This window comes from Crinia signifera, chromosome 4 (assembly GCF_055691185.1).
Source record: "Crinia signifera chromosome 4, ASM5569118v1, whole genome shotgun sequence".
NCBI classification, from domain to species: Eukaryota; Metazoa; Chordata; class Amphibia; order Anura; family Myobatrachidae; genus Crinia; species Crinia signifera.
The window spans coordinates 242340177-242484355 of NC_139220.1; the positions used below are offsets into that span (position 1 = coordinate 242340177).

General features: G+C 44.1%; 2 protein-coding genes across 6 annotated transcripts; both read right to left on the bottom strand.

Annotated features, from left to right (window-relative positions):
* Window positions 1-10998: 10998 nt before the first annotated feature.
* On the bottom strand, window positions 10999-96936 carry ARNT2 (aryl hydrocarbon receptor nuclear translocator 2). 5 transcript variants are annotated; one of them, XM_083184165.1, is made up of 20 exons: window positions 96711-96936; window positions 95516-95576; window positions 85228-85339; window positions 78319-78366; window positions 64989-65202; window positions 62544-62757; window positions 48262-48364; window positions 47885-47950; window positions 47710-47795; window positions 34096-34172; window positions 28839-28973; window positions 28438-28512; window positions 25773-25924; window positions 22995-23067; window positions 22101-22227; window positions 21161-21257; window positions 18826-18961; window positions 18551-18716; window positions 13126-13262; window positions 10999-11776 (listed from the first exon to the last, which is right to left on the bottom strand). In XM_083184165.1, the coding sequence occupies exons 2-20, from the start codon at window positions 95544-95546 to the stop codon at window positions 11678-11680; spliced, it is 2148 nt and encodes a 715-aa protein (XP_083040291.1). In that variant the 5' UTR covers window positions 95547-95576; window positions 96711-96936; the 3' UTR covers window positions 10999-11677. The 5 variants fall into 5 exon arrangements, with proteins under 5 accessions (XP_083040291.1, XP_083040290.1, XP_083040293.1 ...); XM_083184164.1 differs by having other exon boundaries at window positions 47701-47795; window positions 96711-96932; XM_083184167.1 differs by lacking the exon at window positions 78319-78366 and having other exon boundaries at window positions 47701-47795; window positions 96711-96935.
* Window positions 96937-105922: 8986 nt separating this feature from the next.
* LOC146073047 (uncharacterized) lies at window positions 105923-107597 on the bottom strand. Its single transcript, XM_083180223.1, has 2 exons — window positions 106815-107597; window positions 105923-105985 (listed from the first exon to the last, which is right to left on the bottom strand). Exons 1-2 carry the CDS (start codon window positions 107595-107597, stop codon window positions 105923-105925), a joined length of 846 nt encoding a protein of 281 aa, XP_083036349.1.
* Between the last annotated feature and the right edge of the window lie 36582 nt (window positions 107598-144179).

Consider the following 144179-nt stretch of genomic DNA (forward strand, 5'->3'; position numbering starts at 1 on the left):
CTTTGTCCCCCTGATGTCATATGTGTGTACATATGTTACATGTATGTTTTGAGACTAATAGAAAGGTGTGTTTGTAGATAGTGCTACACTTCAATGTCCCATGTGAACACAACCATGTCTAATAACCCACATTGATATATGAAACATGCACCATTGGTGTGATGTGAGGTTATGGGCACAGTTCTGCTCATGTGAAGTATGTGATGGGACAAGAGAAAGTGTGTTTTTGAAAGAGTTGTTGTAACATGTTCCATATGATGCTACTGAAACAAGAATGACCAAACTGTGCACATGTAGCTGGTGAGAAACTACACATCCCAGTATGCCATTCCATAGTTAAATTACTCCATAATAACCACATTGTCAAGCTATGGTGGAATGTGTAGTTTCACACCAGGTGGAGGTGCCTAATTTGGCCATGGATGATGTCATTTCTGCATAGTGATGTATGTATGTGCATTTAGTGGCCTAATGAATGAGATGAGACACTGAAATGCCTCCTAATTTAGACATGAATGTGTGTGTGGGACACATATGGCAAAAAAACATAAGAGCACCCACACTAGGAAATGTCACGTAGCTAGGGGTACCACATAGTCCCTTTAATTCCGGACACATATTAATTACACAGGTTCTGTGGCTGGCTGACTTCAAGACTCCACTTCACCTAATTTTAAACTGCCACAGAACCTGTGTAATTAACATGTGTCCGGAATTTAAGGGACTAGGTGGTAACCCTACACGTAGCACAGTGGTGCACATATCTCATGGTGATATTTGTATTTTTAAACTTGTAGGTGGACTGACTTCAAAAGTACACTGAAGAGGAAGATGACTGACCGGTACAACCACAGCATGTCCACCGGGAGAGGTCCTATGCCTGACCATTTGGAGTATACCCCCCTGGAGCTGGACTCCATGGACGTGATTGATGTGGGGGAGATCAGGGGGATCTCCAATATGGACAGTGAGCTCCCGGCGGAGGTCTTTGATGCTGCTTTTGATGGTAAGTCACAGTAATGCATTGTATTTAGAAAGATATTTTTATTGCGTATGTGATGGTGACATTGTTTTCAATTCTTATCCTAGCAGAAGCAGAAACCCCGGATGTACCGGCAGCATCTTCCTCTGCAGAGCCACAGGTGGAGCAAGTGGTCCAGCCTCCACCAAGACGTCGCCCCCAGCCCCAGCCACAGGAGACATGGGATGAGAGCGTGTTGGTGACGCTGGAGAGGATCGAGCAGCAAGGGGTGGATGCTGCGATCCGTCAGCAGCAGGTGGCGGATTTTCTGGCGGAGTGGAAGGCCACAAACAAGCTGCAGGTTGAGGGCTTAAACCGCATTAATGAAACTCTGGCGGGTGGCATAGTAAGCATTGGCCAACACCTCAGCCGCCAGAATGAACTTCTTGCGGAGCAGCTGTCCACCGCCAGGTCCCTAAGGGACAATCCCCCATCTGCTGCCCCACCCCAAGCTGCTCCCCAACCTTCCACGTCTGCTGACCCTCCTGTGTCGACTAGAGGAAGACGCCGAGAGCCAGCTGAGCCAAAGGCCCCTGTCCCCAAGGCCCCATCTAAAAGGGGCAAAAAAGGGCCCAAATGAGACCTGGTTCACTTCCTCTGTGGTTGGAGGCCAAAGGTTTAAATTGCACTGGACATCCGCTTCCTGAGTTGGCCATCGATCCATTTGCGTGCCATGGGCATGAAAGTTCGTATTTTGACCTCTACAAATGCAGGATATTTTTTTTTGGTGGTGTGTATCTTGCTTAGTATTCACCCTGGTTGTTGCAGTACGTATTCTGGTGTCCCCATTTCTTTCACCATTGCATTTGCAGGGTAACACATGTTTGGAGATATGCAACCTCTTGTTCTGGCAGTTTTTTTATTTTTGTGTCTATTTTATTTGTTTATTTGATTTCTTACATTAAAGTGTGAAATAAGCTGTGATGCTGAACAGCAAATAAATTTCTTTTCCCAATTAAATCAAAATTGTGGTCTGTGTAATTTCTTGTGTGAAACAAATACTAGATTTATGTGTACTTACTGACCAGGGTATTTTTGAACATTTGATGAAGTGTGGTAGAAGTTTCCCATGTGTAACCCTCTCCATGGCCATTCCCATGTTCCTATCCAACTTTTCCCAGCTAATTAGTTTGTGTCAGCACATGTGCAGAGCAACTTCATAGGTGAGAAAGCAGTTTGTGTGCAGGTGAGGTAGCTCCTACAGTAGTAGGTAAAAGCAGGTCCAGAACAATGCTTTCCTCATGGAGTGGGTGAGGCAGACAAACAAGGGTGAAAAGGTACATTTGTGTAGGAATGCATATGTGTCCTCCCTAAAAAAAGATGTGTGAATGGGCCAAACATGATAAAATAGCTTGTGAACAAACATGCATAACTTTTTTAAATATATATGATTTGACAGTGTCATAAGCAGATGTAGGAATCCTTTGTTAGAGAGATGTGAGTGCAATAATGTGATTGGTGGCATCTTACATCCAGAGTGTAGTCAAATCCAATTCATAGCAGATAAGATAGTGGTACAGTTCAGTATTTTGGGTACTATACAAAGATTGTGTGCAAAATAGTGGTCATGGCCTTCAAACATTGCTGAAACATCCTTTGTAGGTGTTAGATGTGGTTTATGTTATTGTATCCTAAATAGAAAACCTATGTTTGTATTAGAGTGAACACGTTGACACATGTCGACTTGTGTAGATTGAGTGTGCTACTGTGTAAAGTCTATGAAAGCACGTAGTGAATGTGTCTAACTGTTTAGCAAATCCCTACCTTAGTGTATATAAGCAGGTCTTAAAAAGATTCTTACCTTAAATTAAACAAACGTTTAAATGTGGAGAAGTATAGAAAGAGAAGCTTCCAATGTGTTTGCGTGCTGTGTGTGTGGCTTGCAGGTAGTGAAATCATGCTTTGGACTTAATAGACTGCAGCATTGCTTATTACATTCAGGTGTATGTGTTTGAGTAGTAATCAGCGTTAATTAGCAAACTCAGGCGCACGCTGGCATGCGGTATCTGTAGGGGTGGTTTGAGATGGCGGTTGGCAGCCGCCTGTTTTGTGTCCGAAATGAACGGTGCCTTAGTCGATCGTGCGGTAGTAGCACCGCTCATTTTTGGTGCACACCCCCGTGTACGCCCATATTTACGCCCATTTTCCCTCATTATTTCGGCCGCTCCCCTCATCACGCCCCTATGCCGCCCCCAATACCCGTACACTCGCGTACAGGTTTTTTCGCACGTTGAGACCCGGCCGTAAGCGTTGTGGAGTGTTCGCGCCGGCGCATTAGCGTATCTGCACATGAGCAGATCATGAAAAACACCGGGACGTACGCGTACGGCCCGGCCGCTCCAACCAGAATAAGGCCCTAAGTGCCGGTGAGGAGTAGCAACTGGGTGGCTGCACGGTGTTGGGTCGGTGTCATCACGGCTTGGGGGGGGGCGGTTCTGACAATGGAGGCCTGTTTGCACCATTGCAGGGCGGGTTACTGCAGCTGCCTGATGTCACATGCAGCCACTGTGACCCTGATGCCCTAGTGCCTGTCTTCACAGAAAGGCTGTGCAGGCAGGGGACTACCCGAAGTGTCGAAATTCACATTTTATGTATTTACATTGTAGGATGAGACCCAGCAATTACAAGTTTTTCATAATATTCTTGCCTAATCAATGTTTGGAGTTTGTCAGAATTTATACGTTTTTATTTGTCCACCAGCCTCTTGAGAACTGACCAAACGTTCTCAATGGGATTCAATTTCGATGTTTTTTTCCCCAAGCCATTAGCTATCACTACCTTTTGCAGAATACTTGTCTACTATTTTTCCAGTAGAAAATTAGCTTCTTTGATGAAAGTAAGCTAAACTGGATAGATAATTCCACTATCCCTTAGAACAGTCACACACTATTAGTTTTTCATACATATAAGCCAGTGGGTTATTATGGATTAGGGCAGGGCTGGGCAACATCGGCCCTCCAGATGTTGATGAACTACACATCCCAGCATGCCTTGCATCAGTTTCAGCATGGCCACATAGCAATACTAATGCAAAGCATCCTGGGATGTGTAGTTCATTAACATCTGGAGGGCCGGTGTTGCCCAGCCCTGGATTAGGGTCTCCATACAGCCACAAACACTGTCATTAGTGAGAAGCCTGATTTGTTTGTGACACTGGTACTCTTTACCTAGAAGGGCGCCCACGATTTTGATCGTGGGCATCGTTAGTAAAAAATCGCGGCCATCGCGGGCATTGAATGCACTAAAAAATCGGGTGCGATGCGACCGACGCGATGCCCGCGATTTCCCATAGGGAACAATGTTAAATGTCCCAATTGACCCGATTTTCCTGTTCAATGTCTCAATTGACCCGATTTTTCCATAGGAAACAATGTTAAATGGGCCACAGAGGCCAAATAGGCACCCTGAAGTGTGAAATGGCCCCCACAATTGTTAACGCCACCCCACGATCAACGTGAACCCGAAGCGTAGCGAGCGGCGGCGGTACGCGTCCTACGACCTTTTCATACCCCCACTATCCACGTCGGCGTGGAGTTGAGAATAGAAAGTGTGGCGAGCGCAGCGAGCCACCGAGCCCAAAGCGTGGCGAGCGCAGCGAGCCCCGCGAGGGGACGCGGACAGCTGTGAAGCCCGCGAGGGGACGCGGATACCTGCGCTCGCCACGCTTCGGGCTCGGTGGCTCGCTGCGCTCGCCACACTTTCTATTCTCAACTCCACACCAACGTGGATAGTGGGGGTATGAAAAGGTCGTAGGACGCGTACCCCCGCCCCTCGCGGGCTCGCTGCGCTCGCCACGCTTCGGGTTCACGTTGATCGTGGGGTGGCGTTAACAATTGTGGGGGCCATTTCACACTTCAGGGTGCCTATTTGGCCTCTGTGGCCCATTTAACATTGTTTCCTATGGAAATATCGGGTCAATTGAGACATTGAACAGGAAAATCGGGTCAATCGCGGGCATCACGTCGGTCGCATCGCACCCGATTTTTTAGTGCATTCAATGCCCGCGATGGGCGCCCTTCTAGGTAAAGAGTACCGTGACACTAATAGTTGGTGCGCACCTTACGATTGTAGGTAGCAAGGAATGAAGCAGACCTGTGTCAGCAGTTAGTAGTCACACACCAATGTTGGCTTGTGGACAGCAGTATGTGAAATAAAAGACAAATTATGTGAGGATATCCTTGGACTGTACAGTGGGGATGTAACCGATAATTAAGGTTATGTGGGCAGGTCTGGAATCTGATGAGTGTGTCTGTAGAGAGGGATTTTCAGGGAAAGTTTGAACTTTGGAGACTGTAGGTGTTATTGTTGGGGGGGGTTCCACAGAAAATTTCTGTAATGTTGAGTGGGAGAGAGTAATGCCAGTGGATGAGAAACACAGATGTTGTACACAGTGGAGAAGTCAGATAAGGAGATATATTGCAATTTAATTAATAGCCATATGTGTAAGTACAAGTATTTTAGATTGAACACGGAAGAAGACAGGTAACCAATGGAGGGACTGGCGAGGAAAATTAGAGTTGCAGCTGTATTCAGAATGGATTGTAATGGTGAGAGACCATTTTTGGGAAGACTAGAAAGAAGACTATTGCAATAATCAATGTACAGTAGGAGATAATGTGGCATGGAATACAGCAGGGATGGGGAACTTTGGCCCTCCAGCTGTTGCTGAACTACACATTCCAGCATGCACTGCTACATTTTTGCTATTTGGCCATGCTAAAACTGTAGCAAAGCATTCTGGGATGTGTAATTCAACAACAGCTGGAGGGCCGAAGGTTCCCCATCCCTGGAATACAGGTTTGCATTTTTTTTAGATGTATGTAAAATGTTTTGGAGAAGATTGAATATAGGGAACAAAGGACACTTCAGAGTCTAGGATGACACCTAGGCAGCGAGCTCGTGGGGTATGGTCGATTGTTGAGTTATCAACAGTGATAGAGAGATCAGGTTGGTAACTACGACTGGTTGGTGAAAATACCATTAATTCTGTTTTGGAAGTATTAAGTTTGAGGTGCCAAGACGAAAGAAATAGCATAAAGGATTCAGTAACCACTGACCAATAAAGATGGTGATAAGTTTGGTGAGAATAGGTACATTTGAGTACCACACGCATACATATGTTACTCAAAATCTGACCGAGCTGCTTAGTTTGCTAAGAAATGTGGTATAGATTGAGAAAAGCAGTGGGCTTAAGACTGAGCCTTGCCATGCTTCAGCTGATAGAGGTAGCAAAGAAGAGCAATTAGATTGGTAAGGTAAGATGAGAACCAAGAAAGGGATGGGCCCTCATGACCTAGCGACTTTAATGTGTCTATGAGAAGAGAGTGGTCAAATTGAGCTGAAATGATCTGAAAAATGGGCTGGATCGTTCTGTTTTTTTTTTTATCATGTCTGCTCCATCCAACCATTGTTCAGCCAATGTCAAACTGCAAATGGACATCACCTTCTTACAGCATGTACTCTAAGGACTATGAAGGCATTCCAACTATCGGACAATCAGCTTCTCCCCCATCACTGACTGCTGTTCTGCTGCAATGCATGGCCAGCTTTAGAAACAGCACATAAACAAGTACATTGATGCAATCTACCATTCTTGAAACATAATTCCTCCAAAAACACTGGCATTATGCCCTTAGTGTATGGTGGCATGGATACTTAATGTGTGCCTTTTACACTACAAAATATAGACAATGGTGAGCACTCCCTCCTCCCCCCAAAAATATGTATTTTCCTGCAGACTAAAGAGTCTTTAAATGCCAAAATTTCTGCCCCTTTATTGGTATTCCCAGAAACCAGACGTTGGCATCGCCTTGTTAACCTGCGTTTGCCTTTACCATTTAAATGGACTTATGTAAGACACTGAACAATGGAAAAGTCATTATGGTTAAGAAAATATCATCTTAAATGCTACAATTGTAATAGAGTCTTCCTTTAGATCTGAGGTGGAAAATGTTTTAAGTGCCCATCTTGGTTTAGTTTAACACTGGCACAGGGAGGGACCTTTCATTTAATGACCGTATTGTACTCAGTTACAGGCACTGAAAGAAAGCACATCTGGCTGTTTGCATTTAGCCAGAGTAATGAGACAATCCCATGTGCTCAGCTTGTGGGTATCTGAAAGGAAATCTTCTACAGTAGAATTACTAGTCTAATATTTCATGGTGTTGGAAAATGGATTAAAAGATTACAAATGTTCCGTATCAAAAGATTTTATGGAACAGAAACAAAAACTAGAGCAAATCTCCCTATTGTTTATTTTGGTAATCAGGTATATAAGTTAAATATAGATTTAAATACGCATATCAAACCATCCACACAAATTGCATGCACATTGATAATGCATTGAGCTAGACTAAATCTCTTTGCTTCGTACCTCAGTGATGCCACTAATTCTTAGTGAATGACAACCGGGCAACTGCCACTGCTGTCAGGTGTGTGAATTAAATATTAGTTCAAATAAAATAAAGCTATATTTTTTGGTGCTGCACATTATTATACAGACTATACAATTCAAAGCCCCAGATACCAAATAATGGGGTTTATTCTAGTTCATTATTTCTGACAAAATCCTTCTTAGATGGACAAAACCATGTGCACTGCAGGGGGGCAGATGTAACATGTGCAGAGAGAATTAGATTTGGGTGAGTTATTTTGTTTCTGTGCAGGGTAAATACTGGCTTCTTTATTTTTACACTGCAATATAGATCTCACTTTGAAGAAAAACCCCACCCAAATCTATTTCTCTCTGCACAAGTTACATCTGTCCCCACCCGCAGTGCACATGGTTTTGTCCATCTAAGAAGGATTTTGTCAGAAAGAATGGACTAGAATAACCCCCAATGTGAGTAATTTTTACAAAAATAAGGATAAGCCACTCAGCGCATTGGGGCAGATGTATTAAGCCTGGAGAAGAGATAAACTGGAGATAAAGTGGAGATAAGTACTGGCCAATGAACAGAGGGGTAGATTTATTAAGCTCGGTGAAGTGATAAACTGTCTGTTTTTTATCACCGGCCAATCAGCTCCTACCTGTGAAGTTACAGGCTTGGTTTGAAACATGACAGGTAGGAGCTGATTGGATGGTGATAAAAACCAGACACTTTGGGGCCCATTTATCAATATTATGAAATTATTTGCGAATTTTTCGCATTATTTTCGATTCATTTCGCATTGCGATAAATGCATTTATTGTGCAAATGTATTAACATTCATGAGCCTGGAGAGAGCCTTCGTTAATGACTTCTCTTTGCGAATTTTTTCCGCATATTTTTTCGCATATATTTAGTCACCAGTGTTATAGTATTGCGATATATAGTTAACAACTGCATACTAAATAGATGCATTATAACATTTGCACACATATAAATACACACATATATATATATGCACATAAATACACACACACACACACACACACACACACATATATATATACACACACACATATAAATACAAACATAAATATATATATAAATAGACACACATATATGAACACATCCACATACATCTCTCTCTCAAATGTAACCTTTAGATAAAATACACAAACAGTAGTCTCAGCACAGAGAAAGACATGTGCTGAATTGCCTTTGTAAAAACAGGAGAGAAAGGAGAGGTTAAACTCACTTTTTATCCTTCCAGATCTCACATTCAGAAGGAAGAACAGGGATAACGCAGCTTAGATATGGCGAATTTAACACCTGTCAAGGTCCCGAATTATTTTTACAATTGAGGTTGATAAATATGAGTTGTTCACATTTCCCATTGCAAGTATGTGAACTGCGAATTACTTACTTAAAAATTGCGAAAATATATTTTAAGTCTAAAGTTTTGCGAAAAGACTAACAATTCATAGTTAATACATTTAGGTGATACTAAAATAATGCGAAAAGGGTGCGAAAACACCCGTTATCACGTTATTTTAGTAAAAATAATATTGATAAATCGGCCCCTTTATCACTTCACCGAGCTTAATATATCTACCCCTGTGTTTGAAAATGACAGTTGGGAGTTGATTGGCTGGTGCTTTATCTCCTTTTACCTTATCTCCACTTTATCTCCAGTTTATCTCTTCTCCAGGCTGAATACATCTGCCCCAGTAACTATTATGATGATGAAACACACTGTCATAGTTTTCAAGTAGAGAATGAATTTCTAAATAGTGAATGTTGTTAGACAATTGGACATTTCATACTAATTAACTCAACAATGCTCTATATGGAACATTCCGTTTTATAATCCGGTACATTGCAACATCTTGTTTTAAAGGCTGAAGTATGAGTATAATGAAATGAATGGGCAGACTGTGATGAAACTGCTCAGCAGGGAAGTTATGTTGAAGCTATGATTACATAAATTGGATTTTGGTATAAATTCCCGACGGTCAAAATCCCAAATCGGTCAAAATACCGACAAGGACAAAATCCCCACAAGGACAAAATCACGACATTTAAAATCCCGACAAGGTCAAAATACCGACATATACAATGTACAGATGAAACAGTCAACATGACTTTCGGTCGACAGGTCGATATGGGTTTTTTTACACTGTTTTTTGACCCGAATGTCGACACAGTCGACATGGACACAGTTGGAAGTGAACCGCAGCCCCTCGCATTGCTCGCAATGGGAGACCGGGACCGGCCTTGTGTCAACGCTGCTAACTCATCGATGTGGTCCAGGCATCAAAAAGCTAAAGCTAATAGCCACCTCCAACGCATTTCATCATCAGTGGACTTCGTTGGGGGGGGGTTTATTACATAGCATTTCATTAAAGGTCCTCGGATCAGGGTTGACACAGCCATATTGCGCAAATTTCTTTAGCGCTGGGAGTTTATACGTGGGTTACGGGAAAGCAAAATCAGTTGTTATATCAGTGAATGTCCAAATCCCCCCTGGGAGGGTTCAGGAACCCCATGACCATCCTTGCAGAGAGGAAGAAGAAGAACACAGTGCAAGGGCTGCTAGCTCTTGTGTTCACATAATGACTAATTATTTGCACATATTTACAAAGCTGGTATGAAGTACTGTAGCTACCGGTTGGGTCCCTCCAATGGTATAAACCTCCTCTCTACACTACTAATATACAGGTTTTGCACTGGATCTTTCCATGACATATACAGTATCAATTCCTTTTGCGTGTATTTGTATTTAACGTTTTCGTTTTTCATGTCCATGTTATTTATATGATGTTTAGTACAAGACCCATGTATATTATTAGCTGATGACATGTTGTATATGTATCTATCTGAAAACTGCATAGTCTGGCTGAAAATAAACACTGAATTAAGCAATCTGCACATTCCTTGTATACTTCAGATGAGTGAATCAGAACATTTGCTGTTAACCCTTCTTTTGTCTACATGTATTTCGTAAGGTTTCAATAATGCTCAGTAATAGTGTATCCTCCTATAACCCGAAATATGTTCAGAACTAAAAATAATAACAATTGTTCCATTTAGAACAGATAAACAAAATACCATAACAGCCAAACAGATTTTAAATTAAGGTTGTCCCAAACTGTTCCCTGTCCTCATTATAAGATAGTGGGACCTCCGTGTCCATGCCACTGCCGGCACCAATAAGCCCTGTGTCTGCTGCTATATGCTGGGTGCTGAAAACATGGGGTAACATTACCCACCATACAGCTTATTAAACATGGCATGTTTTCAATGAAAGTAATCCATAAGTTGTGTCATGAGTCAGTAAGATAATGCATATCTAATATTATATTATTATAAAACACAGATTAAGTCTGCATTTGTTTTAGATGAACAATTCTGGTGTTTTCCAAGCATCATGAAAGCAATGTTCTAATTGGTTGCTACGAAACAACTGAGACATTTTAACTGAGTTTCCACCAAACTTCATCAATCATTTTATCAACTCACCAACATCTATTTGTTGACTCTAGTGTCATTACCCAAATTGCCAGATCAATAGAAACCTGGCACAGACAAAAATAGTAATACAAAAACAAACATAGCCCATGTCAACCTTTAATGAAATGACATTAGCAAAATACAGCATAGTAAGACTATGCAAAGAGTAATAGTACAGGACATTCAGTAGTACAAAATACACAATATATGTTTCACATTAACATAACAGCTTGACAGATAAGTAACCATGTGATTGGTCACTTCACAGACACACGATGATTGTCCAATCCACCGCAGATTAAGGACATACCCAGGAAATTACTAGAAAAGGGATTAGATTATGCCATTTTGCTGAGGGCTGATGGACAAATCCAAGCCATGGAATGCAAGACACTAGAGACTTCGACAGGTGATCCCTGTACATTAAGTGCCCCACAGGAAATACTGTAAATTATATTATATGCTTGTTCTTTTCCAGCTATAGGATACCATCACAGTGCCATTTGGATATCAGTTGATCACAATTTATTCTCCATGATATGTGTACTTTTCGCTGTCAGAAGGACAGTCTCTATAATAATAACTCCGATTCTTGATTGAGGCAAGTAACTTACAACAAGTTTACATGAACCCTTCCAGCTTGGGAGAGGTGAGATGCATACTGGATTGACAGATGTTGGTCATTAGGAGGGAGCATGTGAAAGTGCAGAGACCATGATGCAGTTTCCTCTCCTCTGATGCTGTACAAGCGACACAGGGAAAGATGCACTTCTGGAGATTATTCAGAAAAAGGTGGGAACATCCCCAGGTCTGCAAAGTCTTCAATGTTGTAGTTACCAGTGCCTTGGGTAGGGTCTCCAGACATAGGTAGCATGTCCTGGGGAAACAGAGGATGTATATAGCCAGCCATATCATAATAATAATAATAATAATAAGCTGTTACAAAGTTTCCATACAGTCATAATGACTGCTTTACCCGAACTGTCACGTGTGTTAGCTATTTCCTAGTCACACGGGGTAGAGGTATGAAGCAGTGATAAGGGAGGAGAAGTGATAAAGTGCCTGGTACTTTATCACCGGCAATCAGCTCCTGACTGTTAAGTTACAGGCCGGGTTTAAAAAGCAACAGTCAGGAGCTGATTGGCCAGTGATAAAGTACTAAGCACTGTATGACTTCTCCTCCCTTATCACTGCTTTACATCTACCCCTTAGTCCCCATAGGTGCCATTCACAGGATTGATGTAAATATCAGACTTCAATCTAAAGGACCCTTACACTTGTGAGATTTTGTCAGATTTGACCCATTTCTTAAATACATTTTAACAGCATAGCAACTAATAAGATTCCCCCAAATAAAAACTCACTGGTTGCAATGGCCCTCACCACCAGTATAACAGCTGTCTAGTAAGATCATGGCACAGATAATCTTGAAGGTCATTTTGTAAGTTATTTTTCATATGACATAAAAGTGAAACTACAGGTATGATCAATTTCTCTATTAGTAAAATTGCCAAAATAAAAGTACAAAACCCCCAAAAACAATTATTAACACCTAGGGGTAAATTTAATAAAAGACAATTTTTGGTTGATTAGATTTTGGGCCAATTTTTGATGTTTTTGTTGTAAAATCGACCAGTAAACTACTTTAGTTAAAACATCGGACCAACAGTTAATAATTTTTCTTAGACGTCTATAGAGATTTACTAACGGTCAGTTTCAAAATAAACTAAAAACTGATGGCAAAAATGACTTTTGACTGACAGGTCTGTTTCACTACTAAACGTACTTCTTGTAGCCCAAAATTCACTATGATGCCTATAAAGAGGGACGCAAGAATATGGGGTTTGTATATACTCCCCTTGCTTGTGTGGATTTTCTCCAGGTACTCCAGTTTCCTCCCACAAACCCAAAAATATACTGGTAGGTTAACCGGCTCCCAACAATATAACTAACCAAGGGTGTACATAAGGCAGACTAGATGGCCTACATCCTCAGTATGTTATACATCTATGCTAAGTTTGAGGCAGGCCAAAAGCCTGAGGGATTGCTCTGTGATGTAAAAATAACATGTGGTAGATTTTGGCCAATAGGAAAGCAGTATCTGGTTGTAGGTCAAAACTGATTAACTTTAAAGTGCTAAAATCGTAAAATGCTGCTCTGTGTAAAATGCCGCTCTAGCACTAGACAAATGATGCATGCTGCATAAACCATAGAGACATTAGATACCTGGAAGACTTCTGCCTGGCCTGGCTGTTGGTGGGAGTGCTGATCATTGCTCTGCTGGTTATGGTGCTGACTCTGCCACTGAGACCACACTTCTGATGCCCGGCCCTGGAACTGACTACTGCTCTGTCCTGTTTCAGCTAAACATAGAGGAGAGAACATGGGAGTTAACATTTCATCTCAACATATATGTAGATTGCAGCCAAATTATGTATTTTCTGTATACTAACCACAACAACCACAGACACTATCCACATATGCATGCAATAAGAGGAATAGTAAACAACATACATATAATACAGTTACAAAACTGACCAATGGATAAATGGTCTGTTTCTCAGTAGCATTATCAATAAAGTTGTAATATGTTGTACACCACTTTATATGTGGTGGGGCAAGCTCTCTGTCTTTGTGTTAGCATGGTAAATGAATGCACCCCAGTTGTGGCATAGATAATTCTGCAGTGGAGAGACACCTTCTTCCAAGGTTGCACCAATAACTCATTTGGGTGACCAAGAGGTTTCCAACCAAAGCAGAGTTCCCCAAGCAGTGATGCTCTGAGGTGGCATTGTAGAGTGCAAGCCATGAGGACAGACAAGACAACAGAATGAGACCCCCGCTCCCCCCTTTCAATGGTCTGCTTGTAATGAGGATAGAAAATTATTTTAATATGCAAGAAAACAAGTAATTGTCAGAATAAATAGATAACAATATGGAAGACTGTAGCAGTTGATGAGGCAAGGACTCTCATCAACAGGTGCTGCAGCAGTGTGAATGGTTAATCCTGGATTATGTGATCTGGATCTGCATCAATGGTCATGATTTGGGATATGGACCCAGGTCACACCGATGCAGAGCCTGGTTTTTTTTTCATAGGTACACGCCTCAGTGTCAAAGGGGTAGGAATAGAAGTAGCCCGAGTTTATCCCATTTTCATTCATCTGTATATGACCCAGACTCTGCGCGTGAAGCAAGTATAGGAAGCTAAGCCCTCACTTTATGCTGGTTTTAATAAATCAAATATGTGACCGGAGGATGTTTAATGTAGCAATAAGTCAGTCAGTGGGTTTATGCTGGTGTGGAAATTATGTATACTGCATTCTGGGAACAGGGGGTTATTCTGATTCACACACTCACTTGCGAATTCGCATCTCTGCACATGTGCATGCGCCGGGTGCGTGCGGCCACAGCGCACAGACTGTTCACTGGGCGCACGCACCCACAACTGCAGGTGTGGAGTGGTGGGCTGGGGGATTCGCCCATGGGAACACCCAGTGTTTCGGACTTCCCATGGAAATCGCCTGGTGACGCACGTACGGGGGGCGGGCAGCTGACATCACCGGATGGTGAGTGGCAGCCGGCGTCTGGGGAACTCACCTCCAGCTTTACCCTAATCTTAACACACTCCTCCCACAGCCTAACCCTTATTGTCCACTCCTGCAGCCTAAACCTAACCGTCCCCCACTCTGCAGTCTAACCCTCCTCACCTCTAGCTTTACCCTAATTCTAACCCACCAGTCCTGTGGCCTCACACTAACCATCCCCTAACCCTAACCCACCATTCCCAGGAACCTAATCCTAACTATACTCACGCTGCCAGCATTGTTACTGTCGGAATTTCAACCACCATGATCCTGACTGCATTCTGTCAGGTTTTGGGGGTGCTGTGTTCCCGATTGTGACCTATGTGGGTCAGTGGACAGGGATGGATAGCTGAACTGTGGAAGCTTGATACAGTGGTGCATATACTGATGAGGAACTGAGACACAGAGGGTACAGGCAAGTATGGAATTGAGGAATACACTGACAAGGCCACATAGTCTAAACCCATCAGTGATGTTCACCAGGAAGACCCTCATGAACTACGGACTTAGCTGCCACCGGCGGGTAGGTAACGAGCACTTGACAGGGTTTCCCTATTTACCTGGTAGGCTAGAATTGCGAGACTATCAGGCTATATAGGGTCTGATGATTAGCTGCTGACTGCAACAGCGATTAGAGTGGAACCAGGAAGACAGTATATCTGGTTCTACTTGTGTCATGTGATCACACCTGGACTCACTGGGACTACTGGATAGGTGAGCAATGGTCAGCTGATCGGAGGTGTCATGGCGGCACCCATGTACAGTATGGTTTGTTAACAATGCCGGGCGACATACCACTACGTGGGGAACAGACACAGGGACATCTTGCCAAACTACTCCAGTAGAGCGCACCAGCGGGCCAGTAAGTGACACGCACGGAAAGTGTGATTACTGCACATACCGCAATTTCTGACACATTCCCATTTATATGTAATCATATATAAAGTAAACTTATAGCTCCAAGGTGTTTAACACTTCTCTCCTGTAAGAGTGTGCAAGGTTACCTTCCCTCAGTCTGAGTCAATGTCACATTCCACCATCCAATCTAGAACTTTTCAGGTAAACAGGATGCAACAAGAGATAATATAACCATAAAAAATGACTGAAGACACCAATGACATTATGTTGTACTCTGAGGACTTTCCGTTTAGGTATAATAAAAGAAAACATTTCCATTCTATAACTATAGAAGATATCCTATTATCTGCGATCTCTAATTGTGGGTAATAGGTTCACCTGGGCTATCCAATTAGCCCCGAAAAGCCGACCATGCCTTATTGGGATATTGTTTTGCCTGCCTCAGGCAGACAAAGTAAAGTCACCAAAAACAGCCCCGTTTTTCAGTGAAAATGGGACTGCAGCTCTACAAAACACACAGATTTCACTGAATAGCCCGATAGAAAACAAACACAAACAAACGTTGGGAAAAAGTGCGCGTTTTATCGGGCATCATAACATATCCGGATTAGTGGTATAATTTGATGACAATAAAATACACGACATGTTAATACCAGAGTATAGGGCCTAATTCAGCATGGAGAATTTGCAGTGGACTGCGAGGAGAAAGGTGCCACCCAGAGCGATAGGGAAAATCCCCCGACGCCTGCGATGACTTGTTACCAGTGTAAAAATCATTCGATGGTTAGCTTGTTACAAAGCAATTTGGAAATATTTCATTTGCAAGGGGGATTTCAATTAAGTGAGGCGGCGTCTTAACTAAACGCTGGCCCCAGCAAATTCTTGTCTTGGTGCATTAGTACCCCAGGAGCACTAGCTGCGATGTTACTTGGCATACGAGTAACCCTGGAGCACTCACAGTGAAAACACTTGGCAGAAAAATACTCCACGGAGCACTTGCTGTGACGTAACTTGGCATATGAGTGCCCTCAGGGGTACTCGCTATGACCTTCAGGGGTAAGCGCAGTGGCGTAGCTACAGGGGTCGCAGCGGTCGCACCTGCAACCGGGCCCCTGAGCCAGGGGGGCCGATGGCAGCAGGTCCCCCTCTGGATGGGCCGCGGACCACAAGACCAGTGGCGTCACTAGCCAGGTGCGGGGGGTGCGGGCCGCACCGGGTGTCACCAGTCTCTGGGGTGACACCCAGAGCTCTGAGTTGGCCGGTGTTCTCTGTCCCGGCCCTGGCTGTCAGTCACTCTCAGTGACAGCCAGGGCAGCAGGCTGTGTGCGACTGCGGCGGCGCACAGACCGGGAGGGGGGGGGGGGGGGCGGGACTACAAGTCCCAGCATGCAACACACTCACTCAGCATGATGTCAGTTGAGCACCCGGGCCGCACCGCACACACAGGGGGAGAGGGGGGCGGGTCGGCATAGCATGATGCGCACTGCGCATCATGCTATGCCGACCCGCCCCCCTCTCCCCCTGCTGCGTGTGCGGTGCGGTGCGGCCCGGGCACATTGCTAAGGGAGGCTGGGCGGCTGGCGGCCGATTGTGGGGATTGGCCACCCCAGGGGACGGAGGGAGGGACCACCTTGTTTGGGCGCGCAGGCAGCCTGTGACGTCACTCGAAGGGGAGGGGGGCGCTGGATGATGCAGGATAGATGGAGTCAGTAGAGCAGTACTAAGGTAAGCAGTGGTCAGTAGAGGTAGATTAGGGAAAGCAGGGGTCAGTAGAAGAGTACTGGTGGAAGTATTGGCCAGTATATGATGCTGGATAGAAGGGATCAGTAAAGGAGGACTAAGGGAAGCAGTGGTCACTGCAGCAGGTGAGGCTTCTGGCACTGTGGGGGCATACAGTATAATATCAGTGTCTGTCTGGCACTATGGGGCATATGTGAGTGTAATGGCCCAATGGGCATCATGGTGTCGGGTATATGTCTGGCACTGTGTGGGGGCATATCATATCTGGCACTGTGGGGCAGGGGCATACAGTATCAGTGTCCGGCACTATGGGGGCATATGTGAGTGTAATGGGCATCATGGTGTCGGGTATATGTCTGGCACTTTGGGGGCATATCTGGCACTGTGGGGCCGGGGCACACAATATCAATGTCTGGCACTATGGGGGCATAGGTGAGTGTAATGGGCATCATGGTGTGGGGTGTAATGGGCAGCATTATGGTATGGGGAGTATTGTGTATTAAATAATTACCATCACACTGTGGGGTGTAATGGGCATCATGGTGTGCAGTGTAATGGGCATCACGGTGTGCGGAGTATTGTGTAATTGGCATCAGGGTGTGTGGCATAATGGGCATCATGGTGTGCGGTGTAATGGGCAGCAATATGGTATGGGGAATATTGTGTATTAAATAATTACCATCACGGTGTGCGGCGTAATGGGCATCATGGTGTGCGGTGTAATGGGCATCACGGTGTGCAGCGTATTGTGTAATTGACATAACGGTGTGCAGCGTAATGGGCATCATGGTGTGCAGTGTAATGGGCATCACGGTGTGTGGCTTATTGTGTAATTGGCATCACTGTGCGGCGAGATTTTAATTTTGTTGTATGTAGGGGGGCCCCAAGCTGACCGTTCGCACCAGGGCCCATGAACCTTTAGCTACGCCCCTGGGTAAGCGGACACTTTTTTTTTGCAATGGCATGGTGGACATGAAACAAATTATATCATTAAATACCTGTAATTGTTAGAACATAAAATTATAGGATTAAAATAAATTTTAAGAAAGTGTCTGCAGACTACAGTATGATTGTCAAACTTTACATTTTCTTGAATTGTGATAAGTTAGAACGATGAGTGTACAATTCATTCTGTTTGTGTCATTTTGTTTTAGCCTTGTTTATAGCTCTCTTACGCAGGTGGAAAGTGATTGAGACCACCCTCTAGGGAAATAGACATTAATGTTGCGCCGTTATTAAAGGAATTTACAGGGACTGTGATAGGAAATGATATTAGATAATGGTGGTATCCTCCAGTGTACAAGGTGGACATGGCGAGGAGATCTAAAGACTGTTGCATGGAGAAATATAGGTCTTATTTCCTATCACGTGTATTAAGCATTACAAGGCAAACCTTTAAACGTTTCACTTCTTGCATCATAGAGGTTAATATGGTGACCACAAAAAAAATCAGAATGCAGACTTACTGAACGGCGCGTTCCGTCCTCCTAAACCAGAGTAGGCATTTCCGCTGGGAGATGATGTGGCTGGGCTGGATAGTGGACTATACGTAGAGGGATCTGATGTGTACGTGTGACTTGTTCCAATACCAAATGGAGAAGTTTGAGCTTTACCAGACTGTGAAGTAATTTGCTGTGAATTTAACAAACACATATTTTGCCTTAAGAACAATCCAGTATTGTGCCTCCCAATTTCAGCACACTGTGACTAAGAATACATTGACCTCTGGTGGTGAGAGTACCTGTCCTTGAAAAGGAGGTCGACTTCCTGTCCAAACCTGTCCAGCATTAATCTGACGAGATATTTGGGTCAAGTTCTGCCCTGTGCCCGTTGGAGACTGGATCTCATTAACTCCGGACACATGAACGACTGAGGAGCTGAAATAAGAAATAGTGATTCATTTACATCAGAACAGAACAGTAGAGTACATAGAGAACAGACATTAGGGCCTGATTCAGACCTGATGACAGCAAGTAGTTAGCCACCGCCCAGACAAAAAGACAACCCGTCCCGTGCAAATCTGTGAGTGAGCTGCGAAAATATTGCTATCCGTTATCCTGTTGCAAATCATAACCCATGCAAATATTTTTCACACTATGCAAATGTGTGAAAGTCTGAAGCCTGGAACACTCGACGATGTGTGTACCCGGTGATACCGGTGGCGGGGACCGATGCGATGGCCAGGATTGAGCTATGGAATGGGGAGCGATGGAGGTTGTGGGGGCCGTGCTGCAGCATGACCCTCGTTAATGAGGGGATCATTAACCATGTGCAGGAGCGGGCATCGGCCCGATTCAGTCCTGATCACATGGCCGCAAATTTTAACGGTCAGCATTCAGGTAAGACACGGCCCGCTAGAGTGACGTCCTGCCCTGTGACTGAATGTGCTTGCTCTGTGAATTGATGTGTATGACTACACATCCATTTGCAGCTGTGCCAATAAGTGGAAAACCCATCGTAACAGACTTACCATCAAATGATTTCTACACTGGTGCCGGCGCAGCGTAGCCCTGGACTTACTGTTGGCATATTGGGCCTGAAGCTGATGTCACACACCCTTCCCTAAAATGCTCAGGCACACCTAGCATTTTCCAGGACACTCTCAGCATTTTCCTAGGCACGTCTGCATTTTGCTTAGCACTTCCACCAAACGCCTAGTTTCCACCTCCAGGGCCAATTTCCTGTCAATCACCTTGTAAACGGTGTGTAAATAGAATAGGTAGCAGGATTTCATCGCAGCACCGCCTTGCACATGCACACTATGAACCGTATATGCGAAGTCTACAGATAATCAGCCGCCGTGCAAATTCGCAGCCATGCAATCAGGTCTGAATCGTGTCTATCGTTAATAATGTTGAGTGTATGTAATAGACGGGAAAGTAAAAGATATCGCTCAGAAGGGCCCTTCTTTTATTTTCTTGTCTAGTGTGTTCCAGGCTTGACCCTTTCACAACTCTGCAATAGATACAGGCAGATGGAGGCCGGTGCTGACATCACGCACCCTCCCTTAAAACTGCGTGTTTTCTGACACTCCAAGAAAAGTGACAGCTACAACCACCAAACCCAAACTTCCTGTCAGTCAACTTCCTGTCATTTTTTGTCAACATTTTGGCTTGTGCATGCACATTACAATCCATACGCTTCCACACTCATTGCATAATCAAGAGGATTGAGAATTTGCACAACAACGATTAACTTTGAATCAGGCCCATTGTTCCCTCTTTTATCATGATAAGCTTCTACGCGAGCCAAGATGTCTCCAGGATCCTCCTGGATAGCAACCACATTATCTTACTAAGACAGTACTGCCCCATTACTTTAGCAGCTTGTACTTTAATGGGCTACACGTGTTACAAATATATGTATATACAGTATACAATCCTATATAAAATACATGTGTATGAGTAATGATCTCATTTGGGGCCTTATTCTGATCGGTGCGGCCCGATCAGAATATGCGGCCGCGACCGTGCAGGCGAATCCCCGCCTTCCATACGGATCGCCACCTGCCGTCCGTACGCGGATATGTGGCGATCCGCATGAAATTGGACGGGGATACGCCTCCTCCGTCTTGGGAGCAGCCCCTGCATTCGATGGTCGCCGAACATCGAATGCAGGGCCGCACGCTCCACCAGGTCCCGCAACACAAGACCACACGGACACTTGTCCGTGTGAAATCATGTATGGGGGCGGGCAGCTGACATCCGGCGATGTCAGATGCCCGCCCCGTACCCACGCGTCACGGCCTCATTACCATGCATACGCCCCGCGTTTGCATGGGAACGCCCATAAAACGCGGGGCGTATGCATAGGGTAATGAGGCTAAGTAGCCCCTCACGCCCCTCTACGCCCCCTGTGCGGCGTATAAAGAATCCGTGCGGCGAAATCGCCTGCACATGCGCAGAGTGACCTCTGCACATGCGCAGACGATCAACATCGGCGGTCCGTCCGCATGCGGGAATATCCGCACCGATCAGAATAAGGGCCTTGATCACTATTCACTGGGAGAAATTGTGCTGTGAAGTTTGAACAATACTAAAAGTCCCTTGAATCAGGACAGTGGGGACCGTTGGTACCTGAAAGACTTGCCGCTGTGTCCAGGCTGGAAGGGGCTGCCTGTTGAGTACAATTGCTGCGTGCCGCTGCCGGATGCAGACAACATTTTCTTCTCGGCTAAAAGGTGAGCAAGGCAGAAGTAAGAACGCACGCACATACTAACGCAGATACTAAAATAAATAGCAAATCCTTATGAGAATGCATTTATCCCACAGTAATAAGTGAAACTCAAATCTTTCACAGCTGACTTCTACATATCATAATTACATTACATGTGTAACTGGAATTTACAGAGACAATCACTAAGACGCAGAAATTCCATTGAAATAACTCACCTCCCTTACCCTAGTCTGCTAAATCAACAGTCACCAATATATGTAGTCTCACAAACAATATATAAATAATTGACATGACCTTGGATCTCTTTTATATGTTGACATGACCCTGGATTTGTTGCAGATGTTCCCCCTAATTCTAACAGAGACATGAGCCCTTGTTACCCCTGTAACTATGCACTGATGGCGACAGGCAGACTAGCGGAAGGCACCTTGGCTATGTTAACACTGCATTCCTTCTCAATGAAGACTCAACGTTTGACCCTCTCACTGCATTTACAAACATACCTAAATGCTTATTAAAAACACACTTAACCAGGATCCCTGGGGCCCATGAACTCAACTCCACGCGCTGACCTGTCCTGATGTGAACTTGCTAGGTATCTAAGATCACGTAATCCCTTTTGAAATGCAATAAACTGTTGAAAGTTAGCAGACTGACTCTATTAGGGGTACAATAGAAAAGATGAACAATGATAGTTCTCTTGGTACTGAGGCATCAAGGTTGCGGTACAATGTCCTCATATCACACATGAGGCTTGCTGCTCAAAATTGATGTTTTTAGAAGCTATCACCTCTTATAGAGAGGTGAGGATGGTTGTGAGAGATAAAATTGACCACTTACAGGCTGTGATTCCAGCAAACATCTCGGCAAAACGTGGGTCCCGGTCCTGGGAAAATATGGGATCAGGCTTATCAACCACAGATTTCCCCCCCTCATGTACATTCCCAGCAAGGTTTGTGACAGGCACCTGTAATGACATAGAAACATAGAATTTGACGGCAGATAAGAACCACTTGGCCCATCTAGTCTGCCCCTTTTTTTTAAACATGTTACCTCAAACCATATTTGATCCTTATTTTTTTGTAAGGATATCAATATGCTTATCCCAAGCATGTTTAAATTGTACTACTGTATTTGCCTCTACCACCTCTGATGGTAGGCTATTCCACTTATCTACTACTCTTTCTGTGAAAAAATTCTTCCTCACATTTCCCCTGAATCTTCCTCCCTCTAGTTTCAGTGCATGTCCTCGTGTTCTGTTGCTCCTCTTCCTGTGAAGAATGACTCCCACCGGTACCTTGTTAAAACCCTTGATATATTTGAAAGTTTCTATCATGTCCCCCCTTTCCCTTCTCTGCTCAAAAGTATACATATTAAGATCTTTTAGTCTTTCCTGGTACGTTTTGTGATGTAGGCCATGCACCATTTTAGTTGCTCTTCTTTGTACAGTCTCTAATGTATTTATATCCTTCTTGAGATATGGCCTCCAGAACTGAACACAATACTCTAGGTGAGGTCGTACCAATGACCTCTACAGTGGCATTATTACTTCTTTCTTTCTACTGCTGATACCTCTCCCTATGCAACCAAGCATCTGACTTGCCTTCTTCATTGCTTTGTTACATTGCCTACCTGCTTTTAAGTCCCCTGAAATAGTGACACCTAGTATTCTTTGTACAGTGCTCAACAATTGGAGGCGCTATATAAATAAATGATAATAATAATAATACACACCTGCGACAGGTCATAGGAGGACAAGCTGTCCCTTGGGTGAACCTCTAGCTCTGCCTGCTGCTGCTGGACCTGCCTGGGAACACAAGAACAGCTGTGGAAATGCTGCAGGCCATGGTTTATGTGACATGAAGAAATAAACAGCACTACACTACTTCCCTAGTTGTACCCTTTGCAATGTCTTACAGAGCAATCCTAGACATAACCTGGTGACTCTAGAATGTGCACACATGTATCAGAGTTATCTGGTAAATACTAGAAACCAGACTGGTTTTATCACTGATGTTACAGAATATTAACCTAATATACCTCAAACGAAATCATGGGTACTTATGTAGTATCTGGGCTGCCGATTTTGTGATTGTATGCCTTACCTTAAGGCATACAATCAGATGCGATGCGATGCGATTCAATGCGATTTTGCATAGGATTCAATGTTAAGAAGGTCCTGTTCATTTCCCCACTATCCAAGTGGGCATAGAGTTGATTTTATATAGTGTGGCGAGCGCAGCGAGCCACCGAGCCCGAAGCGTGGCGAGCGGACGCATATTTCTTAAAAAGTATTCTGTGTCCCCTCGCGGGGCTCGCTACGCTCGCCACAGGTTTATATCCAACTCCATGCCCACTTGGATAGTGGGGAAAGGAAAAGGACCCCTTTTTCCCATTGAATTCTATGTTAAAATGGACTCAGACCATTTTAACATTGAATCCTATGGAAAAATCTTGACCATCGCATCGCATACGATTTGGTCGCATGCGATGCGATACGATGCGATGCGATCCGATTTCTAAATCGGAAGCCCAGATACTACATAAGTACCAAATCATGTTCTAATATGTAATGGTAACCTACAAGGGCTGTCAAGAGAAAATTATATTTTGATTCGAAAAACAGCAAAGTTAACTTCACAGGCGTTGATTTAATGGCCCCACAAAATGTGCATGACTCCCATCACTTTAGATGGGGCAATGTGCAATTTGTTTAGCACCTGCTGTTTCATCATGCTTGTTGTGCTGCAGTGCTGGGTTTCGCTGTGCAAAACAGCAAAACCCAAATAAAGTGCTGGGCGTGATGCAAAAAAAATGCTGTTTGGGCTTCAAACCGTGTCATTTTTCACACATTTCTTACCGGCAACTTGGGAGCGGAAGGAGCTTTTGGGTGGGCACTATCAGAAATTGTTAGTGAGCCCATCGGCAGGGTAGCCGAAAGGGAGGGGGAGTGGGTACTAATTACCCGGGCTTGCTGGAGGGGCCTGGCAGGGGCCCTGTTCCAACACCCCCTCTCCTCCTCCGTCCCTCCCGGGCAGCAGCAGCAGCACACACCTACAGCTACCTACCTAGGTGTGTGCTGCTGCTGAGGGAGGGGGGGACAATAATACTCAAAAAAACTTTTTGAGGGTGTGGCCTATTCATGGAAGGTGGCCATGCCTCCCATAATTAGGCCACTCCCCCCAATTTTACCAGGCCCCGACATACCTCTCGGCTGCCCTGTCCACCGGCGATTGATTATGTGCCAGCCAGGGCAGGAGATAGCAACTGAATTGCCAGCATATGATTTATTGCAACTCCATATTGGAAATAATCTGAATGCTCTCAGGCCTCCACAGCTAAAATAAACAGGCAAGAATACAAAAAATGTGGCAAATCTGGGTAGTGCGCAGAGCAACAGGTCAGTGCTATCCCATAACAAAGGGTTCCTCTCCCCTACACCAAATATGTAAACAAGAAAAGTGGAAATAATTGCTGCTTTAAAAAAACTGGAGATTTCTTACCAAATATCTCACTTTTTGAATCTTTCATCCTATTATATTTCCCCCCGGATGTCCATTTGAACACCCTCAGCGCGGTTAAGTACTTCCCACTTTTCTTATTTACATAAAATAAACCGGGATCTATAACACATTAGCGCTTATTCCCTGACTAATTCATTTGCACTCAATCTGTACATCTACAAGGAGAAGCAACACCTTGATCATAGAATATAGTATTTGATGTGGGTTCTATGTGGCATTAATCAATGTCATATTTTCATAATTTGTATAGCATCATCTGGCCTAAGGCCTCATACCTTTGTCTAGTGTCAGAACTCTTGGTGACATCTAATATCCTTGCAGTTTGCAATAGGAGATATATTACAGTACCTCATGTATTAAATGCAGACATCACACTTTGCCTCTGAGTTGGACAGATTTCTGTGCACAGGTGCAAATTAAACTTTTTTGACAATGTCTGTCCAATTCTGAGCTGGGTGGTAACTTTGGGATCGCAGTTATGTATATGGGAAAGTATACCTAAACTACAGATGTAGCGCCCTTCACATTGCCGGCACCCGCGAGATCCTCCACTCTAGCGAGCACCGGCAGAAGGGGACTGGGACGCGCGTGCGTCTCACGCGCATGCACGTCCCAGTATCGGGGAGACGGGCAGGGTTGGGGGGGGGGGGGGGGGAGTCGGGGCAGCGGAGGATGGCAGCGGGCAGCTCCGTTGCCACGCGCTTGCCCCCTGGCGGGAGCTGGTGGCTGGCTGGGGCTGGTGATTATTTCGCCAGCCCCTGCAAGGAAGACAGCAGCTCCATCTGTAGTTACCAGCCCAACAAAATGACGGAACAGCATAACAGTAACATCAGCATTGGTGGTTGGGCGCGCCTGAACAGAGCAACACTTGAATCGCTATGTTGGGCACCATCTCATGGCTGTCAACGAGAACAGAGGTGAGGAGCAGTGATATCCTTTTATTATACAAGATAAATAAGCCATGGACTGCTGTGTGACAGCTACTTACTTTACATTGGTATTTGTACAGATAATGTATTCAATCTCATCAGAGTATGGGTTCTGGAAAGTAAAACTGCTTGTGCGAAGTAGCATCCAATCTCGAGTCTTAGTGTGAAAACGGTACATCACGGACAGCACCTGTCCTTTCAGCTTCACCACCTGGTGCAGAAAACGCTATTAATATATCTAATAAAGACACTTATTAAATTGGATTAATTGTGAGATCTCTTGATACTTGTTATCAGATGCAGCTATCCCCAGGACAATTACAATGCCTTCTGTATTGGGTTACTGGGATTTCAAGGGAAATCCGTAGTGTGCCCCACTGCCTGCGAGCCCCAGCGCAGGAATAGCCATATTGCCAAAGCACCAATTAAAATTTTGTTTTGCTGTCAGTACCATCAAATACACAGTGCTCTGCAACACCACATAAAGGGGAAAACAGGGCATACATTAAAACAAGACAACTAAAAATAATGAGAAATGGGTTGCGAGGGTGAATAGTAGCAGACATGTAGGAAAGTCACTGGTAAGATGCAGGACTTAGAGGGTATCAGGGATAGTATATCAATATGGGATTTAAGAAATATGAAGTGGTCATTTCACTGAGGCTTTGTAGAGGATAATGAGTAATCTGAATTGGATTCTGAGATTTATGGTGAGCTAATGAGGGATTTGCAGAATGGTGCATCAGATGTGGAGCAGGAAGAGAGAAAGATCACTCAGTATTTAGTGAAATATTTAGTGAAATTCCCCGGGTAAGGGGAATGTCAGGTAGGAAAATATTTGAAGAAATTAAACTAACGACGAGTTTTGGTTGTGTATATAATACTTTATTAATGGCTGGCTGCCATGGTTTGCACCATAATACTATAGTTGGCCTGAAGTAATGTCTGCTGTGTATAGAAAAAAGAACAGCATCAGGGTAAGGCAGGTGTATATGTGTACCACTGTATTTGTTCTTGTCCAGTATATTAGTTTATATGCATGTATGTCTGGAAGCTATGCATTTGTACACTGGGGATCTGAATCTAAGGAGGATATAGGGCCAGATGTGTTTTAAGCAGCCCATACACGCTGCGATGCCGGGCTGTCCGTTCTGTGCTTTGAGGTGCGCGCTCCCGCGGCACCTCATCGCACAGTACAAAAAGTATGTGCTTGCACATACTTTTTGTACTTAGGTTTAATCAAATTGCATCGCATTACATGCACAACGGATGCACATGCAATGCGATGCAATGTGATCCCTGCTATTGCAGCCCACAACGCACGCCCGCATCGGGACGTGTATGGGCTGCTTTATGCCTGAAAAAGTGATAAAGTGGAGAGTGAAAATGCATCAGCTCCTAACTGCCATGCTACAGGCTGTGCTTGAAAAAAAGGCCGCTATACCACTTTTAGTTTGCGTAGCTGGGTCGCACCCAAGATTTTGTATCCGTCTCCAGCCCAGGTGCGACCTGGATTTAGACCCCTTTACACTGGCGGCTGCACTCGCCAATGGTGCCTGGAGATGAGATAATCTCCAAGCGCCAGCTGTTCCATTGCATAAATGGATCCCGGGTCGCATCTATCCAGGTTAGCCGCTTCCACTGCACTGCAAGCCAGGTTGAATCCGGGTTGCGGGTAATTTCAACTGGATGCTTTTCCATGCATAATTTCCCCAAAAATGGAAATTTGTGAAAAACTGATGACAACCTTTTTCATGAGTCAAGCATTTAGCAATGTCGACTTAGTGCAGGTCAACCTTTTGTCAACGTTGACCTTTTGGTGTTGACTTATTGATTGTTGACCTAGACACTAAACTTATCATCCGGATCCCGCCCCCGTTTTTCAGGAATGGCAAGGCCAGGGTCTGAATCTCTGGGTGCATACTTTATGGCCTTGCAAGGGGTCCTGTGGTGGCCAGCCTGAGTAAGCCTAGGCTTGCTCTTCTGACCATCTGCAGGAAACATCGAGACCATCGATTACAGCAATGGGATTGCAAGTGCAACAAGGAGGAGCCTGATACCTCCATCTGCATTTTCAGTGGATGGATTTGCAAAGTCGCTTGTGTGTGGCTTTGCAAATCTGTCTACTGCAGAATCAGGCCTCTAGTTTCTACAACCTCTGATGAAGGCAATTTACTTTATCCACAAACATTTCTGTGAAGTCATTTCTCCTTACATTTCGGTGTATAGAGGGTGGGTGTTTGAGGAAACATCCATAGGATATTTGAGTTGGAAAAAGTGCTTTGAGTGTGTGAGAGAAGTAGTTCATAAGCTGAACCTGCTTTTGAACAAGTATCATCTTACTACGATTTGTTGTCTATATGGTACTCTGCTTCCATGATATACACAAATAACTTGCTGCTTTGGCTACTTCTGTCAGTAAAATGTCTGAGGCGGTTGGGTCTTCACACTCCACTTCCAGCTATTCACAGATATTCTTATTTCTTATTCCAAATTGATATTATAAGCAAGCGTCACCTCCAAATGCTGCCGCTTACCTATATATCTATATATATATCGTTCAGTGTGTACACACTATCTAGTTGACCAGCAGCACCCCTATCGTGTATAGGGCTTAAGTTCTGAAACTTCCTTTACATTCTCTGAATAAACCATTGAGACTGAGCCTTTAAAAGTAAGGCGCAGATGGCAGCTGAGCTTTTCCTGGTCCATTACTGACAGTACCTGCTGGAAACTTTCTCGAAGGTGACTCTGGTCTTCAGGGTGGCAGAACTCAATTATGTCTTTTCCAAGGAGGTCCTAGACAGACAGAAACGGTTTAGTATTCTACAAGTACACAGCAATTATGTATCTTTATTTTATATCTGTTGTATTAAACATTCAGGAGAAATGTAAGCAGCTATCTAGGCCACTTCAATGCTCGAACAACCAAGTCAAGGCCATAAAAACCCACATGGTCTGATCAAAGGCACAGACCATGAAACGGTAAATAGACAAAGTAAAAGGCAGTAAACTGAGGCCAATCTGAAACAAGACATAACACTAGACTGAACCTTCACCCACAAAGCAAATCTGATTTTTCAATCGAAGACATATGCCAGATGGTAACTGGTCACACCGCTAACCTGTGGCTGATATCCAATCACGCTGATGCACCGAGGGTCCACGAATGTGATGACTCCATCTGTGCTGTGTCGTGATAAGAACTCAGTGGGAAGAGACATTCCATTCATATCCAGGCTCCCTGGAGAACTTGTGACCTGAATAAGACAGCAATACACTTTATCCTGTTATTTATACTGAGCTGCAGAAGTAATAAGGAAAGCTTGCAGTTGGATCAGGGCATGTGTGTGAGAAATGAAGGGGCACTGAGAGACAGACTGACTGCAGTGGAAACGTTTTTTATTTGTATTATTCAGGGTGGGCAAAGTAGCAAAACCAGCATAAGAACAGTGCAGGTCTGGACATAGGTGCTCCATGAAGAGATGACATGTTTACTGACTGAGTTATATGCAACGAGTGGCAGAGATGGATGTGAACAGACGTGATCACAGAATGATGTGTGACAGAAGTATGGCATGAATGAAGTGAGATAATCAGAGACATAAGTTTATACAATGAAATATATTTCTGGCGCCCTTGGTAGCAGGATACAACAGGACCCGTAACACAATCATAGTATTACAATTTGACATACAGAAATTTGGGCGAATCAGAAATTAATCTGCGTGTAAACAGGAGTACTTGGACATAGGAAGGAAGTGGCACTAGACAACATGGACAGAAATGGAGGCTGATGCAATGGGGCAATGTTCTTTGGCGAAGTAATATGCCCACAAAAAGGGGCATTTTGCCAACAATATGCCCATGGAAAGTTATATATGATTAATGATGTCAGCGGAAGAATTAGTTGTGTTTGCGAAAATAATCAGTGGGAACACAGATATCATGGTCCCGGTCTCAGCGGGTATATGACAGATCCAAATGATTATTATTAGAAAGTATAACAAAATGAAAGTGAGGAATAACATAGCATACAGTAATTGAATGAACCCCACTAAGAAACTAGTTTCACTAAATTAGTATTTTATGAACAATGGGCCTGATTCGGAGATGTACATCGTGTCCCATCGTGACCAGAATCTTTGTATGCAAATACTGTGCGAAATATAAAAATGTTGCAGCCTCTGAGATGCCCACCAGCGCTATGGACAAACAGTATTGCCAAGATGGTGGAAAGGTTTTATGTTGGGGTCAATCGCACAAGACTGTGTATTCTAAATAGGTTCTATATCGTGAGACCCCCTGTTAATTTATTCATGTGGAAACATGATCCATAATATATTCATGGGTGTGCTACCACAAAATTAGTTTGGATAGCTAAATTGGACAGGAAAGAATATGTCTTGGTGTTGTGCACCGAGTGAAAATAACAATAAAATTTAACCTTTAATAGTAACTTTTAAAACTGAGAAATTTTATTTAAAAAAACCATATATATGGGACAAACAAAGTGAAGGCGGTACATGTTTAAACAGCACGTGTGGACAAGCTGTGTGTTGAATGATGATCTCTTTTTTAGGTATGCTAATTCAGCGTGTTGTATGGCCGTTTTGTGTGCACTTAAACAGAACTTCCTTTATCTACAGTAAATATGTACATTTAACTGATAAGAAATGTGCAGGTTCTCCTGTTTTATTACATAACAATCAGTTTCTCTTTATTAGGATGTACTGAGTATTTACATCAAAAGAACCTCTGTAAAGAAAAAGTATATTTTGTTGCACAGGAGAATGATACTGTTTGTATCTCAGGTCTGTGTGGATCTTTAATACATTGTATCTATATTCAGATTACTCTGATAAATGCAGAGGGATGTATGTGATGAATTAATTATCTAAAGCTGCCCAACCCCAGGGTAATAGGCTTAACCAAAATAAATACTAGATAGACTGGTTTGTATCCAATCAATATTAGGCACAGTGGCATTGACAATAAATAAACTATCAAAGTTCACCTGCAAAATGCTGCACCGCTGTATTACACTATCAGGGCTCAATGATATATGAGCCACAAGTCAATTATTATCAATGGTGGTAGCGGCAGCAGATTAAACATATATTCCCCATGTGTTTGTGGTGTGCAGATTAAGGGCCACAGTTATCAAACATTAATTGCGACTAAATCCCAGAAAACACCCGTTTTTCGGGGGTTAGCCGCAAATATTAAGTATCACTCAAAAGTGCCAAAGGAGGACCGCAGCAGGAATCTTCGATCCCTGCTGTAGTCCCCCCTAGGTTTCTATGGGGGGATGCGAAGCTGCACGATGTATCAACATCGGACAGCAGCGGTTCGCATCCCTGGGCTATCACCATTCTGAGATAGCGATAGCCCATTGTAGCCTATGTGCTACACACTACACTGCTGTGAGGGCAGTGTGGTCAGCGGGGACCGCGCATGTGCAGATCCCCTGGCTTCCAGCTGAGCGCATCACAGGGACAAGCTACTGTGGGATGATACATCCAAGCGCTAGGATCACATTTTACAATGTGATCCTGGGTGGTAACATTCTGCCCAGATTGCATTGTAAATGCGATATATGATGAATGGGCCCTTTAGTGAGCTGAACCACACATTGGTGTGGCTGTACGGCAAGACGGTGGAGCACTTGCAACTAGCATGCGGGATCGCAGTTAATGCCCCCAATACAGGACTGCAGTTTTGCTGTCACTGTTATCTGCTACATAGTGGCAAATGGTCAATCACTCGCAGCAACCGCCATCACAATACCATCACAGTACAAGGGCAGTGCGACATAGAAGTATACACAGTGACAAACAATGACTCCACTACATACAACTCTATTTTAGGCAACACTGACTTATTCTTTGTCAGTGACTATTCAGTTAACATACCTGTACACGCTACAGTTACATACATATGTTCTCATACACCTTTGTGCTAATGGTCTATGTGGCATGACACAGACTTTGCAACTTAAAAGCATCATAAAGTAACAAAAACTGCAATGCACGGATACACTGACCAATGGGGCTAGCAGTACTTGTACTTCTGTATGCGACTAATGGCCCGATTCAGACCTGATCACTTCTTTGTGCACAGTGGCTGTTGTGCATTTGTATAGGCCGCAATACACATGCGTCACACCTGCTAGTGAAGCAATCCTGGGGGGGCTGCGGGGGACACAGGCGGCATAGAGCCGGGCAGGGGGAGCCGGGAGCTGTCAGCACTGAATAAAAAAAAAAAGCCCATACAATGAATGGGTGGCCTGTGATTGGCTGAACGCTCTCTCAGCCAGTCAGCAATTGGCTGAGAGAGCGCTCAGCCAATCACAGGCTGCCCATTCATTGTATAGGCTTTTTTTCTTCTGACACTTTTTCCTTTGCTAGCCATTCGCAGGGTGAGTGACAGAAAAACGCTAGGCATGCTTACGATAACACAGACATGCCCAAGCATTTTAGGGGAGGGTCTGTGAAGTCCATCCTCGATCAGGCTGATTTAATCGCATCTGCTGAGTAAGTCCCTGGCTACTCTGAGCCTGTGATGAGTGGTGAAAACTCATTTGATGGTTAGCGTCTTTAGAATGTGCAATACATGCATTTACTACAGGACGTATGCAAAAACAAGCGCATATACACTGTAAGAGAACAGGTGGCTCAGGTGAGCTCCCAGGTGAGAGCCCTGGCGAGTATTTATTATTTATTTACAGTTTCTTATATAGCGCAGCATATTCCGTTGCACTGTACAATTGGAAACAACAGTGATAAAACAAACTGGGTAGAAACAAACCGACATAGAGGTAGGAGGGCCCTGCTTACAATCTATAGAATAGACTCATAAAGGTGCAAATTGCGCAGAAGTGAGTAGCATTCTCTGCTTTGGCTTCTCACATACATAAACTCATCTGTGGGCGAAATGTAATAGGTGGCGATTTTTGGTCATGTTTAATAATCGCACCAAATCTTTGAAAATCGCATTTTTTTGCCGCAAATTCGCATAGGTAATGAGATACGAATTTGCAGCCAAAAAGTGCGATATGGTGCGATTTTTAGACTTGAAAATGTGCGCATTTTCAGTCATGAAAATGTGCGCATTTTCAGACATGCAATTTTGTGTAAAAAAAAAAACGCATGGGGTCCCCCCTCCTGAGCATAACCAGCCCCGGGCTCAAAGAGCCGGTCCTGGTTTCATAAAATTACAGGGACAAACAAGTTGGGGTTCCCTTGATTTTACAAAATCAGCACCAGGCTCAAGGGATGGTCCTGGTTCCCAAAATTACGGGGGGACAAAATGACTAGGGGTCCCCCATATTTCAAGAACCAGCACTGGGTCCAACCAGCCAGCAGGGTAATGCCACAGCTGGGGGGAGACTTTTTATACAAGTCCCCCGGGCCAAAGCATTCATCCCTCTGACCGGTCAACATGGGCAGGGGTCCTGGGGAAGTGGGGACCACCCCAAAGAAGGGCCCCCTCCAGAACTTACCTGCCCATGTTGCAACCCGGGGCTGTCCTATGCCCCTGGGCGGTGGGCATCGAGTTGATAAAATGGTGTAAAAAATAGAAAGAATCCTATTGTATATTGCTGTATATTGCTGTAGAACTATGAGTCCCAGCAAGCCTGCACCGCATGCAGGGACTTGGAGAACCACAAGTCCCAGCATGCGGGGCAATAAAGGGCCCGCTGGGACTTGTAGTCCCACAGTAGTACAAATAGTTAAATAAATACACACACTGACAGTAAAACTTTATTGCACACAGAGCCCATTCATCCAATACTTACCTATGTTGCCAAGGAGCATCGGTCCCCTTGTCCAGTAGTATCCATTTGGGGTACCTGTTGATAGAAAACATACTCACCAGCCGTCTTCAGCTCTTCTCCGGGACCCCTGCACCAAGCTCCGGCCCTTTATTGCCTCATAGTTTCACAGCAATATACAACAGGATTCTTTCCTTTTTTTGGACAGAACCATGCACAGATTACAATGATCTGTGCATGGTTCTGTCAAATTCGCCAGTCAGAACCTGGTCTAATTTTTGGCTGATGTTTACCAAAAATCCTACCCAATTACATGTGCGAGTTAGATACTTTACAATGGGAAAACATCTGGATGCGAATTGAAGTGTGACTAAAAATCGACACTACAAGATGTGCGATTTCGCTGCAAAAAGTGCGATTTTTTTTTTACCGCGAATCGCACCCTATTACATGTGCGATTTTTGGAAAACGTGTGATTTCGGCCGTTTTTTTACCAAAAATTGCACATGTCTAAAAAATGGACCCTCATTACATTTCACCCCTAGTTTTCTTTACCATAGATTTGGCATGATAAGATAAAGTAACAATAGTGACAGCGGTCTCACCTGCAGTCTACCAATAGCAACAAGGCAGTATTTGCTCTGTTGTCCCACCTCAGCATCCTCTTCAGGGATAGTCATTCCTGTAACAAAGAACATGCATATATGACTACAGTGTATATTTCCGTAGTGATTTACTGAATATTTTATAATTAGGACGTACAAATTTTTACTCCCAAATCAAAAGAAAAAGTTTTTTTGTTTGTACTATAATATCACTGAATGTCTCATAAACATGGCATTGCGTACTACTGTCCTGTGAATGACGTGCTTGTGTGCATATAAATGTGGTGCGGGGTAATTACCTTAAACAAATCAACTTTCTAAAATTAACATCCAAAAGAATGTACGTGTGCCCTGCATATGTGTATTACATCCTTACATCCGCCCCAGGGTTACTCATTTATATTTATAGCATCCCGCTTGGTCGTTGCAAAAACCATTTACGTTACAGTAACTGAATACTACGCCGTTTCCGGCATAAGTAAACAGTTGTTAACATGCAAATAAGATTTTATTGTCAGTCATTGTGTCATGGTAGAAGGGGAAAGACTACAGTATAACATCGAATGCGTCAGTGTAAAATGTGGTAAGAGTTAATACAAGCTCCTTGGTGGACGTATAAGAACTCGCTGTCCCTGGTTTCCCCTGTTCAGCAGACACACAGCTTAAGAATGTTGTTTACTAGTAGCAAATCAGAGGCGATGGAGCACATTTGTGTCTCATTAGAGGTATTTTTATCACATGCAATTCTGCACTGCTTGAAGCCATCCAAACTTCCTGTTATGAATTTGGAAAAAATGCGACTTTTTTTTTCCTTTTTTCTGCGGAGCTGGTTTCAGCATTTTCCAAGCCCATTTCACAAGGCTCCGATGTTATGTGGTGACGGCACAGTGGTGAGTCAGCCAGGGCCCATGTTGTTTAAGAAAGAGGCTTCAGACCATCTTAAACAATAAGAACATTTCATGTGGCAGTGCGCACATCTGTGGGCTTATTAGGAATGGGGAATTTACAGTGACCACATGGATTGCAGAACAGAATTGCCACATGCTCAAACGTAACTACCTATGGATTGCACGTCACATAATTGCACCTTGTGTCCAGTACTTGATGCAGTATTCAGGTGTCAGGATCCTTGTTCTGTACAAACTTTAGCAATGTCTGTGTGTGTGTGTATATATATATATATATATATATATATATATATATATATATATATATATATATATATATATGAGCACAGGTAATTTCTCTTTGTAATGTAATGTCTTATGTATGATTACAACTTAAGACACGCATATGCAATTTTAATAGTGTTCAAATATATCTCTTATTCTCTCAGGAAATGTGTAATGTGCAACATATGTTAAATAAACTCACATTCTATTCTATAAATATCCTATTTTACTAGGCCGTTACGTCTGCAGCTATATAAACCAGCCCCGCTCCTCCTGAATGAGGAAGCTATATTGATGAGTACAGCAGCTACTATGGCTGCCAGGAGCATGTCAGCTATACCTATAACAGATTAATGATCTTTTTTTTTTTGCATCTTATTGTAACCAAATGTTCTAAGCTGCAGAAACTACAGGGGTTTCGTGATGAAAAATATTTCACTTGGTGATCTGTAATATACATTTTATCATTCACTTTAGGTTGTCTAATGGTGATTGATAGAACGGGGTGTATAAGACACACAGCTGAGGCTGAAATGCAATGTTTGAGGTGAGAAATGACTGACTGTCAGTGATCATCCTTACAGCACAGCAGGCGTTGTATCAGCAAAAGAAACCATACCTAGGCCTATACTATTCTCTTGCAATGGGGTGATTCAGATTTGTTGGCAAAGCACATTTGGTTTGCTAATGGACAAAACCATGTGCACTGCAGGTGGGGCAAATGTAATGTACAGAGAGAGTTAGATTTGGGTGTTACAGATGGAGCCCCTCTCATTGTTACCCGGCGCCTGCCAGAACGTCCCCTCTGGGGAGGGCCGGTGGAGAGGGACTCCATTAAACTGGGACGCGCGTGCGTCTCACACGCGTCCCAGTCTCTCAGTGGCTGGGCAGCGGGGCCCTGCCCATCTCCGCTTCAGGGAGATGGGCAGGGTTAGGGGGGGGGGGGTGTTGGGGCGGCGGTGGGACCCGGCTTCTTGCGGTGGTGGGAGCTGGCAATAGTTTTGCCAGCCCGTGCAAAGATGGAGTGCGCTATATCTTCATTTTGTTTCTGTGCAGAGTAAATACTGGCGGCTTTATTTTTACACTGCAATATAGATATCACCCAAATCTAACTCTCTCTGCACGTTACATCTGCCCCCCAGCATTGCACATGGTTTTATCCAATAGCAAACCAAATGTGTTTTGCAAACCAACCTGAATCGCCCCCAAAGTGTGTAGTTACACCACATACAGGGGACCACAGGCATAAAGCATGAAATTATCTGCGGTATAGTCTGTGCACCACATTAGGAAAAGTATGGTACAGATAAACCACATATAATCCATTCCATTACGAATACCTTCCTCATGGTCAATGTTCCCTTTGTTTCCGGGATGATCTTTTGCTACATATACACATCTTTTTTTACTGTCATCTATATTACAGAAAAACCCTATGGTGAGTTTTAGCTCCTTCACAGCACATGGTGGAGGTGAAATGGTAAGAGTGGTGCGCAGAACCCTTGGGATTAGCTGTTGTGTGCATGTCAGTGATATACAAAGTGTCAGGCCCTAGGACATCTAAATGGTTAACATGAGTGTAATTTGCCAGTCATTACTTTGTTGTGTATGCCAGATGTGATTTCAATTACACTTTCCTTTTATGGGACTTTCTTCAAGCTACTGCCGAATAAATCCAGGACGTTTAAAAAGCAGCCTGGAAGCGAAAGTCTTGGCAGGACAGCGGCTGCTCGGAATCTAGGATTTAACACAACGGAAAATCTGCAGCTTTCGGCCTGGCGCGCGCAGCCTGGCGGGTGTGCCAGATATGTATGGTTATTGTAGTACAAAGATGAACACAATATGAAAGGACAGATTTAAAAGCTGAGGAACGTTTGCATAGGAGAAGGATCTGGTTTCTAATAAAGGGTTCTCCAGAAAACTGTTGGCTGGAAAGATTTATCATTCAGTCAACATCAACTTCACCTAGCTGCATCTATCTGGCCCGAATATCTGGTCATGGCTGGGGCACTAGCCTGAGCCCACCTTCCTGTAATTAAACCTTGCTATGCCTAGCTAGTGTGCTAACAGGATTTAACAAGTATGTTCATTTACTGATATTTGATGTATTATTGTTTTTTAGACAGTGGATACACGTTTATCCAGATATATAAAAACAGTATACGGGTACAATTTCCACCCATTTGAGCTAATAGCTGTGTTTTAGCTTTTAAAGTCTTAGGGGGATATTCAATCTCCGGCTAGCACCTCCCATCGGGGAGATGCCCGCTGGGCAATATTCAATGCTGTCTTCCCCGACAGCATTGAGCAGGGTATCTCGGCAGAACGAGCCCGACATCACAAGCTGTCGGGCTCGTTCTGCCGAGAACAGCCGGGAAGTGACGAGCTGCCGGCTGCAGCTCGCCTCTTCCCGGCCGCAACTCGCGGCCACGCCCCCTTTTCGCTCCCGGCAGGCGGGACATTGAATCCCGCCTGCATGTTCTCGGTCGAGCTGACCGAGAACGGGACTGGGTCACGGCGGTCGAGCAAGCTAGACTGCCGTGACCCTGACATTGAATACCCCCTTTAGGATGGTATTCAATCTGGTATTCCGACTGTCGGAACATCCCGCCAGCCAAAATTTTAGGCTGTTTTCGTTTCTCTCGACTGCAACTCGACAGTTGGAATTCAGTGTTCCGACTGTTGAATGTCAGAAAATCTGAGATTGGGGAAGATGGCCGTGGATTGTCGTAAAGGTCTACTTTTCTAATGTGTGTTCATTTAACTGTTACTGTAGAACTACAAGAACCAACGGGCCTTTTACTGCCACGCATACTGGGACTTGTGGTTCTCCAAATTTCTGCATGTGGTGCAGTCATACTGGGACGTGTAGTTCCATAACAATGCATAATAGTTTCTTCTTGTTTTTTACCATTCAATCAGCCCGGTGTCCACCACCCTCAAGGCACCGGGGACAGCCCCTGGCTTCAGCCCAGGCAAAGTTAACTCTGGAGGGGGAGGACCCCACTCGGGATGCAGTTAAAATCCCGGCGGTCGGGATCCCGGCGTTCAGAATCCCGACGCCGGAATCCCGACCGCCGAAATCCCGACACATTCTCCCTCCTGGGATTTTGGCTGTCGGGATTCCGGCGTCGGGATTCTGAACGCCGGGATCCCGACCGCCGGGATTCAGTACTGAATCCCCCCACTCCCTCAGGGTGCCTTCCCGGTGTCACCAGCCACAGGGATGAATGCTTTGGCCTGGGGAACTTGCGTAAAAAAATTACCCCCGGCTGTGGCATTACCCTGTTAGCTGTTTGGGCTCAATGCTAGTTTCCAAAATACGGGGGACCCCTACTCATTTTGTCCCCCATATTTTGGGAACAGGGACCGGCCCTTGAGCCTGGTGCCAGTTTTAGAATACCTAGGGAACCCCTATGTTTTTTGTCCCCTGAAACTAAAACTGGGACTGGTTCTTTGAGCCCAGGGCTGGTTATGCTCAGAAGATGGGACCCCATGTCGTTTAAAAAATATATATATATGTAACTAAATACCGCACAATTCCATGTCTGAAATATCACACATTTTCATTACTATAAACTGCACATGTACGTTACTTAAAATCGCACTTTTTCCTTACTGAAAATCGCACTAAATCGCATGTAAATTATGACTTTGTCTAAAAATTCACACCATATTACATTTGTGATTTTAACAAAAAATGTGCAATTTTTAGACATGCGATTTAGTTCCTATTACATTTCACTTTTATACCTCTATTCACTCCTTTTTTTTTAAATCCATTTTTAAAGTGACTTACCATCACTTAGTACTTACAGGTTAGCTGACACCCATACCTAGTGGGAGTATCTATAAGAACTGTATATACCTAGGGTACCTGGTGGTCCCCCATAAGTGGCGCTGCACTTTCTTCTTTATCCCAAAAAAATAGCTATTGTCTAGTTTGATCAATTGATTAAATATATTAATCTCTAATCAATTGTAATCTATTAAATGTATAATTATTGAATAAAATCAAATAGAATTATTCTTAAATGTAGGAGTGAAGATAAATGACTAATCTACATAAACATGACTCCACACACTGGCCCTTATTCTGATCGGTGCGGCCAGAGCCGATTATGCGGCCAGGACCGTGCGTGCGAAACCCCGCCTTCCATACGGATCGCCAACTCCGTCCGTATGCGGTAAGAAGCTGGCCGAACGGACCGCACGTGTATTTTTCATGGAATACACCTCCTCCATCTAAGGGAACCTCCATCTAAGGGAACCTCCCCCATCATTCGATGAATGCAGGACCGAGTGCTCCACCAGCACCCGCAACCTCAGACCACACGGACATTTTTCCGTGCCAAAGCAGGGATCTGGGCGGGCAGCTGACATCCGGCGATGTCATATGTCCGCCCCCTACACGTGCGTCACGACTGCATTACCATACGTACGCCCCGCGTTTGCATGGGAACGCCCATGAAACGCGGGGTGTATGCATATGGTAATGAGCCCAAATAGCCCTTCACGCCCCTCTCCACCCCCTGTTCGGATTGTTCACATATCATGCGGGATTTGGCCGTACGCCCCGCTCGCACATGCGCAGAGACGCCTCTGCACATGCGCAGACTCAAAACATTGGCGGCCCGAACGCACACGGATATATCCGCACCGATCAGAATAAGGGCCACTGAGACAAGCAAACAGCCCCCACCTGCGAGACGCCATTCCCTGTTAGTGCTTAGAGCCCAAGAAAGATTAAGACTGCATGGGGCAATAACCACTATAATGATATAGGCACCCTATTCCATACCATTGATAAATATACAACTGATAAACACTGATCATTATACACAAGTCACACAGTCATCACATGCCTTGTACGCATAGGCCACACTAACATTACACTCCTGATACACACTAATCACTCTAAAGTCACACTGAAATCATACACCTGATACAGACTGATCACTATATATTCTCAGTGACCTGATAACTGTCCACAGCTCATCTGTAATATGCTATATGTGTCTATCTCATACTTGTCTAATCTCCCAGATTGTCTGGGAGGCTGACGAAAACCAAGGAGCTCTCCTGGCCCGCTAAAAGAGTAGGCAAATCCCCCTTCCCAGCACCTGCATATAACCCCCAGCTACGTGATTTGTGCTGAATTGTGTCACCATGCCCTTCCCAATACCACTACCCATGCCCCACAATCTCTAAATCAGGTAAAAGGTGGTTTGCTTACAATGACATGATTTTGCAGACACGGCCCCACTCCACACCTGCATTGAGCACCATAGCCCTCGTTCTGAGGTAGTAGAAATAGACTGTACGGCACAGTATTTTTCTATTTTCGATTCCGATGTCGCTGGGGCCACGCATCAGAATGAATCAGGATTGGATGCAGCAAAACACGGTGAGATTTACTAACTTGCTAGAGATTATGACTATATTGTCAAATTGATAGCCCAAATTGCACCACATGTACACAACTTTACTCAGTGCCTTCAGGTACTCCCCTGATGAAATACTGTCTATCTGTTTATGAACAGTAACTGCAAATGTTTCTACTGGCTTCTCCCATCCTCGTCTATCGCCCAACTTCTCCCGTCCTTTCAGCCGCCAGCTCAGCTAAGCGCCGCACACCCGCCTGGCTCCCGGGCGCACCCCTGCCTGGGATTTTTTTTAAATAGGGTAGCCCGGGATCCTGGGAATCCCAGGATTGAGCATTTTTCATTCCTGAATTCCAGTACTGAAAAAATGCCGGCAGAGAGGAGAGACTGGAGAGACTGAATTTCTTATCTGGTGGTTGTTAAGAATTTCAGCTATTGGGACCCATGATATTGACAGAATTTGAATATTTAGATTCCTGGCCTCTGAACTGAAAAAAACTGTTAAAATAAAGAAATGTGTAAATAAATGTAAAAAACTAAATAAAACAAAAAAAAAAACACCCTACCATAACCATGTTTTTCGCTATTATTTGGCAATAAATCTTTGATCAAAAGTACAAAAAGTAAAAAAAATTCTCCTGCCTTCGAAAATAAAACTCAGTCTGAACTGACTTTTATTTCCGTGTGCCTGCCCGAATACGTCATGTGACCTGTCCGCGTACCCATGGTAACGCTCAGCATTTTCATGATGATGCCCATAAAATCCCGGACGTTTCCATCGCCCTGGTGCACCACCGCCCTATTCCCCCCTCCCTGCTGCCAACGGCCTGGCGAGAGAGTAACTCGCCGCAGCCATTCGCAGTCGGGTCTGGCACATGTGCAGAAATAATCATGTGCAAACCCTAACCGTCGGGGCAGGGGCCGAATTTGGATCGCTATGCGTGATCCAGAATCATCCCCTTAATCCCCTGCGGTCTTCAAGTGGTTAAAATACATGACTTTATACAGAGGGTCATGAGCTGTGTCTATAAAAATGTAATGGTGATGGATGCTGTCCAAATGATAAGTTTTATGTGCAAATTCCCAGCATCAATGTCTGCAATCTATTTACAATTATTAACTATAGTATGGACATGTCCCTATGTGATCCAAGACAAGATGGTGGATAGCAGCAGCGAAATGTAATACATTTAATGAAAACGAATGGAGAAAATAATAAAACTATAATGATGATTTAATGGGAAAGACGAAGATCAGCAAATGACATCTGCCCCTGACATTTAGGAATTTAATTTGCTTACATTGAGCCTGAGTGTTTCCATTCCACAATTTAACATTTCTTCATGATAAAGCTAAGCCCACTCGGTCAGGGGGTCTCAATCTATATGATCTCACACCAGTGGGCTCCTTTCCGATCGCTGCATACAAACATTGTGGAATAAGTGATTCTTCGCGTGTGCTGGAACGTTGAATTCCCACCTGCCATATATTACAAAAGGGGCTGCTGGCTGCAGGCTAAACAATTCTATATATAGGATTTCTGAGCAAAACCTTTATTCCCACAGGACACAAGAGTATACGCCACAGCTAAGGAATTTCCACAGGTTATGGAGGGGCAATACTAACTTGATCTTGCATAGAAAGACATCTAGAAAATCTTGTCCTGACTAAAAGAAACCTAGCATCTACCACAAATCTCTGTGACAATAGTATAGTTTCTATAATATATGATAAAGGATTAAGTGAACTTTTATATCTGAAAAGGAAATTCATTGCTTTTTAATACACTATAAGGGTATTTATCATATGCGGTCTTTTTTAGTGGTATAAGAGTTTCCATCCAAAATCCAGATTGTTTATACAGCAGTTTGTAGGGTTAAAACTAATTTGCTGGTGATGTGAGGCGGTTTTGTCACCCCAAGCCAAACCACCAATATAACCAACAAGAACAAATGTTGTAAGTGACAAGACGCATGCAGTTTCAGCTACCCGTTCATCCTCAGCATAATAAAGAGGCACAAGACAATTGTAAAAAGCATTCAGAACTGAATAATTCCCTAATTAACATTCAAATAGTCACAATGCACAAAAAATGACAGATTTGAAACTGCGCCAAGAACAGCTATATAAAAACCATCAAAAGAGGAGGTCGCCAAATCTCTCAAATTCGAAACATACAAAACAGGAAAATGATGGCTTTTTAATGGCGCTCTTATCACCTGATATCAACGATATATAAAGTAACGTCCTCCTTGTTGAAGTCCTTCTCTATGTCGTTTCCTCCTTGTCCCTCAGGAGTTTTATGTACACAACAAGATAGGAAAAAATATAGTATGGTATGTCTAGGACAAAAAAGTTTGTCAGAAGGGACGTGAGTCTTCCCCCTATGGGTGATGTTAAATTACTGTTCTTATAGGGTCACCACAGTACAGACTTGAGATCGCTTAAATGAAGCTTACAGATGGAGCAGGCTCCATCTTTGCAGGGGCTGGCGATTCTATCGCCAGCCCCCGTCTCTTTTCAGGGGCGCGCACGTGCCCCATGGCTACGGAGCTGGCTCCGCCGCCCCCCCTATCCCTGTCCGTCTCCCTGAAGAGGGAGACGGCGCCATCCTGAAACTGGGATGCACGTGCGTGTGAGACGCTCGCGTGTCCCAGTCAGATGGAGCACAGGCATGCTGGCGATCCCCGGCCAAGGATCAGAGGCGCTCCATCTGTACATTCATTCAGAAACATATAAAGGTTTATTTCAATTATTCACATACACCACTAACGATTATTAGTAGGTGCTCACACAATCGCTTACACCAACTTGATGTATCTCCTCCTATAAAGGTTTCTTTTCCAATAAATCCTCCTGGCTCCAACCAAAACAATTCTTTCTTTTTATTTTCAATTAAAATATCTCACTATAAAAAATACAGGTACTACATAGGATGGAATACAGTTTGCAAGAAAAAGGACTGCACAATCAGTGATAATGAACCCGGCCACGCTCACCTTAGGCAGAACTTAAACTGGCTATGTGGACCTGTTTCTTAAAAAGTATACACACCAATGAGTTTCGACATAAGGATGTAATTTTCAAGGTCTTGAAAACTTTTTAAGAAACAGGTCCACATAGCCAGTTTAAGTTCTGCCTAAGGTGAGCGTGTCCGGGTTCATTATCATCAATTGTGCAGTCCTTTTTCTTGCAAACTGTATTCCCTCCTTTGTACTGTAGTACCTGTTTTTTTATTGTGAAATATTTTCATTGAAAATAAAAAGACAGAATTGTTTTGGATCCAGGATTTATTGGAAAATAAACCTTTATAGGAGGAGATACATCAAATTGGTGTAAGCGATTGTGTGAGCACCTACTAATAATCCTTGTTGGTGGTGTATGTGAATAATTGAAAGAAACCTTTATACTGTATGTTACTGAATTACTGAATGAATGTAAGCTTCATGTAAGCAATCTCAAGTCTGCACTGTGGTGACCCTATAAGAACAGTAATTTAACATCACCCATAGGGGGAAGACTCACATCCCTTCTGATGAGCTTTTTTGTCCTAGATATACTACACTATTTTTTTTCCTTTCTTGTTGCTTACATATAACTCCTGAGGGACAAGGAGGAAATTACATAGAGAAGGACTTTAACAAGGAGGACGTTACTTTATATATCGTTGATATCAGGTGATAAGAGCACCATTAAAAAGCCATAATTGTTCTGTTTTTTTAACATTCAAATATTATTGCCTCAGGAATTTATAAAAAAAAATATAATAATATAATGAAAAATGATGTCTTCTTATCAGACTGTCATTTTGACACCCCCGTACAGATAATTATGAATTGTACTGGCAATTATACATTGCCAGTTCAATTTATGAACGGATGTAGTCCCCAGAATGCCAACAGATTAGTCTGTGGGAGCCGGGAGTTACACACTAGAGGGATTATTAGGGGCATTACTTACCAATGGATGACAGCTGGAAGTCATCATCCCCTGAGTGACAAACCTAGAAGACACTGCCGCAGCCACTGGAGAACCGCTAGCAAGTAAGTGAGTGCTGCATTTCTGGGACTGTTTTGTTGACATTCCAATGGTGTCGACATTTCATCAGTATAAACTATGGATACCAATCTTGGGATTTGTATTGGCAGCATCCCAAGATTTCAGGATTGAAATGCCAGTGCGCATTTGATCCCTTTCTGCCGGGCAGCAGCGCACGGCAAACATGTGCCCACACTCCCTTCTTTGCCGTGCCTGCTTCCCCACCCTCTTCACCTCGTCCGCCGTCCCCGTCCGCCTTCTGAAGTATGGCTTCTAAGCAGTTTACATGCATAGGCCAATCCCGAGTTCCTATGATTTATAGTTTTTCAGTACTAGAATTTAAAAAAAAAAATAGCCCAGGATTGGCCTCTCTAGTATTACTATAGGAAATATGTGCCAAGCATGTTGATATTGTGGTCATGTAGCCACCATGCTCATAGCACAAACTGAATGCAGAGTGAGCAATCTCGCCTCTCTCCCCTAGTTTCTCAGTCATTCCACAGAGTTTTTCTGCATTTTGTGTAACAACAGCATAATAAAAATGTATATTCTTAACTAGCAAAAAATCAAGATGGCGATTCAAAGATTGTTGAGTTCAAAATGGCCTCTTTCCGGCTAATATACAATGGTTTTTCCCTTGAAAAATCGACCCCAAAACACAATGAAACAGGCAAGTTTAACAAATTGCTGTTAGATGAATCTTCCCCAACATTCTACCTATTAGACTGTGTAGGCACAATATGCTCCACATTTTGAGATGTTAATACATACTCAACTTAAGTGTCTACCTACATAAGGGTTGGAGCAGTCAGGTTTCCATGTCAGGGAATATTGGAACATGTGTTCCTGTGACATGTCATTAATCAGGATTGGAACAACAGTAATAACATAAGAGTAGGATAACAGAGTATAAACAATCCAGGAGGCATAATAATGCATTCCTCAAAATGTGTTACAGGCTCCTATGGTTGTATAAGGTTTAAAATATATACTGTAGTCGTTTTCTAGTCAGGCCAGTTTACATTTACAGACTGCATGTGCTTCTAATACATGACCCTAGTTAGGAGGGAAAGCTGAGATGTCCGTCTGAGTTTGGCAGCCACATCCAGCATCTCTCATTTTCCTGTAAGAATCCCAACTGCCAGATCGATTTTCAGAAAAAAGTCACATTTCTATTTGGAAAAGAGTATTCTGATCTGCCAAATATACCAACACCTCTAACAGCAAACAAAGACATTCACCGTTAATTCTCTGGGGAACAAAGGTAGAGCACAATTTTCTCTCTACTCCTTCACACAGAAGGTATAAGGATATGAACTCCTGGCACTGCGGCATATGATACAATATCATACCTTCCCTCACCCCGCATGAATAGACACATGACATCACAACACAGTATTTGCCAGCTGATCGCACCAATAAATCTTAGTATACGTGTGTTTGTGAGAGGAATTATCTATACATTCTGTCAGTTGTTACTGTACAATGTAGAGGTTACTTGTCTGTTCCCTGAAATGTGTTTAAATCTATACTGTTCATCGGTGTTCAGATTATCTTTTCGATAAATATGCAACAAATATAAAACCTTTCGGTACTCTTTACTTAGAAGGGCGCCCATCTCGGGCATTGAATGCACTAAAAAATCAGGTGCGATGCGACAGACGAGATGCCCGAGATTTCCCATAGGGAACAATGTTAAATGTCTCAATTGACCCGATTTTCCTGTTCAATGCCTCAATTGACAGAATTTTTCCATAGGAAACAATGTTAAATGGGCCACAGAGGCCAAATAGGCACCCTGAAGTGAATAATGGCCACCCGAATTGTTAACGCCACCCCACGATCAACGTCAACCCGAAGCGTGGCGAGCGCAGCGAGCCCGCGAGGGGCGGCGGTACGCGTCCTACGACCTTTTCATACCCCCACTATCCACGTCGGCGTGGAGTTGAGAATAGAAAGTGTGGCGAGCGCAGCGAGCCACCGAGCCCGAAGCGTGGCGAGCGCAGCGAGCCCCGCGAGGGGACGCGGATACCTTCACAGGTATCCGCGTCCCCTCGCGGGCTTCACAGCTGTCCGCGTACCCTCGCGGGGCTCGCTGCGCTCGCCACGCTTCGGGCTCGGTGGCTCGCTGCGCTCGCCACACTTTCTATTCTCAACTCCACGCCGACGTGGATAGTGGGGGTATGAAAAGGTCGTAGGACGCGTACCGCCGCCCCTCGCGGGCTCGCTGCGCTCGCCACGCATCGGGTTGACGTTGATCGTGGGGTGGCGTTAACAATTCGGGTGGCCATTATACACTTCAGGGTGCCTATTTGGCCTCTGTGGCCCATTTAACATTGTTTCCTATGGAAAAATCGGGTCAATTGAGGCATTGAACAGGAAAATTGGGTCAATTGAGACATTTAACATTGTTCCCTATGGGAAATCTCGGGCATCTCGTCGGTTGATCGCACCCGATTTTTTAGTGCATTCAATGCCCGAGATTTTTTACTAACGATGCCCACGATCAAAATCGTGGGCGCCCTTCTAAGTAAAGAGTACCAACCTTTCTCCCAGAAAAAACTATTTGCTGTTAGCAGGATGGTTAATGTAATGGTTAGCATTACTGCCCACAATACTGAGATCTTGCGTTCTATTCCCACTAACGGTGTGAAGTTTGTATATTCTCCTCATAGTTGGGTGGGTTTCCTCTGGGTACTCCATTTTCCTCCCATACTGGTAGTATAATAGCTACTGTATAATATATTAGTATTATATAATAATACTATTATTATTATTATTATTATGATTATTAATAATAATAAAAAAAATATTAATCACAGTAGAGAACCAATGCCATGTAAGTGGGAATTTCAGAACACCGATACTGTTACTTTGAGTAAGTGGGGCAAAAATGATAAAAACAAAAAATTGGCTTGTCTCTGGGATCACTAACGTCCATACTCCCGGATTCCACATCTGTGTCATGTCCCAGCTGGACGGACATGACTCTTTGTTCTAACTTCACACACCTTTCTTACCTGCTGGAGGCCATGCCTTAATGTATCCGGTACAGTGAACTACAGAATACTGTGCCTCTCCTTCTTTCACTGGTCCAAGGCCATTCCTAAAAGAGACAGTAGAATGTTTTGTGCCAAGATCAGTGTAACTGCTATGAAAAACAGCATAGAGAATAACTAAAAGTGGAAACCTTACCTGTATCTCTTTCGCATTGTGCTAATTCTGTTAAGAGGTAGGTGATCCAGTTGGGCATTACCACACCTATAGTAAAACACACTGGCTCATTTAGCATACTCAGAGCAGACAGAACAATATGGTCTTGGAGGCATCATGTCGTTTGGCTATATATATATATATATATATATATATATATATATATATATATATATATTAGTATTGCAAAAAAAAAACATTCACTGTCTGTATGCTGCCTACATGTCCAATACTCATAATAACCGACACTAATGAGGAAACACAGCATGTTAATTTGGAGTCACACAGCATGTTAATTTGGAGTCACACAGCATGTTAAATGATAGATACTGTTCGTGTACTGTATATTTTGACATTACCTCATCCTGCAAATGAAAGAACGCCGGGATCCCATACACATTCTCATAGATGACTGCTGGCCCTCTTTTTTCACTGTACCGGTCTTCAAGTCCAAAATCCGTCCTAAATACAGAAAAATACAGAAATTGAATTATTTTTCTCTTTCTCAGTTCCTTATTTAATTAACATTTTCAATATGTTGACTATAAAAGGAGAGTCCTATTTCTGTTACTTGTTACACTGGGAAAATGAGAGTTTGGAACCTCTTTTATTGTTACTATAATGTAGGGGTCCTGCTTGTTAATTTGGTGTTTACACTGAGCACTGTGACATTGGGGGTCATTCTGGGATGTCGCCCTGCGGATACACCGCCCCCGCCGCCGCTGATGATAGTAGACCATCTAAGGATTTCGCCTGCCTTCGCAAATATAAGTCAGTTGAGACTGACTTCAGCTGCCCACACCCGGCAGGCTGCAGCCCGCCTGTGTACCCATGTGAATGCCCAGCGTTTTCATGGGGATACGTTGGGTGTTCCCATGGCCCAGTGCCGCCATCTTCGGGCACGGTGCCTCGATACGCTTGGCACACTACTTTATTTTCCCAGCATGCCCTAGTGGATGGTAGGGCATGAATACTGCTTGTCGACACATGTCGGATCAAAGTGAAAAACCCGATGTTGACCGTTTCACTGTTGACCTTCCCCATGTTGACCTAATGACCCAGGTCGACCTTCATGCATGTCGACCTAGTGGTGTCGACCTAATACTTGTTGACCTAGTTGTTGTAGACCTAGTGACCGTATCCCAGCCGAAGTGGAGAGAAATCATTTGATCTTCGGCGAACAGAGAGGAGCCGCTGGAACCTGGAAGGGTGAGTATGTGAAGTGAGGGTTTGGTTGTGTATATTAAAGTTTTACTGTACTATGTGTGTGTGTCTTTTTTTCTACATTGTTCTCACAGTAGAACTACAAGAACCAGTGAGACGATTAATGCACCACATGCTGGGACTTGTGGTTCGCCAAGTCCCAGCATGCGGGGGAGGCCGCAGTTTGACTGTGACAACCAATGTAATTTTACACCCACCAGCCTGCCACCCACAGCCCAGGAAGGGTGAAGCATGGGGGGGACACACCCCTTTATTGGGGGGTATCAATCCCCCAGGTACCCCGTCCAGGACTGACCAGCCATGGTAATCAATTCGGCCAGGGGACCTTGCCTAAAAAGCGTGCCCAGCTGTCGCATGACACTACTGGATGTTGGAGCCTGGTGCTGGTTCAAAAATACGGGGGACCCCCAGTCTTTTTGTCCCCCTGTATTTTTGGAACCAGGACCAGTCCAAGAGCCCACAGCTGGTTTCTTAAATACAGAGGATCCCCACGATTTTCCCCCTGTATTTGGGGAACCAGAACCAGCTCAATAAGCCCAGGGCTGAATGTGCTAGGGAGGGAGGGAAGCCACGACATTTCTTTTTACATTTCACTTTAATCTGCACACTCCCGTTACAAAAAAATCGCACATTCGCATTACAAAAACTGCACTTTTTCGTTACTAAAAATCGCTATACATCACATGCGAATTTGAACTTTGTTTAAAAAAGCGCACCCTGTTACATTCGTGATTTTTGGCCGAAAATTGCAAATGTGACTTAAGCAATATGGTGAGATTTTTTAGACACCTAAAAAAAAAATCGCACCCTATTTCATCTTGTCCATGATGTTTTAGAGGTTGATGGGCTTATAAAAACTGCTATGGGGCCCACAAAGTTCAAGTTGCGCCCTGCACTTAGATGATTGGATGCAGCATACTCGGGCATGTAGTGGGCGTCTTTCTGGAACAGCATCGCCTCCTGCTGCTTATACATATTATCACATCACAAAGACTCAGCAGTTACCATGATAGTTTGAATCAGTCCACAAGTGCTGAAGTTATTTAAATTCTATTTCATGCTGCTGGCAAGATATGAAGAGCGGGGAATGAAGAACATATTAAAAGGCATTCCGATTCCGCGGGCAAGTGCAGAATGTTTAGCCAAAAGAACAGATTGCACAGGTGGCATCATTTATTATTCGCAATCCTGACAGTAGGAGCATAACAAAAAGAACATTTATGTATGATCCTGCACATAAAAACTAATACAAATTCCTAAGCATGAAAAAGTATTGCCCATGATAAGCAGCCTTCGTGTTATACTTTAAACTGTGTTTATGTTCATCCCTTTAAGGACACCTTGGACCATTAGACTGGTGTTACTGGCATAACGCTACACAAAGGGGTACATTTACTAAGATGGGAGTTCTATTGAAGATGGGATGTTGCTATAGGCAACCAATCAGATTATATTGATTATCTTCTAGAAGGTGCTAAATAAATAAAAGCTGATGCTATGGGCAACATCTTATTTTCAATAGAACTCCCATCTTAGCTAATTTACCCCAAAATGTTTACTGTAATGAGTTGCTTTTTCATATTAGTGTTCTATGGGCTCAATTCGCCATGAGTTGTAGTTTCGTGAATGATCAGAAAAACTACAACTCCCGGTGCCAGGAAGTGGAGGCCAGGGCTACTCTGCAAGCCGAGTCCCTCCCCGCTATGCAATCGCATCTTTATCATGCAAACTCTTCGCTATCGGACAGTGGGACGTCATCTTTTGGGTCACAGCTGTTTCATGTGACATCATGAAGACGCCGCGGCAAACCTCGCAAATGGACACGCCCGCGTTGTCCGGACTGTGCTCCCGCATCCCCATCTCTGCCCTTTAGCAACAAATCCCCAAATAGAGATTTTTGCTAATCTAAAGTTTGAAGCTGAATTAGGCCCTATGTTCTGTTCTAATGGTTTTAAATGTCATTTTCTAAAATTCAGTTGTTTCTTTTGCTGGAAATTAATAAAACCATTTTTAAATAATAGTAGATTTTGGTTCTAATGTATTCTTCAAACCCCACTGACAGCATAATCAATCTGTTCATTCATTTAATTAGTTACAATTTTGGTGCAGTACCTTCAAATCACTGTGCATAACGGTATGTTAAATACTGTATACTATACAAATAAAGGATAATTGTACTAACAATGATGCCACAAAATAAGCTAGGTGGAGTTAGGGGGGGTATTCAATCACCGGCGACCATTTCCTGAGGTGGAGATGGCCGCTAGGCCCTATTCAATGCTGTCTTCCCCAACAGCATTGTACAGGGGAGCTCGGCAGAATGAGCCCAACTTCACAAGCAGTCGGGCTCATTCTGCCGAGAATGGCCAGGAAGTGACGAGCTGCCGGCTGCAGCTTGCCTCTTCCCAGCCGCAACTCGCGTCCACACCCCCTTCTCGCTCTACTGCAGGCGGGAAATTGAATCCAGCCTGCGTGTTCTCGGACGAGCAGACCGAGAATGGGACAGGGTCACGGCTGTCGAGCAAGCTCGACAGCCGTACCCCCAGATTGAATACCCCCTAAGCCAGTGGTGGCCATCCTGTGGCTCTTGAGCCTCATGCGGCTCTCCCCCTTGTAAAGTGTGGCTCCTGCTCCCACTGCTGCCCGCCGCCCACCATCTGTCCCAGTCCCCCCTGCTGCCGGTTCTCTGAATCCGTTCTCCTTCTGAGGGGAGGAGAGAGCGCATCACGCATCTCTCCTACCCCTTACTGTGCATCCTTGTGACTGGGCCGTCCGCCAAGCAGAGCTCGTGGGCCAGCAGCCAATCAGGAGCCGGCCAGTGAGCTTTGATTGGTGGGTGGCCCAGTCACAGGGAAATGAGGGGGAAGGAGACGCGCGGTGTGCTGTGCTCTCCTCCCATCTGTGACATGACAGGAGGACTGCAAGGGGACACCAGACTGTCCTCTCCCCACCTGGCAGCAGCAGCAACAACAGTGAGTGCTGCTGCTGGTAAATTTGCACTGTGGGGGCATAGCAGTTTGTGGCACTGTGGGGGCATAGCAGTTTGTGGCACTGTGGGGGCATAGCAATTTGTGGCACTGTGGGGGCATACCAGCTTTTTGGCACTGTGGGGGCATACCCGGTACTGTGTGGTGCATACCTGGCACCGTGGGGGGCATATGTGTATCTGGCACTATTGGGGGCATATGTATATATGGCACTGCACTATTGGAGGTATATTTGTATCACACCCACCCAAGGGGTCAAAATAGACTACGCCCCTTTTTTTGGCGCATGCGCCTTCGGCGCGTGCATGATGTCGGCTCTTTAGCTTGACTAACGATATTTTTCGGCTCTTTACCTCTGACCGGTTGGCCACCCCTGCCCTAAGCCATCATTTAGTGGAGCTTTTAACTAATAGTTAAAATACCTACATCCACACCCAAAATGAAAGATAGAGGGAAACATAGTATTGTAGGATAGTGCAAAATGCATTTCTGCCATCTTGTACAATCATATGTGCATACACATACCAGTGTTTGGCAATGCCTGAAACCACGAGCTGCAACTATGTTTTTGGGGACTGCTTGTTTCATTTCCTGCCTATTACCATTATAGGTTCAGTGACACAATGAACAAGTTGCACAAGTACAAAATAGTACAGACAAGACCATAACCTAGACATATACATAATGACAGCATTTACACTACAGAATTGCCTACAGATTGACCAGTCCAGGGCACAGTGTTCCAACTCTGCCATTACAGTCCATGTTTTAGGGCTATCCATACAGGTGACAGGTACAGTAACATACAGGTACCAACATATAGGAACAGGTACATACATATAGTCAGGGCTATTTTTCAGTAGGCTCCAGCAGGAACTGAGGTCCTTATTCTAGTTCACTCTTTCTGACAAAATATTTCTTAGATGGACAAAACCATGTGCACTGCAGGTGAGGCAGGTGTAAAACCCAACCCAAATCTAATTATTTCTGCACAAGTAACACCTGCCTCACCTGCAGTGCACATGGTTTTATCCATCTAAGAAATATTTTGTCAGAAAGCGTGAACAAGAATAAGGGCCTCAGTTCCTGCTGGAGCCTGCTGAAAAATAGCCCTGCATATAGTACATACATACATATAGGTACAGGTACAGACATACATAAATACAGGCACAGGTGACTTAATTAGTACCTCAAGTAATCAATTTGATGAACCATCTGGACTCAAGCATGGATATCCTTAAACCTGGACTGCAATGACGGAATAGGGAAACACTAGTCTATGTTATACGTTGGCACTTGGAGGGAGAGTGAGTAGAAATGGGGAAATATACAATACCTCCTTAACTGCCCGCACTGGACTGCATTTGATGCATACAATGTATTGCATGCGGAGCGACAACACAGGAAAATAATGGTGGCAGCAGAAATAAGGATATACTGAAGAGGGGTAAGATAAAAGATTGGGAGGTTAGAGAGGAGCAGATTGCAGCAATCTAAGCAGAAGATGATTAAGATTGTGAATTTAGCTTTTTGTGGCCCCCATGATGAGAAATGGCCTGATACTGGGTGGAAATGGAACGACTGGACTCAATGTGGATGTTGAAAGACAGTGCAGAGCCTAGGATGACAGGGAACTTTGGGAACAAGGAAGATATACAGTAGGTGATGGTACCTTGGAGAGGGAATCTCTATTTCCTGAATGCAATCACTATAGGAATACTCCATTTTAGCCTACTACCATTATGAAAGCACTCAATGCATTCAGGGCCAATTCTAGTTCACTCTTTCTGACAAAATCCTTCTTAGATGGACAAAACCATGTGCACTGCAGGTGGGGCAGATGTTACTTGTGCAGAGAGAATTAGATTTGGGTGGGGATTTACTTCAAAGTGACATCTATATTGCAGTGCAAAAATAATGCAGCCAGTATTTACCCTGCACAGAAACAAAATAACTCACACAAATCTAATTTTCTCTGCACATTTTGCATCTGCCCCCCCCCCCCTGCAGTGCACATGGTTTTGTCCATCTAAGATGGATTTTGTCAGAAAGAGTGAACTAGAATAAGGCCCTCAGTGTCTGCCTATTACCACAATAGCAGCATGCTCCTCAATAGTTACCAGCCTACTCTTCTACCTCTTCTCCATTCCTTGCCTTCTAGCTATTACCTTCATAAAAATATAGGTTTGCAATCGGTAATATCACTTATTGTTATTAATAGGTTTGCAGGGCAGGTTGCAATAAAAAAATGTTTAAGACTACATCTAATCCGCAAGGAACTGGAACTCCCATTTACAAATAGAGAATTTAGTGGACATTAGTGGACAAATAAATGCTAATTATAATAAGGGTACATATGTAATTGGAGTGAAGATTTAATTGTCATAAATATACTTGACTATTTATAAAAATATCTATCACACAAAAGTTACTGGATGCTCTTCACATTTTCTGACATACAATAAATCTGCTCTCGTTGATCTCTATGCCATTACTTGGATTCAGGTCTTCTCTGCCAGATATAATATACGTAGTTTTGTGTCATCAGCTCCAGTATCTTTCATTAAAACTGTCATATTGAATAAATCACATCATTATCCATTGACTACACTGCTAGACAGGATGGTCAGCAAAATACCATTGTTCCGGTCCACCCTTTCCTTTTGTGTCACTGCCTGAGGTATGTGCTTCTGGGAAGTTTTCAACTAACATTCAAAAATGGGATTCTGTTTTGTGGCATACGATATTTCAATCAGATTCAAAGGGGAAAAATGTTTAATGGAGGTCACAGAGCATTTTCTTCTCGCCATGATCTCAGTGAAGGTGAGAAACAAACGTTGCCCTGTTCTGTAAATTTTAAAGCTTTGGCCAAGGTTGTCCATTGACTATCAACTGTCCATAGCTGCTAGTAAATGTGTTGTTCATTAATGGCATAGTCCCAAAATGGTTCACCACCATCGATGGTACAGAGGCCTTTTTTTCTATATCGTGCCAGGGCACAGAACTTATCCCCCAGAGCGACTCACTAAGCCCCACACCCACATCTGATTGGCCTGCAATTTGGAGAATAATAGAGCAGGGATGACCACATGCGCAAAGTACCAAAAATAGATACTTTGTCCATCAGGACGCAGATGCTTTTGGATCTAAATCAGCCCCAATACTGTGCTGGAAGTTGGAGTTTCCAAGTTAAAGCCTCTATGCTCAATGGCACACAGACTGATGTTAATGGTTTATTGCTCTTAAGGTCCATGCACACTGGGCGATTATGCCCAGTGATGATCACTATCATAACTGGGGGTAAAGCCACTCCGTGCACACACACTGAGCGGCTTTCCCCCTGCCCGGCACCATCAGCGGGGGAGAACGGCTTTCCATAGCACAGTGCAGATGAACGGCTTTCCTGATGATGATGATGCGGGGGCGCACATCTCTGCTCATCACCGGGCCGTACACACTGGGCAACTTTCATGCTGAAAGCCGCTCAAACAAGAAAACTGAGTGGCTTTCAATTCTCCCAGTGTGTATGGGCCTTTAGTGCTACGTAATATGGTTGTGGTATATAAATAAATAAATATGGGCAGATTATTCCAGTAAGTACAATAGGAACTTATTGGCCTCAGTACAATAGGAATTTATTGGCCTCAGTTTCTTGCAGAATCTGACAAATTCTCCAGCAGCCTGCCTCTTCATCAGCTACCGGTTTGAGGGCCTTACTATAAATAGGGGTGTTCAGTTTCCACCAGGAATGCTGGGAGTAGTATCCACATTCCTGCACTTGTTATAGTAGTAGACCACGTATTCGTTATAGAGTATTGCTCTGATTAAACGTTAATATAAATTATATCATGTACCGTGTCACTTTACAGCACATTCCTATCACTATTCATTCTGGCTGGTGCATAGACACATCTGACTTAATTTGGACTTTCAGTAGCTGAAGAACATATGAAATTTCAGCTACATGTTTTGTCACTTAATTACAAAGTAGTTATAAAACCAAGACTGGTGACATGTGGCTTGTGTGAGACCTTTCCAGATTTTTTCTGTTACGTGCGGTGCCGGCTAGGGGAACACATGTGTCTAACAGAGCCCAGCCACCTGTGGCAGATTATAGGAGTTCAGTGGACAGCCAATAACGGTTTATATTTCTCGGACCTGTCTCAGAATATAATTCTGCACAACACATCATTTGGCCCCTCAGAAGATATGTGTATACTGTACAAGGTATTGGACTTGTAAAATATTTAACTTGTCAGCAGCTCAAGTGTTGGCCCAGCCTGATAGCTACTGATATGTTTGGATGTATTTATCTTTCCTTAACTCATCCCTCACTCCTGGACTTGATTTTTTCTTCCTTTAAATACATGGCTTATACTAAGTTTAGGCAAAGTCCAACCCTCCAGCTGCAATGGAACTACACATCCCAGCATACCATGACAGTTTTAGAACTCCATAACAGCATAACAGGACAGGCCATGCTTGGATGTGTAGATGTGTAGAAAATCACTGGGCTAAAAATCTTTTCACCCGATTTAGTGATTTTCCCCGTGGGTGGACGACTGTCCATGGCAGGACGCTAAAACATCCCCTCGCATCTTGCCGCTAGAAGAAAACATAATTTGATGGGCGCTCACTATCGAATGATTTCTCCTGTCTTTGGTAATAAAAGTCAGTCTAAACTGACTTTATTACAGCCGCTGATTGCTGTAGTTGGGGAGGGTGGGTCAGCCGCCAGCCCCGAGCAGGCTCAGTTATGTAATGGAGAAAAGGGCTGCACTTCTGTTTGCCCACATATTCCCAATTAGCAGCCATCAGAACGGGATTTGCCTATCACACAGACCATAAATAGTTTGATTTAGTCCTGAACCACCAACCAGAGATACCCCAGTGCATGCCTCAAGGCACCAGAATGGGAACCACCGCACTACCGCATAAACGTCTGTTTCCACCAAATATTAACCTAGGCAGCTGATAGAACCCAATCTCTGTGTAACTATGTATCCAGTGCAGAAGTTAAAGTTTGAACCAAAAATACATTTTCCGTACTGTTATTATTTCTTTCGCTGATGTACGCAATAAATTAGGGCGGTATGTCAATCCGTCATTTTCAGCCACAATCAACTTATATTATTTAGAAACCTGATACCGCACTTAAACACTGCAGGCACAGCAAAACATGACAGATTTCCAAGAGCAAAACCAGAAGGCAGGGAGCGAAAGGTGGCTGTCCACAGTTCAATATCGAGCTCATCAATGCTCTGCAATTTCATGTACTATAAATCACACCACGGGTCTGGTTAACAAGGATGATGAACTCTAACAGCAATAGGACAGAAATAAAAATATGGGTTAACAGCTGTGATTAGCTAACGCTTTCGTTATTATGAGTCCCCCAAGATAAAACTAAAAACATTTGACTAACTGAAACTGTGTCATTACACAAGAAACACTTCAAATCTTAAACGTAAGCGAAAAGGAAAAAGCCAGATGACAGCACAGGAAAACAACAAGGAAATGAGCGGCCAGTGGGGCAGTGCAGGTGTTTGATTCTCTGCCAGAAATGAGCAGGACTTGAGAGGAAGAGTCTCGGGAACTGCCAAGACGCATGTCATTATTCCATGAGATGAGAGAGAAGGGAAAGGATTAATACGAGTGAACTGAGAAAGAGAAAAGAGGGTGTGAGGAGAGATGGAAATTTGCTAAACCAACTGACTAAAAAATAATATATCAAAACAAGAAAAAGGGTTAATAATGGTAAAAAAAAAATACAGCAGGCAGCTAACATCTAGAACTACAGACACCAAGAAGATTTAGGGAAACTAGACATCTATGTTAGACAGCTCCCACAATTAGAACATCAGAGTTCCGGGCAGCATAATGGCAATTACAATGGAAAGCCTTAAATTCACTGAGGAGGAAAGAAGATGAAAATCCTTGATTAAATTAAATGGAAGGATGGACAGCTAACAATAAGAATGAAACATAGATAGATCAAAGTGAAAAAGATAAATGTTGGAATAGATAAAAACAATTATACAAAAACAGGTGCATATAAAAACAAAGATATATATTAAAGGACTAAGATTAAAATAAGGAAGCGAAAAAGTCCTGCAGGTAGTAAGAGAGAGTTCAGAGGCAAGAGTCAGTCCAGGAGAGCAAAACGAAAAGCCTTTGCACTCAGGATATTGCTGGGACTTGCTGCTCAACTTGGATCCACAGACCAGGGTTGGATGTCAGCAGTCTGCAATATTGCTTTTTACCAGGGATATTCCCATCGACTGACCCAGGTTGTGTGTAGTGTGAATGGTGCAACCTGGGTTTTGAGACCCGGTTTGGGCTAAAAATACTTGACGGGTAGTTTTGGGTGCTTGCAGATTACTTTACTTATACCACGTTCACACTGCCAAGCAAATTACCGGGTCAAGCATGTTGACCTGGTAATTTGACTTTCAACACAGGTTTTCCTGGGTCTCCAACCCTGCTTTTTACCAGGGTTACAGAACTGGGTATGCCGACCCGGGTTGACTCGTTCCCAATGCAAATTAACCCTTACTTGGGCAATTTTGCTTTGCAGTTATAGAGGTGCTGAAGAGGTACACTGGAAAATCAGTGATACTGTGACTACTATAATGGGCAAATGTGTAGAAAGAAATTGTGTTGACACAAATTGAGCTGATCCCATGAAGTAGGTATAACCATTTAATACAAAATCAAGAGCAAGGGACATAAGTAGTCCAAACACCAACAATCACAATTGTACTGGTTTTCCCCCTATTTAATGATTCTCCAATAGATAAATATGCATTAATACATTACAGATATTTTACAGTGATTTGCAGATCATTTTCATTCAAAGATCAGATCTGCAAATCATAAAAGTGCCTATATTTAAACTTAAAGGGTTGTTGTATTATTAGTCTAGGATTGGTCTATTGTCTAAAGCAGGGATGGGGAACCTTCGGCCCTCCAGTTGTTGTTGACTACACACCCCAACCTGCCTGCAACAGTTTTAGCATGGCCAAATAGCAAAACTGTTGCAGGGAATGCTGGGATGTGTAGTTCGACAGCTGGAGGGCCGAAGGTTCCCCACCCATGGTTCTGCAAAATGGTTGATTGTTACTATACACTGCCAATATACAGCTCTGATTGGTCTGCAAAATCCAATAAATTGGACAACCTGTCACCAATTCCGATAATTTATCGGTCAGAATCGGTGAAACTACATTGCAGATTTTTATACAAAAACATCTACAGAACGCTGAGTTGGCCTTATTGCTTGGGCCCTTTCAGTGTATAGATCGAACTGGAAAGCAGTTCAAACATGACCTAGATATAATTATCACTCAAAAGTAATGATGTAGGGTATCTATACAAAGAGTAGGGAGAAGAGCTTATGGTTATATATAAGATCAGTTACTGAGATAGAAGTAATTATAGGAGAAGAAAGAGACGCCAGGCATATAAAGAGAAATACGACTGCACTGACAGGACATTCGGCTGATAAGGAATTTCGCCCTGCCCTTTTGGGAAAGTTGAGGAATTTTTCTGCAACAAGTTAAGAAAGAAAAATAAACGTTTGAAGGAACCTTCTTTTTCTATTTCAGCACTCGGAAATATTACAACTAAAATAAAACAAAGCCAGAGAAAAGTTGCTGAACTTTAAACATTTTTCAAGTACCATCAAATAGAGAGGCAAACAAGGCAGGGCAAATAAATATTTTACTCTAAAAGAGCAGCAGAACTAGATCCTGCAAAACATCTGCCATAACAAACTGCAGGAAGAAAGCGTGAAACCTTAAACCTAGACTGTTGTGAACTGTCAGGAACTCTCGTTGCCAGAGCCCTGCCGAGCACTGTGGGGCTTTTTGGAGCAAGCTGTGTGGAGACTATGCCGTAGAGCACACTCAGCCATACCCATAGATCAATGCTCTTGCCTATATACAGTATACATGCTGTTTAAAATGCCTACAGGTGCTTGGTCTTGTTCTTGTAGTCAACGTACGAAACACAGAACAGAAGCAAATATACTATTTCATAGACAGGATAACACTTTAAAATAGCTCTGCGACTATGAATAAACATCTTAAACATTGGGGAAAATTTGCTAAAGCTTCTAAAAATGAACAGAGGTGACGTTGCCCATAGCGACCAATAGGATTCTGTCTATCACTCTCTAGGAGGCAATAGAGAAATAATAGACAGAATTTGATTGGTTGCTATGGGCAAGCTTTATTCAATTTACCCTATAGTATCCGAGACAATACCTATATATCAAGCTAGTCATTTGTTCTACAAATTAGTATTTTAATCGGTTTGTCATCTCCACTGATTTGTAAAGGAAATATAACTGAATAAAGGGATACTTAAAAGGCAGAGTAATGCTGCCCATACACTTGTGAGATATTGCATGCAATCATTCGATTTCTACCACATCTGGCCGATAAATCAAATGATTGTATGCATTTTTAAGGGGACATTCGACACGATGCGCGGGCACGCTGGTCGAATGTCGGGTCTCAAGATCTTATGTGTTGCACATAATATTTATCGAATTGCAGGAGCAATCGCATGTGGTTTTTAACCACATGCGATGCTCGAATGCAGTCCGCAGGTGCGGGTGGAGATAATGCTTTTTCATTGGCGTGGAGATGGGGAGAAGGGACCGGAGGGATCGCTGGCGGCGTGGGAGACGGCGGGCAGAGGGCGGCCTTATGTAGTGCAAGAAGTATCGCTAGGGGCGGCGGGGGTCTGTCAGTGGTGGCGGCAAAAGTGTTTAAAACACTGGGCAGCCCTCTGATTGGCTGAGATATCTCAGCCAATCAGAGGGCTGCCTAGTGTTTAAAAATTCTGCTGCCACCACTTACAGACCCCCGCCGCCAGCGCTACTTCTTGCGCTACATAACTCTGCCCTCTGCCCACCCTCTTCCAGCACCCGATGTGCCATCTCAAGATGGCATGTGACATCGGGTGCTGCAAAGGGGGCACTTTAGCTCCACAAGATGCTATCGGGTTCGATGGACATCGAATCCGACCGCACAAGTGTATGGGCAGCATAACTGTTGCCTAGGGAGTATCTATCCAATGTCACTAATTACTGCAGAATAATGATCAAAAACAGAACCAGATTGAAGAATACAAATAAAACCTTTATTTCCCTACTCATCCTTATCAGCACATCATTGTGACTGTCCATTTTACACTATCATATTCTATCTGAAATGAAGCATTATGGAGATAAACTGGAGATAAAGTGGAAAAAGATAACGCACCAGCCAAATCAGCAGTGTTTCAAATATGACAGTTGGGAGTTGATTGGCTGGTGCATTATCTCCACTTTATCTCTTTGCCAGGTTTAATATATCTGCCCTAATGTTACAATGCAAATAAATCAGACTACCACGGTTCCACGTCAACTCATCATCTGACGCAATGGGGTCAATTGAAGGAAATACAAGTTTGCAAAACTGAATTTGCATCATAAAACTCACATGCAGCATGCACACTCGAAAAATGCCAGATCCAATTAAAAATGGCAAATTGTCTACAAGAAGCAACTTGGGAGAGGTGGCTGAAAGAGTGTGGAAATCATATTGCATCCCAAAAGAGAGAGAGAGAGAGCAGGACCAGATACAAGAATGTTGGTGCACAAGGGCCTCGGCGTACAGATGGGCCCTCACCGCATCGCATGTACCTATTTTTTAAATACCCTCCGGAGCAGCGACCATTTTCCCAGAGAGTTACGCATGCACTCTAGACTCTGGGTCTGCCCTAGGGTCTCCTACTGGCCAAAGTCTATTGTTCTGTCAGTTAGGGCCTTATTTTGGTTCATTCTATCTAACAAAATCCTTCTTAGATGGGCAAAACCATGTGCACTGCAGGGGGGCAGATGTAACATGTGCAGAGAGAATTAGATTTGGGTGAGTAATTTTGTTTCTGTGCAGGGAAAATACTGGCTGCTTTATTTTTACACTGCAATATAGATCTCACTTTGAAGTAAAACCCCACCCAAATTTAATTCTCTCTGCACATGTTACATCTGACCCACCTGCAGTGCACATGGTTTTGCCCATCTAAGAAGGATTTTGTCAGAAAGAATGAACCAAAATAAGGCCCTTAGAGAGGAGGGGGCCTGGCAGAGACTGCACATGAGCCTTCTCCTCTCTTGATGCACCTCTGATTATAACATTACATCTCTTTTCTTCCAATGGAAATGGCTGACCTACACAGACCAGGGGTAAAATAATGCCTTTTATTACTTCGATGATATCTCCCACAAACATTTATCAGTAGGGAATTCAATATATGTCAAGTAGTCTTGCCTCACAATTGAGAGCTTCCATATCCCTTATGAGATGCCATCACTTACATTTCAACAATTATTTTGATATAAGAATAGGTCATGCATACGTTCTACCACTAGGACATACCTGTCATGGAATTCTCTGAAGTGCATAACTGCTCTCTGAGCTTCTCGATGTCATCCGGGTGTGTCTGCTCATATAGCGTGCTCCCAAACCATTCTGATTGAGACTGGTTTAATACAGGAGTGACCGAATCTGAGACATAGATCACTCGCCCAGTCTCTGCTGCCACCACAAACAGAAATCCATCTGCAGCCTCCAGTATAAGATGCTTCAGCTCCTGACCGGAGGAAAACAAGGCGAGTAAGAGTCATAGTAATGTTTCTTCATTTGTATCAAGAATTTAGTTGTTCTATTACTGTAAATGAAAATCGCAAATAAAACGTTCTACATAAAAAAAATACTAATCAAATGTATTCACAATGTAGAGATTCTACAGTGTAAATGCATCAAGCAGATATTGTCATGTTCCCTGTATTTATATCAGGTTATAAGGTTACAATTTATGGTCCGTGTACTAGATAGCAGTATGAATTATGCTGGGAACACACCAGGACGACTAGGGCCCGATCCCCTCAATCTAGATCCAATTCCGACCAATTGGATGTCGATTTTGTGGTGATTGGGCCCTTTTCTGACCTGCTGTGGACCGATACCGATCCGATGCGCGGTCCAGCGGGTCGGTCGGTCGTTATTGAGATCCTACCTGCTGCAGGTAGGATCTGAATGACGACCATACAGCCGGGTGCGGGTCGCCATCGGATCGGACCCGCTCCTGATGCACATCATGAGCGGGTCGTGCCCCCCCGCGTCACCGTGAGCGGGTCAGACGAGACACTGACGACCCGCTCACGATGTGCATCGTGAGCGGGTCGTCCTGGTGTGTACCCTACATAACAAAAGAAGGCCAAAAAACAGGAGCAGTAAGATAAAAAAGAAATAAAACTAAAGGTGTGTACACACGTACAGATTTTCTGTCTGATCTATCTGGTGGGAACAAAAACCTGGAAAATCATGGGAGCATATGACAATCAAAAAATTGTTCCCAAACACTTGAAAACAGACAGTGATCAGTCAGACAAATGGTTTGATCGTTCTGATATAACAAATTTATCAAAGCATTTTTTTTTCTGTTTTCCTGCATTTGGGTGGAAATTTTTGATTGTCATATGCTCCCATACATTTCCAGGTTTTTGTTCCCACCAGATAGATCAGACAGAAAAATCTGTACGTGTGTACGCACCTTTAGCGTATTTATCAGACGAGAAGCATTGGCGTTGTTAAATTCAGGGAAAAAATGCTAAATGTTTATGGTTTTGCAGGATTTCCCGAATTCGGTCCTCAATGCACTCTAACTGTCCAGGTTTTAAGGATATCTATGCTCGAGTACAGATAAATAAATCTATCTAAGATACTAATTAAATCACCTGTGCTTAAGAATGGATATCTTTAAAGCCTCGACTGTTAGGGTGCCTTGAGGACTGATTACTGGAAATCATGGGTGTTGCGTTATATAAAATGTCCTAAGAGATCATTTAAGACATGGGTCTTCAAACTGCGGCCCTCCAGATGTTGTGAAACTACAAATCCCAGCATCCCTTGCCACAGTTTTGCTATAAGGGAGTGTTAAAACTGTGGCAAGGCATGCTGGGATTTGTAGTTTCACAACATCTGGAGGACCACAGTTTGAAGACCCATGATTTAAGACAAGGATTTTGGCTACAATAATGGTAAAATCGCACTGTGCGGTACACTGCCATAATGCTTCCTAACTGTGCACATTTATCAATGATAAAATATGTTTATCTCAGTTTAAAGGAAATGTTTTAATTATACGTGTACAACTCTCCACCACGGGTATGGGTCATTAGGTCTACAAGAGAATGGTTCACAAGCATTGGGTCGACACCATTAGGTCGACATGCAGAAATGTCGACATGGGTCTAGGTTGACCGGTCATTAGGTCGACACAAGCATTAGGTCGACATGAGCAAGGTCAACAGTCAAAAGGTTGACATGGGGTTTTTCACAGTTTTTTACCCGAATTACGACATAGTCGACATGGACACTGAATCATAGCACCGTAGCTGAATCGTAGCTCGCATGGCTCGCCACACTATTTTTTCTCCCACACGCCCTAGTAGATGGTAGGGCATTAAATACCACCTGTCGGCACATGTCGGCTCAAAAAAACAGTGAAAAACCCCATGTCGACCTTTTGACTGTCGACCTTGCCCATGTTGAAATAATGCTTCTGTCGACCCAATGCTTCTGTCGACCTGTACCCATGTCGACCTTTCTGTTTGTCGACCTAATGGTGTCGACCCAATGCTTGCTGACCTAATGACCGTATCCCCTCCACCACCATTCTGTGTATCTACATCATGTTTTCTAACTGGCATCTCTCTCTTCCTCTACACTTCCAGAGTCCCAGTTATTATTAACTCTACACAATGGCCTTTGCGTATGGTGTGCACATAGTTCTAATAGCTTTCAGAGCAGCAGCAGCACCTGTTCTGTTAAGAAGGAGGGTTTATAAGCTCCGTCCGTAGATTTATTTCCTGTCCCTCTCATGGATTTCATGTGGGACACAGCCATGCGCAGGATGGTGAGCTTGTCAGGTTTGCGTGCGAGGGCACTGCAGGTGGGAACCATGTCGGACAGCTCTGTGATGTATTGTGTCATCTTATTCCTCCGACGTCTTTCAATTTCACTGTGATTCTCTCTGAAAGCAGAATCAGAGCAGGAGAAAAAAACGGAAGAGTATAAGAATCAGCACCAAGCAGAGCCGTCCAGGGACACGGTCCCCGCAACCCAACGAACACACGTGTGAGAGGCTGTAGATGATGTGTGCACACAAGAGTCTTTGTCAGTGTCTGTTCAGCTTCCAAATTACTTTTTCCATACTTTTTCAATGGCATCGGGTCTTGTTAATGGTTTGGTTCTCCATTTGCTTGGTCAACGTCTGATTAGCTTTTTTCCTTTAAGGATTTGTTTCAAATGGTAGGTATTGAAATAATAATAATAATTTTTCCAGATCACGGAGTCACCAAGACCAAATAAATAAAACCAAAAACAACTTAACAACTTATAATTTCTTATTCAGTGGAATAACGGATGAACAGAATTTTGGTTTGTCAGCTGAAAAAACACTGGCGACTGCTTTTAACGTGTACAGTGCAACAGACATTCCTGAGTGCCATACATGCCAGCCAGATACATTGTATGTTAGTGTGCCCCATCAAACATAGTGTGACACACAAACACACATTCTGCTCAGTGTAGCGCACTCACGGAAACAATGATTCATAATACACTGAAAATGGTTCCCTAAAATACCGTGTAGCATAAAAAAAAGTCTGCATTTAATTTTCACTTCAGCCAACCTGGAACAAAACTGAAGCAAACGAACAAACCTCTCCTTTACCGATAGCTCAGCACGGCCCTGTACCATTTTAGGTGGGATGTTGTCTCGACCAAATAAGAGAGAAAGATGCAGCACTTTGACAAGCAACTAACTGGGTTCTTCATGAATAGGAATTACAATCTTAATGACAACACAAAAAGAGACATCATACAGAGATGTAAGATAAAGAAAACATTTTTTTCATCGAATTGCGAAGGATATAAAAAAAACACACACAATCTGTTGTTGGATGCCAAGATCTATCTTTTATCTAGAGTCCTAGAAACATTGCTATAGCAATCACGCGTAGCTTTTTCATTATCTGGGACATGCATGTTGTTTGATTTACTTTACTTTGTTTGCATATTGTGCAACAGGTTTTCTTTTTATTTTCTTGTATCGCAGTAGGGGAGATACAGCAAATGTTTAGTTTTGAAAAGTTTTGATTAAAGAAATATTTATATTGGTGCACACAAGCGCTCTTGCTGACACTGTCCGTACGAGCCAGCAGGTGAGTGCCTGTACAAATGTGTCCTCTTCAGACACTGCGCTGTCCTGGACTGCATTTAGACCTGAGCCATGGGAATGACTGAAGCCAAGAGGTGGTCTCTGTCTTGTGGGTGAAGGGTGGTATGGTGCAATGTGTTGGAGAGACAGCAGTGTATGCACAGCTGGAGGACTTCAACTCTATCAGTGCCGACAATCAGCCATCTTACTTTCCACCTTAAAGGAGAAGGTACTGTATGACATAGAGCAGTGGTTCTCAAACTCGGTCCTTGGAACCCTGCACAGTTCACGTTTTCCAGGTCACACGACAGGTGCACTCATTACTCACTGACACATTTTAAAAAATCCACAGGTGGAGCACTTGATTCTGTGAGGAGACCGCAAAACATGCACTGTGTGGGGTCCTGAGGACCGACTTTGAGAACCTGTGTCAGAGTATAATATACCAATTGGTGAACCTGTGCATGTGATTACCTTTTTAAATGAAAGGAATATACAAAAACATTTTTCTGTAATGAAGGTCTTCCATCTATTGCCCCAGGAACAGTTATATATACTTTTCTTTTTCACTGGCTTGGCCCAATGGAAGTGGTGCGTGGGATTAAAACTTTGCATATGCTCATGAAAAAGGATGAATTAAGGGTGATTATAAATGGGGTTAATGTACCAGTTTACATGCACCTGGGCGTGCATATGTTTATGTGTACATTTTTCTGTATCTTTGACTTGTGTCTTCTACATCTGGAGAGGCAGAACAGGGGATGACAGAGGTGGTTAAGCATAAGTGGACTACAGTAACGACACGTTCAAATAAATGCCACACAATTAGATGGCAGATGCCCCTTTTAGGTGATGTCATCACCTACAAAGTTGAAGATTGACAGTAACACTCTTTAGATTGTTATTGTTGGATGATTGTATATTAAACGCCCTCCCCGGCTTACCCAACCCCCATTGATTGTATTTAATTCATTAACATCACAGCTATATTAGATCATCTGCATTTGGAACGCTGCAGGAAAGAAGATTCCGTTTTGAGTTCAAGACAAAACAGCAGATGCTTGTATTTAATTATATTTTATACTGAAAATTCAGCTTTTGTGAAGACTATATTCTCTCATGTACAGTATGACCCATACAGTACATTCTGTACAAATAGGGCCATGCAACTATAGTATTTTCTTCTTACACTGTCAGCCATTATTTCTACCCTACGATAGGCCTACGTGTACCCACTTGTACATGTGACATACCATATGTGCCCATCACTGCCGCTGTACTGGTGAGCATAACTTTAAATGCATTGGCTGCGCATATGCTGTAAAGGCTGTTTTTCTTACGTGTGTCTTTTCTGGATGTTCTGGCACATAATGTTGATTTTAAAATGAAATATTAAACTTTATGTCATGTTCCTCTTGCAGATCACCAGTAAGTAAGATGCTTTCCTGACAGCGGAATGCAGGGAGGGATATAAGAGTGGTAGGGCTGAAAAATATGAATGATGACAAGCAGAGCCGGCCTTAGGCATAGGCAAACTAGGCAATTGCCTAGGGCATTTGGAATGCCTAGGGGCATCAGCAGCTTCTGCTGATTAAAATGATATGCAGCATGCCTATATTCTGTGTGTGAGTGAGGCTGTATCTGCATATGAATTAGTGTAATCATGGAAATCACTGTAACATAGCATTCCGTATGCAGGTGGGTTGGTTATGCAATAGTGTTCGGCATATGTGTAAGGGGCATTATGTGTGTCATGTGTATAAGGGCATTAATAATGTGCGACATATGTGTAAGGGGCATTATGGGTGTCATTATGTGTATGAAGGGCATTAATAAAGGTTGGCATAATGTTTAAGGGTCATTATGTTTATAAGGACACTAATAATGTGTGTCATGTGTAAGGGGCATCACTGTGTGGTATTATAAGGGGTGCCGAGAGAAAGGGGTAGGGGGTACAAATTACCCAAAGGGCCCAGTGGGGGCTCCGGGCCCCCTCCCCTTAAGTGACAGCAGCAGCAGCTGCAGCTCTTCTCCTCTGCCCAGCACACACTGCTTTGTGCTGGGTTGCAGTGTGGCCATGGAGGTGCTTAAAATACAATATTTTCTCAGGATTTTTTTCTAAGGGTATAATGTGAATAATGTGAGGAGTAATGTATATAAGGTAAAGTGGTACTACTGTGTGATGTAACGTGAATAAGGGACACCATCGCATGATAAAATGTGAATAAAGTGGCACTACTGTGTGGCATAATTTGAATTGGGGGTACTATTGTGTGGCCATGCCCCTTTCCAGCAAGAACACACCCGTTTGGGCTGCTCACCGAATGTGTGCACTGTTTCTATTTCAAATATTGCGGGTAGGAGCACCAAAATGATGACTGCTATGATGAGTGTTGATGGTGCTGGGAAAGGGGAGCAGGGTCAGAGGCGGAACTAGTGGCGGTGCTAGGGGGCACCAGCCAAAATCTTGCCTAGGGCATCATTTAGGCTAGGGCCGGCTCTGATGACAAGGCTGGAATCTAACTCCTACATGGCAAGCTAGGGCAGTACACCCCAAAAACCTGTTATCTGGGATTCGTGCTCCATGTGTAGATTGCACACACTCACATATATTACATGAGAATATATAGGTATTCAAGTGTAGTAATGCAATAGTGTATGTATATATGTATGTATGTATGTATGTATGCATGTGCTATATAAGAAACTGTTAATAAAACTAAAATAAAATAGTGGCAATGAGCTCCTTTTTTTATTTAAAAAATTCTGACATATAAACAAGAGTAGCCCCCTGCACATCAGACCACATTTAATTCTGTTAATCTGGTTCAATCAGCATCCAATCTGAGCAAGATATCAGGATACAGGGTGGAACAAAATTACATTGGCATTACAAAGGTTTGCAGCACTTGTCAGTATATATATAAAATAGGAATTTAATACCTACCGGTAATTCCTTTTCACGTAGTCCTTATGGGATACTGGGAATGGTCTTAAGACATTGGGTATTAGAGGGTATCCGCAGGAGACAGGCACATCTATAACTTTGAAGCTGGGTGTACTGGCTCCTCCCCTCTGATTCCCCTCCCAGGAACCAGTTAATGGAAAAACTGTGCCCGAAGGAGAATGTACATATGAGAGGAATAACATATATGTCACCTATGTAAACATAAGTGTGAATAGTGTGGTGAGATTTATGCCAGCACACCCGCATTCATACAAAACAATAAACAACTATAATACCACCAACTGGGTGGATTTACATTAACAAGGTCACTGAACTAGACCCTTGAACCAGAAGACCATAAGGTGAACTTCTGAACTTAAACAGCAGAATAAGCTGCAGCCAGACCCCCGCACAGGGCGGGCGCCCAGTATCCCATAAGGACTACGTGAAAAGGAATTACCGGTAGGTATTAAATTCCTATTTTCACTAACGTCCTTGATGGGATACTGGGAATGGTCTTAAGACATTGGGGATGTCCCAAAGCTTCCAGAAAGGGAGGGTACGTGCGGAGACTGCTGCAGTACTGCCTGCCCAAACTGGGTATCTTCTTGGGCCAAGGCATCAAACTTGTAAAATTTTACAAAGGTGTGTTGCCCCGACCATGTAGCAGCTCTACAGAGTTGCAGAGCTGACACACCCCGAGCAGCCGCCCAGGATGCGCCCACCGATCTGGTGGAATGAGCCTTTAAAACCGGAGGGGTCGGCATGCCTGCCGTCACATAGGCTTGTTGGATTGTAGTCCTAATCCATCTAGCAATGGACTGCTTAGATGCAGGGTGTCCCTTCTTTTGTGCGTCATACAGAATAAATAGACAATCTGTCTTCCGGATTCTTAACGTCCTCTGGACATACACACGCAAGACACGCACCACATCCAGGGATACCGGAATATCCGGCGAACCAGATGCAGACGGGACCACAATTGGCTGATTTAGGTGAAAGGAAGAAATCACCTTGGGAAGAAAACGCGGGTTTGTTCTCAACTCCGCTCTATCTGAGTGGAAAATCAGATAAGGACTTTTACAGGAAAGGGCTCCCAATTCCGACACTCTCCTAGCCGAGGCTAGGGCCAAAAGGACCACTGCCTTCCAGGTGATGTACCTCAACTCAATTGACTCCAATGGTTCAAACCAGGAGGATTGAAGGAAGTTTAGAACAACGTCCAAACTCCAAGGAGGTGTAGGAGGTACAAAAGGAGGCTGGATGTGAAGCACTCCCTGAAGGAAGGTCTGTACTTCCGGGATGACAGCCAATTTTCTTTGGAAAAATATGGACAGGGCCGAAATCTGTACTTTTAGTGAGCCCAAACGAAGACCCAAATCCAATCCCGCTTGTAAGAAGCACAACAACCTATTCAGGTTGAATTTTGCAGGGGGAACCTTCTGTTCCTCACACCAACCCACGTACTTTCTCCAGATCTTGTAGTAGTGCGTGTTTGTCACCGGCTTTCTGGCCTGAATCATCGTGGTGATAACTGATGAATGCAGACCCTTCTGAGCTAAAATTTTCCGCTCAGCCTCCACGCCGACAAACGTAGCCGCCCTAAATCTTGGAAGACGCAAGGGCCCTGTGTGAGAAGATCTCTCCTTAGAGGCAGAGGCCAAGGATCCTCGATCAGCAGGCTCTGTAGGTCCGAGAACCAAGCCCTTCTTGGCCAGTCCGGAGCCACAAGAATGGCTTCCACTCCCTGACTTCGAACCCTTTTTAGAACTCTTGTCAGCAGTGGTATGGGTGGAAACAGGTACACCAAGGGAAACACCCATGGAATTGTCAGGGCGTCTATTGCCACTGCGCTGGGATCCCTGGTCCTTGTGCAGTACATGGGGACTTTGTGGTTTAACCGGGATGCCATCAGATCTATCGATGGCTGGCCCCAACGGTCCACAATTGCTGCAAACACCTGTGAATTCAGGCTCCATTCCCCGGGGTGGAGGGCGTGACGACTTAGGAAGTCCGCCTCCCAATTGTCCACACCCGGGATAAAGATGGCCGACAGAGCCACCACGTACGTTTCCGCCCAGGTCAGGATCTTGGAAGCTTCCTTCATGCAAGTCCTGCTTTTTGTGCCTCCCTGGCGATTTATGTAGGCCACAGTTGTGGCATTGTCGGACTGTATCTGGAGCGCCCGACCTTGGAGGAGATCCTGGGCTTGTAACACTGCATAGTATACAGCTCTCAGCTCCAGGATATTGATGTGGAGTCTCGCTTCCCACCGAGTCCACTGACCTTGAAAGGTTCTGTCCATGGTCACAGCACCCCATCCCTGCAGACTCGCATCTGTCGTGAGTCGCACCCAATCCTGGATGCCAAATCTCCGACCTGCAAGCAGGTTCGACTCCTGAGTCCACCATAGAAGGGACTGCCGGGACTGATGCGACAGAGAAATCCTCTTGTACATCAGGAGATGAGAGCCCGACCATTTTGCCAACAGATCCAGTTGGAACACCCTGGTGTGAAAGCGTCCGAACTGAATGGCCTCGAATGTGGCCACCATCCTGCCCAATAGCTGGATGCATTGGTGAACCGACACCTGAGGCTTTGCCAAAATCACCATCACCAGGGATTGTATGGCTTCCATCTTCTCCCGAGGGAGGAAAATCCTTTTCAACTCTGTATCCAGGAACATTCCTAGAAAGAGGATACGACGCGACGGCGTCAGGGAGGACTTGGGGATATTTAGGATCCACCCATGCTCGGATAAAATCTGCCTGGTCTTTGCTATATCCTGCAGCAGGACCTGTTCCGACCTTGCTTTGATCAGCAAGTCGTCCAGGTAGGGGATAATGTTGACACCCGCCCTCCTGAGCAGTACCATCATTTCTGCCATCACCTTCGTGAACACACGCGGCGCTGATGACAGGCCGAATGGCAGCGCTCTGAATTGAAAGTGCAGATCTTTCAGCGCAAACCTCAGGAAAGCCTGATGTGGACCCCAAATTGGTATGTGGAGGTAGGCGTCCTTTACATCCAGCGATGCTAAGAACTCTCCCTCCTCCAGGGTTGCTATTACTGCCCGGAGGGACTCCATCTTGAATTTGTAAACCCTTAAAAAAGGGTTTAGAGACTTTAAATTTAAAATGGGGCGCACCGAGCCGTCCGGCTTCGGCACGAGGAACAGATTGGAGTAGTAGCCCCTTCCTTGTTCCTGCAATGGGACAGGTGTGATAACCCGTGACGTCAGCAGGCGTTGTATTGCCTGCTGCAGGTTCACTCGGTCTGCCTGTAGAGCCGGCAGACCTGATTTGAAGAACCTGTGAGGGGGAGGTTTTTCGAATTCCAGCCTGTAGCCGTTGGTAATAAGATCTCTCACCCAGGAATCCAGGTGAGAGACTGACCATACTTGGCTGAAAGCTGACAGGCGACCCCCCACCTCGCAAGTGACTCCAGGGTCGGAACCCGAGTCATGCTGCCGGTTTAGAGGCGGAGGCATTAGCGGCACGATCCTGAGATCCTGTGCTGGCGGGCTTCCTGAACCTGCCACGGCCCCCTCTGGTGGCCGAGCTGGAGCCCCTCGCCCTCTGCCTGGGCCTGGAAGGCCGAAAGGACTGAGAAGCCTGAAAGGACTGGGACGTATGGCCCTGAAAGGGACGTTTTGCGTGAGTGGAAGCCGTTGGCAGAAAAGTCGACTTGCCGGCTGTAGCCTTGGATATAAGGTCGTCAAGTTCGCTACCAAATAACTTTTCTCCCTTAAAAGGCAAACTTTCCACGCTACGTTTAGACTCTGGATCAGCTACCCACTGTCTTAACCAGAGGGCCCTGCGGCCTGAAACCGCCATTGCGGAAGAGCGAGCATTTATAGCTCCAAGCTCCTTCTGCGTGTCACACAGGATCTTTGCAGTATCCTGGATATGGCGAAGTCTCTCTCCGACCTGCGCCATTGACATATCGGCCAGCATGCCTTCCTGGATTTGAGAAGCCCATGTATAAATGGACTTGGCCATCCAACAACTGGCGAGGACAGGTCTCTGAGACGCCCCACTCGCAGTGTACATGGACTTAAGGGTAGTATCCAGTTTTTTGTCTGTACTATCCTTGAGTGTTGCTGCCCCTGGGACGGGGAGAACCACCTTCTTGGACAGTCTGGACACTGATGCATCCACAACCGGAGGCTCTTACCACACCGCTCTAGTGGCGGGATCAAAGGGAAAATTGGACTTAAACCTTTTAGACAGTTGGAAACGCTTTTCAGGTTGTTTCCAAGCCTCCTTAAACGTCTCATCAAGGTCAACTTGTTCAGGATAAACAATTTGCTGTTTCCTTTGGGACCCAAAGAACGGGTCACCTTCCTGCATGTCAGCTAAAGGAAGGTCTAACACTTCTCTTATTGCTGTAATAAGAGGTTCTGGGCCTCTAAGAGATGACTGTGAATCAGGGATCAGAGCCCCGTCGTCCACATTATCATCTGTGTCGTCACCCGCCTGTAGATCATCATCTGAATCAGGCAACATGGCGGTCGCAGCACGCTTCCGTGACTGGCCCGTGGTGGTGCTTATATTATCCACCCGTGCGGCTAAAACTGTTAAGTCCTGCTGCACCTGTTTGGTCTGCATTGTATTTGCAGCCAATTGTGTTGACACTGCCTGCAGCATGGTTTTAATGCCTGCCGCCCATTCAGGCTCCTGTGAGCCTGATTGAGGATTAATCTGGGATGAACCCCCTGTCCCACTCGTTTGAGTGGACATGCATTCCTCACAAGTAATCTGTGAGGTGGATTTAGGCACAAACTTGCTGCTGCAAATGAGACAGGTTAACTTCCTCACCATGTTGAAGGAATGAGTAACCTTTTTTCCACAAACACACCACAATCACAATGAAATAAATATGTATATATTCAGTGTGCAGTGTATAGCAGCTATATATGTGTGAGCTCTATCACTGGAAGTGTGTAGCTTAACAAGCACGTGGGGGAGCGCTCAGATTACACTGAGGAGACCAGCACACCCTGTACAACCTGAACTCCTATTTAGGAGTTGGTAACACGCATAAACACAGAACAGTGTGATCAATTAAGCGATCTTAGCGCTAAATACACTTGCTGTTTTCTGCAGATTTCCTCTGTCCAACACCTCACCGCTGAGGAGTGTATCTGGAGACAGTAATGGCGCCCAGGGAGAAGCAGGAAGTAGTGTATGCGCGCTCAGAGCTCTGGCCTCGCTCCGCTGAAGCCCCGCCCCCCTGTGATGGCGCAGGGGCTTCACTGATCTTTATACTGGCGCTGGCTGTCAGTTTTAATGGCGCCCTTACACTGAACAGCGTTTTATAGTGGGATCTGCCCTGGTAGCCCAGGGACTGTCACCCGCAGCCAGTTTGTGACAGGGGGTCTGCGCAGCCCCTGTGCAGGGTACCGCGTCTGCCGCCGCCGCCATCTTGCCGCACAATGAGCCGGGGTACCCCACTGTGGGGACCCCGGTTTCTACTCACCACAGACGTCTTCGGACTGTGTCAGGAGTGTGCGGCATGCTGGGGGTGAGTATCACTGCAGCGCAATGCCCGTGAGTACAAACACCCTCTCAGGACAGTGGTCCTGCAGCAGGGACAGCTCGGTACCTTAAGAGGCCTGCAGCTGAACCCTCCTCAACTGACTCCCACGAAGCAGGGATACTGTGAAGTCCAACACAGTAACCCCAAAATAATAAAAGAAAATAAACTGAAGACAAACTCTCTGGAGCTCCAGCAGTGTGCATCCTCTCCTGAGGGCACATTTTTCTAAAATGGTTCCTGGGAGGGGAATCAGAGGGGAGGAGCCAGTACACCCAGCTTCAAAGTTATAGATGTGCCTGTCTCCTGCGGATACCCTCTAATACCCAATGTCTTAAGACCATTCCCAGTATCCCATCAAGGACGTTAGTGAAAATATATATACATCCATACACACATACACACACACACGCACGCACGCACGCACAAGGACTGTACCGGCACTGGTGTGCAATATGTAGAGGGTAGAAGTGGCGGCACTCGCAGGTCTAGTATTCAGGACATAAGGCGCAGGATGCCACACTTGAATTGACATTCCAGTGTTACTTTAAAGACTCAGATGTCCTGACAGTTTTTTAAATAAAACTGAAATGTTGATTCAAGTGTGGCGTCCTGTGCCTTATTTCCTGAATACTACAAGACCTGCGACTGCCACCACTCCTACCCTCTCTCTCTCTCTCTATATATATATATATATATATATATATATATATATATATATATATATATATATATATATATATATATATATATATATATACACACACACACACATACACTGCACTGCCCCCTTCCAGTGTACACATAAAGCTGCATTTGACCTACCAGCAGTTGGGAGTGATGTGAATCTGTGCAAAAGTATTATAGAAAAGTCGCCTTAGCTCCCGCTTTGTATCTTCTACATCCTATTCTCCTCCCAAGCCTCTCTATTGTTTGTTATTTTCTTCAATTACAATACCCCTCACTCCTCTGTTCTCACCTGCTATCTTTTTAGATTAAAGCGTGATTGGTTGTTTTTAGCAACTTTTACCTGTCTCCGAGATTTGATAACCCCCCTCCCCCGATCTTGTTTTTGCAGTGGGTCGTAAAACTTCTAAGAAACACCCTAACTTCACAAAACTCCAAACTACAAAGGCACTGATGCTCTCCTTCCCAAATTCACGTGCTCTGGAAGAAATCTAGGTGCACCAACACTTTACCATCAAACAGGACTTTGCACAGCTATTGTGCCTGATGCTTCACATGTTTTTTTTTTAGTAGGGCTTTAAAATGTCATCAGCAAGTGGGGTTGTATACATCCAGGGCAGTTTAGGTTTAATACCTGCCCATCTTAGTATACATTATTATATTGGAATAATAAGTATATTGGAATTATATCAGTGAAGACAATACAAAATGATGAATGGGTATACTTAACAAATAAACAGCATATCCAATGTCTAACTCTATGTGTATGATACATGGACTAACAAGACAAACATTCAAATGCATGAAACAAGACCAAATATTAGTAGGTATTTTAAAAAGTCGTAAACATTTGATATTGTACTAGTGGTGTAGTCAGGCCATGGGAAAGTCAGGGGAATCCCACATGTTATTAACTTATGTGTGTTTTGACAAATGCATAGTGACACTTTCCTTGTCACTGACATACTTATGCATAGAAGTGTAAGTTTATCCCAGTCGCCCAGAGGCAAGTTGGAGTTTGGTGCCCCTTCCCCTTTTAAAATAAGGGTAAAGAAATATGGTGTGCGTGCTAGTGTATGACCGCAGACTTATCTAAATAGTGCGATCAGCCAGTCTACAGGATCACAGCCTGTGGTGAATCGGCAGGGAACTAGCTATGCTTTGTGATAACGGCTAATAGGTCATTGTCAGAATCACTAGATTCAGCCATTTGCAGCATGCACCGCTGGGTCCCATCCCACAGTCCAGCAGTGGCGGCAGGTGCAACGTCACTTGATGCTGCGTCGGCTGAATGCTATCAGGCGGGAGCTGTCCTGTTCTTTATGTCAAGAATTAGAAGGCTCCTGACATAGAGCTGATTAACTCTGAAGTAGCAGCGGGTATGCCGCAGAGCTCCTGTGGAAAAGCAGCGGATACTTTGAACCCCGCTGTCAACCAAACAGGTGCTGCTATACCTGCAGGCACCCCTTTAGGTCTTCGAGGCAGGTGACTCGATTGCCTCTGGGAATTATGCTCCTGGATATGCGACAGCACCATCCTCTTGAGAATATTTTATATATAATTCAAACCTCCCAACATTTGATCCCTGTAAGGAGGGACAGTGCATGCGCCAAATTTTTGGGGGCATGGCCTTTACTTGTGACACTGCCACGAGGCCATGCCCCCATTTTTGTCGATCGCAAATCCCCCCCCCCACAGGACAGTGCATGCGCGGGAGAGATGCGGGAACATCCCCCAAAAAACGTGACGTTTCCGCAATAAGCGGGACAGTTGGGAGCTATGCATAATTATTATTATACATGTCTTTCCCTCTGCTCAACCTTAACCTATATTTTGCACAGCGAATCACACTATGTAGAACATGCTTGCCCTCACTGTGCCTGCATTATATCACTGCTGTGCACTGTACAAATGTACACCTTGTGGTATTTAATAACTTTTATTATGCCTACTTTTTAAAATATAACAAAAAAAAAATTAAAATAAACAAGTTTTGCAAGTACAATCATATCTGCACGACACTTCTGCTTAATGTTGCAGTGACCTAGGCTGAATTAAGATGCAGATGTTAAAAACCACCCTTCTTGCCTATGTATTATTCAGTAACTGCAGTAGGAATATACAGTAAGTCCTGGGAGCAGAACATTTTGTACCATGCAACTAGATCACGTCAGAGGGCTTATGCTACCTAACTGGTTATACAGACGTTCTTAGCATATCTATAAATGTTTCTCATAACAAAGGGACAAAGGTGTACTCCTACTTTTAAGAATTATTTTACATGAGAATGTATTGTGTTCAGCTATCAAACAAAACTACCTCCTAATTTTGAGCAGGCGCCAATACACTATACAGTGATGGAAATGATACATATGTGTTGATATAATGCGCGGTCACCAGAGACTGTGGTACAGCCTAACAGTGCTGGCCTGCAGAGCCAGTCGAAAATTACAATAGGTTACTGGTATTCGGTGGGCTATAATTCCTGTCAGCCCAAGCATAAGCGGTTTGCCCTACCTGCATATCTGGCCTCTGTCCAGTAAGCTTTTGTCATCTTCCAGCTTGGAAACAACCAATCAGCTGACTCAGCAGGGAACACAAACCCGCTGAGTGGTAAGTCATCATCTCCTCCTACCTTATAGTTCAAACCCTGCAAATTGCAGTCATACCTATAAGAAGGGACAGAAGAAGACATCAGATACCCTGTACCTTCGCCAACGTCATATTAATGCAGCAAAATCTGAGTTATCACTAACCTTGAAAATTTACTTGGTCCCTCTCCATCTTCATCATCAAAGTCCATTCTATTACAAACAAAAGTGTGTGAGCTGAACCACTTAGCAGGCGGAAAATACATATTCTAATGTTCACAAACAAATTTTGGTTCTCGTTATTACACATATTTAGTGGGTTTAACCAATGGGCACAAGTGCGTGTAGTTCACCCTACACTAGTGTAACTGTGGGTGTCCAAAGGAACCATAAACAAAATACAGCCATAGACAATCCTTCTGTGTACCATTATTATCATTTAGGCGAAGGTGGCAGAAAACTCTGTTACAACGAACAACAAATCATAACTATCATATTTACCAAAGGTTGGAGAGAGGTATAGTGGAGAGAGATAAATTACCAGCTAGCCAGCTTCTGTCTGTAACATGGCAGGTAGGAGCTGATTGACTAGTGCTTTATCTCTTTCCAGGTTAGCTCTCTCCACAGCTCACCCTATATCTCTCTCCTAAATCCATAAGACATGTAGCCGAGCTCATTGAAGCAATGACGCCTTTTCACTAATAGCGCCTCCTTGTTACCAGTACAAGCCACATTGCTGCATTTATGAGTGACTTACTCTGAAGTATATAAAGGATCTGCAGAATTTCTTTCATAGTAAAGGACAGTTATATCTGAATACAACAACACAAAAGTTATCTTTGTTCAAAGCACTACGAGACCTTTAAGCCACCCATAGACCCTAACAGGGAATATTCTACATTGTTGTATTAAGCAGATAAATGGCGGTGTAGTAGAATACTGCAGGACTATGAGACGGGAACACGCGGCTGCTGAGAAGAAGCAGATAATACAGTACATCTGTAGAAACACATGATGATTAGTATGCCTGTGGTATGACTTTTCCCACCATCCTGGTCCAGGAAACAGGAAACAAAGAAGAGATGTGAGACATGGGCTGGTTTTAAACAAACACACGCCTCTCTTCCCATTGATAACCCGACAATTCCTCACTCACACGGAAGGGAGGTGAAATACTCATTCCCAAATTAATCTTCTTAAGGTAGAAAAGTGTTTGACAGCTCACATCCTACTCAGCAACCACCAGCAAGGAGATGTGTCTCGCCCAATGCTGCTCCCTAATTGTGAGATACAAAACGGGGCGCTGCCTGTTCATGCACAGATAAGTCTTATACACTACCTAACAGATTGGCAGCTGTCTGCCCAAACCAGGAACCACCAATTGTGCTGTCTGCATCTTCCTGAATATTATAAAATGGACTGCTTACATAGAATGATGAGCCTGATTCAGACCTAATGAACAGGTAAGCACCCCTTGCTGAACACCCCCCCTCCCTCCCCAGCAGAATCCCCTCACTAGCATAAAAGGGGATATGTACTCAAACACATCCCCTCCCATGTAGCCGAAGGGGAGATAAATCATTCATTGGTCAGGAATTATCTCCCCTTGACTTTTATTTCCGTCGTCATGTGACGTCAGCCGCCCGCCCCTAGCAGGTGTCACCATGCCTGCGCTCCCAGGGTAACGCCCAGCATTTTTATGGGGACGCCCATAAAACACTGTATATGTCCCTGCTCCATCCCCTTGTCCACCCCCTGCCCGCCTCCTCTGGAGCAAACGGGCCGGCGAGTGTGATACTTGCCAAAGCAGTTCACTCCCGGGGTTTGTGCATGCGCACAAAAGTACATGCCAAAACATCGGGGAAGGGCCTGAATTGGGCCCACTAAGAGCGGGTCGGAATAGGCCCCATAGATGCCAGAACATTTCTAGATCCCAGGAATAAATTTAATAGTATAATAAATATATATAACACCACTGGCATGTTATACTAACCAGCAAAATAAAATACAGGATCTATAGTTGACATGATTTAGAAAAAAAAGAGCTGAACAAATGGTTAATTCCGTTATATGAAGAAACATTCTATTATCAAATAATAAATGTGCTAACGGTTAACACTAATCAGGACAGGAGGGGTCACAATCGGCCTGTGGGGAGGGCAAGTTAAGTGACCACTGTACCGAAGCCTCCCATCACATGTTACTATGAGGAGCGTCCTGGCAGCTGCTAGTGAGGAGTGCTCCTGTATGATTACTGTGGGGACAGGAGGATAATAAAACAGCACTATAAAGCCATATCTCTTTCCCAGTAGTAAGATGCAGTCATGATCAAATACAGAACAGTCACTAGTGACTTGAAAAAAAAGCTTGTTCTGGAAATGTGCCTGTTTTTTATGTAATAAAGTCCATTTGCACTTCATCATACTATTATGGATGCTTGAAGTATTCCTGGAAAGTCCTCTTTCTGGATCTTGTATTGGCCAAGAAAGCAGCCTGACAACTGCAAATGTGCCTTCATTACTCCTCAAAGCTGATCCTCAACTATTATTATTTTATTAGTATTATTATTATTTTCATTTAAAAAAATGCAGAGTAGCAATCACCCTTCTGCTTCTACCCTCGCCCATCATGCCAAGCACATTCGTGCTTTTGTTCTAAGTAAAATGAAGTTGACGACAAATGAATTGATTCCTATGGATATTACACAATATCTGGATTTCTTTAGTTGGATGAAATTGTGCTTTATAGCTTAATAAGAAGCCAAGATAGAACAGCATGCCAGTACATTTTATGGGTATTATGCGGTGTGGTGGTGTCCTCTAGTGGTAGCACCAGTGCATTGCACAATCTAATAACAATAACTTCAACAATGGGGCTCATGCTAAACTGGATGACATTTTCTTCTAAATGTGACCTGGAAAAAGGCATATAGCACAGTATATGTACCTGTGTTTACTTCAGGTGTAGTATTTGCTCCTAGTTTATATCAACAGAGAACAGTAGTATAAGCACTGTTTACTCCAAGTGAGAACAGTAGTAAATACTTCTGGGGTTTATACTAATAGTGTGTACACACGGTGAGATATTCCGTGCGATGCGAGTCCTGACGCGATCAGATCGTATCGGGACTCGCATCGCACGGCATGCATGCAGTGGCACAATTTTTACTATATAGGGCAGATCTGCACTATATAGTCTTGGCTGCCCTCTCTATTTGACTGCCGATTTTCCCTCACACGGGAATGTGCATCGGCAGCGCATCGGGCTCGCAAGCCCTAAAAAAGCATACAATCACCATGCGATCTGCATGCGATATGGCTTCCGATGTTGACTATATCGGCAACATCGGAAGCCATATCGCACCGTGTGTACACACTATAACACAGATAACTGTAGTATAATATAAGAAGTGTGTGTTTGCTCAAAAGAGTATAATTAGTATATACACCTGGTATACCCTTGGAGAGAGCCGTAGTATTTGCTCTAGGTTATACCAGGAGAGAACACTATTTATTATTATTTTTGCTTATTTACAGTTTCTTATAAAGCCCAGCAAGTTCCGTTGCTTTTAATTGGAAATAGGAATAAAACAGTCAAAATGGTAGAAGGGCCCTGCTCGCAAGCTTGTAGGGTATTAAGCATTGATATAAAAGGATAGGAGTAATCAATTGCATAATAGGCCACCAGATTACAAAGTTTCTTGGAGGGTTGGATAATAGGTGGGGTGCCAGACGCGGTCCCGACAGTCGGGATCCCGACAGTCATTTACCCGACATCGGGATCCCGACTGTCAAAACGTCGACAGACAGGTGCCCGATGGCCACCTGCTATTTTCCCTAGAGGGAGAATAGAATAGGTGGCGAGCGTAGCGAGCCACCATGCCCGCAGCGAGCCGGCAAGGGGCTTTGTTGCACTCACCATGCTGTCTGAGTCCGGGCAGTCAGGATCCCGACGTCGGGCTAATGACTGTCGGGATCCCGACTGTCGGAACCCTATACCACACCCAATAGGTGTGACCTAACAATGTTAGCCAGGGGTCAGAAGGATAGGAAAATGAGAGAGGAAATAAGTGAGGATATGCTTTGTACTGAACAGTGGGGATGTAATTGGACAGGAAAGATTTATGAAGGTTATGTTTGGGGTTCTGGGATCTGATAAGATGCCTGAAGAGGTGAGTTTTCTTGGAATTATTGTTGTGCGTGGAAGGGCATTCCACAAACTGGGTGCAGCCCGAAGAAAGTCCTGCAATCGTGAATGGGTGCAAGTAATGCATGTGGATCAGAGATGTAGATCTTGTGAAGAGTATAAGAGTTGGGAAATATTTTGAGATAAGAGAAGAGGTGTAGTTTGGTTTATGGCCTTGTGTAGGAGCATTTTATATTGAATACAGGTAACTAATGGAGGGACTGGCAGAGCAGTTTTGCAGATAATGATCGTCTGTCGAATAAGATTAACCTCGCAGCTACATTCATGGTGGATAGTGGTGAAAGTCTGAATTTGGGAAGGCCAATAAGGAGACTATTGCAATTTTCAATGCGGAATATGATAAGATCATGGATTTGAGTTGAAGCAGTGTCTTTTGTAAGGTATGGTCATATTCTGGATATGTTCTTTGGATGCATGTAACATGATTTTGAGACAGATTGAATGTGGGGAACAAAAGATAGTTCAGAGTCAATGATGACACCTAGGCAGTGAGCTTGTGGGGTAGGATTGATTGTCATGTTCTAATTCCATTAATTCTGTTTTTTTAACACTAACATATATACCAGGTTTACTCCAGGAGAGAACAGTTGTATATACACCTGGATAACTCCAGGAGAAAACAGTAAAGCAAGCAAATTTGTTTTTGGAACAAACCATGCTAAGAGCAAGGGGAGAATTTACAGTCATATATTTTTTTGTGCAGGGTAAATACAGGCTAGTTTTGCATGTAGCTCACAAGATTTAAGTTTCAATACACCCCAGCCAAATCGTAATCTCCCTGCACATTACATGTGCCCCACCTGCAGTGCAATATGGTTTTGCCCAAAGGCTTGCTTGCTTTGCTTTTTTTCTAAACATGAGTAAGGTCCTAAATGCAATTGATTTATTACTGCCTTTTATGCCACTGTGTTTTGCATTTTCTTATATTTCCTTCATGTAATCCCCCTTTATCTACTATACATGTACTATGTGCACACCCTGCCAGCGGCAACCTACGCAGTATGTCTCACATGGCTGTTTGGTTGGTTTCTCCATGGGCAGGTTGCACTACTTATTGATCTATTCATATAGAGCAGGCAGTGGCGTAACAATAGCTCCTCGACCCCGATGTGGCGGGGTGGCACTGAGTAAGTGTGGGCAATGGTCTGCATCTGTCTTCGTGATTCGCTGATGACTTGTGCGGTCCCTGCTCTCCGTCTCCTACTGGCTCCGTCTCCTCCTGCAGTGCTAATGAAAACCGTCCCTCACAAAATGGCTGTCCCCATACAGCAGACCGTTTTTCAGGGATGCTAGAGGAGGTTGGCGGCCTACTCTAGCATCCTTAAAAACGGCAGCCATTTTGTGGGGGTCAGTTTTCATTAGCACTGCAGGAGGAGATGGAGTCAGGAGATCTGTGGGTACCTGAATGCAGCGGCGGTGGCGGCATGCGGAGGGGTAAGGAGGGAAGAGGGGTGTGTGTGTGTGTTTAACTTTAATTTATTAGTTACGCCACCATAATTGTCCACATTTTTTTTTTAAAGAAGGCATGTGCATATATTTTCAAAATACAATGCCCATAGCAACATCCCATCTGAAAATGAAATCCCATCTTAGTAAAAAAAAAAAAACTATCTAACATTCGCAGTAATGATCACAGATATTCTGTAATTCAATTCTGATTAAGCAGGGATAATAAAATGGGACTTCAAATGAAGATGGGATGTTGCTATGGGCAAACAACCAGAATCTACTTCATGTTCATTTAGCACCTTCTAGAAGATAACAGATAGAATCTGATTTGTTGTCCATAGAAACATCCATCTTCAATAGAACTCACATCTTAGAATATAAACCCCGGACAGAGGCTGCTAGTTGGTTAAATATTGTCAATAATCACATCATATTATACAAGCGATAGAACCAATAACCCCAGAAAGAATGAGAGCTTATGGAGGACAATGCAATAGTTACTGAAGTAGAGTTACAATGTAGTAAGAGTCTGAGGAAAAATTAGACTGATATACCAAAGAATTAAAAGAACATAAATACACATGTTAACAATGTAGCTTGCTCACTGGTGGCAGGGTAATCTATGCAAGTATAGCAAAGAAAACATATTTGGTTAAACAAGATAAAATTCCAGTAATATAATGGGGCGGAAGGAAAATCTCAACTGCGCTCACTGAACCTGGACAAGGCGGAAGCTTGATCAAAGAAAGTAACTGATAGAAAACTGGAGAATTCAGTATAAGTAGGGGAAAGATGAAGTGATATCTGGGTTATTACAGCTGCATACAATAAAGAAATAGTGTGATACAGAATACACAGATGTAGTCATATAAGGAAACTATAGTAAAGGTTAGTGTGCATTATTCTTAATACTAAAGCCCCTATTCTAGTTCCCTCGCAGAGGCAAATTCCTTCTCAAATGGGCAGAACCATTTGCACTGCAGGGGGGGGGGGGGGCAGATGTAACATGTGCAGAGAGAATTAGATTAGAGTGAACCAGAATAAGGCCCTTAATAAGGATAATATACAATTATTTTCAAACTTATCAGAATAATAGCTGAGGTATACAAGGGTAGTATTTTAACTACTCTTTCCTTCTCTGTATACAAACTGAAAGTTTACATTTTATTTTACTGGTTCAAAAGTAGACCTTGAAAACAAATAAAAACAACTTATACTAAAAGTTAAAGAAGAATAAATGGGACTTTTAGTGCATCACATTTAGGATCTCTCCATTCTTTGTCTCATGTGAATACTAGTCTTTACCTCCCCTCAGACCTGGGAAGGAATGAGGGAAAGGGTATGGACATGCCAACAGGAATAATGCTATGGTGCAGAGACAATTTTATGGTTTGGTAAAGGCCCAATCCTAAAACTTACCCTGACCGCCGTTTCCCTCCTCGTGCAGACATTGGGCCGGTCATCCTCACCTGCCCAGCCGCCATAGCAGCCCCTGGCAAAGTCACTGATCCTGGGATATCTGTGGTCATCTCTATGGATTGAAAAACAACTATCATTACCCACCTCATCAACAATAAATCATCCAATAGAAGTATCATTAATTAAATTACATGTTTATGGAGGGTGTAATGGTTAGCATTACTGCCTCACAGCGCTGAGGTCATGGGTTCGATTCCCACCATGGCCCTAACTGTGCGGAGTTTGTATATTCTCCCCGCGCTTGCGTGGGTTTCCTCCGGGTGCTCCGGTTTCCTCCCACAATCCAAATATATACTAGGTAGATTATTTGGCTCCTAACAAAATTAACCGTAGAATGAATGTGTGTGCGTGTACATGAGTACCACTGGGGCAGGAACTGATGTGAATGTTCAAATATTCTCTGTAAAGTGCTGCGGAATATGTGTGCGCTATATAAGAAACTGTTAATAATAATAATATTTCATATCACCTAAAACAAAGCCAAAACTAGGATTTTGGTCAGAGCCCCCCCACTCATGATGTCTCTGTTGCAGCCTTTGCCTCCCTCCCTTTTATCCCTGCAACAACCTGTGATTGTGTTACCCCTCCTCCCACTAACACTTACCTGGATCTACTCCTTGCTTCTCTTTAAGTCAGTAGCAGTGGTAGGCTGCTCACACAATGGGGCAGATGTATTAAACCTGTCGAAGTGATAAAGTCCAAGGCATTAATGCACCAGCCAGGCTGGGTTTGAAAAATTACAATTAGGTACTGAATGGTTGGTGCGTTATCACCTTCCACTTTATCACTTCACCAAGCTTAATACATCTGCCCCAATGTTCTCCAGAGCATGTGATGTCATTTCAGAGCATGTGATGTCATAACTTAATCCATGTAGTGCTAATAGGATTTTTTTTTATTTTTGCCAGGTGATCCCCGGCCTTCTATGCCTGCACCCTGCTGAATAGTACAGCGCGGTACAAGCCTTCCTCCAATACGGCATGCTTTGGACTCATCACAGGTCTTTTAGCATCTGACCATCTTAGCACCACCTCAAAACCGGTACCCGGAGCACATACCCTCTTTGCCCCCTCCCCCTCCCTACTTGCGGCCCTGCCTACAAAATTTACAGTATCTGTAACTTGTCTTCACCCGTTAGTCTAAAACCCATCAAGTTTGCAAATGGCTTCTTCCTTAATTTCTTTCACATCAACAGCTTATATTTAGAGTTAAAGTAATTGCTACAGCCTATACTTCTAATAACTTATAACACGCAAACATTTATAACGGCACCTGTCCATAAACCAGCTCCTAACCTGACACCATGCAGATGAGTGAAATGGTCCGATCTCCTCATAAAGTCTCTGAGCAGCCACAAGAAAACATACATGACAAGCGGTGAGGCAGCCTGTAATGCCAGAGGGGCACAGGCAATCCAGGTGGGGATGGAGAATATACTGACAGTTCAGTGTCCCCTATTGAAGATGCTCCCCTATTACACAGATGAATTAGCTCTAATGTAGGAAGGTTCGGACTTTCAAACAGAAGCAGGCAGTGATTGATCTATTCCCATAGAGGAGCACCACAGACAAAGGCTGACATTTCCTATGACAAAATGACATGTAAATCAGCAGCGCGGACAGGAGAACTTGCAGAGACAGAAGATACGCAAACAGTAAATGAGAAACTTTTACCTCCAATAAAGTGAATGAAATAGGGCTGATGGCGATTCCGCCTAGCAGAGAATGTTGCACTGAGAACGGAGCATCATCAGTATGCAAGAAATCTGGCAGTAATGGCTGAGATGGAGGAGGGGGCGAGAATTTGTATTCAGCTCAGAACAAGAAAACATCCCTATCTACCTCTGGTGAGCGTGATCGTGATGCAGCTGCCTACACAAAGCACCATTCCAGCACCAAGCCCACACTACCCGCCTATAGCGGCTGTGGAATCAAACAGGTCGGACATGGTGGCAGAGGGCTTCATATATGATACACAGAAGTGATGGACACGCTAACCTCCAGCACCCTCTCCCAGTGCAGACTTACATGTATAATAACACATGTAGCAGAGTATGGCAGACTCAATAATGTTAACATTGCTAGAAGTATATATTTTTTAGCACTAGCTTTAACATAACAAAGACCAATAAGGGTAGTCAGTGGACAGATATTGCACCTGCTTTCTATGTGCAGGCAAACCAAATATGTTCCGGGCTGTGCCATTCATAGTTATGCAGCCTATCAATTTACTAGGAGATATACGGTCATATGATGCAGTGCATGCAAAATATACTATGGGGCAGAATAAATTAGCCACGGGGGGGGGGGGGGGGGATTTACTAAGATGGGAGTTCTATTTCACATGGGATGAAATAGAACTCCCCATTTCACACGCACATTGTGGGATATTTTTGCCCCAATGATCAAAAATTACTTAATAGTTCAATTAGAAACATCAAGTCACAAGAATAGCATGTAGTCATAATGCTAATTATTTCGTCAGTTTAGTATTTTGTGGGTATGAAAACAATGTATAGCCCCGTACACATGGGGCGATTCTAGGCAAAATCGCTGGGGATATGGTCGCTGAGCAACCATATCTCGTACGTATGGGGCGACTGTTGCCGGGAGAATGCTTCCGCAACCAGCCCTGCACTTGTCACTGGAAGCAGGAGCTTCCCTGGGCGCCATCCCGGCGACCAGTGGCTACCCCAGGCAGTGTCATGTTTTCACCAGCTGGTTGCTGATGAAAATGGGACACTCAGCAATTTGGTCCCTGTGCAATATATCGCTCAGCGACCAATCGCTCCATGTGGTCAATCGCTCTGGAGCTTAACTATCATCCCTTTCCACTCAATACAGGACCTCAACTTACTTGTCGCTTATATTAAAACCTATCGTTCTGCTTTTCTGAGACAATGGAATGAAATGTTTCACTATTTAGACAACTCCTGGGTCCTAATACATTATAATCCATTGGCAGGGGTATACCAGAGCATACAGGTATTTTTACATTAAAGACTTTTTCATAGCTTTCACCTCGTCTGTAGGTAGAAACTACTGTAAGAGTCATTTCTTTCATTAAAACTGGAGTTCACTTATTGTGGCATCTTACCTGTATTAAAATGTCCTGCAGCTAGATTGTGGCTAATAATCTGTCTCTATATGTAGGTGAAACACAGCCTTGGGCAGCAGTTACATCTGTTGGTGGGAGTACCAGCTTTTGCGGTCTTGTAAGCAGTGCCTCCATGGATGTAAATGGAATACAGATGTATTTCATGGTTCAATACTGTCCAGACTTCATGTTACAGGACTTATATATACAAACAGCATGAATAATGTAGGCACCCTTGTTCACGTAAGGATGTTTATAACACTGGAAATGATCACTACTGTTTTGCTCAAAGATACAGATAAAAAGTAACATTCCGGGACATCTCAATATAGTGTTCGTCAGTAGATTTGCGATCTTTGCTCTAATCCTGGCTAATGCAGATGGCACATGCGCAGATTTGGTTGGGTATCCAGGCTTGAGAGCTACAGTGTCTAGGTAGACAATCAAAAGGTCGACAACTATTGGTCGACAGTCAAAAAGTGGACATGGTCAAAAGGTCGACAGTCAAAAGGTCAACATGATTTTTTCAAGGTAGACAAAATTAGTTTTTCATAATTTTTTTGTAAAAAAAACAGTTTGTTATTAATATTATTTTTGTTTATTTATATGGCGTCACAAGGGTTCCGCAGCACCTGACAGTACAAATGCATATTAGGACAAGTACATGGTAAATAAATGACAGTTGCAGCAGCGGACACTGAGGCAATTATAACAGTGGCAGAGATATATTCTTAGAAAAGCACATGAGGAGAGAGGGCCCTGCTTGTTAGAGCTTACGGCCCTGATTCTGGTTTACTCACAAAAGCAAATTCTCCCTTTAATGGACAGAACTATGTGCACTGCAGGGGGGGCAGATGTAACATGTGCAGAGAGAGTTAGATTTGGGTGTTATAATATTTCTGTACAGGGTAAATACTGCCTGCTTTATTTTTACACTGCAATATAGATATCAGTTTGAAGTACACCCCCCACCCCCAAATCTAACTCTCTCTGAACATGTTACATCATCCTCGCCTGCAGTGCACATTGTTTTGTCCATTAGAGAGAGAGAATTAGCTTTTGCAAGTGAACCAGAATCAGGCCCCACATTGGTACTTTACCCTCCACGTGGGCATAGAGTTAGATTATAATAGTGTGCCAAGAACAACGAGGCACTGTACCAGAAGCATGGCAAGGGCAGCAAGCCATGTGAGGGGACACAATACACTTATACGGTGTCCCCACCGACCTATGACGACATAGACACACAGAAAAGCATGAAAAACTCATGTCGAACTTTGTTGACTTAAAAAATCGTGAAAAATTCATGTCGACAATTTGATCCTGTCGACCCTTTGATCCTGTCGACCATTAGTTGACAGTCAATAGATTGAAAAGTATTAGGTCGACATTGTCAATAGGTCGACAGGTACAAAAGGTTGAAAGTTTCAAATGGTCGACTTTTTTATCCCTTATCACACTTGCACTATGATTGGGACAAGTAACCGGCACTAAAGGAAATGATAGCGGAGTGAGGCACCTTGCCCGAAGCATGCTAAGCAAAGCAAGTCACTAACAGGGATGGGGTATACTAATTGGGGGCATATGTAACATGTGCAGAGAGAATTAGATTTGGGTGGGGTTTTACTTCAAAGAAAGATCTGTATTGCAGTGTAAAAATAAAGCAGCCAGTATTTACCCTGCACAGAAACAAAATAACTCACCCAAATCTAATTCTCTCTGCACATTTTACATCTGCCCCCCTGCAGTACACATGGTTTTGTCCATCTAAGAAGGATTTTGTCAGAAAGAGTGAACTAGAATAAGGCCCATAATGACCTAATGATCCATACCAGTTTGGCAGTTTCTAACCAAGCTGGTATCCCTTGTATCGTGTGTTTCCTAATCACCTCAAAAGAATCTGCCGTAAGTGGATGGTAAAACAAATCAGGTTCTGAATAAGTGGAGACCATGGGTATCCAGCTTTGCACTGTGATCTGATGGTTTGTACTGATGCCTATAAACCCGAATATGTCGTACAAGCAACAGCTTTGAAAGCTAGTCTGCTACCTTCTGTGCTTGTGCATGTTTGAGAAAGAGATGTAGGGTGAAATTTAATAGGATGAGAGATTCACAAAGTGAGAGATTTGATAAGCAAGCTCCAGTTTTATTTAAAGCAGCAATCATTTATACTGCAAATCCAGTTTGATTTTGCTTTGTAAATGATTGCCGCTTTAAAAAAACCTGGAGATTTCTTACCAAATCTCTCACTTTCTGATTCTCTCATCCTATAATTTCACCCGTAGTTTCACTCTCTGCCAGCATATAGACGTTTCATCCCAGCAGTGATTAAATTACAATGCTATCCGTGTATACCTCAGCTATTATTCTGTATCAGCTGGCAAATAAATGCAGATTCTCCTCATCAGTAGGGGAATGGCCAGGGCAGCCGAGAGGAATGCCAGGACCCAGTAAAATTTTGGGGGCGTGGCCTAAGTGCGGGAGGTGTGGGCACCTCTCAGCCCCTTCTCGGCTGCCCTGGGAATGGGTCATAGGGTCGGGAGGTGTGGGCACCGCTCAGCCCCTTCTCGGCTGCCCTGGGAATGGGTCATAGGGTCGACTCACTCAAGGTCCACATACATTGGTCGACCACTAAAGGTGGACAGGGCTTAGGTCGAGAACTGAAATTTAATGACTTGGATAAGGTCGGCACAAGCATTAGGTAGACAATGGGAAGGTCTAAAGGTCAACATGAGTTTTTCACATTTTTTTGTACCATTTTTATGATCCATAGTAGTTCCCTAGTTCACATTAAGGGGGACATGATAGAAACTTTCAAATATATGAAGGGTTTTAACAAGGTACAGGTGGGAGACATTCTTCAAAGGAAGAAGAGCAGCAGAACACGAGGACATGCACTGAAATTAGAGGGAGGAAGATTCAGGGGAAATGTGAGGAAGAATTACTTTACAGAAAGAGTAGTAGATAAGTGGAATAGCCTCCCATCAGAGGTGGTAGAGGCAAATACAGTAGTACAATTTAAACATGCTTGGGATAGGATTATTGATATCCTTACAAAAAATAAGAATCAAATATGTTTGAGGTAACATGTTTAAAAAAGGGGCAGACTAGATGGGCAAAGTGGTTCTAATCTGCCGTCAAATTCTATGTTTCTGTGTTTAACCACTTTTCTTCTCTAAACACAACATAAATGTAATACTTTATTTACACTAGTTCAAAAGTTAGACCATTAATAGAAAAATGTTAATACTTAAAGTAAAAGTTTCATTTTAATTAAGAAATAATTAGTCTTTTAGTGCATCACATTTAGTAACCCTCCATTCTTTCTGTTATGTGAAAACTTAGGGGTGATTCAATTGCCAGCGACTTATTCGCCCCACCCATAGGGTATTCAGCACTTGTGAACAAAATGGGGTGTAAATTGGGCTGCCGTTGCCATAGCTGGAGTAAACTGCTGTTTCCGTGGCATTTAAATGATTTGCACCCTTATTCTAGCCTGGTTCACACCCCATTTGCTTAAATGTGCTTGCTACTCTACAGGGTAGGGAACCCTTTGAAGTGAAATCCTGCTACTGTAAAGTGGAGCGGGTTTTGTGGTAATTTAAATATGACAACTCATTTTGTGACCCAAGTCAGTAAGGCTCATGTACAAGCCATGAATAGTTCACCTGCTATCTTTTTTTATACAGTATGTAGAGATGCATCTACTATTCAGCCGAGCACAGCGGCTCCCAAACTGTGCCTAGGAACCCTGGGGTGCCGGAAGGTTCTTGCAGGGACGCCTCGGTTTGGTGGTCCAGGACCAAATCCAGGGCCGGCGCCACCACTAGGCAAATCTAGGCATTTGCCTAGGGCGCCGGCCACTGGAGGGCGGCATTTTGTGCCGCCCGGGTACCTGTCCTACGGCGCTGTGTATTTAAATCTGGCGGCGGAGGCAGCGGGGGTCCCTGCAGTCCATTAGAAAACACGAGCGCTATCCGCCGGGCTATGCGGAAGCGCTTCTAGTGTGAAAACTCTGGCAGCACGGCGCACGCTGATCTCAGCCAATCAGCGTGCTGCCAGTGTTTTCACACTAGAAGCGCTTCCGGATAGCGCTCGTGATTTCTAATGGACTGCAGGGACCCCCGCTGCCTCCGCCGCCAGATTTAAATACACAGCGCCGCAGCAGGACAGGTACACCCCCCCCCGCACCGGGGCGCCCCCACCCCGACTCGCCTGGGGCGCTCCGGTGCCTTGCGCCGGCCCTGACCAAATCCAATGATTTATTGTCAAATTGATAGGCAAAACCACTACTAATGGGAGGCAATCAGAAGCACAACTGTACGTCACCACATAGCTGAACCTAAAGCTACGACCTTCTCCATATCCTTATATACTTATTGTTATGCAGTGTGGGTTTCCAATACTTGGGGGTGGCAAGTTGTGTCCTGCAACCCGTTTGTAAAACAAATTTGCAATGCGATTTTCCATTTGCAATTTTCCAAACTTTCCTTGCGCATTCCCAGCAAAAGTCACATTGATTTGTTTTGCAGGTGAAGTGGTAGGGGAAATCTTTATTTCAAGGTAAAGGGAGATGCTCTAACATCCGCGCCCCCTTACCGCCGCACATCGCATATGCTCTAACATACAGAATGCGGTAATTATGGCAAAGGACAGCTGTTGCGTTAAGAGCTGTCCATTGTGGTGAGAGACAGCGGGTCTCATCGGGACCCAGCAGCTCCCGGCGACTCCCCCTCTTACCCGGCACTGCTGCTGCGCTGGGCTCTCCTCCTCCCTGCACCAGGAAGAGGATCATAGTGCAGGGTGGAGGAGGTCACAGGTCTGGGCACTGTGCTGCCCGGACACAGGTGAGGGGGGTCGATGCAGGGCGGCAGTGGGTCGCGGTAGAAGCCCATAGGCTTCTATGAGGCATCTGGTGATGCCCCCCGTCGCGATAACCCGGCGGGGGATGCTTAGAGCATCCCAAAATGCATTAAAAACCCAGATAACGAGGTTTTTACCACATTTTTAGTTTAGCGAATCTCCCCCAAAGAGTGGAGAACCTCTGTCTCTTCCATCCCAATGAATGATCAAGCACTGGAATTAAATTGGGGTTATGGTCGTATTGTCAACCAGACTTAGGACGACAGTCATTAGGTCGACACGTTGGGTCGACAGGCAACAAGGTCAACAGGGTTCTAGGTCGACATGGGTGAAAGTCGACAGGTGTCTAGGTCGACATGTGACTAGGTCAACAGGTTGCGAGGTCGACGTGGGTTTTTTCACTGTTTTTTTGAGCCGACATGTGCCGACAGGCGGTATTTCATGCCCTAAAAATAATGTGCCGAGCGCAGCGAGGCACCGTGCCCGAAGCATAGCGAGCGAAGCGAGCAATACGAGTGGCTGCGGTTGACTTTCAACTGTGTCCATGTCGACATTCGGGTAAAAAAACTGTGAAAAAACCTTGCGACCTGTCGATCTATCCCATGTCGACCTAAAGCATTTGTCAACCTAAAACCATGTCGACCTAGACACCTGTCGACCTTCACCCATGTCTACCTAGAACCCTGTCGACCTTGCTGCCTGCCGACCTAACGGTGTCGACCTAATGACTGTCAAGTCTGGTTGTCCATACGATCCACACCCATTACATTGTGCAATTTGGCCAATAAAGACATGTCATTTTCTAAGTGATCTTCTCTAAAAAGCTCAAAGAGACAACAAGGGGTCACGTCATGATGGTCACAGTCATCGCCCTTCGTAGTCAGTCTAAGCATAGAATGGGCAACTGAACTCCTACCCCAGGGACAGAAAATCAGTTTCAGAACACATAGACCCTGCCCTCCATAAGCCTACAAAATGGAGGTGATGTGCCCTTGTTTGAGAAACTGTCCCAACACTGCCTAAAAATGTAGCACAGCAAGTGATCTCTCAGACAGAGATTGGTACATATACACTACAGATCCTATGCATATGCTGGTCACTGAAAACCATAAATCATTAGACTTATGTTTATGCTTTAACATGTATGTTACAACATCTATGCATATGTAGATTCAAATACATTTTCCACTTACGCATCCTTAAGTTTATGAGGTGGAATGAAGATGGAGTGGGTATTTGAGTACTAACCAAGTACTGTAAGTGCGTTCACACAAATACAATCCATAAAGACAATAACAAAGATGTATATGCACTTTGTAGCAATTGACCCCTGAGGTAAAATAAGATCAACACCTGTTGCTGATTGGCTGAGTGCACATTTATCCCTCCCACAATTAGTATCATTAGTGTGGGTACTACAACCTACAGTAATAACATGATTATACAGTACTGTATATTATTTGCAATCAGAACAAAGCAGGAAAGAAGCTCCCAATTTGTTTTTATTTAACAGAACTTAATTAGTAATTTTTTGTTGTTTTTGCACCTGTTTTTTAATACATTTTACTTATTAAATGCAAATAGTTTTTAATGAATAACATTGTTCAAAGACAAATGTATATGATACAAGGAATTATTGCAGTGTATACATATTGTGTACTGTAACGTTAGCACTGACTATTACTAATGAAAATCATGGACTCAATTCTATTATTTGCGAAGGGTGCGCTTAAACGCCGGCAACGGCACCCAAAATAACTCAATCTGGCACCCTTCGCAGGGACGAATTAGCTATAAGTTGCGCGCAACTCTATGAGGCAGCGATCATTTTAGTGCGAATTCCATTCACTTTAAAGTGCGTCCGGTGCCGTGATGCTTCGCCCTTGGGTGTATGTATGTATGTTGTTATCTTATGTAAAATACAGTACATCCGCTCATTTATTAAAGCAATAAAGCTCTGCCAGCAAATCGTTCCCATGGTGTTGATTTTATCTGTGTACAACTGAAATTTGTTAACAAATATTAACATTTTAGGGGCATAAAGCAACAAGTGAAGAAACATTAATCATAGTTTGGGAATACTGTACTATTACCGTGTTAGTTTACTAAAGGACACTGTTATATTCCATCACCAAACAGCCCAGTGTTACAATTTTATGGACTAATCATAATACTGATGACAAAAATTAAACAATACGTGACAATATCCATATTGTTATAAAAATAAATATTACGGCAGATTGTAGTATTGCAATAAATGAGAACTTACCACCCGGGTTTACGGCTGCTGGCGTTGCCATTGTTCTACGTGAGAACTGCACTAATTATTCCTAGAAATAATTAACAAAAATAAACACCAAGCAAAGAGAGAGCAGTGGAGCGGGCAGTTCCAGATGAGTGAATGGTAACTAGTCACTGAACAAATGCAGCAAGGAAGTAGCTGGAAGCGCAATTGGCTGGTTAGTAATGAGTGAGGCTTATAGGGCGAGATGTACTAAGCCTTTAAAAGTGATAAAATGGCCAATCAGGTCTTACCTGTCATTTTTCAAATACAGCCTGTAACATAACATTTAGATGCTGATTGGCTAGTGGTTTATCACTCTCCATTTTATCACTTTTTAAGCTTAGTACATCTGGCCCTCAAATTGGTATGTACTTTGGGATGGTAAATTGGGTTTATCCACTTGTGACACTGAAAGTCCCAGCATTGGGTAATGGGAATAGAATAATGCAAAACACTGGATGATACTGAGGACACATCATAGCCAGTGTTCCCTCTAAGCTGTGCGCACGTGCGCGCGCACACAACTTGATGAGCGTGCGCACAGACATTACAACAGAGCGCACAAAGCAGCAGTGGTCCCTTTTTGCAGTTGTGGACTCAGTTAATGGTGTTTCACCCATTAACTACATTGTGTGCTGTGTTTTGAATGTTTAAATGTTTAATATCATTTTGAAGTAAAGTTACCACAAATGCTGAACGTCATTTTCCAGTTATATATAAGTGACGCACACAATTTTTAATTTCCTTCCAAAGTTGCACAGCCAAAATCCTTTGCCGCACACAGCCTTCGTAAAATTAGAGGGAACATTGATCATAGCTGTATGTCAAAGGTGGGTTACAGATAGGAGGACACAACAAAGCAATGGAAAGTATGTTTCTGGGTGTCTAACTGCTGATTTTAGACCCGAAGGTGCTGAAGGGTTCAACAATTAGCAAGCAGTGACAGGCAGGGACAATGGGGCAGCAGCACAGTCAGGGACAGAGCTTTGTTTAGGAGAGGTGACAGAGCCAGGGGGGCACATTGCAGAGAGATGAAGCAGTGAGGCTCGCGCAAGGGAGGAGAGAGCGGTGGCACAGTGGGCGGTACAACTCAGTATTTAAGGGATGTGAGAGCGCTGCTGCACGTTGCCGCTGCTGCCTGGAAGTAGCAGGGAGCTCGGTGCTATGTATGGATACTCACGGTGTTCCCTCCCCCTCCTGGCCAGTGTCCGGTCCCTTTGTGCGGCTGCCGGTGTCCGGAGCTGAGGGGAGAAGATACCGCGAGAGCTGCGAATCTCTTTAGGGGGGGATCAGGAGGGGGGAGACTGCGGTGTTACCACAGCAACAAGTCATTGCCAGACCAGGGAGGGAGCATCCCCATGGCAACGCCGAGAGGAGGGGGTTTGAGGGACAAAGCGGGGCACCAAATCCTGTGTGTGCGGTGTATTAGACCGCATATTCAACATACTGATCCTATGCCCAGCCATCACCAACACTAGTGCTGCTGCTTACATACAGTCACACTATTGTAGCGCCATCTAGTGGTAGCACGTCATAGTGACAACAATGGGCAAGGACTTTATGTAGAAGTGACCCGCAATAATTTACTGGGAAGCCCATTTGCCATTTCTGTAGACCTAACATTCATTTTCAGTGCAAAATATATGTAATGAATATAATTGGTATGAGATACACGTTTAGATATAAAAGCAATAGATGTGCTATAAACAAGATTTTCTATTTCTTTGTTAGACTTTTTAAAGCTATGATGTTATGTTATAACAATGGATACAGGTCGGGGTTAAAGTGAGGGGGGAACGGGGCGGAACTGAGTTAACACCACGTCTAATGGTGAGGTGAAACATTTTAACTTCCACATTGCCCCTGCACAGTAATTCTCACAGAAAAGCATTATAGCTTGCAGTGGATGCCCAAAACCCTACCACTGACCCTGTCTCTGCCTAATGGGGGGAGGTTAGGGGGTGTAATTAGGTGGCATAGAGAAATTTGGCACTTGATGTGCCAAGTTTTGCATGTGATAAATCACATGTGATTTATCACATGCAGTCCCTGGAGAGCTGCAGGTGAGGGAGCTGAGTGGGGGGGGGGGGGGGCTGCAAGTGCAGAGCCAGGCAGGGGACGCAGAGACAGTTTACTCACTGGGCGGCGAGGGGACCAGATTGCCGGGTAGCGTAGGGGAAGCCGGGCAGCAGCGGGCGCACATAGGAAAAAAAACACAGAAATAATAGACAGTGAGTGATTGGCTGAGAGCTCTCTGACTGAGAGAGCTCTCAGCCAATCACTGTCCCTTCATTTCTATGTGTGCCCGCTGCTTCCCCTAGGGTACAGGGTCTCTGGTACCCAGTGGCAGATTAAGGTCTAAATGGGCCTGGAGCTGAAAATGATCAAGGGCCTATTATGCGCAATAATGTGGGGGGTGTGACCAGTGTTCTGGTTGGGTGTAGGGTGGCCAATCCCGGGATCGGGATCGGTGGGATCCCGGGATTTGGCCCCTAAAATGCCGGGATTTCAATCCCGGGATTGGAGTTTCCAATCCCGGGATTTCGGGATTAGACTGCGCATGCGCAGTCTAATGCCGGCAGCGTCTGAGCAAGTGCTCAGACGCTGCCCGGCTACTCCCGTCCCGGCGTTGTGGCTCTGCGCAGCGTGACGAGGCCAGAGGTCACGCTGCGCAGGCCAAGAAGCTGCGCAGCCCCGTCCTGTCATCGCCCGGCCGCCTGCCCGGCCACCCGCACACCTCCCTGCCCGGCTCCGGAAGTGAAGTGGCCGCCTCCCGCCAGGCTCCAGCAATGGACCGCCCACCCTCCCAGCTTCACCGAACACCCGCCCGACCGCACTGCACATGTAAGTAAATATGCGGGGCGGCCGGGGCGGGTTTTTTTAATTAGGGAAGCCAATCCCGGGATCCCGGGAATCCCGGGATTGGGCATTTTTCAATCCCGAATTCCGGGATTGAAAAAATGCTCTGGGATTGGCTTCCCTAGTTGGGTGGTCTGCTCATGGGTGTGTCTCTATTTGTGTAAATACTTTCAATTAATTATATATATGCCTGGAAAAGGCAGAGGGCTGGCATAGGAAAAATGCAGGGAGATATATTGGCGGGTGCCCTCCAAAGGTGCACCCACAGAACGCCAATGTCCTAAGATACTGTACTTGTGGGGTGAGGCGGCACTCCAGTCATAAAAAAAAATACTGAAAGCTGAAACTTGTTAGACAACATTTCAGCACCTTTAATATGGTCACCTAGGTTTACCACACAATATACCCCTTATACAAATCATGCAACACAATAGTAACCCCCTTATACTGTACTTGCTTCTTACACATTATGCCACAAGGAATGAGCCAAAATTCACACCCGACTGAGCCAAAATTCACACTATGGCAAATGAATTGAGTCAAAATTCACGTTATGCCACACAGATTAAGGCAAAATTCACATTTTGCCACATGGATTGAGCCAAAATACACACTATACCAAACCGATTGAGCAATAATGCACAACATGCTTCATAAACAGGGGCATTGCGCGCCAAAGGCCCGCATTAAAAATTTACACCATAATGCCCATTACATTTTAAGCCACACACCATAATGTCCATTCCGTATTATGCCAAACACCATAATGCCTATTAAAAATTCTGCTACATTAGTGTTGTATACATGCTCATTGCCAGGGGTTTCATGCTCGTTGCCATGGGGGATTACATGCTCATTGCCAAGGGGGAATACATGCTCGGGGTAACTGGGGAACAGCCGCCGCCAGGCAGAAAAGACAGCCATTGACAGCCGGGCAGAGAGAAGGGGCTGCCCGGCTGTATTCAGAGCAATGCAGGTCCCGGCTATTTGAAATAATACCCCTTTCACACCAGAAAATGCAGGGACTTACCTGGAAATATGGTCCCAGAATCATGCAGGGACATTCCCGGGCTGGCCCTTTTGCACCAGCCAAGTCCCTGCATTTTCTGGTGTGAAGGGGAGAGAAAACCACCCCTCCCCCTTTAACCAACCAGCTATATCTTCGGAACCAACTGACCCATTTACATGAGACCAGTATCATATTGAAGATCTTTTGAGTGGACTTCGAATCATTTTGGTCCCGTGAAACTGGGCTGTTTGGTTCCAGAGAAATCTGTCCTCAAACAACATGAACAGCCATGAAATTACATTTCATAAATGAAAAAAATCGGTTTACCCGCAATATCTCTGGAACCAATTAACCCATGTGGACCAGCCTGGTATCAGTTTGAAGGCCCAGCAATTTGTGTTCGACTGAACCTTGAGCTTCTGTGATGCCAGAGAGGAAACTGGCAGCTGTTGGAACCGGTCTGGGGTCAGGTCCCATGTTATATGGTGAAAACATTCCAGCTTTGCCTGGCGGTATCTCCGGTTCCCGGGGGGCTATCGACGCGGGGCTGGGCTTGTTGGAAAGCCCTGACCCTCAGCTACAAGATGGGCCTATTTGGAGAGTAGGCCTGGAGCTGTAGCTCCATCAGGTCCATTGTTAATCCGGCCCTGCTGGTACCCATCGCTGCGTTCACCGCCCAAACCACTGCCTCCCCTGCCCGGCTCCCTGCTTGCGGCGATCACCGCCCAGGTCAGTGAGTCCACGGCCTCTCCTGCCTGGCTCCTTGCTTCAGCCCACCCCGCTTAGCTCCCTGCTTCCCATACGCCGCATCCCCTGCCCCCCTCCAGGCTGCACACAAGATTGATCAAATCTTAGGATTAGGGTAGGATGGGATGTCTGCACATACGATTTGGGCAGATTTCACTGTATGGGGGCCTTAAGATGGGTGTATGGTTGCCTTAAGATGGGTGAATGGATAAGATCTTGTTTGCAGGACAGAAAACAGAGAGTTTTAGTAAACGGAGTACAGTCAAAGGAGGAAAAGGTTAACACTGGAGTACCCCAGGGATCTGTACTTGGACCAGTGCTTTTTAATATCTTTATTGGTGATATTGCAAATGGAATTAAGGGTAAAATGTGCCTTTTTGCAGATGACCCAAAGGTATGCAACAGGGTAGACACACGGAGTGGTAAAACAAATGATTGATGATCTAGGTAGATTAGAGGAATGGTCAAGAGCATGGCAACTACAGTTCAATGCCAAAAACTGCAAAATCATGTACTTGGGCCTCAAAAATCCGAAAACTAAATATAGTATAAATGGCACTATAATGGAAACGCTTCTCGACTGGAGTCACAAAGCAGTCACCAGTCTCCCTGCAAATCCCTCCAAAGGTTCACTGCTGAGGCAGCATCCATCCCACATGGCTTTTACGTGTCACAAACAGGCTTTCGTCCACTTCGACTATCTTGCCGGGACTGCCAATTTGCCGTTGGGGCTGTGCAATTAGGTCCATAGTGCAGGCCTCACGCATTAAACTGTTATACTGCACTGTAGTTTTATTAGACAACTGCAGTTGACGCTCACAATAATTTACAGTTGTCAGCTCCTCCGCCCAGGAATATATAAAGCGGACAAGGGTCAGGAAGGATAAACGGCACCCCAGGAACCAATGCGCCGCTCTGAGGCTCACCTTCTTGCGACAGGATTTAATGTGGCAGCGCCACATGCACTCTTTCATCGATAGGCACATAGGGTGCCCGTTCACACAATTTTGCGTGACTGGAAGCAAATTGTGCTGCTGGAAAAAACAAACAGCCTCCTCCTCTGTCTTTGGCAAGGTGAACATTGTCACAGGTTCACCAGCCATTACTGTCACTTCATTCACGTTTTCTGCTCTCCCTGATGCAGCCATTACTGTCAGTTATTCAGCTCTGACTGAATCTGACAGGGACCGGGAACACTACGCAAGTTCTGACTGACTACGCTATTTGCGCAGTCTTCGCTTTTTCTGAAAGTACAGCTACGCTAAATGCCCTAAATACACCATATTAACTACTGAGATCGCATTGCACGGCATTAAAACGTGCGATTGGGGCGCCCTGCAAATACACAAGTACCCTAAAAGTGTATTAATAAGGAAGAAGCAGAAGCTAGAGGTTAAAAAGTGAAGTGCTATAAAGTATAATATATTAGTGGAAAATAAATAGTACTAAATAAATGTTAGGGTGTGTCACCCCGAAAGCAACTCAGCCACACCAACTAAAGGGAAGCCACGCCCTAAATCCATCCCCAAGACTAGCAATTAATGTCAATTTTAGGTCTTACTTACATTGTGCCTCCAGTTTGCAGTTTGTGGCTACCAGGGACCAAGCTGGTAAAATAATATTCGAATCAGGTGGATGGGTGCTACTCTAAGTTGAAGGAGTCCCAACCTACAGGTGTACACAATATTAGCTTATGGGGGGGGAATCTTAGAATGCACACCCTATATACATGAGGTGCTATCATGCTGGGACTTGTAGTTCTGCAAAGAAAAATACATGGTGCAGATGCACACTCCATATTATTAATCAATAATAGAGATTCGTGGCATATTAATTGGACAAGAAATATTGCCCACCAACCTAATACTAAGTTTGAATCTGGGGTGCGGAACCCCAAAAAGGTTGGCATAAGCCAGTCACCAGATTTGAATATTATTTTACCAGCTTTTTCCCTGGTAGCCACAGACTACAAACTGGAGGCACAATGTAGATAAGACCTAAAATTGACATTAATTGCTAGTCTTGGGGATGGATTTGGGGCTAGGCTCCCCTTGGGTTGGTGTGGCTGTTGCTTTCGGGGTGGCAAACCCATACATTTATTTAGCACTATTTATTTTCCACTAATATATTATACTTTCTAGCACTTCACTTTTTAACAACTAGCTTCTGCTTCTTTCTTATTAATTAACTTATATCTTGGGTGACTGGCCTATGCCAACCTTTTGGGGTTCCGCACCCCAGATTCAAACTTAGTATTAGGGACCCACCAGAAATTAGGTCATCGTGACGCTAGTTGGTGGGCAAATATTTCTTGGCCAATTAATATACCAAGAACCTCTATCTTCTAGAAGATGATAGATAAATAAGAAGTAGATTCTCATTTGTTGCTATGGGCAACATCTCATCTTCAATAGAACTCCCATCCTAGTAATTAAACCTCTAAAAGTGCTTGCACCAGAAAGCAAAACACTGTGGACTGGCTACCACAATTTACACATCTCATTCAGTGATTCAAGGAGTTTTAAAAATCAATTGGATTGTTTTTTACTTCAGACTCCTCACACCATTTTGTGCCTCCACAATGCTAGCATGCATTTGTGGTCTGCTAACCACACGAGTGTGATGACCATCCTACAGTAACTTGCTATGGTTCTGTAATAATTTGTATTGTCTGACAGGGTCACAGAGCAAAATAGTTTGAAAACCCCATGTGTATTGTGTATCCAGCCTAATCAGGCCAGATTTGAAGGATATGCCCCCTTAAGCACAGATGGTTTAATCAAAATGAATGATATACTAATTAAGTCACCTGTGCTCAAGCATTGATATCCTTAAAACCTGGACCATTAGGATGCCTTGAGGACTGAGTCCGGGAAGCACTGCTGCATGAATCACTAATCTGCTGTCTCTGTATGGTTCCTTGAAATTGTTCCGCATTTTCCCAGGTGTAAATTAATCCTTATTGATACTTTCTAAAAATATTTCTACATTTGATTAATAAAGAACCTTTTCATGACCACATATTCATATTTAAGTGCATTACAAATGCTCACTTATACCCCTTTTACACCAAAACACTGGATCGCACCTGGGTTTTTGGACCAAGCTTCAATCCAGGCGCGACCAGGCATTTGTTACCTTTTACACCACAGTGTGGTTCCAGAGCCTGTGCTTGGAGATGATAGCATCTCCAAGCACCAGGACCGCCGATAGCCGTGCCGGGCCCCGGACCAATGCACTGGGGGCAAGCCCAGCACCAAGGTGAGCTGCTGGGCTGCCCCCAGACCCCGTGCACCCCCCAAGCCCCCATCCGCGAGGTGAATGGATGCCGCACACAGGCATCCATTCACCTCCTCCCTGCCTCCGCTGCTGTCTGCGCAGTACAGCATCAGTCCAACCTGCGAACGCTGCGGTCCGGAGGTTGGGCTTCCCCTATTAATGTAAACAGAAGCCAGGTCGGATGACCCGGCGTACCCCTTTACACTGCCCTCTACCCAGGTCCTGCCCATGTTCAACCCAGGTTATATATTTATTTGTGTGTGTGTGTGGTGTGGGGGGGCACTAACATCCATCTTGCCTCCGGGTGTCTGGGACGAACTTATGCCACTGTATGGGTCCGTTAAATTAGTCAGATTGATTTAACCATCTGTGCTCAAGTATGGATATCCCAAAAGCCCGGACTGTTAAGGCCCATACACACTGGGCGACTTTGAGCTGAGAGCAGCTCAGTTTACTCATTTGAGCGCCTTTCAGCTCGAAATCTGCCCAGTGTGTACGGGGCATCGATGAGCTGTGAGCGCTGATATGCGCTCCCGCATCATTGCTGGCCTGGCCACTCATCTGCTGGTATTACCAGCAGATGAGCGACAGAGTGGGCGACTTTCGTCCACCCCGGTGAAAAATGCTCAGTATGTATGCACTGAGTGATTTTCAGCCCAGCGATTTTCCCCATCATGGGGCAAAATCGCCCAGTGTGTGTGTGGACCTTTAGGGTGACCTGAGGACATAGTTTGAGAATCTTTGCATTCAGTGAAAAGTTTAAATTCTAAATAAGGTCCTCAAGTTACCCTAAATTTTAATGTTTTAAATAAATCCATGCTTGGCCCATAGGTGACTTAATTAGTAAATCAGTCAATTTGATTCAACCATCTGTGCTGAGCCATAGATAACTTTAAAACCTGGATTGTTAGGGTGTCCGGAGGACCGAGTATGGGAGCTTCTGGCTTCATTGTTGATAAAGAATGAGATTTGAATGGAAAATAATATAAATGTATGTATGTCTGTAGTCTGTATGCAATATACAGTACACATTGTGGTGTACTCAGTGTAATGGGAAGTGTCATGTGATGGGATTACTTGTACATACCTCCTAACATGCCAAGAGGGACACAATGCTTTGTTTCTGGACTTCCCTCTTAATTTATGATTGCCACCACCTGTGTGGAAACACCTTTCTTACCAATTAATATGTTTAAAACAGGTGATGGCAATCATACATTAAGAGGGAAGTCCATAAACAGAGCAGTTTGTCCCTCCTGGAATGAGTCATGTTGGGAGGTATGCTTGTAATGCCCCCCATACACGGTCCATTTTTTCGGTCCGTTCTGTACTTTTAAAGTACACATCGGATCGGATCGCATCCCTAGTGCATGCAGTGTGCATGCACTGCGATCCGTTCCGATGTGTATCTAGTACAAAAAGTATGTGCAGCACATACTTTTTGTACCGTACTATGTGATGTGCGGGAGCGCGCATCGCATAGTACAGAACGGAGCCCTACACAACGGAGGTAGGCAACCCTGGTATAACCTGGATCAGGGGTTTTCAACTCCAATTCTTAACTACCACCAACAGGTCATGTTTTGTGGATTTCTTTAATTATGCCCAAGTAAGTTATTATTTTTTTTACTGGGTCACAGTTGCATATTTATCCCGGGCGTAGTGTGAGAGGTGCACAGGGACCCCTAAACCCTTAAATACTCACCGCTCTAAGGCCCTTATTCTGGTTCACTCACATAGGCAAATTCCTTCTCAAATGGACAAAACCATGTGCACTGCAGGTGGGTCAGATGTAACTTGTGCAGAGTTAGATTTGGGTGGGGTTTTACTTTAAAGTGAGATCTATATTGCAGTGTAAAAATAAAGCAGTCAGTATTTTCCCTGCACAGAAACAAAATAAGTCACCCAAATCTAAATCTCTCTACACATGTTACATCTTCCCCCCTGCAGTGCACATGGTTTTGTCCATTGGAGAAGGAATTTGCCTTTGCAAGTGAACCATAATAATGGCCCAAGTCCTCTGTCAGTCTCCGGGAATATGGCAAAGATGCCATTTTCTCGGAGACATGTGCAAATGTGCATTGGAGTCTGAGATCCTACAATATCCACTATACAACTACTAAAGCTGCTGCTGACAGAGAGGAGGGGCCTGTCCGGAAGGTGGCTGCACCCGAGTTGCCTCCTCTCTTGATACAACCTTTCTAGGTCAGTAATTATCCCACCTGCTTCCACAGACAAACAAAACCCTGTAATATTTTTTATGCATCAAGTAATTCTAAAATATATTTTACATTTTATGCTCAAATGAAATAACACAATATAGAATATAAAGATTTTTAATAAATAAATATATGCTATTAAATATTTGCAAATGTGATAGTGACAGAATCAAAAGACATAACAATATTGATCCATATAAATGATATCTATGTACATAATAAAAACACAATAATTTAATTGGGTTGGATTTAGTGAGTGTTGGTTGCAGTCCTCCAGGTTCAAGCATGAGATTGTTCTTTCCTCCACATCTCCACCAGATGTGTGTACTCTTCACAAGTGACCTGACAAATACATTATAACATTCATTAATATTAAGAATATATGCATGCGTACAATTTCTACATATTATTATTATTATCATTATTGTTTATTCATATGGCGCCACAATCTGCATTTGACTGCAAATTGTGCCTTATTATACTATTATACTGAGATCTGCATTCCCTAGCATAGCAGGCTATGGTTCCCAATCAGCTGTAAACTGTCAGTAAAGTTCAGGGGGGAAATTTACTAACATGGAGTTCTATTTGAGATGGGATGTTTCCCATAGCAACCAGTCAGATTCTACTTCTTATTTATTGAGCACCATCTAGAACAGGCATGTCCAACGTTGGCCCTCCAGATGTTTTGAAACTACACATCCCAGCGTGCTTTGCAATAGTTTTAGCATTCTCTAATAGCAAAACTGTGGCAAAGCATGCTGGGATGTGTAGTTTCACAACATCTGGAGGGCCAACGTTGGACATGCCTGATCTAGAAGATGATAGATAGAATCTTATTGGTTGCTATGGGCAACATTCCATTTCCAATAGAACTCCCATCTTAATAAATTTACTCCCAGGTGTCAAACACAATGGGAGACGTAGATTAAAGTCATGGTAGATTATTATATTATACATAAATGGATCATTTCACTTTTAACAAGCCTGCAGACACTGACCACCAATACATCCAAGTAATACATGAATGTATAGTAATGTACTGAAAACTGGCATTCTATAAAATGATACACATCACAATATGAAGACTTCTCGGTTCAAATAAAGATGTTACCAGATCGCAGAATATACTGCATATAAGTATATGACACTATATGTAAGAGACACTTACCATTTGCTGGTGACCTGTGACATCATACTCATGATTTATCTGGGACAACGCTGTGCTTGTTGTTGGATACTGATGTAGAGGGGTCAGTGGTGGCAACTCGTATTGCATTTGGTAGCTTGTGTGTGTATTGTGTAGCCCAGAATCAACAGGTATAGGTCTTGTAGCATGTATGGGCTCCGCCGATGCTGCAAAAGGTATAATATTTTCTTCTATTGGCTCTGAGCAAAGTGGGTGAGTCATGTCCATGCAAAAGTCAAGGCCTTGTGGGCATCTGTTAGTTCTTTGCATTGCAGTTAGTCTTCTTTGCTTCAAGACATCTTCACTAAGTCCAAGCTGTGCTGACAGATGAGAGATATAGAGGATTGTCAACTGAAGAGTTTCAATTTTGGTTAATGTCTTGTCCGCTGGAGCCACTGAAGGAGGGAGATATCTTCTGAGGTTCTGCAGAGCTTTGGCGAGGTTCCTCATCCTCATCTTCTCTCGTTCACTTGCACTTTGCCTTTGACCATATGGCAGTTTTCCCTTCATTTTCCTGCTTTTCTTTTCTGAAGTAATTTTAGGCTGAGCAATGGTCTGGGGACAACTCGAAGAAACATTATTATATGTCTCCTGACATGTTGAGTAATGGATGTATGGAGGAGATAGGCCGCATGAGTCAATAGTAGATGCAGGAGAAAGACTGCTGTATCCCTCAGAGCTGGGGTAGCCACATTGGTACAAAGTGGTACAGGTTTGGTGCATGCTGCAGTCTTGGCGATGGAGAGGTACAGATGAGCTTTCCATGGCTTCCTTTCCTCTCTCTGTGCTTGTGGAATAGTGAACAGAGTCAGACTGCCTCTGTCTTTATCCAGTTTGCAGAGGTGTGAATTGTCACCTTCACCACCATCATCAACACATCAAAGCTTCATGGGGTAGAGGAAAACAAGCAGGGGGTCCCTGGGAAGAAGACTCAGTGGATAACCAAAAGTGAGGGATTTCACCCCTGCGGCCACGAAATGTAATTCAGTCTGTCTGAGTATTTTGAAATATACTTATATAAACCGAAGGGTTTCTCTGAGAAATGTTAGACAGTTCTCTCCCAGGTATAATTTAGCAACATGGTGGGAAATACACTTTTGTGTTTGTATGTAGTTATCCCTCATTTCAAAACTGTTAGATCTAGCCCCTGTGGTGTGGTTTGTATTGATGGCTACACATTCATTGAGAAACAGATTAGTTGTAAAGTTGTCCATATACAATGTAGGTTTTTTACATTCATACCATAGTTTCCTATATGAATGCATTAGAGCTTATGTTTTCTATGTTTTAACAAATCTACTTAATAATATATTGTATACAGCACAGCAGTTATTCTTTAAAAGCATTGCACAAATATGTTACTGTTATATTATTATCATTTTTGCTTTTATTTGTAAATTTACAATTTGTTTTTCAGGAACAATATCACTCTAATAGTTTTTTTGTGATTGACACTCAAGACAAATATATAGATTATTGAAGTGAAGTGCATATTTGCATAACTGGTAAAGTAGCAATTACCCATGATGCACCTGGTGCAATATGATGGCAGTAATGATGACTGCTTCTCAATGCATAGCTATTGAATGCCTGGCTGGCAGTTATCTTACAACTGGAGAGCTGCAGGTTACCTGTGTATGTATGCTCTAAATTAATGCTTTCTTTTGTTTTATTGCTATATTCATAGAGTTATTTGTAGAGCGAAACAAAACAAGAAATGCAGCGCCTAAAATAATAAAAACGAAATATCGATTGGATTGACTTTACATATAAGTTTTATATCAGTATTATATTAAAATACACATTTTAATCAGTATTCATGGGTATATATAAAAAAAATAATTGAATATGAACAATGAAAATCAATAAAAATAAATATAAAAACCACACTAAAAAATCATGTGTTGCAGCACTTGATGACACAGTCTGTTCCAAAATACACCAGGAATAGTAATGCAGTTTCTAGGGCAGTATATTTACCATCCGCCTTTTTTGGATCTAGGGTCCGGAATGTCCTGCAGACTGTTAGAATTCCTCCTTTAGAATTGTGGAGGGTCTGGTTTCTGGTATGCAGTGCGCTTTTATTTGTAATCCATATAGTGCAAGGCGTGGAAGTTTGACCATCGGTTAGAGCCCAAGTTACCGGTATCCAAATAGTTAGTCCATCCAGGCTGGTTCGGTATTGTGTCCAATTGCAAATGGGTGCTGCCAGTGGCGGATTCAGGGGGGCACCTGGGCACGTGCCCCCTGTCATTTATTTTGTAGCTGAGGACCAGGGCTTTCCAACGAGCCCAGCCTCTTGTCTCTAGCCCCCCGGGAACCGGAGATATCGCCTGGCAAACCTGTAACGTTTTTTTCCCATAGGATAATATGGGACCCGTCAATTCCGACCCCCACCCGGTTCCGACGGCTGCCAGTTCCCGCCCTGGCATTACAGAAGCTTCTGGTTGATTTCATTGAATTTCAAATCGCTGGGCCTTCAATATGGTACCAGGCTGGTCCAAATCGGTAAATAGGTTCCAGAGATATTGCGTGTAAACCGATTTTTTTATTTTTGAAATGTAATTTCATGGCTGTTCATGTTCTTTGAGGGCAGATTACTCTGGAACCAAACGTTGCAGTTTCACTGGACCAAAATCTTTCAAAGCCGACTAAAAAGTTCTTCAATATAATACAGATGGGGCCGGGCTCATCTTTGCAGGGGATGGCGATGGCGACGCCATCGCCATTCCCTGCTCCCGCGCCATCTGTGTGTCGGAAGGGGACGCGCGCGCACGAGGTGCGCGCGCGTCCCCTTCCGGCGGTGCTGCCGTCCCCTTCCGACGGTCGCCCGGTGCCCACACCGGGTGCCCGCACCCCCCCACAGCCTCCTCGGGTCCCCCCAGCCCCCCTCGAGCGGGAGGCGGACAGTATTGCGTCCGCCTCGCCGGCCGGCCGCCCGGATACTGAGACGCGCGTGCGTGGGGGACGCACGCGCGTCTCAGTCAGATGGCGCGCCGTGTTGCTGGCGCATCGCCAGCAGCATGCTGCTGGCGATTCGCCAGCAAGCATAAGGCCGGCGCCGTCTGTACTTGTCTCATGTAAATGGGTCAGTTGGTTCCGAAGATATAGCCGGTTAAATTAGATAACTGGTTAAAGGGGGGAGGGGTGGTTTTCTCTCCCCCTCACACCAGAAAATGCAGGGACTAGGCTGATGTAAAAGGGGCCAACCTGGGAATGCATTTTCTGGTGTGAAAGGGGTATTATTTCAAATAGCCGGGACCTACAGTGCTCTAAATACAGCCAGGCTCTGCCACTGTCAGTGGCTATCACTTCTGCCTGGCGGCGGCTGTCCCCCATTCACCACAAGCATGTATTCCCCCTTGGCAATGAGCATGTAATCCCACATCGCAACGAGCATGGAACCTCTGGCAATGAGCATGGAACCCTTGGCAATGAGCATGTAGAGAAGCAGCACTTATGTAGCATCATTTTTAATAGGCATTATGGTGTTTTGCATAACACATAATTGACATAATGGCGTGTAACTTAACGTGTAATGGACTTTATGGTGTAAATGTTTAATGCGAGCCTTTGGTGGACAATGTCCCTGTTTATGAAGTGTATTGTGAATTTTGGCTTAATCTGTGTGGCATTATGTGAATTCTGGCTCAATCCATGCGGCATTATGTGAATTTTGTCTCAATCCGTGTGGCATTATGTGAATTTTGGCTCAATCCGTGTGGCATTATGGGAATTTTGGCTCAATCCGTGTGGCATTATGGGAATTTTGGCTTAATCCATGTGGCATTATGTGAATTTTGGCTCAATCCGTATGGCATTTTATGCATTTGGCTCATTCCGTGTGGCATTATTTGAATTTTGACACAATCCATTTGGCATTATGTGAATTTTGGCTCAATCCGTGTGTGTTATTATGTAAATTTTGGCTCAATCCGTGTGTGTTATAATGTAAATTTTGGCTCAATCCATGTGGCATTATTTGAATTTTGGCTCAATCCATGTGGCATTATGTCAATTTTGGCTCATTCCATTTGGCATCATGTGTAAGGGGCAAGTATAATTGGGTCTAGTATTTTGTTGCATAATGTGTAGAAGTTGTATATGGTGTTGACACGCCCCCTGTTGAGTGGCCACACACCCTTTTCTGGAGCGCGCCTTTGGCGCGCGCACAACTACATCCTTAACTTTTGTCGCCATGGTGGGCCTGCGTACTTTAAATGCCAGGGCCTATTTTTAATTCCATTCCCACCCCCTCCTCCCGCTCTCTTAGCATGTACACTGGCACCACTAACACTGCCCCTCCCCCACCCAAACCCTTTTTTATTTATTATCATTTTATCCTGGATCCGCCCCTGGGTGCTGCTAATATAGGTTCCCCTTATTTGTAGACTGCCCACATATTTAGCAGCACCATACAGAGATTATTTGTCCATTTATATCATGGTAGAGAATAGTTCAAAAGCTATTAACTACCCTTCATAACAACCAATCAGAACCTACATATTTTAATAAATGTTCTTTGATAAATGATAGTTCAAAGCTGATTGGTTGCCATGGATGACTTCTCCAATTGGGCACTCTTTAGAGAGCTTGATACATCTCTCTAATGATTATTAATTAAAATTGTTTTAAAGATCATCCAATCGAATTTAATTAATTTTTTATTGGTTTTCATCACATGTGCGCTGCTCAAATTTCTTTTTCTCTACATCTCTCCACAAGTATACATATTGCGGGTGGGTGAACAGCAATATGAGTACAACTCTGCACGTAATATTATAGAGAAGCTTTATTCATGTGTACATAGCATTGCAGTAGATTTGTTCATATTGGCCAAACTGCAACTTCTTATTAGTCTAGAGCCAGTTGATCCCCCTTGAGCCACCTGGGAGCTTCCGAGAAGGAGGTTAGGTCTAACCTCTGATTCCAATCCAATATGCGGTCCGTACATCTTATCGGATCAGATGTCAATTACATCCAATTTGGTCACTGTTGATCAGATATTTTGGGCCCAATCTGTCAGTATTGGGTGAAAAGTGGCCATATCGGACTAGTGTATGGGGGCCTTAACATTACATTACATGGTATTCACACTTATTTTACCTGGTCCTGATAGAGGAGGCAATGGACAAGACATAACAACGAGCATACTCACTATACCAGTGGTTCCCAAATGTTGTCCTCAAGGCACCCCAACAGACCAGATTTTAGGGATATCTCTGCTTGTGCACATATGGTATATTCAAAATGGCTGAGGTACTAATTAAGTCACCTGTGCCTAAGCATAGATATCCTTAAAACCTGGACTGTTGGCTTGCCTTGAGGACAGTGAGTGAAGAATGACTGTGACTATATATAATTTGGTGTATCCTACAGTATGTACCATTAAATCTGGGATATATTATCCACTACGAAGGATACTCTACCTACTATTAATGCAGTGACACTGAGCAATACGTTATCCCACCTAAATGCCTCTTCCCCAGATCTTTAACTCATGCTCTTCTAGTCCTACAGCTGGCTGTGCCTCACCTTCACTTGTGGTAGCTGCTTACCTGTGAGCTAAGAGAATGATAGGGTCATCCGGCAGTATCTCAGGGGGCGTTCCAGTCTCTCATCCATTCTGCTGCCGGAGGGGATATACTGTCTACTGAACCTGCGAATACTAAAGGCCCCCATATACTACTGCAACTTGTCTGAGCCTTAAAGCTGTGTACACACAGTGCGATTTGGCTAGGCGATTTTGACTAGATTTAGGTTAGCCAAAATAGCACCGTGTGTACACTGCCTGGCGATATAGACAGTGCAGGCAAGTCAATTTTGATTAGCCCCATGTCTGTGTGTATTTGGCCTATGACCAAACACACACATAGCCAAAATAGCTCTGTGCAGTCAACAGCCTGCCCATGTGTACACCCCTTAAGTCGCATCCAATTTCCCTTCAGTTTCCCCGGAAGCTCCGCGGGAGTCCTTCCATCCGATTTGTTCTCGACACGGTATTCTTAAATGCATGTGATTTATCCGATGGGCTGTACTACAGGGTCTGGCAAATATGGCTATATAAAGCAAATCACATGCGATATATCACAGGTGCTAAAACAGCCATGATATGCACCTGATGACTGCAATTCCGATTAATTCTAAATGCAGCAGATCCGATCTCTGACCTGATGCGCATGGGGTCGGATGGGATGCCAACACATACGATTTTGCCACTTTTCATCCAAAATCTCGGCCCAATCCATTGGAATCGGATGAAAAGGGCCAAATCTCACTAGTGTTTGGCCAGCTTTAGATATGGTCCCTACTCTAAGGGAAATGTGAAGTCTTGAGCTGGTAAAGTATGTAAAAGGTATGCTGGGTACTATTATAATCATGGTAATATATTTTATTATTTATGGGTGATGATATTAGAAATTAGTAATTTGCAGAGTAAGATAAGTTCAAGAATTTGTCAGTTTGAGTGTCTATGAGTGGCAACATGTCTTGTGCCTGAGAGACATTCAACTGTGTTTGTATCATTATGATTGTGATCAAAATGCACAGAGCATAATAACATTAGAAACATCCTGTACCTCCAGATTATATTACTTAATGCCTTCTAGTTGGTATTGTCCATCACAGGGTCCTGGGAACAAGTACACAGGTGCCCCACACCATTTACAGCTGCTGTATGAAGGATTCACAGTGAAGCGGCACATTCCCACACTATACAGACCAAAAGGTGACCAGTTTGTCTCCTTTGGTGACAAATTCTTTAAGAAGGAGTAAAACATGAGGGCTTCAAAATATAATTCACAGCGTCTCAATTATCATCCAGAGCCTTTATTTTTCTTTGGAGGTTTTTTTTTTTAATTTAGTCTTCTTCCATTAACTTCTTCACTGCCAGACTAAATAAAATATTTCTATGGTGGGAGATATGAGTAAACATGCAATCTACATAATAACAGGATTCTTCCCAGACAGGAATAACTTATCTCTGTATTTCTAAGTGAGTGGAGTCTATGTAGAAAGGTTGGTACATTACATAGGAGATTACAAGGGCTCACAGTGAGATGCTTGCATTTCAAACATTGCAAGTCACAGACTGACAGGAATGAAAGTTTTTAGCAGTTCATTTCACAGATAACTGCTGTTCATTAGTGTCCTTTAGTTCATTTCCAGATCCTCCCTAACTCCTGAATTGCACAGTGCCTAACTAATTGTGTATTGGCATCCTGGTGCAAATTCCCAGTGACACCCTTGCTTTTATGCCCAGTCTGAAAGAGATCCCTAGTCAGTAGGCTAGTCTGCAATATACAGACTATGTATATAAATATACAGACTAATGCCAGGCACTGATAACCAAGTCAGTGGGGTATTTATGGACCGTCAGCTGAGCTTATCAGTAGACTAAATGAAGCCAAGCAACTCCCTACTCACTATGGGCCTTATTCTAGTTCACTCTTTCAGACAAAATCCTTCTTAGATGGACAAAACCATGTGCACTGACGGGGGGTAGATGTAAAATGTGCAGAGAGAATTAGATTTGGGTGAGTTATTTTGTTTATGTGCAGGGTAAATACTGGCTGCTTTATTTTTACACTGCAATATATCGGGTCCTTCCCCCGGTCCGCCAGGAAGGTGGGCAAGTCTCCCGCTTTCTGGAGATAGCCCCCGCTCCCCCTTGCCCGCTGGTTTAATTACCTGAAATCGTGGGTCCGCGGAGAGGGGGCGGGGCTAAAATGACGCGATCGCTGCATTTTGTTTCATTTAAGCCCCGCCCCCTCTCCACGGACCGCGACTCACAGAGTTTTCCAGCATGGGGGGCGGGACCAAGTGATGTCAGCCTTGCTCCCGCCCCCCTGACGTGTTGCCTCTCTGGGCTTCTCCCGGAGAGGTGAAATTAAAAGTAGGCAAGTATGCAATATAGATTTCACTTGGAAGTAAAACCCCACCCAAATCTAATTCTATCTGCACAAGTTACATCTGCCCCACCTACAGTACACATGGGTCCTTATTCTAGTTCACTCGCAGAGGCAAATTCCTTCTCAAATGGGCCGAACCATGTGCACTGCAGGTCGAGCAGATATAAATTGTGCAGAGAGAGTTAGATTTGGGTGAGGTATTTTGTTTCTGTGCAGGGAAAATACTTACTGCTTTATTTCTACACTGCAATATAGATCTCACTTTGAAGTAAAACCCCACCCAAATCTAACTCTCTCTGCACAAGTTACATCTGCCCCACCTGCAGTGCACATGGTTCTGCCCTTTTGAGAAGGAATTTACCTCTGTGAGTGAACTAGAGTAAGGACCATGGTTTTGTCCATCTAAGAAGGTTTTTGTCAGAAAGAGTGAACTAGAATAAGGCCCTATGCCTCAATGCTACAAAAAGGATTTGCACTTTATAACTGACTGGTAACCAGCCCATCAAAATGTCTGTGCGCCAGCGAATGGATTAACACTTGAATTACTGTGTTGGGCAACATCTAGTGGTCCCCAGCACACAAACTACTTGAATTCTCCCCATAGAGGTGAGGAGCATTTTTAAATAAAGGTACAGTTTATATAGTATCCAAAGTGTAAAACCAATGATGTCTCTCAGTAAGTAGTGGGATTAAAACTATGGGGGGAGGGGGGGGGGGTGTTTGAGTTATTTTTCACAATATATAAACTTTTACTCTTCATGGGCCTAATCAGAAACGATAAACTGCCATGCATGTAAGGGACATAATTGGTGTTCTCTAAGATCAAATGGGTCGATATGGTAATGCCAATGCTGTACTCTAATAGGTCCCATTGATATAGAATAAATTGACTCATAAATAAACAGGGGATTTGAATACATTTTCTCATGACATCATCAGATGTGTCCTGTTTTGTATATATATATATATATATATATATATATATATATATATATATATATATATTATATATATATATACATATATAGGGGAATACATGTGGATGACTAGTGGTCAGGATGCCGGCAATCAGAATACTAACGCCGGCATCCCGAAGAAGGAAATCCCGACAGGGGTCAGGTAAGTATACTTACCTTTCCCCCCCTCACACTCCTTCAAGAAATGTAACCCCCCTACCCCTGCAGCCTGACCTACTAGTGCCTAACCCAAAGGCCCGTACCCTGCCACCTAAATCTACCCCCGCTCTGCAGCCTCACTCTTACCATCCCTCCCCCTGCAGCCTAACCCTATGTCCTACTAAACCTAACCCTCTTCCCTGTCCCTAACCCACCCCCATACACCTATCATGATGTTGGCTGTTGGTATTCTGTTGTTGGCATCCTGATCCTTTCATAGGTGCTTTAAAGACAGTTGTGAGGCTTGCTTGAAATTTGTGTCTAGCCATAGCTGGTCTACACATTGTATTTTTTTATTTTTCACATATAAATATCTGTGGATGAGAATCTTTCGAATTTGGGCTGACAATTTGGATCACCTAAAGATACCTTTATATGTGGTTGTCGGTCAGTTTTCCAGTGAGTATGTTATGCATTGGCTCTTGAACCTAGATATCTGCACCAGGTGAACCCTGAATGCCTGAAAAAAAAGAAACCTTTACGCACACGTGTTTCCACTTATCAGCGTGAGTGAGGGTACGCATCTGGGTTCCCATCCCTTTGTGGGTTTTTTTTAAATCTTTTGAAATCCACACAATCCATACATTGCTATTTTTATTTGTTTTTTTTCCATATTAACATCCACATGAAAATTTAACGGATGTGAGTATTATGTATGTGGATTCAACTCTTCATTGCCCCTGGTCCATTTCCTCCAAAAGGTTCATATTTTGATTGTGTGTAAAGCAACAGCCTGGAATTACAGTAAGTACACCAAATCCCATACACCAATTGTACACTGCTGGTGTTCACTAGCATCACATTGAGTAGGTTGAATATAAAAAGTCTTTCTACATTTACGAAACTGGTACCTGTGATAAAATTCATTAAGGACCTTATGTATTCAATCTTTCTGACAAAATCCTTCTTAGATGGACAAAACCATGGCCCTTATTCTGATCGGTGCGGCCGGATCCGAATATGCGGCCAGGACCGTGCGTGCGAAACCCCGCCTTCCATACGGATCGGCAACTCCGTCCGTACGCGGTAAGAAGCTGGCCGAACGGACCGCACGTGTATTTTTCATGGAATACGCCTCCTCCATCTCAGGGAACCTCCCCCATCATTCGATGGTCGCAGAACATCGAATGCAGGACCGAGTGGTCCACCAGCTCCCGCAACCTCAGACCACACGGACATTTCTCCGTGCAAAAGCAGGGATCTGGGCGGGCAGCTGACATCCGGCGATGTCATATGTCCGCCCCCTACACGTGCGTCACGGCCGCATTACCATACGTACGCCCAGCGTTTGCATGGGAACGCCCATGAAACGCGGGGCGTATGCATATGGTAATGAGCCCAAATAGCCCTTCACGCCCCTCTCCACCCCCTGTTCCGAGTGTTCACATTTCATGCGGGATTTGGCCGTACGCCCCGCTCGCACATGCGCAGAGACGCCTCTGCACATGCGCAGACACAAAACATCGGCGGTACGAACGCACGCGGATATTACCGCACCAACCAGAATAAGGGCCCATGTGCACTGCAGGGGGGCAGATGTAAAATGTGCAGAGAGAATTAGATTTGGGTGAGTTACTTTGTTTCTGTGCAGGGTAAATACTGGCTGCTTTATTTTTACACTGCAATATAGATCTCACTATAAAAAAACCCACCCAAATGTAATTCTCTCCACACAAGTTACATCTGCCCACCTGCAGTGCACATCAGGGGCGAATTTAGGGGTCAGGCCGCCCCTAGGCACAATTTTTGCGCCCCCCCCCCATATGTTTGTATATGTGCACCCACATATATATATATATATATATATGTATATATATATATAATCACAGTAAACACAATGATTGGTACACACTTGGGTGCACACACTTAACATGGCAATTTCTTAGCACTTACTGTTTCATAGCAGGGATGCAAACAGTTAAAGTGCTTCAGAGACATTCCTTTAGCTCCGTGTAGCAGCAGCATGAGAGGACGGAGGGCTACGTAACCTGAGAGCACTGCAGGGTAGTGTACAGCTTGTGTGGACGGGCGCTGGATGCTGTCAGTGTGCGAGCAGGGCAGGCATGTTGCCTGTATGCTCTGCTCGAAAGGAGGGAGGGAGGAACGGACGGGACTTCAGGCTGCCAGCGCTGCTGTCCAGAGAGGGACAGGGAAAGGTACAGTGGCAGCCGACAGCAGCGCTGAGCGCACAGGCACACAGCTGTGGGGATGCAGGGAGGCTAGAGAGCTCCTCCCTGCACTAACGAGCAGCGGCGAGCGGCCGCTCTGTAAAACAGAGTGACGACATGCCTGCCAGCTGCCGCCCTTGACAGGTGCCGCCCCTAGGCCCGTGCCTCACGGGCCTAGTGACAAATCCGGCCCTGGTGCACATGGTTTTGTCCATCGAAGAAGGATTTTGTCAGAAAGAGTGAACTAGAATAAGGCCCTAAATGACAGCAGCACAGCGCACATAAGGCGTCCAACCACCCTGTTAAAATGAAGGCACAGATAAAATATTTAAGGATTCTCATTGTGACCAATAGTATCCCAAGTTACGGTACACTCATATACAATTTGCATTTGCTACATTGTTGTGTAGAAAAACATAGACGTTTTATTGCATACCTCCCAAATGACCTGAAAACAAGTCAGTACATGAGGAGATAGCCATACGAGTATGACATAAGGCAGCGGTTCCCAAACTGGATGCTGTGGTCAATGTAACAGACAAGCCAAGTGCTTGCGGCTTCACAAAATATGTGGAAAAACTGAATTGTGTCCCTCAATATGTAACCGAATCTAAGGATGATATACTTGGCAAACACCATTGACTTAATTTTTTTTGCTAAATTTCTAAAAAGGAAACTTTTTCTTTTTCATATATTTCACATTGAGTGGGTGGAGACCTCCCTTCAGCAGAGAAGCTCTGAGAAGTTTTTTTCAGATTTGGGAAGGTTTTATTGACTCACTGTGTGCTCATGTCACACTATAATATCATAAATGTTATAACCTACCACTTTGTACAACGAATGAATATTGCATCTATATGTTTGCAGCCCAGCGATCAGTTAGCTGCCAACCTGTCACAGTAAAGTACCGCCCATGTGCACAACTGTGAATGCCATTGCAGCCATGTGAATAGGGGGGAAATCCATTCTCAATCACTTTCCATTAAATGGATTCCCCCCCCCCCCCCCCCCGTGTGCAGTGGCTGCATAAGCCAAGACTAACTTGGCACTGTGATGGCCATAGGGAGTTAGGGGCCGCTGCTGATGTTAACTTCCCTCCCTCCCAACGACCAGGATCTGCCTGTGTTTTCAGCAGCACTCCCAGAAAACGTTGGGGTGCCGCCCAAAATTGTCCGCCAACTGTTACTCATCTTGCGAACAGACAGAAATAGCAGGCCATCGTTGGCTTTGTTTGCAGGAGGATTTCACGCATGGGCACAGGGTACCATGCGATAATTGCCAGGGCTGTGAATTTGCAGCCCAGCCTTTGGGTCTGATTCAGACCATCTGAAACAGCCACAATGATAGCTCTTTTAGTGGTGATATTTTAATATAAACCAATACATGATTAGATCCCTGGAAACTGATCCTCCCAGTAGGAACTTGCCCTTCTTTTTTGAGAAAACATAGAACACATATTTACCATCATAAGAAGCTATAATTGTTAAGACAATGATGTTCTTTATTTTTAGGCCACCCTCCAGTGTTATGGCAAAATCAAAGAAATCATCGATGATTGCAAAACAGATATATATATATATATATGCTTTGTTTATTTGTCTCTGTAGGTTTGTTTCATACACTAACCAATGCCCTTACACATCACATGTATGAGCCTGTCTGTGCATCTATCACACACCAGTGGTGCACAGAATTGAGTGGGAGATATATTAAAGTAACACATATATATTATGCTGCTTTATTGCTTCCAGCCTCACCTTTTTACAGAGGCAGAGCAGGAAGCTACAACAACCGGATGTATTAACATCTCATTTGCCGAGTGGGGAAGTGACCATTCCCTCCTCCAGTGATGTCTGGTCTCGTACTGATGCTCTATGTCTCTCCTCCCGGGCAGCTCCACTGGGCATGCTCAAAATCTTGCAAGCCTTGCAAAGGCTGTGAAGGGGGCGACAACACTTGCAGCTTTTGAAATCAATAGCTGCTGGTGTCAAAACGGTCAGTGACATTGACATTTTCAACACCTAACGCTATTGATTTTGACAGCTGCAGGTGTTGTTGCACCAACCAGAAGATATTGCGTGCTATGCCATGCTGCCAGATACAGTATCGCATGCTACATTGCATCGACTTTAGACGGTCTGGGAACATATCATCCTGATTTATACTTCGCCTTAACCCTAAGGGGATATGATGGGCAGAGCATCAGTTATTATGCAGAGTGTGTTGGTGCACTGTGGTTTTTATATATCCAAAAAATGAAAGACCTGGGAACCTAGGGCGTAATTCAGGTTAAGAAGGAGATTAGCAAAAATCGCTATTCGACTATTTATAATAATCTGCAGGCATGCCGGATTGTGCATGCTCAAGCCCTGAAACCATGGTCATATTCAGAAAAAATGTGTCTGCAGTCTAATGCTGGGTACACACCAGGACGAAAAGGGTTTGATCCTATCAATCTAGATCCAATTCCGACCGATTGGATGTAGATTGTGTGGTGATTGGGCCCTTTTCTGTCCTGTCCTGTTCTGATCTGATTCCGATCGGATACGCGGCCCTGCGGGTCGGTCAGTCATTATTTAGATTCTACCTGCAGCAGGTAGGATCTGGCAACGACCATACACCCGGGTGCGGGTAGCCATCGGATCGGAACCCGCTCACGGTGCACATCGTGAGCGGGTCGTCCTGGTGTGTACCCCACATAACTATGCTGCATAGTAAAATTTTGCAATCACATGGGGGGGGGGGGGGGGGGGGGGACCTGGCATGCAGTGCGGCCTTTTGCTGTGTTGGGCATCCCCCCCCCCCCACATTCTGCCACTGGAAGTTGTAGTTTTGTGTTTATTCCGTTGCTGGGTCAAACATTATGCAGTGGGTTGAAAGCCAGGACTTGGGTTTTGAGTTTCACTTACCTTAAAAAAAAATTAACAGGGGAAGAAAATATAGTTTAAAATATAAAAAAAAAAAAAAATTTTATTAATACATTGTTTTCATTTTAATAAATAAAAACAATTTGTGTGTAAATTATTCTTTCTGAATGTTTTCTCTATTACTGATAATAATTATTTTGATACATTAAGGGGTAATTCAAAACTGATCGCTAATTATTTTTTTTTGAGGGGGGGGGGGGATAGTAATAATGAAGGGTTTATAACTGGATGATAAATAGAGTTATCTAGAATCCATCATCAACACAATGGAGTGTGAGCTACTTTTAAACCATACATCCCAACTGCCACGAATATCTTGGGGCATTCCTCACATCTGCTCTGAAGCATATTACTACTGGTGTCATTCTATATATAAGGATATTTGGCCTGGGTCCGATATGAAATGCCGGCGGTCGGAATCCCGACACTGGAATCGCGACCGCCGAAATGCCGACATGCCACGCAGCGGGCCCGGTGCCTTGCTACGCTCGGCACGCTATTTTATTCTCCCTCTATGGGTGTCGTGGACACCCACGGAGAGAGAAAGTTTCGGGATTTCGGCAGTCGGGATTCCAGTGTCGGGATTCCGACCGCCGGCAAATTGACTGCATCCCTTTGGCCTAATTCATGCATTGTGACAATTTTCAGTACTTTGTAGCACATGCGTTGGACCTGTTCTGCATGTGTGCAAATGGGTCTTTTGACATAAGAAGACGCAGAACGGAAGCAGAGTGTCAGCGATTGTCAGCAGAGTGTCAGCAATTGGCCTGGGGGCAGTGACGGCTTCCATGTCGTCATCATTTAGGGGTGTGAAGAGTTCCCCATCATATAACTCTGCTCTGCCTGGCATCCTAGGACACAGGTCAGATCAATACTGCAGCAGGAGGCGGCGTCTGCCTGTAATAGACACCTCCTGCTGTGTTACCATACAGCGATATAACTGCTGCTTCCAAGAAAGCAGCAGTGATAGCAACTCCAACCACATCTGAATCAGGCTTATTGTTGAAAACTTTGCAGGTTTACTTCAGTCTTTAGCCTTTAATAGCCGTTTGTTTTACAGTAGTTTTATTACCCATGAATTAATAATAATACCATCCAATTGTAGGTTAATTTGTTTGCTAATAATTGGAATTAAAATATTGTAACTAATACCCCTTTCACACTGCACTTGTTAAACGTTATATTGCCGGGTTTTTTTTTTCCATTTTAAAACGTTTAAGGCTGCAGTGGGAAATCACCAGAGTTCATTTACCGGTTAACGATAACCGGTATTTCAAAACGTTTAAAAAGCAGAGTCCTACACGTTTCAGAGCCGTTTTTTATGCAGTGAGAATGGCTCTGAAACAGTATTTAGTAAAAACAACAGATTACAGACCTGTGATAGGCTGTCCCCTGCATTCTGCCTTGAAACGTGTTCAGGGGATTAAACGGGTTGTCTGATGTGAATGGTATTTAAACGGTATTTAAAGCGGTAATCTAGTGCAATGTGAAGGCTCAGACCCATTTTAAATACCGTTTCAAAATACCGGTTTTTAAAACGTTTAGGCAGTGTGAAAGTGGTATAAATAAATACAGTATATATATATATATATATATATATATATATATATATCATTTTTTTTTTTTTTAGTAAAATGTATTTGCTTTTGTTTTTATATGCATTTCTTGCCTTCGCCCATGCACCAGTGAGCATAGTAAAATGTATCTATATTGAACCACCAATGTGTCAGTATAAGGTCAGGTCACTTGGGCTCCTCTGTAAACTCTTTCTAAGCATGCTCACTTTCCCAAGCCTGTCCCAGTTCCCCAGTTACGTGTGTGTGCCTCTGACTGCTTAGAAGTGTGACTACTTCACACCTCACACTCATGTTGACACAAGTGCCTCAAACCTGTCCTCCTGGCAACCAAAAGTGTTAACTTGGGAATCGCTTCATTAACAGAACGTCTATTCTAAACTACTTTTCCAGACTATAGCCAGCATGCACTATTCATTATTAATATGGTCATATTCATGTTTGAAGACCTGTGAAGGCAGCATTGAAATGTCAATTCAATCAAGTATTTAAAACCTGTGCATTATTTCTTAAAGGATGACCTCTATATTGTCTAATCAAATCAATATATGTTTTATATAATTCAGATAGGTACTTGTGTAGTTTCACGGCGCCACTGCCCACAGATTGCATTGCACACAAATTGCATGCGATTTGCGTACAATGCGATTTAGCACACCCCCACTATCCACGTCAGCCCCAAGTGTGGCGAACCCTGTGAGGGGACTCAGTACGCGTCCTCCTGACCGGTTCATACCCCCACTATACTCGTCGGCGTGAAGTTGATTTAGTAAAGTGTGGCGAGCACAGCGAGCCACCAAGCCTGAAGCGTGTCGAGCGCAGCGAACCCTGCGAGGGGATGCGGAAAAATGAGCCTGAAGCGTGGCTAGCACAGCGAGCCCCGCGAGGGGACACAAAATACACGTCAAGTAATCCGCGTCTCCTCGCAGGGCTCGCCACACTTAAGGCTCAGTGGCTCTCTGCGCTCAGCACACTTTAGAAAGTCAACTCCACACCGACAAAGATAGTGGGGGTATGAACAAGTCGGGAGGACATGTACCGCGTCCCCTCGTGGGACTCACTGCGCTCGCCACGCTTCAGGTGGACGTGGATAGTGGGGGTGTGCTAAATCGCATCAGATTGCATTCGATTTGCATCCAATTTGCGTGCAATGCGATACAATGCGATAGGGGGTGCTAAATCGCATTGCATGCAAATCGCATGTGATCCGCGTGCAGTGGCGCTGTGAAACTACACCAGTACCTTCAGATATATTTAGGATAATACACTTCTCAAATACACCATTACATGGAGTGCCGCATAATCCGGAACGTTGACCTGGCTGATATGTTACCATGATGTGTTCCTGATTTAGGAATAAATAACTTGCAAAGAAAAAGCCCTGGTGGGTGCCATTCTATTTTGTGGATTATATATATATATATATATATATATATATATATATATATATATATATATACATTATATTAAACATCCATTGCTGGCAAGATAACAGATCATTTTCTACTATTTTCAGTAGTGTTTATGTGCATCGTGGTCACTTGTGAAATTGATACAATATACAGTAAAAGCCTCACTGATGTAATGGTTTCTTCCAGTGGTTCAGTTGGTTCAGGCCACAATATGGCTGCCGCCACAGTGTGTAGATGATGGGTGCTACTTTACTCCATTATGACCTCTCATCCAGTGTTGAACTCTTGAACGTTATTTTCCCAAATAAAATAGCTCTTCGCTGCCCCTTGACCTTTTCAAATAACTCTGTTGGTGTGAAGATTTCTCACCTTGTATTTGGACAAGTGCCGAGACTCAGACATTTTATGATTCTCCCTGTCAGTACCCTCATCTCTATTAGTCCTTGAGTGTTAGAGTGGGAACTGGACAGGTTTTCTAATATATTTAGATGTGACAGGAATTTCAGGTATAGGGCGTGGTGGGAGATTAGAATAGTTTGCCGGGCATAGTGAGGCACTGAGGGGGAAGCGGTGCACCGATACGGTGTCCATGTCGACGGTGTAGACATTCCAGAAAAACCGTGAAAAACCCATGTCGACCTTCCCCATGTTGACCTAATGCTTGTGTCGACCTAATTACCCTGTTGACCTAAACTCATATCGACCTTTTGAGGGTGTTGACCTAAGGTCTGTCAACCTTCAGTGGTCATTGGTTGACCCAATGAATGTTGACCTTCCTGTGGTTGACTATATGATCCAAACCCCTCTATATACACTGGGGTTTATTTACTAAGATGGGAGTTCTATTGAAGATGGGATGTTGTCCATAGCAACCAATCAGAATCTACTGCTTATTTATTTAGCACCTTCTACAAGAGATAGAATCTGATTGGTTGCTCTTAGTAAATAAACCCAACTCAAATGGCCTGATTTTGCCAATATCAGATGCTATAGAGCAATTTTTTGTCCCTGTGTGAATGTGTCTGTCACACTGTGCATGCACCCAGATAGCATGGGCACACAGGGTGATGGAGACTGCACACAGAGACACTCATCTGCTCACACAGGAGGCCATACTGGGATGGAGAAACTGTACTTGCCATGGCTGCTGCGAGCTCAATGGTGCGACGCATGGTGTATCTAAAGACATACCAAGCGGTAAGCGGGCATCCCAGTCCTTACATATACCGGTACACAATTGTACACTACCGAGGGGCATTTGCTTAAATAAAAGCAGATTCGCAATTGCTGAAAGTCACAGACAGAACTGGCCACATCTGACTCGGCCACTGAATCTCTATCTACTATATCAATTAATAAATGCAGATGTAATAATAATCATGATTTATACTAAATTAGAATATTATGTATGGCCACAATATCTGATGGTGACAGCATGTCATAGCACGTCATATAAAATGTCACAGTATATTCCCATTGTAACAAATGCAGATGGCAGCAGGGAAAGTGCAACTACAGGAATAGTACTACACTAATTGTACAGCAGAAGTAATATACTGTATATCAGCCACCAATAGTAAAGCAGCCATTGGTAATTGGCATATCTTCTATACAGCAGCAGGTTACCGCTGGAAAATGGACCACTGATCACTGAGATCAACAGCTGAACTTAGATGGTTTAATTACAGTATGAAGCCCTGTATTTCTTGTGCTGGACACCTTATTTTCCAATTGCCTTCACACGTTTTGAACTGTTTTATATTTGTGATAAGATGCAAATACATGGGAGGTCGGGCAAAGGGCTGATCTATGAGTTACACTGAAAAAGGTGTTTTTATTTATTTCTTGAAAAACAAAAAGCCTATTTTGGTTATTCCTTTTATGACTATGGAAATCAAAAGTGCTATCATAGTTAATAAATAATCTAGTATATGGATATTTCATTAGATGACAAACACTCCACTACATTTTTCAGAACAATTGTTTGATGATAATATGACCACTAGGTGGCATGTAAGTAGGACATGCTATATACAGTAGCAGTTCCCATGGCCTGACTCAGAGATGTGCAGTAATGCTGCCGCCACTGCGAATGTGTACACTTCAACTGCAAAAATATGCAAATTCCGTAGTCTCTGAGACACACCTCGAAAACAGTTGTAACACGTCTGTGCTTTTGCTGTCACTCCTTTGAACCACCCCTAACATAGGACACTGGGACATTGGAACACTCCCAAAGGAAGTGCAATCACCAAATGTTGTGTAATTTCTTCTAGGTGTGGATTATTTTATCAAGGCTGTGTCTCCCTTGCCAGCTCTACTGGACATGCACAAGATCTTGCGACTCTTGCTAAATATCCTGCACAGCCCAGAGCCAGCACCCGCAACAGCCAGGGACAGTGCTGAACCTGCTGTGGAGATAGGACAATGACACCTGTAGCTGTCAAAATCAATAGCTGCAGGTGTTAAACGGTCAGCACTGCTGACTGGTCATATATTGTCCAGCATATCAGTGTGCTCTCTTAAAGATAGCAATGCTGATAATGAAGGCGCTCGCTTCTCCACCTTCATACATGGGGCAGAAGCGCTATTAGCATATTTAATGGTGCTTATACTGCATCTCCCCCATAAACAGGTTTAGTACATTTACACCTTGGTACATTGTGAGGGTGAAATACACATCACATGGAAATTATCACCCAAAATATTTACACCAACCCTTCATGCTTACTTGGTAAAATAGATGCCAATCCCGGAATCGGCAGGGTCTCAGGAATTTGGGCACTTTTGGCCGGGATTTCAAACCCAGGATTGGAGACTCCAATCCCGGAATTTCAGGACTGAAATGTGCATGGGCATTTCAATCCCTTTCTGTCGGGCAGTGCTGAGCTTGAGTACCGCTCGGCTCAAGCAATGTCCCCGAAAGCATGCTGTGCGACTGTGCAGCCTGATGTTAGAGGTCACGCACCACCCGCCCCATTCTCTGTGTCTGCCTGTCCACTACTGCTTCTTCCACCTGTCTGCCTCCACTTGCCCACATTGTCTGCTGCCTCCACTCACCCACCCTGTCCGTTGCCTCCGCTTGCTCTGCCCAACCAGTAAACTACAAAAGGACTGCTTCTAAGCATTGTCAGGAGCTCAATCCCAGGATTGACCTTTTTTCAATCCCAAATCCCAGGATTGAAAAAAAAATGGCCCAGGATTGGCCTCCCTACATGGTACACTCCAGGTTTTATTTTTTATGTCTGTGTGGTTTGTCTAATGTAGTCATGGGCAACCTGTGGCTCTCCAGCTGTTGTGAAACTACACATCCCAGCATGCATTGCCACAGTTTTAGCATGCACTAATAGCAAAACTGTGGCAAAGCATGCTGGGGCTTGTAGTTTCACAGCAGTTGGCGAACCACAGGTTGCCCAGGCTAATGCTATATTACTTAGATCTTATGGGCATTGTTTTCGATGACTGAAAAGCAACTTGAGTCCTGTTGGAGAAAGACTGCAACATAAATAAAATTATTATTTTTATTATTACTATTGAAATTATTACTAATGATACTGGAATAAGATATAAGTGAATTTCTGAGAAGGCTATTGGCATAATTCAGACCGGATCAGTGGGCTGCGAATCTTTGGAACTCAGCGATCAGGTAAATGCCGATACTGAGCACAGCTGTGAATGCGTTCGTAGCCATGTGAAGAGGGGGAAATACATTTGCAATCCCCCACTATCAAATGATTCCCCCCCCCCCCCCCACACACACACACAGTGGCGTAGCTATAGAGGGCGCAGGGGGTGCGCTTGCAATGGGGACTGGCTTATTTTGGGCCTGCAGACCCAGCAGCCAGCACTCCCTAACCCCCCCTCCCCTGCTATATTTTTTTCTCATATTATTGGGCAGGGGAGAAGAGGCAACATCCGCCCCTCGCCAGCACCTGCCATCATAGAGGAGATGGCCTGTGGCAGAGACAGGAAGACCCGCCGCCCCTCCAACACCATAGAGGAGCTATCACAGAAAACATCTGGGTCCGCTCCCAACTTCAGGGGCAAACGCAGGATTTTCAGAAGGGGGTTTCCAGAGGAGCGGAGCAAAGCACAGAGATGGACACTTAGGTGACCCAGTATACGCCGGGTCAGTTAAAGTATTATAGATAAACAAAATGTATATAAATAATAATAAAATATATATATTTTGCACAGCACTTTATTTTATTATATTTTGCACGCCCTGAAAAAGAGGCTAATAGCCTCGAAACGTCAGCATATGGCATGTTTACAATAAAGACCATCTGATTTAACCTTCAACGTTGGAGTGCCGCCCACCTTATTGGAGTTGTTCACCCGGCTCAGTAAGGTCCCGGAGCAGTATATATATATATATATATATATATATATATATATATATATATATATATATATGTGTGTATACATATATATATATACACACACATATACATACATATACATACATACATACATATACATACAAGGGCGTCAACAGCAGTGTAGACCCCTGGGCATAGCAATGTATTGGGGAGATGGGGTGGGAGAAGGGGGCATTTGGCTGAATGAAGGGGCCCTGATACATAACTTCCAGGGTGGTAGAGGATGTTTAATATGCAGAGGAGGGGTGTATAGTGGAGTGGGCTTATTATTCATACTTTTCTGGTGGGAGGACAGCTTGCTTGACTGCAGATATCTCCAGTTCCCAGAAATAGATTTCTTAGATTTTAATGGAATTAAAAACTAGAGAATCGCACCTACCAAATGGTATTGGGGACTGGGGGATCAGTGTTCAGGAGGCAGAGCAATCTGCCAACGAGTATATAAAACTACATACCAGGTGTGTGGAGCTGGAGCAGTAACCAGCTGCTGGAAGGCTGATATCTCTGGTTATGGGAACAGTAGAGACAAGCTACTAAGTCAGACAGAACCTGAAATATCTGACTAGGAATAGCAATTAACAGGCTTGGATGGGGACCACTGCTTTGAAGTCAGATATCTCCAGTTCCCATGGGCCGATTTTTAAAATTCTTGTACCCATGGAAAGAGGGGACCCTCAGCTTTCAGCCTAGGGCCCTTAGACTCCTGGGGGGGGGGTGTTCTGGGTACTAAGAAACCCTCCCTGCGTGCGCTACTGAACTGGCTGTCAATCATGTTGCAAATGGAAAGCAAAGAAATACCATCGCTGCCTTAATTTGAAGGAGACCTTGCGCATGCACACAGATCTTAATTGGGCACTATGTAAGACATTTTATCAGCTTACGCAGGTTGCATAAAACTTTGCATCCCACATCCCAATGATGATTTGAGTATGGGGTTAATTCAGACCCACTCGTAGCGGGCCAAATTTGCTCCCCCGTCCGATGTTAGGGGTTTGCACATGCGTGAATACGTGCATGTGCAAACCCCATCGTCTTCAGCGATTTTTGCTCCAGGATGGGAGCGCAGAAGCAGGGGAACACCCAACATTTTATTGGGACCCCCATAGAAGCACTGGGCGTACCCCTACAAATGAAGGCTTGTCGATGCCTGCTTGGGGTGGGCGGCTGACATCACATGACGTCAGCACCCGCCCTGAATTTGGCCATCTCCAGCCACAATAAAAGTCAGTTTAGAGACTGACTTCTATTAGCACAGGGGGAAAAAATTAATTGATGGTGAGCAATCACCTAATCATTTCTCTCCAGCGCAGCTGCATGCGAGCGTATGTGTATGTGAACACATTCCCACACATGCTATTGAGCGGATTCGGGCAGCGGGGGGGTTTTGGCGGGTGGTGGGGCGGCGTTTACCTGCTCGACAGGCTGTGAATATATCATGGTTGCCTACCCTCCCGGAATGGCCGGGAGGCTCCCTAAAATCGGGTCCCGGCCCCCTGGAAAGGTGGGAAACCCTCCCCAAACCCCCCCCCCCCCCCCCCCGAATCTGGCCTGGCTGCAGCAGTAAATTACCACGATTCACTGCTTTTCAGGTAGGGACTAAATATGCAAATTGTGATGTTTAGCCCCACCCCCTCCAAGACACGCAAATTGTTGGATTTGCAGTACTGGAGGGCGGGGTTTGATGACGTCTACATCAGCCCCATCCCCCAAAGTGCTGCTGAGAGGAGACTTTAAAAGTATGCAACCCTGGAATATATGCAGCCTAGCGAAAAAAGGTCTGAATCAGGCCCTATGTGACACAGCACTGGATCCCACAAATGCCGCAGGAGGCGCATATCTCCTACAGAGGTCTCTGCTGCATTTGAATTTTAATTATACCAAATGACACAGCCGCATTTCCACACAAACATGAATTAGGCCCTTTGTCTGTATTAGTATTGTTTGTGTATTCCTTATTTCCTGCATTTCCAGCCATAACACCGTAGCTGTACCAGTACAAGCTATACTTAGCACTGTACATGTCACACATTGCCAGACTAGTAAATATATGGTTCTCTTGTTATTTGCATGTACGATCATGACTTGCATAATAAATAATGGGGTACATACAGTATAGCATGTGTTTTGCCTACTGCTCTCTACATTAAAGAAATGTTGATGTCACTTAATATACAGTATATTGTAGCTGTTGAATTGCTTGTTAGTAAATAAATACAAGTGTTGCAGGATTAGTACTTCCCTGCACTCATATGCAAATAAGGTTCACTTCCCACATAACTAATTATAATCTTGAGTGACTTAAGGACAGGATAAAATAAATGACCTCAGGACGTGTATTTGTCTGTGCTTAGAGTTAGCGGAGAACTGGAGATCAGGGCCGTAGCTAGGTGTGTGGCGGCTGTACCTTGTCCACAGCGCATCTGCTAGCGCACACCTAGGAGGTCATTCTGGTTGACTTTGTAAAGATTGTCACTCATGGGATCAGTATAATTTATCTAAAACTGAATTACCGACAATTATTTGATCGACACTGGTATACCAGCAGGATGTAATGATTAATATCCCGAAACATACATAATGCACACTGTTTAATGTCGACATGGACACTTTATAAGTGTACCGCGTCCCTCTGCATGGCTCACTGCCCTTGCCAAGCTTCAAACACGTTGCCTTGCTACGCTCTGCACACTATTATATTAGCCCTCTATGCCCAATGGGATGGAAAAATATAAACAAGTCGGTTTTTGATTGTGGGGATTCTGTCAATCGATATTCCATACGGTGGCAACTTACATACCTCTGTCATGGCTCTCAGCCAATCAGCGGTTTCCCCTTGATTTTAATGGAACTTTTGAAATCTGCACCCTGCAAGCTGCTTCCTGTCCCCTGAGGCTTCTCTGCTCCTGTGCACCTTTCTCTCTGTAGTATAGCATGAAACATAGCACCATCCTTCCGCCCCCCCCCCCACCCCCATCCTCCCCATGCACTGAGGCCTGTGCTGCCGACACCAACATGCTGCCGACTCTACCGGCACCCACACATTAAGGAGACCGCCAGAACTCCTGCACTGCTGGCACCCTTGCACTGCCAACACAGCCATCCCCCGCACTGAGGATACTGCTAGTACTCCTGGACTGCCGACACCACTACCACCCTACAATGCCGACACCAATGGCACTTCAGCACTGCCGACACTTTTGTCTCCCTCGAACTGAGGACACCACCTCAACCCTGAAACTGAGCACACCTGTACTACCAAAACAGGTAGCACTCATGCGATGCCGCCACCCCACTCTGAGGACACCGACAGCACCCCTGCTCTGTCGACAACCCCTCTCACAGTAAGTATACTATTAGTGTATATAACCCCTACTGTATCCAACCAACACTACTGTATATCCAGCACTGTATCCAACCTGCACTGTATCCAACTCACTCTGCATCAATCCCACATTGTGTCCAGCCCACACTGTATCCTAAATTATATCTATTCTGCACTGTATCCATCTCCCACAGTATCTTGCACTGTGTCCAACCCCCTTTGTACCCCGCATTGTACCAAACCAGCTCTGTATCCCCCATTGTATCCAACCTACACTGTATACAAAGTACACTTTGGGCCCTATTCAGACCGGATCGCTGGGTTTCAAATTTTCGGAGCCCAGCGATCAGTTAGCCGCATCCCCACCAGAGTGAAATCCCACCCCATGTGCACGGCTGCAGATGCCTTTGTGCAAATACTAGGCAATCCTTTCACAATCACGGCACCATCAAAGCTTCTCGCCCCCCCCCTGTGGTGTGTGCAGTGACTGAGAAGCATATGACTTACTCAGCGCTATGATGTTGGATGTCTTGACCAGAGCCGGAGCTAACATCAGAGGTCCTTCCACTAAACGCCACCTATGTTAATCACCCAGCCTGAAAAGGCTGTCGCTGGATTTGTTCTCACGGGGACCTCGCCCATGGGCACTATGAAACGTATGAATGCCAGGTCATTCGATAACTGGCAGGGCTGCATATTCTCAACCCTGCATACTGGTCTGAATCGGGCCCTATATACCGCACAGTGGGCGGGATGCTCTAAACCAGAAATGTGGTAAAAACCCAGTTATCGGGTTTTTACCGCATTTCTGGATGCTCTACCCCCCTCCGCAGTGTCAGCTCTGCAGAAGGAATCACCAGCAAAAGCTAGCAATTCCCTGCAAAAGCCTATGGGCTTCCTACCCCAGCACTGTGTGAGGGATCCATCACGGATCCCTCCCAGCATGCCCCGCGGCCGGCCCCGGCGCTCTGCACATGTGCAAAAGGACTCCCGGGTCACAGACCCGGAAGTCCAGCGCTGGAGCTGCATCGCAAGGGACAGGTCTTATCGCAAATGCAGTCACATGTTAGAGCATAGGCGATTATTAAAAATGCGATACCCGATGAAGGGGAGCGAAAACGGGCAGCGGATGTTAGAACATCCCGCCCTGTGTCTAATGCCCACTGTATCCAACCCACACTATATCCTGCACTATGAGATCGATTCAGACCTGATTGCATGGCCACAAATTTGCGGCCAGCATTCAGTTAAGCCCCTGCCCTACTAGAATGAATCCTGCCTTGAGAATTAATGTGATCGCTGTGCGAATGCATGTGTATGGCTGCAAATCTATCCAAAACCCATCGTAGAAGACTTCACCATTGACTGATTTTTTTTACACTGGGCACCAGTCATCACAGGCTCAGAGTAGCCAGAGTCTTACTTAGTGGTATGATAGGAAAAGGGACATCTGGCCTGGAGTCACCCACCCTCCCCTAAAATGCCCAGGTACGCCTAGCATTTTTCCAGACACTCCTACCGGTTTGCTAGACACGCCTGCATTTTCCTTAGCACTCCCAATAAACAGCCAATTTCCACCCCCAGACACCTACTTCCTGTCAGTCACCTTGTGAATGGCTAGTAAATCAGGGTTGCCAACCCTCCAGGAATTTGCGGGAGTCTCCCGAAAATCGGGTCCCCCCTCCTGGCCCCCGGAAGGGTGGGCAACCCTCCCGGAATCAGGGGACCCCCACTGAGCCCCCCCGATCGCGGCATTTAAATGCCGCAATCCGCGGGTCTCAGAGGAGGAGGCGGAGCTAAAATGGCACAATCGTGTCATTTTAGCCCCGCCCCCTCCATTGAGATCAGTTATTTCGACTATTTGTCATGATGGGGGCGGGGCTTAATGATGTCACCGGTAAGCCCCGCCCCCGAACTCGTAATGAAAGATTCCTCTCCGGGCTTCTCCCGGAGAGGATTATATGCAAGTCGGCAACCCTGTAGTAAATAGAAAAAGGATTTCTTCACAGGACGGGCGTCGCATGCGTAGTGTACTGATAGCTGCCGCCGTGTGAATTTGTGGCCATGCAATTAAGTCTGAATCTGACGAACACTATAACCTACTGTACACTGTATCTGATCCACACTGTATCCTGCACTGTATCTAATACACACTGCATTGCGCTCAGTATCTGACCAACACTGTTTCAGATGCACACTGTTTCCTGCCTGGTATCTGATGTACACTGTAACCCACACTGTATACGAGGGGCGTGTAAACCTGTGTGTTTGCTGTTGCATTGTGGTGTAACCCTGTGTGCATAGCCAGATTAAGGGGGGGATGCTGTGGATACTGTCCCCAGGGCCCCCCTTTGGCAAGGGACCAGAGCAAAGTTACGAGCTCTCCTGATTCCTGTCCCAGTGTGTAATGGTGCCCAAACACGCTGCAATTATTGTGTAATGTGATGTATTTAGTTCAAATCGCTGCTTACCGAGCGCTGAAATTACCGAGCGCCTGGTGGAAAGCCTGCCCCTGAACACCTGCCGCCGAATCCCCTCGGTACCATGCGAGGCGATGTGCTTGCTAACACATCCCCTTGCATGCATCCGATAGCAGGAGAAAGCATTTGATGGTTGCTGATCATCGCCTGATTTCTCCTGCCTTCAGACATAAAAGTCTGTCTCAACTGACTTTTATTTCCATCAGTGTCCACCAAAGAGTGGGTGGGCGCTGACGTCCTGTGACAGGCAGGCATCGGGCCACCTGTGCCCGATGCCCGATGAGTGTGTAGAAGACTAGTGAAAGTATAAGACACCAGCGCTGTCCTAATATCACCGGTACAGATATTCAATGTAGAAATTCATTATTCATCCGGCACCCCTCACCACCAAACTGACCTAGTGGAGGTGCCCTATATGCACATTAAAGTTTTCTTTCAAGTCTGGATAATCACTCACAGGGTGTGTATCAGGGGTTCCTTTCTGTGCCAATGATGAATAATGAAAAACCAGGATCCCTTTCTTTCTCCTTGATCATCAGACCCTTGAACAAATACTGACCATAACATCAGGCCCTATTTTCATATCAAGGTATCTTTTTGATGTATGATGCAGGTTTTTCCAGGAAATAAAAAGTATAAGTTTCAGCAACAAAATAAAAACTTGAGGCTTAAATCTTCACTAGACATTACGAGCCTGCACCGCTGGGCAGCTTGATTTCCCCTTGAGGCAGGACAGAGTGCATGGAGGACTGGAATCCACTCAGCATCTCAGCCTCCACATCAGTCACTTCTCGGGACACTGCGTCAGCCCGCTCAGCAGGGCCGGCGCCACCACTAGGCAGCTCTAGGCATTTGCCTAGGGCGCCGGCACCTGGAGGGCGGCAGTTTGCCCCTTACCCCCAGTGAACTGTGTAAAAGAAATTGCTGCCCCGGCGTCCCTGCAGTACAGATACAGTAGGGGTGCCTGCGGCGCCGTCATGTGTATAAAGCTGGCTGCGGCCGGCGGGGTCCCTGTAGTGAATAGCAAATAACTAGCGCTATGCGCATGGCGGCGCGGGAAGCGCTAGTTATTTGCTATTCACTACAGGGACCCCGCCGGCCGCAGCCAGCTTTACACACATGACGGCGCCGCAGGTACCCCTACGGCACGGACACCCCTGACCGCCCCAGCACTGCAGGGACGCCAGGGCAGCAATTTTTTTACACAGGTACCACCCCCCCTCCCTCCCCCCGGCACCGGGGCGCCCCCACCCGACTCGCCTGGGGCGCCTCCGGTGGCTTGCACCGGCCCTGCCGCTCAGGTGACTAATCTAACCAATAGCTGTAATTCTGGCACAATGGCGGGGGAAGGAAGATGGACGCTCTGGCCTCTCTGTGTCGTTACAGCGCAACTGCCATGCTATCTAGAGACAGTCCGTTTTTCTGTCCTTTGCGGTCCGGAGATGGACCGCGGTCTACCAGTTACCTACTGTTCCACTAGAGAATGTGAGAACGTCAACATAGTTGAAAATCAGCATGCAGTATGTCAACAAGCGTGGCATGTCAACAGTGACCATGTCAACATTTATCATGTCTTCATGTATAGCATGTCAACATGATAAAATGTCAACCTAACCTCCCTGGTGACTCAGCAATTACACACCTGTTGCCCTTTTGCACTGGTGTCTCTAATATGGCTCTGGGCAAATAGAATGGGCACCCCCCATTTCTTCCTCACCCGAAAATCCCAATTTCACAGAATGACAGATCTGGCCAAGTTCTGCCAACTCATAATAAAACAGACATGCATAAAATGTGTAAATCTGCATCTGTGCCTGTGCTGCATGCAAACACTCACTGTTTACGTTCCAAGCACAGTTCTGTCTGACTCAGAATCAGTCCATAGGGGCAGATTTATTAAGCTTGGAGAAAGGTAAAAGGAGATAAAGCGGAGAAAAGGTAAAAGGAGATAAAGCACCAGCCAATCAGCTCCCAACTGTCTTTTTTCAAACACAGCTGATTGGCTGGTGCTTTATCTCCTTTTACCTTTTCTCCACTTTATCTCTTCTCCAAGCTTAATAAATCTGCCCCATAGTCTTTCATATGTTTTTACTACAGCAGTCATCATAAAGTTGATGATGATGATGATGATGACGATGATGATGATGATGATTGCAGTATCTTTTACTCCAGCTGCATTAGAGCTCATAAACACAAACTATTGGCAAGAAATAACAAAGTTTGGGAAGAGATAAAGTGCAGAAGATCAGTGCCAACCAATCATCTTCTAACTTTCATTTTACAGGCTGTGCTACAGTAGCTCATTGGTTGGTACTTTAGCTCTCTACAAGTTTTAATAAATCTCCCCACATATCCAGGGCTGGATGAAGGGCCTCATGGGTCTGGAGCTGAAAATGTCGAAGGGCCTTTTATGAGAAGTGGACAAGATGAGGCCAATGCCACGTGGGCATGTAGGACCCATACACTATAAGCCCCAACGTCTCCCTAAATATATAAAAGTACAAACATTGATCATTTTGTGTGGACAATAGAAAAGCAATTTTAATACTTAAGATTTATGGTCAACAATGTGACCAGCTGGTGATCATGGTGCTGTGATGCTGATGTAGGACCATCAGCATCATCACAGCATGTGGAGGCCTAGAGCTGCAGCTCCAGCTGCCCCATTGTTAATCTGGCCCTGTTTCCGCACACATACCATTATTCAATAGGGATGTAGAGGGAAAGTGATAGAAAAAGTGAAGCATTCTGATAAAATCCCGTGCAAATTCTATAGGAGATAACATTTCAAACAGATGAGGCCAAAGGATCATATTGAATGCTTTCTGTGTATCTAGACTAAGGAGCATGTTGTGAGCATGGAGGTCTTTAGATGAGGCAATTATAGCAGCCAAGGCTGGTATGCAGTCAGGGGAGTAGGTAAAATTTGCTGTAAATGGGTGGCCATAGGGGTTATTCTGGTTCACTCCTTCTGGCAAATTCCTTCTTAAATGGACAAAACCATTTGCACTGCAGGGGGGCAGATGTAACATGTGCAGAGAGAATTAGATTTGGGTGAGTTATTTTGTTTCTGTGCAGGTAAAATACTGACTGCTTTATTTTTATACTGCAATATAGAGAAGTAAAACCCCACCCAAATCTAATTCTCTCTCTCTGCACAAGTAACATCTGCCCCACCTGTAGTGCACATGGTTTTGTCCATTTGAGAAGGAATTTGCCAGAATGAGTGAACCAGAATAACCCCATAATCTTAGACAAAATTGTAAAATCCACATTCAGTTGTGATGGGGCGGTAAGAACTCAGAAGAAGCCAGTCCTTCTCTGGTTAGGGTAAAAGAAGGGTATGAAAAACAATAAAAGGAAGTGGAGTTATGATGGATATCATATTGGAGTCATATTGGAGTTATGATAGATATAGATCTAAAAGGAACCAGGAGAAGTCATCCTGGATATTTTTGTAATATTCTCCTGAATACTCATCTGGACCAGGAGCTTTAAGGACAGACAAGGTTAAGTGAAAATAAACTAAATGGAATTAAGTTATATAAGTAGAAATGTACAGTATGTTGTTTTGCCCTTCAAAAATATTCTTTTCTGCATTAGACCAGATCAAAGACATGCAGTGAGGTAAATGTCTGAGGATTCCCTGGCTAGTACCAAAAGCCAGATTTACGCACTATATATGAGCCCAAAGTTCCATGTGGGCATTATACACAGGAGCAGCAGTATATACTGCTAGAAATTTGGGGAGTTTTCATAAGATATGTGCAGAGAAGGTAGCCAGGTGAGGCACTGCCTCAGCTGCCACAGACTTTTTATTCCAGAGTTTTGACTATAAAAATGATTAGAATCATACAAATAAGACATTTTAAACATATTCTTTGTATTTTCCATATCATTTATATATTCAAAACTCCAGTATATACATGAGTATCCCAGGAAAGAAAGGTTCTGCCTTTCCCCGCTGGAATAGAAATGCAGTAACTTTATACAATATAGCTGCAATACAAACACATTAATAACACACACTAGATATTGCTGCCAATTATTATCCTCCTCACCATCACATTTACTTGAACATGCCCTCACTGTGGGTGGGATGCTCTAACATCCGCGGCCCGCGTCTGCCGCACATCGCCGGCTACCGCAGATATAATTATTGCATATGCACTAACATATGCGATAATTATGGCAAAGGACAGCTCCTGTGTTAAGAGCTGTCCTTTGCGATCTGGCTGGCGATGTGCAGCGGGTCCCGACGGCTACCCCCTCTCTCTCTTATCCAGGGCTGCTGTTGCGGGAGGGTGTGTTCTCCTCCTCCCTGCACCCGGAAGATGATTTAGAGTGCAGGGAACAGAAAGTCACTGGCCCGGGCAGCACAGCACTGTGCTGCCCGGACACAGGTGAGGGGGGTCGGCAGGGGTCCGTGTGGGGTGGTGGGGATCTGTTAGGGCAGCAGTGGGTCGCGGTAGAAACCCATAGGCTTCTATGGGGCATCGCCAGCAAAAACTCGTGGGGGTCTTTAGTGCATCCCACAATGCGGTAAAAACCCTGATAACGGGGTTTTTATGGCATTTTTTCATTTAGAGAATCCCCTCCCCTACTTCACCTGTGTCTACATGCAGTTCTAAGTTGCGTGTCTCATAAACACACAAAATCAGATATATTCCCAATTTTTAATGATCTTCATTATTATTATTTATTTAGATTTTTTAATTGATTTAAATATGAATAAAATGATAACAAACAGTACTTTCAAAATTGGCTACTCAGCCAATTAAAGCGTGGTCTGATATTAAAGTGACTTTATTTTAGGCACTGGTCTATTGTAGGTTACTGAGCAATCACATAATAAGTAAACAATGTTACCACTGATAATAATTTTGAATCTGTTTATATTTCATTCCAATATTGCCATGATATGCCTATTTTTCTCTCTATGCAGAGCAAGAATATATATGTTATTGATATTATTGCCTAACTCCCAGGCAAAGATCTGAGCAATGCAAAAATATATTGTACAACTGGTAACTTAGCCAGTAAAGGGTATTTCTTTATTTCTATAGAGCACAATGTAATACATGTAATGCACATTATTATCTAGCAGTGTGTACTTGCAGGTACTGTATCCTGGAGCTCTACGTATTAGAGACTGTCTTTCTGTAGTGGAAGCACCTCGCAGTGGCCCAGTACAGACACATGAAGTAAGAAAGTTAGCAGTTGTCATATATATAATAATTGTTCCCACCACACATAAGGAGTTCACTGTAGCATCAATTAGAGACATAAGGAGACAAAATTCACACATTTGCAAATGGGGCTCACTTTCCCAGAGACCCCCTGCATCTGAACCATTCAAAAGGCTGATGATTTTGACACATCTCTAGTCCTGGGAAGAAGACTGTTTACACCTCTGGAACCCGTATATAAACCAGTGGAAGCTCAGAGCTTTCATTACTTCTACTGGCTGTCAGATAAGTGCAGAGCTCAGGAGAAGGAAATACCTACACTACTAGTTTACATGATGCCACAAGACTGCTCTTTCCTCCCCGAGTGGGTCTGTCCTTCATCTTGTTCACAGTCTCCAGATTCTGAAGCCTACAGTCTGTCTCCCAGCTATTCCTGTCCGTCTATGCACAACAAATCTTTTGCCAATTACCATCAAGATTCGATGTTCAACACGACTTGTCATCAGATGGAAAAGTCCCCTCTGACAACTACGAGAACAAGGTGCAAAATGATTGGCCCTCAAAGACATAATGCCAGTGAGCGGGAGAAGATGAGGATGAGAAACCTATCCACGGCTCTCCATAACCTGAGAAGATACCTGCCACCATCACTTGTGCCTGCAGGCCGTAACCTAACCAAAATTGAAACACTGAGGCTGACCATAAGCTACATTTCCTATTTGACACATCTGCTTGGTGTTAATGAAGAAAACTCAAGTCAGAGAAGAGAGCCACCACAAGATGTGAAGGCTGCATATCCAAAGATGCCTGAGGGGAACCAAGAACTGACCTGCAGGCACTATCAACACAACCAGCAGGAGTCACTAAGTCTCCCATTCCATGAAACACTCCACCAGTGTGAGTACGCCAGAAGTTCTCCAACACAACATAAATATGCCCAGATGGACGGAGAACCCATACTATCATCGTTGTATCACAACAGGCCTGCACCAATCACCGACTGCAGCCTGACATCTCCATATAGCACACGGTTTACACATTATCACCAGGTACTGTACTTCCATTCCGCGCTATATCTTACATATTGTATTTTAAATATAGTAACCTTGTGAATTTTCTATTTTTTTAAATTAGATATATTAGATCAGTGATGGCTCACCTTGACACTCCAGCTGTAGTTGAACTGCACATCCCAGCATGACCTGCTACAGTTTTACTATTTGGCCATGCTAAAACTGATGCAGGGCATGCTGGGATGTGTAGTTCAACAACAGCTGGAGTGTCAAGGTGAGCCATCACTGTCCTACTGCTACTGCACTAGTAGTGCTGAAAATACAATGGGACACAAATGACACATTTTATAAAAATATGGGTAAATGTTTGGTTTTATTTAGTATTTCATTTTTTATTTATCTAAAACAGGCATGTGCAAACTATGGCGCTCCAGCTGTTGTGAAACTACACATCCCAGCATGCCTTGCCACAGTTTTGCTATTAGGGAATGTTAAAACTGTGGCAAGGCATGCTGGGATGTGTAGTTTCACAACAGCTGGAGGGCCAGAGTTTGGACATACCTGATCTAAAAGATCTAAAAGAAATTAAACCTTGAAAAAAAAAACGAAAAATAATTTACAATATGTAAATACAGTAATACAGGCCTAATTCTGAGTCTTATGTAATGTAGGTACAATTCCAGAAAGGTGCAGTGAACAATGCAGTTTGCTAACAATAACTAGATATGGCTCCATACGACCTTGCACCAGAATCAGGCCCTACAGTATGTAGGCCTCTTGTAGGCGCTCCCTACAAAAAGTATTTTTATATAATTATAACTTGATTTGACTAGATATGTACAATACTGTATTTGGATATAACACTGGTGAAGCTAAGAAATGCCCCTTATTTATTACCTTAAAATAGTGGTTGCTCAAACACTTAAAAAAATTCTGTCCAGCTAAAATGGTGTTAGAACTTTAAATCGCATATCATGGAATTTATGGTGTCAATGTAGGGCAGCACAATTCATCAATGCTTCACTATTGCATAGTAAAATCCCTGAGTTGTGCTAATCATTGCATATGACATGTGAAGGAATATATTTACAAAGTGGGTATGTTCATCATTTAAAGCAGCATGACTCATAGGCTAAACATAGTATCCCTTTAAACTAGGACACATGAATTACACAGGTTCTGTGGCTGGCTGATTTCAAGCCTGCATTTCACCTGCTTTTAATCAGCCACCGAACCTGTGTAATCCATGAGCGTCCCAGTTTAATGGGATAGCACGGTATGCCTAGGCATGAGTACATCAGGCTTTATTCTTAATATTGGAACTTTAAATGTAGCCACCCTAATAATCCAAGTTTTATACATAATTTGTATGATGAATTATTATGAAGTCTCAGGTTGTTAGTTAGCTAATGTGTACAATGTGATTATTCTTTTAATGCAGGTTACAGAACATCTAGCATCGGACCTACACACGTCCCATCTCTCATATATCAGAGAGAGTGACAGCAGCCTGAGAAGCACGGACCCCCGACTCGCCTTCACCAATGCACTGCAGGCATCTTAGTCACTATACTCTGCTGAAAAGACTGTTATACAAAGAAACTAATTCTAGATTTGACTACCTAGTCCAATACTAATAACTGACTGTAATATATGTGTAATAATAATATGAAAAAATGTTTAACAATTTGTTCAAGTTTATTGCATTCAGACCATAGTAGGTAAAGTTTACCAGACTTGCTGGCTTAAATATCACACAAATACTGCCATGCTTGTACTCATTACAATTTACATGCACTGCATCCAAGGACATTACATCCCTGATGTGTATTCCCAGCTGTTTTAGCAGCACTGTTACATGAAAAAGGATGAAAATTTCATGTTTCTCTCTCCTGTATGTACCATGCACCGGATTAAAGACTATGTTGAGCATACAACAGGTAAAATTTAGCAAGAGTACACATTTTTCTGAGATTTTGTAGCAAGATATACAGTAAAGCAGCAATTTTTTTTATAAGTAAAACCAAGTGGTTTGTCTATTTAAAAAAAAAAAAATTGCCACTTTAAATCCTTCCAAATTCAAATTTGGACCTTATTGCAATGTGTTCATAGCCTTAGATAGTCCAATTGCATCTCTTTCCAATATGTGTTCCAAATGTATCTGTAAACTCATGAATACACACAGTATAGTTCCAATGTGGTGGCCCTGAATGGATTAAGCCAGGCATGGCCAAACTGTGGCCTTCCAGCTCTTGTAAAACGACACATCCCAGCATGCCTTGCCAAAGATTTAGCGTCCCTTAATAGCAAAACTGTGGCCAGGCATGATGGGACTTGTAGTTTCACAACAGCTAGAGGGCCATAGTTTGGCTATGCCTGGATTAAGCAGTACAGGGGAAGAAAGCAGAGCCTCACCTCTATCTGGACCTGGTGGATTACAGAGAACTGACTGGTGTGGGACAACAAACTGGATGCACAAATCTAAAGGTTACCTAATGAATGCTGGAAGGTATATGGTTACAACGACAGAGCACCCGCTTGCACTTGAGCCTGTGGCATAGCTGCAGGTTTAGAAGTCTTCTGCTCTATTTATTTACTTTTACTGCAATTGAGCACATCAGTGTCAATGGAAGGTCTTCCAATGGCTCCACCAACTGCTAGCTACTGTATGGTTATCAGGACAAGTCTCCTACTTCTATCTGTAACGGTCCCTCAGTCCACACCACTCAGGTGTCAGGCAGAGGGCATAACACTCTGCTGCAATATATAAGCCACTGCACAATATTGGTTGGCATTTAGCAGAATTTGCATCAAGTTTTATATTTGTACAGTTTATACTTTCTTTACACTGTGTCACTGTAGGTACTGAATCTATTATGTTTAGGTGTTTGAAGTGAGAAATGGCTTTATATAAAACAGATCTATATATTTCCAGTATTTAATTTGTGTTACATTGGCAAATTTGTATGTCTATTTATTTGTATCAAAATAAAAACAAAATAAAAAAAATGCTACATGTGTAATTCTTACAGGTTATTGTACATAGGTCCTTATTCTGGTCCATGTACACCGTTGCAAATTCGCAAACAGTGAGCGATATTTCCTTAATTCGCTGGGTGGGAGGGGCCATGGAGAACAGAGTGTTCTCCAGGCGCTCGCAACCACCAGTACGGGCGGGGGGCGGGGCCGGGTAATCGCAACCATGGGAACACCCAGCGTTTCATGGATGTTCCCATCAAAATGCTGGGAGTTCCTATGGTAATGACCCAGTGACGCGGATGCCGGGGGCGGGCTGCTGACATTACCGGATGTCAGCTGCCCGCCATATTCCCCTCCAGGACACACGCAAAGCTAAGACACTTAGTTTTGCATGTACCTTCCACATCGTTTGATGGTCGGCTACCATCGAATGATGTGGGTTTGGCCCCGTAGGCGGTGAATGGGTGTTTATGCAAAACATCCATTCACAGCCGTGTGAGCGAATTCGCCCTGCGAGGGGGGTGGCGGCATGGGCAAGAGGCGGGTGGGCTTAAAATGACAGTGCTGTAAATGAGAATAACCACCATAATTTGTAGTTTATTTGAGTTTTTAATTTTGAGCAAATATATACGAGACATAATGCAATAACAGGAATGCAGTTCTAGGGGCTGGCTAATTGTTAAATAAATCTAATTATTAGATACTTATTAAAGCGATAACATAAAGCCAATACGGTACTTGTTTCCTAGCACGGCCACCCCGATTTCCATCGGGGTGGTCGTGTCAGAAAAATCGCGTCGGTCGCATCGCATGCGA

Coding starts and splice junctions, on each gene's coding strand:
- ARNT2 (XM_083184164.1), bottom strand. CDS start 95,546: ATGGCAACGCCAGCAGCCGTAAACCCGGGTG. Junction 28,974..34,095: donor TTGCTATTGGTAGACTGCAG/GTGAGACCGCTG, acceptor TGTCTTATTCAG/GTCACAAGTTCTCCAGGGAG. Junction 23,068..25,772: donor TGTACAAATACCAATGTAAA/GTAAGTAGCTGT, acceptor TTGTGTTCCCAG/GCAGGTCCAGCAGCAGCAGG.
- LOC146073047 (XM_083180223.1), bottom strand. CDS start 107,597: ATGGAAAGCTCATCTGTACCTCTCCATCGCCAAGACTGCAGCATGCAC. Junction 105,986..106,814: donor TCACAGGTCACCAGCAAATG/GTAAGTGTCTCT, acceptor TGTATTTGTCAG/GTCACTTGTGAAGAGTACAC.